Source organism: Condylostylus longicornis, unplaced genomic scaffold (assembly GCF_029603195.1).
Source record: "Condylostylus longicornis isolate FDR11 unplaced genomic scaffold, ASM2960319v2 ptg000013l, whole genome shotgun sequence".
NCBI lineage: Eukaryota > Metazoa > Arthropoda > Insecta > Diptera > Dolichopodidae > Condylostylus > Condylostylus longicornis.
Window position 1 is genome coordinate 15,207,955 of NW_026577982.1, and position 144,179 is coordinate 15,352,133.

General features: G+C 25.4%; 2 protein-coding genes across 3 annotated transcripts; both read right to left on the reverse strand.

The window, feature by feature from the left end:
* Positions 1-22,164: 22,164 nt before the first annotated feature.
* LOC129605185 (uncharacterized) lies at positions 22,165-99,395 on the reverse strand. The gene is made up of 3 exons (XM_055514782.1): positions 99,386-99,395; positions 98,783-98,860; positions 22,165-24,710 (listed from the first exon to the last, which is right to left on the reverse strand). Exons 1-3 carry the CDS (start codon positions 99,393-99,395, stop codon positions 23,884-23,886), a joined length of 915 nt encoding a protein of 304 aa, XP_055370757.1. The 3' UTR covers positions 22,165-23,883.
* LOC129605482 (GATA zinc finger domain-containing protein 14-like) lies at positions 25,598-28,537 on the reverse strand. 2 transcript variants are annotated; one of them, XM_055515265.1, is made up of 2 exons: positions 28,256-28,537; positions 25,598-28,185 (listed from the first exon to the last, which is right to left on the reverse strand). In XM_055515265.1, exons 1-2 carry the CDS (start codon positions 28,293-28,295, stop codon positions 25,715-25,717), a joined length of 2,511 nt encoding a protein of 836 aa, XP_055371240.1. In that variant the 5' UTR covers positions 28,296-28,537; the 3' UTR covers positions 25,598-25,714. The 2 variants fall into 2 exon arrangements, with proteins under 2 accessions (XP_055371240.1, XP_055371241.1); XM_055515266.1 differs by having other exon boundaries at positions 28,248-28,537.
* Positions 99,396-144,179: the final 44,784 nt, after the last annotated feature.

A 144,179-nucleotide genomic window follows, 5' to 3' on the forward strand; every position in this document is an offset into this window, starting at 1 on the left:
GGGATTTTTGATCTAAAAATGAAAAATAATTTAATTTTTTTTATTATTCAATAATAAATAAGAAAAAAATTTTATTTTCTGTTTTACGAAATTATTTAAAATTTTGATTTTTTTTGCTAATAAAATAATTGAAGTTCGAATGTATAAAAATGATAATCACAAAATCATTTTCGGAAAAAAAAACAAATTCACAATTTTGACCACAGCTTGATACAAATTTGAAAACATTGGTGTTTTTACAATTTTTTTTAATGCTTGCTTGTAACTTTTTTTCTTGTAGTTCTTGTATTAAAATTTTTAAAATATGTTTAATAATAACGGTATTTTAGTTATAACTTTTTTTTCTTTGCAATTAATTAAACAAGAAAGCAAAACATTAATAACTGTAAAAAAAATAACTCGCGGTTTGGTTTGTTTTTTTTTTCCTTTTTTTTTTGTTACTGGCTTAACAATAATATTTCTATTGTAGGCGCAAATAATTCATGTGTCTTGAGTACAAAAGTAAAAAAAAAGCATAAAATTTTTACATACATAAAATTTTTTGTCCAATAACGTTAAAGAAAAAAAGAACTGAATAATGTTTCTTTTATGTTTTTATTTATTCTTAATATTTAGAGCAAAGATATGAGTCGAATTATTTTTAATAATTGGTTTAGTGGTTTTGTTAATTTAAAGACAATAACGGTAACAATAAAGGTAATATTATAGAATTATATTTTTTTAAGTATCGTACAGGTGAATTCATTGATCGCAACAAGAATTGTAAAACAATTTGTGTTTGAATTGGAAAAGTAATGCTATTCATGTAGAGTAGAACTCTTCAATTTATATTGATATTTGTGTACAAGTGAAAAATTTATTTAAGTTAATCAAAATAATTAACTCCACCTCTTAATTAAGGGGCAATAATCTACGATGATTTTATTCCGTTTCTTGTATAGAGGTCGAGTCTCTGCGAAAATTCCAAATTGTGGAAAACAAGTGTAAAGTACCTTCTCTGTTTTTAATTAAGTACCTTTCTCTATGCTCTTTTACTAATACCTTCTCATATGTGCTTCTGCAAATTCAAATTTCGTAGTTGAGCGATTAAGTTAGCTTTGAACCCTAAAACTAGAATACTCGGTGCTTTTTCAAATACACATTTAAAAACTCCATTTGACTTAAATAGAATAACAAATATTTTAAAAGAATATTGAATTTTTGTAAAATTGTGAGACAGACAGCTTTAACACGTTCTTCGGTAGTATTTTTGACTATTTTGTGATTTTTACTTTCCGCTTATGTTTGTCCAAAAGAATTTTTTTTTTGAAATTATTTTTTTTTTCATATGGTATTTTAATATTATAATTAATTAAAAATTTTAGAATATCGAGATTTATTAATCGAAAGTACAATAAAACATGTAAAATAAAAGCATACCTATACGTTATTGTATATAATTGAGAATGTGTATAATATATTGCACTAGAAAATCTTTTGTTTGCAAGTGTTGAAATTTTCCTTTTTGGCTTTTATTTATGTAAATTTTAAAATTCTGCACAGAATAAATATCATATGTGTTAAGTGAGTATTACACCAAATTTTTCTTCTGGTGTTGTAATCAAAATGTTATACAGTGTAGTTTTGTATAATACATATGTGTATATATATATTATATAAAAATAAAACATATTTTAATAGTTGCAAGCAAGAAAGAATTAAACGGGAAAATAGTAAAATGTATCAGTTATTTTTTTTAGTTTTTCTTATTGCAAATTGCAGTATGCATGTACATATTATTTAATATGTGTTGCAAGGATGTTAATCTTTATGCAATACATTTGCTGTTAGCCCTAAAAAGATTTTTAAATAAAATATTTTGTTATCCATATAAGTGCATAATATCTAAATTACATATTTGAACAAGCAATGTCTGGGTATAAATATGAAATTTTGTTGTATTTTACTAATTGCAACTCCTTTGCAGGAACATAAATTAAGAACAATTATAAGTTTAGCTTTTGACTTAGAAAATTTATAAGGAGATTATGATGAAACAGTGTAATGATAATATGTTATGTAAATGAATAGCTATCGATTTGATACAGAACATGAGGTAGTTTATAAGAATAACAGTAAGTTTAATTTAATTTAATACAAACATGTGCCCAAAAGGTTCAACTTTCCAAACGTAGCAATTGTTAAAGATCTTTATGAAATATACATAAATTAATCTTCATATTTTACTTAATTTCTGCGGTGTCTCCAGTAGATTTTTTTGAAATTTTATAAAATTAGTATTTTTTTTTCAATAAAACTGGTGTAGATTAAATAAGCTGCAATAAAAGTTTGAATATTTGAAAAGATTTAGTTCACATGGAATTTTCAAATATCTTTAAGCAGAATGTTCTTGTTAGGCTCTACAAATTTTGAAAAATGTGTTCTGTTCAAAATACAATCTTAGGATCAGCTTAAATTTGTGATTCATTAAAAGATTTAACCAAACATTAATCTGTTAGTATGTATCTAAATTCAAAAAATTCGAAGTAGGTAGCACTTTCTGTTTTTCAAATTTGATCAGCTACTCCTAATATGTACAATCAAGCAGCATAATGTAATATTATCTAAAATTTAGAAAAACATTTTTTTTTTTCTGGCAGAAAAACTTAGGGCATACTTACATGTGATATTATTTGCATAATATGTTCTTAAATTTATTTTTATAAATTCACCTTTTATTAGAACTTTCATTAAACTACCAACCTTGAAAAGCCGCCAGTTGCAATCAATAAAAAAAATAAGGTTGACTCAAAGTAAAAAATTAAATTAATATTTAATTTGATGACATTCCAAAAAAATTTACATTTGTTTCCATTCGCAATTCTCAATATTTTGAAATCAAATTTTAATTTCAATCCAAATTCAAGGCAGACATTTCATTTTGTCAAAACGCGATTGCCAATACGCCATCTGTTATGGAAAAATTACTACCTATGAAACAAGTGAATCAAAGAAACGAAATTCGCGACGTCTGTAGTGCTTGCAATACAATGTATATTTCACATTTAAATGAGCCACAATAATATTGCTAAAAGTAGTTCTTTTTCCATTGATATTTTCTAAATTTAAATCAATTCAACTCTAACTCAATAATCACAAATCGGAAATAAATGGAAACATAGATAATTCTTATATTGGTACCAATTTAAATCTAGAAAAAAGTGTAACATAAAAAAAATCAAAAATTAAAAAACAAAGAAACAAAAAATATTTTCTTGCTATGAACACTATTTAGAATGTTACAAAATCGCAAATATAACGGTGAAAATATTTTATACAATATGTTTGTACATGTATATGTATTATTATTATTTAAGTGGAGTATTAGCCGTTATAGAATGTTATTTTTAATGAAATGTTATGTAATATGATATTTATATAATACACAAAATGCTCGTGCACTAATGCTCCTTTGTTCAATTATCTTTTACGAATTGATACACTTACTTATAAAATAGAAGCTTGGGGAGCACATAGTCCAATTAAATCTGTAATGTAATGGTATGACGTATCAAAGCAAAAAAATAAAAAAAATATTATATAAATATCGATTGTAAGGTTAACATGTCCAGGTTGATATCATATATCTTTCAATAATATATTTTTTTTTATTTTGTTTAGTATTTTATTAACTAGAATATCACACTAGATTTACAGTTAGATTTTAAAGCTTATTAATATGTATGTAATAATAATGTACAGAAAAAAAAATAAAAAAATTAAATTCAATGCAAATGTTTTATTCTCAGTTATTTGAAAAACTATCCGAAAGATGGCATTATAATTTTGAAGTTACGCTTTGAAAATACAATAAAATTAAGACTTTTCCTTGTACTTCTTATCAAGTCAGATGTTACTAAATAAGGATTCTAATAAGTAACTATTAAAGAATTGAGATAAAAGTTTAATCATTTTTAAAACAAATTCAATCAGCTTGAAAACTTTAAAAAAAGTGGTTCAAAATTAGAAAAAAAACTTGTTCGTAAAAAAGATATTCATAAATGTGCCGGTTGTTTGCTTTTATTAGTTACTAGTTTACGACATATAAAGCCGTTCAAATTTTTTTTTTGATAAGGGTCCTATGGTTACATGTTATTATTATCAATTATTTCATAGTTACCTCAATTTTTTATGATATTTTACTAGCTATACATTTTATGTGTTATATAATAAAAAACTTACTTATATATGATCAAATAAGAATCATGAATTCGCGTGGAATTCAAGGCTAAAATATAAAAAATCGATCAATTTTTTTTTTCATTTTGAATCTAGTTTCGTTGTATCAAAATTCATACGGGTAATGCCATATGAAAAAACAAAGTAGTATACAAACCAACATAAAACATATACGCACATACTACGTACATACATTCATTAACGGACATAAGTCAAAGCATAATAAAAAAAACAAGCCATATAGCATAAATTCTTTTCATGCATGCACATACATAAATATGTACATATGTATGTAGTTATCTATAAACTTTTATACATGATATACTGTATACATATTGGTATGCTGAAATTTCATTAAAGTAGCGGGTGAACGCATTCCTGTAAAGAATAAAAGAATTCAAAATTTCATAGTCAATGGTCTTAGATGCAAATCATTCATTTAAAGATTTAAATAAATATTGCAAAATTTATAGTGTTTCAATATAAGTATGTAAGTATAATATTGCTATACCACCTTTTGATACCACACGCTAATTTCACATACAATTTCAGATGGTACATGCTGTTCCTGATTGCCAGTGCTTGACATTAATTAAGAGAAAAATACTTATACATACTCTGTATTAGTTTTGTTTATACTTATAGAGTACAATATACTATAAATTTTACAAATTATGGATACGAATATATGTACATACTTGAATACATTTAGTAGTACATCAATCATGTAAATTATTTTAGTTTAAAATTTTGCTTTCCAATATATTTACTGGAATATGCGAGAACGGTAGTTACATGTTTAAGCACTTCAGAGTTGAAAAAATATTAAAATTGAAATTTGTATGATGAATTAGGTGTTTGAATAAAGTCAACTTAAATATGTCAGATGTCTTTATTCCAGTTGTTAAATTGATTATTGCATTGTTCTCAAAACATTATGCATAATATGTGGGAAAAATATGTAAGTTATATTATTTAATATAATTTTTGTTATAGAATTTAGAATAATACCTTAAATATATATACACATACATACCTACATATATTTTTTAAGGAGGAAATCGTAGAAACAAAAAGATTACCATATTTATCATGCAGTTGAAATCGCAAAATACAGTAGCTTATTATACAGGCATTGTTAAAGACTAGTCTAAAAAGACGTCATATAAGAGCAATGATTGATATTGATTTATAATCTTTTATTTTAGGATCTGTAAAAGGTAAAATGTTTTATTACTAAATTAAAAAAAAATTAATCTATTCGTGCATAAATTTTTGAGTTTTGAGTTATTTTAAATTTTTTAGCAAACATCTAAATATGAAAAAATTATGATGAAATAATAAAAATTGAATTAATTAAGAATTAATTTAAGGATTTAAAAAGTATGCGAAATTTACAATCGTAAAACATTCTGAAATTGCAATTAAATGTAATACTTTCGGTAAGTGGGTACATACATACATATGTATGTAATTAGAAATATTAAATTTATATTCACGTTTTATTTTTCTGGTTTTCTTAAAATATCCATTCATCTTCATATGCTAAATTTAGGTGAAATCTCGTACGTGTTTACATGTTTTATACATACAAGTAAACAAACTAGTGAAATATGAAAACATTTTTATTGCTTTTTTTATTATTTTTTTAAATTATTAAAATACGTTAAAATATTAGAAAGTAAACTGAATATTGATTACCATTCATCCAAATTAGAATTTTATTAACAACTTGTAAATATTATTAAAATCTTAATATTTTAATAGGCAGCAAATTTATGGTGTGTATTAAAAAAGCATTTATTTATTATTGGAAAATCATAATCCGCATCTATAGCCAATTTTTAATGTGATTAGTGTCACATTATTATTTAAATAGTTTTTTTTTTAATTTGAACATTTTGGTTTTTTCTATATAATTTTTGAATTCGACATAACTTTCATTTTAAAAAAAGTTTGTTTTGGTGTCTAGTTAAATTGATGGTGAATATGTTTTAGATAAACTGCTATTGAATTGAGAGTGCATATAGCTTTTTATTGGCGATATTAATGTCAAGTAATTAATATTATATAATTCAATAGAATTAGTTTAATCATATTGTATTAAAATTAAATAAAAGACATTAAAACATTAATTATTCATCACACAATAATAAATGAATTATAAATTTTATAAATTAAAAAAAAAATTACATAATCATGCGCAATGCGTATGAACAGTCTGTGCTTTAATTTCTAAATTAAAATTTGCAGTTTTAGATATGTTGTATTCGTATTGTAGGGAACAACGAGTTCCAACAAAATTGTGGGTACAAAGCTCACACTCAATAAGTCCGTGCTGAATTTTTAGAGAAAACAGCAAGAAATCAAAAAAATCTATAGGGAAATGAAATAGAAATATTGGCACATAATTTACAGTATATTATTAAGGGTTCGTTTGTAAATAATGTAAATTAACTATATATGTATGTACATAATACATAGGGGTTTAAATTAGACACTTTTACTTATCATGAAACTATACAATGTGTTAATGGAAGTATAATTATTATTTTCACTGTGCTTTCCCAGTGATATTTTACTAATTAAAATAGCGTCCACCTCTTTTTAGCGAAAAAATGATGAACAATGTTATGTATGTACCAAAATGCTCTACCGAATAAGGAAAAAATAAATTAATTTAATTGAAAAAGAAAAAAAAACGTTATAAGGCGATGATGCAGTGACCTACTTTCAATATTCTTGCAAATTAAAAATTTACTCATTTTTAATTTCGCATTATTGATAATGTAAAAAATTAAAACGAATTTGTCACTTTTATTTTATCACATATTTATTTGTGTACATACATATATATACATAAATTAGATATACATACTCTTGTTAATATAAAAAATTAATTTAACAAATTACTTTGTTTTTAGATTACAAGCAAAAAGAGACAACCATTTTTTGCCATTTTTATGTGTAATAAATCATTGCATTAAAGTATTTTCATCTTCCCAAATGATAAAAAATAAATATTGTGATCATACGAGTATAAGAATTAAATATGAGTTGGAATGCAATATAGTTGCTTATAAATTAAAATTCAAGTATAAAACTTGATTGATTCCCAGTCACAATTCATTAATTTTTATGAAAACAAAATGGAAAATAGAAAATTTTTGTCCTATTTTAGACAGGTGAATTAAAAACTATTTAGAAAATTATGATAATTGCATAACATGTTATTGTGTATGAACGTTTTAAGATTATAATAATTTTTTTTTTCTTTTGCTTTTTCAATTTCAAAAACGTAAATAGTTAACAGCTCAGTTATTTATTTAAAAATCTATAAAATTTTAGTTAAGGTTTTCATTTTGGTTTTTGAGGAATTAATGAACGAGAGTCAGTGGTTAATCTAAGTAGGCGGCGCGGTATGCGAGTGCCATAAACAAATTAAGTCCATTCCTACACCGACCATGTTACTACACCGACATTGCCCCGCAACCGCACCGGATTCAAATATCTAATTTCAAGTGTGTATTTTGAACAACACACTTAATAATTAAATTTATATTTAGCACTTATAGTTTAAACGGCATTTAAACGATGTCTATAACATGAAATATAAAAGTTATAAAAAAATACGAAATTGTACACAACACCACACCAGAAATCACCGATTTTGTTTTTAATATGCGATTATAATTTCCTTTTTATATTTAGTAATAAAAAATTTATAATTTTATTTGATTTTTCTTCTTATTTAAACAAAGTTAAAACAAAAACGATTTATTCAAACATTTGAAACAAGTAACAATTTCTTTTATATAAGAGATTTCTTCTTTTACCAAAATCAGTGGACCCCTTGTCTTAACTGTTTTTAATATGCATATTTAGGAACCTACACAATTATTGCCACGTCTATATCGAAAAAACAAAATTTTTAACAAGAAATTTTTTTCTTTTTAGTTTTTACTGCATGTAGAAGAAAGATTTTTGTAAAATTTAAAATATTATTAAAAAATTTTTCAAATAACATAATTTATACAATAAGAATTTCCATGTTATGCATCTATATACATACGTACGAATATACCAAATCATTTACAGTTTGTATAAAATTCATCCTTTCAACAGATTGAAAATTCGCGATGTACTCAAATCATTTTTCTCTTACAATGACGGTTTTGTGTTTTTTTTTTTTTGGTGAAGAGATTAGAAAAAATGTAGTTAAATTAAAGACAAAGATTGTTGTTATGTCAGTCACAAATAAGAAAAAAGATAGTAGAAAAGCAGAAATGAAAAATAAATTAACCATTAATACGGGTATTAATCTCCACATAATGGTGTGGCAGTTATTACGGTATTATCAATTTAAGTTTATAAAGAAATAATTTTTGTGGTTTTCTAAAATTTTTGCCTTTGGGCGTTTATTTTGATTTTTTGTCTCATGATTTTTCATGTATTGTTTATTTTAAAAAATATTTTACTTTTACATGCAATATTCTTTACCTACAACAATTTTGGTTATTTTTTTTAAATCATTAATTTTATATGTACATATTTGGTTGGATCCTCTTTTTAAATCATAAGGTTTGTGTTGGAATTTAAGCTGAAAAAGACATAACATTTTTTTAATTTACATTCCATTAAGTTCTTGCAGACCTAATTCTGTACATCAAATGCTAAAAATTTAATGTTATCAAATTTAAATTGGACAACTTTGGAGATAATTTTAGTTATTGCACAAACTTTAAAGTGTCATCTAATTCCGCAAAACAGGCTTCCTTCTTTTTAAATAAAAATTTTTCTTCATTTTCAGAACAAAACTTCTCATACTTGCGTAAGAAATTAGTACACATTACATAGAAATAAATAACAGCGAAACACCCACGGGGAGTCCATTTCATGCATCACATTAGAAATTATTATTTTTATTCAAAATTCAATTTTCTATTTAAATCAGGATTGTCCCAACTCTGTAATAAATAAAAAAAATTTAAACAAAATCAGAAAACAATTACATGGAGTTATAAAAAATTATTATAATTTAGTGAGATCATAAAATTTCATAAACACTGTTTTGATAAAAAGAAGTGATAACACAAGAAATGTCATTATTGTATGAACACATGTTCCTTAGATGACAATTTTTAAAGAGTGAAGTTACGATTATTGCAACTAACTTTTGCTTTTTTAAAAGAAATAAATTGTAAAAGTAATAGAGAAAAAATTAATAAAAAAGTGAATAGCTGTATAGAAAATTTCATAAATAGATGAAATAGTGATATGGGTTTTCTGCTTACAATTTTAACATGTTCCTTTGATAAATCTGCTTCTCGTATAAATTAAGTGTTGAAAGTTATATTATTATTTTAAATTTATGTAATATTATTACAGTCTCAGAAGAGGCTTACAAATATATGTACATATATGGCTGTAATTCTTATATACAGTGTTGGATTTTTAAATTTTTTAGTTTTATGTTCAATTGATGTAATCATTTTATTGGTTTTATTTTTTGTTTTTACTGGGAAACAGGAAAAGATGATATTAAATGATAGGCACATGTTGATTTCAAGCTTAGAAATTTTCATATCTAACATAATTGCTTAAATTTCTTTTTGCCCTTTAAATGTTTGAAAAAAATACTATTTTTTACTACTCCTAAAGATAGGAGTAAAAAGGAGCTCTTATAGCTACAAAAAATTTATGTAACTCTAATTTTGTGCAACTTCCTGAAGAAGAAAATTTCTAACCTAGAATAATTTATTAAAAATTTATTAAATTACTTTAATTTTTTAAAAACATTTAAATTTTAAGTAGCCACCCATTACTTCTTCAATTGGAACACTGCAAAAACATATTTCATTAATCAGTCTGTTTAGATATTAACAAGAATTTAATGTAAAATTGCCATAAATTTTTTATCGGCTAAAAAATATAGAACGTACATACATACAATAAAAATTAATGTTTTACAATTCCTAAATTATGCCAACATAGTTAATAATTTCCAAATTATTAAATTATTGATATTTTTATTATTTAAATAAACGATTGAATGTGTTTTACTAAATCTTAAGCTAATAAAAATACAGGAGTGAATTGATTTTAGTTACAGTGATTAAAAACAATTTAAGAAAATATTTTGACTAGAGCATTACATTGATTTACTTTTTTACACGACTGGCGGTCTCATAAAAGCAATGTGCATAAGGAAAAAATTAACAGTTTAATATTTAATTGAATTACAGATTATTTAATTCTTTTTCATTGGTTCGAATTTATTATAAATTAGATTTTCATTTATGATAAGTTTTGCATTTTAGCAATAAAAAAATTAATAATTTTAATAGAGAAAACAATAAACGAAGAAGTATAAAATTATGTTTTTATTAACTTGAGTTATCTTCGCCTTCATTTAAGTGTTATCATGGTAAAGGATAAACGAAATAAGACAGAATCCAACAGTTTTATTTAAGAGTTGGTCAAAAGAATATGTGTTTAAATTTTTCTATTTTACTTAACACAAATTTTTGGTAATATTTGCATTGTTAAATTCACAAAAGCGAGCTTACTAAAAAAACTGGAATTTTAATCTTCAAAATACTAATAAAACTATTCGATAAGAAAAATATGGATTAATTGATTAAATAAATAGCATGAGTTGCTGTTAACAACAATTCCATTAAACATTTTTCTCTTCTCACAATTTAAAAAAAAATATTTATTTTTTTCTTGTTGTATGTGAAAATTGTTAATAAAATTTATTTGAACAGTGTGAAATATTAATCTAATTCGAATAAAATGAAAATTCCATTGATTACTTAAAAAATTACATGTTTCAATTAATATAAATGTTAAAATATAATTTATTCTGTTGCATTAATTGGAACCTGAATGTTGCTATTTGGTGAGATCTATTTTACGCTTTTCTGAAATACGCCACTATAGGATAGCTGTTAAAAGATTTTTAATTGAATTTAGTTCAATACAAAATTTTAACCACGGCCTATTCGATATGTCTGATTTTTCAAACTTTCCGCCCGAAATGTCACTAATTTGTTAGTTTCTTCACAGCAAAATGGCAAACGAAACAAAACCTACATGATTTCGAAAACTGCAACCTTACGTCTGCACATAAACTTTGATTTAAAATTTAATTTATGTTATGTCTAGTGGAGACCTGTTTCTGGACATCTTTTCTAGAAAAATAGGAATGTTTCACTTTTTATCTTGCGGCTGAAAGAAAGATTGAAATGAAACATAAATTTGACGTTTAATTTGTCATATCAAGTAGAATTCTCATTTTGTAATTACAAACGTTAAGTAAAATTTTCTTCATGTTGCAAAATATTTTTTCTGAATTAATAAGCTAACAAGGAAATTGTAAAAAAAAGTGCGTGTGTCTTGTAAGAAAAGAAAATTTTATTTTTTCTAGTTTTTCGTTGTTTTGTTGCCTTGTTTTTTATATTTAAATGATTATGTTTAAAAATTCAAAAATGCTTGGAATCTGTTAAAAAAAAATAAACGCATAATCGCAATAATCATTACAATTTTAAAGCATAGAATAAATATTTTAAAAATTTGGCCAGTATTAATATTGAATTAGCTTTGATTATAGTTGATCTGTTCGAGATTAAATTAATTAAAATGAATCATGCTGGGAAATTCTGGTTAATTATACAAAATTCTTATAATTTATTGTAGACCAATTTATCACGAGGGTATCCTTGTTAAAGAAATTTTTTGTATTGTATGTATAGTATAAATTTCATATTTAAAAATTTTATAATTATACCATACATACATAAATTATATAAAAATTTGTTTAAAATTTTTAAATTTAATTTAATTGTATTTTTTTGGTTTAGTATAGTTTTGTTTTGTTAAGGTTTATTCTATAATGGCATTATAATTGAAGGATGAAACTCTTTCTTTAATTTGAGATTTATTGTATTGGATGAATTGCGAATCTGTAGTAAATATTTTATGGTTTTTAGCTGGAACTTATGTAATAAAAGAAGACGAAACCGAGAATTAGAGAATTAAAATAATAATATTTGAGGGTCTTTCCCAAGCGAAATTATACAAATTAAAAATTTGTTTAAAGCCGGAACTATAACCTTTCACATGCTACTTAGTTTAAAGCAATTAGATAAGGAAAAAATAAAGTTTTGAATGAGTCAATTTATGTTTTACTGAATTAATTGTAAATTAAAAAATTAATATTTTATCTTACTATTTATATTTTGTGCCATAAAAATTTAACTACTAATAATTGTAATGTTAAAAGAAGAGAATTGAAGATTTAACAAAGAAGTTTTTCAAAATTTCAATATTAAATCATAATTTTTAATAAATGGCAATTTACAGCCGTGCCTCACAATAAAACATCATTATTAGCAATTATCTTTAACCAATAAAAATTATTTTTATAATACTAAAATATGTTCAATTGCTTTAATGTCAAACAATCAAAATAAAATATTCACCATTCAACACAAGTTCGAAGCTTTTTTTTTTAAATTTCAATTACCCATCGAGTTTAAAATATCACCAATTTCACAAAAGTATAAATAAAATTAATATTTTAATTGATCCAACCTATATTAGAGTTTTTTTCAATAAATAATTATTGAGAGATGAACTAAGAGCTGTGGGTCCTGTCGACTGTTACAGTTAAGATACATTTTCGTAACAACAATAAGTGAAGCTGAACATTTTTTAATCAAATCTTAATTATATTTGTCTTATGCCAATCTTTGATCTTAATTATATTTCTCTTATGGAAAGCCTCACCTAAAAGAACGAACAGTGTAATTCAAATTTTATAATCTTCATTTTAACCTTATGTATGTAAAACAAATGCTTTAATACCCTGACAAAAGTAGATTCTTCTTCTTTCTCTTAAAATATAAGGAAATAATTAAGATTCAATAGTTTAGTGTTATTTAAACTACAATATTAGAAAGATTATTGAGTTAAGCTGCATGACTGTTTTGACTTTTTAACCTCATAGTAATTTTTATAGTGACTTTTCTATATAAATTTTATGAGCATTTTTTGTTTTTAATAAAACTTTATTATCCACACTATATGTCAATTCCTATATACCAAATCATTAATTTATTGATGAAAAAAAAATTTTTTTCGCAGGGAAGATGCCGTACCATATGAATTAAAACTGAACATATATTTTGATTTTCAACACACAATATAATAATCATCTTCAAAAAATAACTATGCATGTAAGTGAATAAATTTTAATTAAGATAGCAGTAAAACATTAAAAATTAGAAAAGTGTTGCCTTGCATTTTGAAATTTTTTAATTTTAAATTATATATAAATATTTTTGTAACAATATTTATTTGAGTTAATTGATTATGTTCATTAAAATATTACTTTTACAGAAGATATCAAACACAATTTTGGTTAATTGGAAAAAATCTTAGTTACAGCGAATATTGAAAGTTCCACCACATTCATTTTAATTTAAATCTCGCATACTGTAAAATTTCACTATTTTGTATTTGCCAATGAAAATATTTGACATACATGTAAGCATGGGTGAGCCTTTTAGGCGTTTCGTCAATTTTCTGTAAACGTTTTAATTATTTTTTTATATTGTCTTGTTTAATTTGTTACAAAAGTTTTGTAGTTTTTCCCAAAAATTATAGTATACCTAATACCGAATTGTATATGCAGTAAACACATGTTATGTATAAATAAACAGTATCAATCAAACTATTTGAACTTACAATTACTCTAAATCATTACAATTATTATTATAGTTAGCTAAATCAATTTAATAGTTGTGAAGTGAATATTTATTTAAGCTCAATAAGATTACAATTTCACCTAGCCTTTTTTTCCTTAATTTCTCTACATATTTTTTTATCACTAATTACGGAAATTATTTTTATTGTAATTAAAAATACTTATCAATTTTTAATTTTTTAGTAGACTAGTTTTATACACACAATAATATTTATAATATATGTAATTAGGAGCCATTAAATATTAGTTATTATTTCTGTAGAAAAAATGTTTTAAACACATTCGCAGAAGTAGACACAATTGTTATAACAATTACTTACATAAATGTAAGTATATGCATGTGTAAAACCATTAATATTTAAGACAAATGATTTTTAAAGGAAATCAACATTATTTAAGACTGATTAGGAAAATATTTTAAAATGATAATTATTACATTTCATATTAAGAAGAGAAGGAAAAACATAGTGTCTCATGTTAAAAAATATTATGCAAAATATTTATTAAATGTTTTTATTGATTTGTAATGTGAAACTTATTTGTAATTTTGCAATTTTTATTAGGTCAATGAAATATAAGTAAAAGTGCAATTTTCTGTTGAATAAGAGTAAATTCTTATCATTATTTTAATCTATGTATTTTGGGATTTTTATTTAAATGTGCGAATTGAATTAACAATTCGACCTCTTTGTTTCTACTTTAATAAGTTCTACAACTTAGTATGCAGATTCTCTACAAAGCCAAGTAAATTCCTTATATCGAACTGCCTATCAGCTAATTATACATAATATATTAAAAATTTTGGACAGGAGGGTGCCTCTGTTTATATTTATTAAAGATTAAATGAAAAGATGGCTTATATTTTATTTCATTTAATTAAAAGAGCTCCCACACGTGAAACCCATAAAATTATCTTATTTGAATTATCATTTCTGAGCGAACTATCACCAAATTCTAAATTAACTTTAATTATGAACAAAAACTGATAGAACATGGAATAAAATTATTTTATTTTTCAAATATTCATTAAAGAAAGATTTTTAAACATTATGGTACTTATTTAACAATTGCATTTGACACCACAAAAATTTTAAAATATTTCTAATAAAATATTAAATTTCTGTATAAAGCTCTTATGTTTATTGCATTGTAATCATAAGAATTGTCTGTCTCTGTGAAAAATTGAGGACAAAATTAATTTCTGCGATTTGTAAATTTCTCTATGAGTTTTCTTTCATGCTATATTCAACAAGTTTGAATGAGCAAATTAACTGCAGATCTAGCGAATATCGACTAACAACTATATATTTTATAAAACATTATTACAAAGGGACCACGAGAGTTAAAAAAAAAACGAAACAATTTTTTTTTTCATTTTCAATACTTCACCACTTTTTTTTAGCTTACGAAATTTTACATCAATTTTTCCTGCTGTTTTTCTCTTGAATAAAAACTGCTAAAATTACAGGGTAATGTTGTAAGTTTAATGGTTACTTGTTTCTTTTAAATAGTTATTTTTCTTTTTCAAATAAAAAAGAACACATTGTTAAAATATTATTTTGAATTAACAAAATGTAGAAAGGTTTCGGGTTACGATTAAATACTGTAATAATAGTAATATTATGGTTAATTATGGTAATAATCTATAATATTGTATAAGAATTCCGCAGTGAATACAACAAAATTTAAGTTTACTCGGTTCTGTACCCCAGGATTTGCTTTCATCTTTGACAAATCATATTTAACATGTTTGTTTAAAAGAATTGTATAGATAATAATAAAATAATAATGTGAAATAATTTTTTATATATAATTCGTTTTAATAGATTTAATCATTATATTTTAATAATTGAAAATAGAAAAGAAGAATGGGCAAAAATACAACCGCAGAAACAGATAGATGACGTAGACAAAGAACAAATCGGAAAGGAGCTGGACATCGATTAGATAATTTTTGAGTTCCCGTTCTCATATTATTTTTACAATTCAAAAGTTATTCATTTTCATTCGGTTGCATGTACAATTATTGTTGAATGTTTGCAAGATTGGGACGAAACGCACAAGAAAATTTTCGATATACATAAGTACAAATCTTATTAATTCGAAAGTCTTTATTAAATAATTACAATTCAACTGTGAAGAAACAATGAATGTGGCAGTTAAAGAAAGAACCATTTAAGATTTCTATATGCAAATTAATATTTAAGAATTTAAAAGTGAAATTGACTCCAACTTTAAAATAATTCTGAACGAGGCTTATACTAAATCAAAAAATCTTAATTATTAATCATTAGTTTCAATTTACTGCCCAATATTTTGGAATTCGATTAAAATTTTTATAAATTATAAACAAATTTCAATTAAAATCTATGCAAAATTAATAGAGTTGTGCTAGAAATAAAAATTTTTAAAAATAAAATATTTTTAGCAAAAATATTTTTTAAAAATTTTATAAATTTTGTTTATTATACAATGCGGCATTTAGAGTGCAAGAAATTCATTAAATTAAGGTATTTTAACATTTTTTTTTTTCTGATTAATTTTTTGATATTTTTATTTCAGAGTCAATTAAAAGTATTTTAAACAAACTGTTATATTTCTAGTTTTTTCAATAAAAAATAATTTAAATAAAAATTTTAATAAATATTTCATGTAATTCAAGAGTCATATAGGAGAAACTTGTGAGTGAACAGGGTCGATTCTATGAAGTATTCTAACAATTTATAAAATTATTTGTTCCATTTATATTGAAATTTAAATGTAATTCACATGAACTGAATCATAATTTAAAAAATATTAGCACGAGTTTCAAAAACCAATTAGGGTACTCATTCGTTGTTCTAAAAATATTTCTAATTTGAAGCCAAAATGATGTAAACTGATATACTTTTTAAGTTGTTCAACTCTATTGCAGTATAATTGGGTTTGCCAACTTATATTTTTTTCAATCTATGTATGTTCCAAACATATTCATCTGAAATAAGTTTAAAAATTCTTTAGAAATTTAAGTGTTAACAGCAACTTTTTAGTTTAAAACTCAGTTTTAGATAATTATTTGCCTTTGCTGACATTCTTAAGCCCGTCCTATAATTATTATATACCTATAACCAAATATATTTTAATAAAACAAAAATAATTTAATTTTACAGTATTACAGTATTTATATAACATTTAATGATTAGTCAGAGATTTTATATTAAATTATATAAGAGTAAAATTAGAAGCATATGATATACAAACAAACTAACATACCTGGCTAAATACATATTATATTTCACATTTTTTATATTATTCGCTATTTATTTACTGTGGTAGCAAAAGAAAATCAGGAATTCATATTGTATGGTACGACCTAATGTTTTTTGGTTCACTTTTTTGTGATGTTTTCTACATACAAATTATAAGTTTAATGAATTAATAAAGCTGTTATATATTGTTATAAATATTTAGGTGCGGGTAATATTGAGTGAACCGAAATTTTTAAATGAATTTTGAATTAACATTTAAAAACAGTTTTGGTAAACTATTTACAGACTAATTGTGTGTGTCGCTTTAATAAGATTACTCCAGTTGGATTTTTTACATTTCTTCTCAAATAATCGACTGAACCTACACTTATGAAGTGAACCTACTGACGAAGTGAAAAATAATTAAATTTTGTAAACATTATGACATACGGAAAAATTCTTCTCACCTGAAAATTACATTATGTATGTGTGATAATCATACACCTTCTTCTCACTTGGTAAATAGATTAGCAAGATACACGAACACGCCCTTACTATTCAACTAAAATCCTCATAACCTTCAGGAATCGTTTAAACTAATTATTGAAATTAATGACAAAAGTTGAAATTTCTCTATAGAAAAACCTGATCTTATGATTACATTTGAATATGCTTTCTCATTGCATTTAAGAAAATCCCTACGAAAAATCTAAAAGTAAACATTTTCACATTAATTAAGCCTTGTTAAATAATTTTTTCACATTCTGTACATATTTTCAAAATCATTATCGTTACTATTCAATATACATTATGTGTATACGTAGCCACTATACATGTAAAAATCTTTAAATCGACCAGCAGATATTGAAAATGATCTTGATTTTACATTTAGAATTTTAGGATTTAGTTTTTAAAGATTGAGTAGGTTTTTATATTCCAGTCCACATAAATTTGTTTTTTTTTTTGTGTGACATTACATATTTTTGTTGCAATAATCGAGCATTCACATGATTTTTCAATAATTTAAGTTACCTTTCTATAGCTGTATACCAGCGTAATAAGATAAGATTTGAGTATTCAAAATCAAATTTAAATCTAATGGCAGGTTCAGTTATATTTCTTGTGGTTTTTTTTTTCTTTTTGTCTTTTATTACCATTTACATATAACTTTTTGCTCCTGATGTAAAATGAAAAAAACCAAACCTTTATGGTATACAACACGAGTACACATGTACATATGTACATATTTATGTATTTTACTTGTTTTTCGCAAAATTTCAAATATTTCTTAAAATTTTCTGTACAAAAATGTCACTTTTCAAGGCAAAAATTGTAAAGAAAATCACATATTATAAGAAAAAAGGTGAATGGAATTTGAAATAGTTTCTAAAAAGGGTGGGTTTAGGTATTAGTTGGCTTGTTGATATTGGCCTTGGTTGAAATTGAAAATATTGAATAAAATATCCATAATTTTCTTTATAAAATGTAAAAGTTTACATATGTACATATGTACATATTTACATATATGCAACAAACATAATATGGATATTATAGGATATTTTAATAAATTCGAATTGAAATTGATTGATTTGTGACACATTTTGATAATTTTAATAATTTCTTTAAATTAGATTTTTTTATAATCAAAGACTATTCTATATATGCGTACGCTTTTCAAGTTTAAATTAATTATTTAACCATGTGATATCAAAAACAAACAATTATTAAAATTATATTTGTATTTTAAAGTAAATTGGAATACTATTTTACTTTTAAAATAAGATTTTAAACTTAATCTGACCTTCACTTTGAAAAAATTTAATACATGCCTTTAAATTACACTTAAATAAGCAAAATATTTTTAAACTTCATTGACTGTAACACCACCACCACCTGTAAAAGCAAAAAAAGTTTATTCGTAAGTCCTGACTATAAATCTCTTCCGAAATTAATTTGTGAATACTATTAACTAGCCTATTTAAAAAAGCAAAACTGCTTCTTCATTTTTACAATAATAAAAAAGCATGTGGACTAAATAAAAGCAAAAATAAATAAGCGGCAATTAGTTAGACATTCATTAAACAGAGACTTGACTTTTTTTAGATATATAGATACAGTAGACATTCGTGATTAACAATATTTTTTGTTATTGCGGTAAGTAAAACTACATAATTAAATAAATATCTTAAAAAATTCATAAAAACTCATATTTTAATATTTTTACAGTTTCATATTTTCTCTAGTCATACAAAACATTCCATAGTAAAAATTTCTACATTTTTTAAATGCAATTCTCTTGTTAAATAAAACTTACTTGTAAATACTAACTTTATTTTTTTTTTGTTATTTTCAGGAATTAGATGTTAAAATTTAAAACGTGACCAAACACGAACTTAAATGAACATAACCATAATGTACATATTATAATATACAAACATACAAGCACATATTATATACAGCGTTAAAAAAAAAAAAATTTATAATATCAACATTAGCTATAGTAATTTTTTTTTTTTTAATAAAATTTAGTATAACTTTTGGGACAACTCTTTATAATATTTTAATTCTATTACACGAATCGCAACTTCTAAAGAAAAAAGTAAATAATTTCCATCGAATTTATTTTGTCTTTAATATTGCATTATAATTCATGATATCATATTTAATAATTTTTTGAATGGGTTTAAAATTACTATGCTTACCAATTTTATAGATTATTAGTAAATTTTTAATATTTATACTATGTGTAACCTTTAGAAACAGATGCATTGCGATAATATTACTCGTATGTATATACATATATAGTATGTAAATGTAATATGTGATCATGTAAAAAGAGAGAAAACCAGGATCATTATAAAGTTCACAAACATGTAATATTGAATGTGCTTTGAAATATAGAAGTTAAAAGTTCGCGTGAGATATATGATACGAAAATCGAATGCTATTACAAGATGTTCATGTACACATTACAAAATCATATGAAAAAAAAAAAACATATGTGCAAGTAGCAACTTAAATTTAAAAAATTTATATTTGCAACAATAGTACTATAGAGTAAATTTTCCTCAGTGGTTCCCAAAAAGTGCAATAAACAAATATTCTAATAAAAACAAATGTTAGAATCAGAAGTACGTGGATTAAAATTATTTTAAACGCTTCCTAGTTCTTCATTAACTCTTTAATAGGTTTTACTGATTTATTGATTACAAAAGCCCGAACCCGAGCGAGTAAAATTTTACGTTCGTTTTACAAAATTTTATATTTTATTTTGTAAATTGGTAAAACAATGCTCACCCGCTTTCAAGTTCCTTGAAAAGATTAAATTTTTTATCAAGCTTTGAAAAAAAGGCGCTACCCATCTTTATACATTGAGCAAGAATGTTTTTTTAATATATATTGCGAACACATTCCAGTATATATGTATGTATAAATTATAATAATATGAAAAAAGCCACTTAAAATAATTTAAACTAAATAATTTAGTTTAAAAATTACTGGTTGTATCCTTTTCAATCTTGTTATTCATGTATTTAATATTGCATTAAAAATATAAAATTATAAGATCAAAAATCAGAAATGTTAACATGTAAATATGGTACTCCTAAAAAGTCAAAAGATCTTTTCGTAATTTGTATTTGTTTCTTACATTTTTTTATTTCTTTGCTATAACATACGATTGCTACTAGATCAAAGAATGGCGCCCCTAAATTATTAAAGGATATTGTAAAATAAATATATAGCAAAAATCTCAATTCCATTCTAGTTATGTTTAACTTTTAATTTAAGCAATAGGTGAATTCGAAAAAAAACTTATAATATTTGTAGCTGCAGTATAATGATTTATGTTGCATTATAAAAAATCATGCTTTAATACATAGATACTATAAGCTTCGTTTTGTTTATTTAAGCATATGTAACTTATATTTAGCTTCCTTTTTTAAAAATCAAAAATATACAATAATATTTTTAACACTTAAGAAAATGGAAACATTAAAAAAATACAAATTAAGAAAGTTTTCTTTTGCATTACATATGACTTTAGAAAATAAATTATTAACACGCTTTATGAAGATATAAATTGGGTTCAAGTTAGTAGTAAAGCGGTAATAAAAAATAATCATGTTAATTAATTTAATAATAAATGTTTGCTTTTCATTTTATTCGTATTAAAGCACTTATAGTGTGCATTTTAGAACATTTTTATGTTCGCATGAAAATATTAGAGTTATGAACTCATAAATCTTTCATTTGAAAATTATTTTTCAATTATAGCATAAGAAACGTAATTAACATTTAGGCGTATACATTTTGAAATCTTGGTAATCATTTTACAAGTATTTTGAGAAAAATTTAGCTATTAATTATTTGAATGAATTAAAAATTTAATAAAAAAGGTTGTTAGCTACAAATACAATTATGCTTTTTTCATAGTAAATTTAATTTTTGAATTATTAACAAAATAAAATTAAAAAATAGAATTATTTGCTGGATAATTGAGATTCTACTTATATTTATTTAAGTAATTTTTAACATCTAATAAATAATATTTAAAATAATTCTACCCACATTGAACTCAGTTAAATTACTTCCTAATAAGCAAAAATATTTTTAGTTCCAGTCCAATATTAACATATTGAGAATAATGTTTGGGATTAGTAAGTGGAAAAAATAACCTTATAATTTTGTCATTATTGGTTCTAATTATTAAATTTATGCATACTTTACTTACTTAATTGTTTTCATCTTTTACAATTTTTTTTTTAATTTTTTTATAAACTTACATCATTTTTATTTTATATATGTATGTATGTATGTAAATTTTATATAAAAAATATTTTCTTAAAAATTTTTATTTATTTTTCAAAATTTCATAAAAATACAAAATAATACAAAAAATTTTTTACAAATATGAATTTCTTTTTTAACTTTTTCTCGTTTTTATTTTTTTATTATAAAATATAATTAAAACTAAATTTTTTTAATATTTACTGATATAAAATATAATTATATTTAATTTATTAAATGTATGTATATGCCAATGATTTATTTATATTTAAATGATCTAATTACAATATGTAGGATTTAAACTAATTGGTAAAAATGTAAAGGAAACATAACATAAAGAATGGGAAGAAATTGAATAGAAATTATGAAAATTTTGATGATCTAATTAAGTTAAGAGAAAATAATTTATTTGAAATAGTAATTAATTAAGAAATATTGGGAATATTATCTTCAATACATTAATAATTTAGGGTTATTATAATTATAATAAATTTAATTTTAAAAGTTAATATAATTTTTTAATTATTTATTTATGATGATTTTTTTGATTGTTTTATTTTAGTTTTTGCAAGTTTCGAAACTTTATTATTAAATTTTGATTACTAAACTTTCCTGTGAAAGAACTGCAAATGCATTTTTGCTCTGAACGTAGTTCTTATTCGATTAAGAAATTATAGTATGAATTTGTAGATAGCTAGCCGAATAAAATGAAGACATGAAACAAATTAAATTACTGAAAATAAAGAATCTTTTTCTATGAAAACTTCTATGATAAAATGCCTTAAAATTGGAAAGTTTCTAAATTTATTTATAATTAAAACTTAATTTAATTTAGAAATATCCAAAATAAATGAATATAAATATACGATTTTTTCCGTTTTAAGTTTATAATGTATTTTTTAAAAGGTCGAATTATATGAATCTATAGGTTATTATCATACACATAACTGTTTACGTACACATTTTTATGTAGATTACTTTTTAAGATTTTTTCTGTAAAAATCTAAGTGTTCTTAAATGTGCTTTTAAAGATCTTAAATGTATGTATGTACGGGAAAAAATATTTTATACTTTTTTAAAATTACTTAGGGTAATATTGTTACACATTCATACAAAAAAAACTGTAAAAACAAAAAGGAAATATTTTCGGAAATTTTTCATGGAAATTCACATTCACACTTAAAATTACAAAATACTTGAAGGGCTAAAAATACACTGTCAAAAAAAAATTTCGTAAGAATTGTGAAAAAAAAATCGCTTACTTAATGCTTTTTCTATATTATACACTGAAAATTTTGAATTACTGTTTTGAAGGCTTTCGGCAATAATTCGCCGAATTAAATACCATATCAGTAATAGAATATTATTTTCTTGAAATATTGTAGCGATTCTAGCTTAATTCAAGCACAAATTTTCTTAAAATATATTGCTATTTATAAAGTTAATTAAATTTTTTTGTTTTTAATTAATTTAAATTTAATTAAAGATAATATTTCGGACTTTCAAACAAATTTATGTAAAAATAGCAAGAAAATATTAAATTATGTTTGTAGCTTTTGCAAATTATTACCCTAGCTTTAAAGGCATTGGGTATTGTTTGATTACGAAATCTTCGAGAATTTCTTTTTTTTTATTAACATTCCGTTTATAGTAAGTGTGCGTCCGTTAAGAAATTTAATTTCTTTGAAATAAGATTTTTCTAAAAAAATCTACGAAATTTTCTTTTACTATATTAATTTTTTTAATTTTCTGAATAAGTTAAATATTTTTTTTGCCAAAATTGCCAATTTCGTTTTAGAAAAATCACCAAATCAACAGTTATCAAATGAATATAAAGACAAAAAAAAGAATAAAACGAAATATTTAATGAAAATTCCCTTAACTTAAAGCTAAAAGTGGTTCATAATCTAGATCTTTAGGTCCCAATTTCTTTTTGTATTTCTTCTCCAATTTCGTATTGGCTAATTTCGTTTTATGTTTACTTAAACGATTTTTCTTCTTTTGCAATTCTTCTTCTTCGGCTTTCTCCTTATCTAAAAGTTCTAACTGTTCGAAAATATTTTTTGGGTTTGAATGATGACTTGAAGATGATGATGATGTTGATTCTAATGGTGATGTCGATGGAGAAGATGATGGAGTTTTAGCAGCATAAACTACAACAAAATGTGATGATGCATAATCAGAAGATGTGTTGATATCAGCAAAATCTCTAAAATTTGCAAATTGCTCTTCCGGATATGTATATTTTTGTACATATTCATCAGATTGTGGTCTACCATGTCCATTATTATTAGAGCTATCAGCATAAAATTGATTATATTCATTTGCTTCATCATTTGCATGATATGGTATTTCATCTTCTGGATAAAATGTTCCGCCGCGTATAACACCAAAATCACCGGATCCCAAAATAGCTGGATCAAAACCTCTCGGTGTTACACTAAATTTTCCACTACCTGAATTATCAGAATTTGTGAATGGACGAGAATGACCATGTGGTGGACTATTATTCTGTTCACGATAAAATGATGGATAATAACTTTGTGCGGCTTGAGAATGTGAATCTGCTGGATATTGTGAAGTTACATCATCAGTATATTCAGTGCTTGATGGATATACTTGACGACTTTCTGATCGAATAACTGATACATGAGCTATTTCGTCTGGCTCCATTAACATATCTGAATCATCATCAGCAAATTTTTCTGAAAACAAAAATAAAAAATTTCACTATTATTCAAATCTAATCTATGTGATTGAAATGTATGTATGCAATTAAAGTAAAAATAATTTGTACTTAGTATCAGATTTTTTAATTTTTTCTACAATAATATGGAATAAGAGTCAGGAAAAGAAAATGTTTTCTTTTTAAAAAATTTTTCGTAAAAAAGTATTCGTTTTTCGTGAAAAATTATTCGTTTGCAGAGAGGAATCTGAGGTTTGCAGAATTGAGTGTAAAACGGAACAGAAATTCTGATAGTTATCATTAGTAGCAGTTCCCTGAGTTATGAAGATTTAATGAAGGATATATAATATGAAAAATAAATAAATACAAATTTTATTTCTAACTACGAAATAAAATTTTGGATAAAATTAAAAATTCGTTGCAGAATTTAGTTGAATACTGCAACAACTATGCGGTATTGAGTTTCATAATTTCACATTATATTAAAGTTAATAAGAAATAAGCACACTGAAGTTTTACACAATACCTTATACCTAAAAAAAATTAAAAAAATATACACAGAACAAAATAAAGGCTACCTTAAACAATTTTTATTAAAAGTTTGAACAAATACAAAACTTAAATTAAATTACAATTTTTAAAATTAGAATACAATAAAAAAAATTAAATTTATAGAAAAATAAAATGTTTCACTTGGTTACAAAAATTTTTAAATCATAAATTTTCAAAAATGAATTTAATTCCTTTTCTTTTGTTGTTAATATCGTATATGTTTATAAAATCTATATCGTATATATTTTGTAATATTAAATTACAAAATTTCTTTTATTTATTTATTTCTTTTTATTTCTTTTTTTTATTTTGAATATTTTTAACAAAATTACTTTTAATGTAATTAGTCACTGAGAATTTATTATTGTTATTTAAAATATTCGATTAAATTTTGAATAGTTTTGGTTTTTATTAAAGTCATATATGTATATTAATTTTATTAATATAAGAAAAAAGTTGCTTTTTTTATTTTTAATTTTTAAACTTGTTTAATCCGACATGATCTGGTGTTTCACTGCTTACGGTATTAATAGTTTCATTATAACTAGCAATAGTTTCTGGATTTACAACTTTTTTTTTCGGTTTTGCACCACGTACCTTAGTACCAAAATGTGTTTCAAAGTGTTGACGCAAATGATCTCTTCGGCTGAATCCCTTATTGCATAGATCACAGACATGAACATTATATCCAGTATGAGATTCTCGATGTCTTCTTAAATCTGTTTTATGATGAAATTGTTTTATACATAAATCACATTTATGTGGTTTGTCAATGGTAATGTGCTTTTCAGTATGAATATTTAAACTTTCTTCGGTATGAAAACGCTTACCACATTTTAAACATTTGTGCGGAGTATCGCCAGAATGAAAAGTTTTGTTATGTTGTGTTAAATAGCACGTTTTTGCAAATTCACGATTACATTCTATACATTTAACTTTTGCAGTTTCTTCATTAGCTGGATTGGTTCTTCGTCTTTTGTATACTGCTGGATTTTTTTTATTTTCTTTTTGATTTTTTACATTATCTTTAACTGTTGATTGTTGATCATATTTTTGTGATAATATTGTTGAATCGCTAATAATTGATGTTGTTGGAGAAATTTGCATTAAATCGGTAGACTTATGAAGAAAAACTGGTGTAACTTGTTGATTACTAGGATTAAATTGTGATTCAAATGCTTCTGGTGCAGCATATGGATTTCCGTACTGTGGAACTATTAATTGTTGATTGGCAATTATTTTGATAGTATCATTCGAATTATGCGGCGTAGTTTTGTTATAATCTTGATTATTTGCATTAGGCAAATCGTTATTTGCCGTTGGTGATGTTGAATTATCAGAATAATTTTGTAAGGAATAATTATATGGCGATGTATGAGTAATAAAATTGTCATATATTCCATTTGAAATTTGTCCTGGATAATAATTTTGATAATTTAGAGCAAGTTGATATTGATTATTATTCGGTGTTTGTTGGGTTGTAGATAAAATTGAGTTTTGTGTTGTATACGGTAGATATTGACTGACATCAGCATTTTTATAGTAATATTGATATTGTTGCAAATTCTGTGGTTTATTTTCAAAATTTTCGGTTTTCACTGTAACGTTACTTGTAGATGATACAATTGCTGCTTGATCTGAAGATGTTATAAGTGTTGAATATTGGTTTTTATTTTCATCTTGGTTTGAGTCATTTAAAGATTCGTCAGATTGTATGTCTGTGGATGATGTACGTTTTCGTTTTCCATATAATAATGGAAATAAATTTTCGTGTCTGAAATTAGGATTGGGTAAAATTATACTACTACCCGCAAGAATTTGATTCTTGTGTGCAGATGAAGAAAAATGACGTTTTAATTGAGTCGGAGTAATAAAATTTTTATTGCACGTCCTGCATTCATTAGCTTTTTTTTGTTGGTGCCGTTGCTCAATTTTATTTTTTAATATTTCAAAACTTTGAAGTTGTGGCACAGAATTTTTAGTTGAGTTATGAGGTGAAATGTTTTTAGAATCCCCAATATTTGTTGTTTCTACACTATTTGCTGGTGATGAATTATTTATAATTGATCTTTCTATATACAAATTTTCATCTTCTGGCTGATTTGGTGATATTTGTGAAATTGTTTCCTCATATATCACATTATTTTGGTTTAAATTATTTTTTGCTGTTAACTGTTGAAGTTGTTTTGGAAATTCAATTTGTTGTGGAGATATTTGTGAATCTGCCGCTTCATAGCATACTTGACTTTGTTTATTATAACTATCGTATTGACTAATAGGAGGTATTACAAATGGATTATAATAACTCGGTTGAAAATTTTGCATATTTTGTGTAGGTGATATATTGTATTCGTTTTCTTTTTTAACGTATAAATTTTGATAATTCTGACCGTAAAATCCTTGATCATTTTCATATTTAATTTCTGTTTGAACAAGTAAATCACTTTTATATTCCATTATCGTTTTTTTGGGAACCTTTGTTGTTGTCAAATCTAAAGTTTGATATAAAATAATATTTTTGGAATCTAAATAGTTATTGTTTTCAATATCCTCATATTTTTTTTCTGCTGAAACACTTTTTTCATAATTTGGTAAAGTTGCAATTAAATGTGAATTATGATTATTATAATAACCATTGGAATTGATGTACGGTGTATAAATTTCTTCTTGTATACTTTGTTGATTTTCTAATTTATTAACGTTTTTTTCATTTAAATTATAATTTGTTGTTAAATCAAATTCGTTTTTCAAATTATTTAAAGTTCTTGACTGGTTCTGATTAGGATAAAATCGCGATTCTAAATGACTGATCGTCTTTTGAGTAGCTTCCATTTCAACAAATTTTTGTTTTCCTAGAGGTAGTATATAATTATTGTCAATATAATATGGGTAGTTGTTATTAGTTTGTGTTTGAAATTCCTTGAAATTGTATAACTTCTGACCTAAAAATATATATTTATATTAACAAAATAGTTTTGTCCTTTATTTTTATATATGATTATACCTACTTACCTGTGGAACACATTTCACTGGCTGTTTCTCCCACTCCCATTTTAAGACACCTTAAGTTGACTGAGTAATTTATATGGAAATGTTAAATATGGATTTTGAGAATGCACTTATTCAGGTAAACTTTTTTTTTTATTTTATCTTAATTGTTATCCTTTTCAGTCTGTGCGCTAATAAATTTGCAAGTAACAGGTGGTACTTTAAAATTATTGAGTCCTTTGTTGTTATTGTAGAATTAGAATTATAAACATTATTGAAAATTATATGCAGTACAAAATAACTTTCAATTTTTCAATTTTATTTGCCGTTTATTTACATTTTAAATATTATAAATAATATTTTAAAATATTACGAAAATTGCCCAGTAATTATAAATTCCATATATGAGTCCAAGTTTAAAATTATCTGCCAACATTTTTTTTAACATGCACATTAATTCTCGATTTTGAAAATTTTACAGTTTTTTCAGGGTTGAAGAATACAAATTATTTAAGGGTTCGCAAAATTGTAAGATTTTTTAAAAGGCTTGATAAGACATTCGTCATAGTTCATATTCAAAAATTTTAGCATATAAAGGTTTCAAGTTTACTGTCATATCTATTAGCAATAGTTTTAATTAAAAATAACATTTGGAAAAAAATTTTAATTTAAAATTAAATTTTGAAATTTAAATTTGAAATTAAGAACAAAACATTATTCCTGTATCAGTCATTCATTATTTTGTTAACAATTAAAATAAATTAATTTTTGAATAATTAATTTAATTTTATGTACTTATATATTTTTATTTAAATTTAACAAAATATTCTCTGTTTAATTAAATACTTAAATTTTTGCTATCCTGTCTATAATAAGTGAGAATAAAATTTAATATGTACAATACTGTTTTTTAGAGTGGCATGATCAATAATTTTGAATATTGTTTTCTCAGTTTTTAATTTTTTTTAGTCGAGATTTCACTCAAAAATGTTTATTTAAAATTTGCATGTGTATGAGCAAAACAGCTGCTTTCTTCTCACTTTTGTACAATGCATTTTTGACTCTATGTACATTAAAAGTATTGCCATATATACTTGAAACAATGCGTTAAATACAGCTTACACACACATTATGTTCAGAAACCACAATAAGTATTTTCTTTGATCATTGCAAATAATAATAAGTTACATATATGTTTGTAGGTATGTAATTAATTTTACATGTAATTATACATATACTTTAATTTTCAATCTTTTCAAATTAAGTATATGTATAATACATATGTATGCAATATTGTCATGTAATCAAATTATAATTTATTAAAATTATTCTTTTCACTCAACTTTACCAACCAAATCATGTTCTTAGTTGAGTAGAAGAATTCTAATTATAATAGAACTCTCATTTTTAACAAAATTCCAGGTAAATTAAATATGTTTTATGACACAAAATGTTGTTCAAAACAGTTTACACACATGTATGTACATACATACATATGTACAAAATTTCAAAAATATTAAAAATCATGTTTTTATTAAATTTTAAATTCTTAGAAATGTTTTTAAAGCAATATGTTACTTATTGTACTAATTGTTTCTGAAGAAAATTATTACAAAAAAAAATGCATGATGAAAATTTCGTATACATACATACATATATATTTATATATTAGTACATATTTAAGAATAACACCATTTCAATAATCAATGAACTAATTTAATTTTTTTTTTTAAATTAAATTTTTGCCTTTTTTATACACATATATGTATGTATGTACATACATTAATAAATTTTTTTCATCTCTTTTAAAGACTTTTATGATGTCAAAAATAATACAATTCATAAAATTTCTAACCTTTGTGTGGTAAACACCTTCAAAATTTTATAATTCTATTTTATGGTAGACTCTTTATGACAAAATTTAAGTTTAATTTCATATTCAATTATTATATTGCCAACCCTCTTATATTTTATAGTATACCTTTATGAACATACATCATGCATTTGGTAGCTGGTCCTTGGTGTATTTAACATGTTTTCTATTTTCTAATTGTTCGAATTTGGAATATGCACATACATAAAATAAATTTGCTAAGAATAATTAAAATGTGACAAATAAAGTTGGTCTTAAATGGATTCTATTATAAGTGGTCTTAATTAAATTCTATTTAAGATTCGATAAAAATAATAAAAACACCTGTACTTAAAAATTAAAACAAGTAAAATTTTAAATTATTTTAAATTTTTATTTGAAACGAAGTTTTGATTCATAAAATAATGGATGTGTTTTCTTAAACTAGTACACATGTTATCAATTATAAAATCTATGATTTCAATAAAAATAAAAATAAACAAAAATAAAATTGAAAATTTGAAACTAATAATTAATAATAAACAGTAAAATCTCCGTATAGATAGAACATCCGAAATATCAAGTTTTGTTTATAATGCAGATATTTCGTGACGTTAAATATTCAACAAAAAAATCTAATGTGAAAGAATTTATTCACTTATATAAAATATTCCTTATATGTATTGCAATTTGTTACAGGCATACAAATACAACATGTATGTATGTACTTGGCAATTAAAATAAATTTTACAATCAAGTTTATTTCCCCACCCCCGCAATATTACTCGATTAAACAATTTCATAATGAATTTTCTTAAATAATTAATTAGTATCGCAATGATTTACTTACTAGTTGTCTAATTAAACAAAAATTTTTTTTCAATTAAGTTGTTTTCTAATTTCTTTTACAAGAAATACAACCGTATGACCAGTTCCAATTAAGTGCTGTAGGTCCTTTGTAATTTTTTAACATTTTTCTCTATTTTATTTATAAATTTGAGTATATAAATGCGTTTGTACATATGTACATGGTACGTTTAAAAACTAAATATATGATCTATTTTAGTTTTTCTGGCATAATGACTTCAACCTGTTAACTAGCGAACTAACGAAATACATATTAAGTGCAAATACTACCGAAACGAAATTGAAATTCTTTTATATTTTAATTTTTCATTTTCTACAACAAATAAAAAGTCTTGAGGCAAGCAATTGAAAAAAAAATTTAAATGTCCAATAGTACTTATTGCATTTTATTCTTATTACTGGCTTGGAAAATAACATTCAAATTTTCAAAAAAATAAAAAAACCCACCTAAATCTGACTCAATAAATTAGTCGCATAGTAAAGGAAAAAATATTTTTTTTTGGTTTTGTTTTAATGTTTAAATTTAAGTGGAAGTTAAGTGGATGGTGGACGAAAAGAGATTTGTATATAATTTTGTAATTATTTTATTTAAAAAGTAATTTTTTTTTTGCTTAACACACAATCAAATTCTTTTCCAACTATTATTTTATCTTTGTGTAGCTTTTATGTTGAAATTTCAGTGCATTCTAAATAATTTTAGATAACCATAATCTTTATTATAATGTCATTATGAAGTGGACATTTTCTAGTGATTTCTAAGTAAATGAAGTTATGACAAGCATTTTATGAAAATAAAGTTTTCTTTTAGAGTTTAAAGCTTTTTGTCTAATATTGTTTTTAAGTTATTTTAAGGGTTTAGAAGGCAATAAAATTACAACAGATTTGTTGAGATTTTATGAAATTTTTGATTACCTACAAATTTTGAATCCAATTAATTGATTAATTGAAAAGCCGTTCATATAAAATATTTTAATTAATAATTGGCTTACAAAATTTTAAACTTAATCCTTTTTATATAAGTATGTCTTATAAAATTAAAAACATTTGTTCTATAATTTCCCTTCAACTGATTAATATTATTAACTATTCCTTTGAAAAATTCAAATTTTCCCCAATTAGCTTAGTTGTCAGAACAAGAACTCCAACACTCGCACTTTACAATTGCTCTTCATACATACATGTGTCAACACTGTCTCGTTTTGTTGAGTTGAAACTAAAATTTTATTATGAAAAACTTGACATTTTGCAAATTTGCAGTACCATTCTAGATTTTGAATAGTTTATAAAAACAAATTTACCATTACTAATAAAATAAAATGTCAAATTGAAGATGCTCTTTAATGAATTTTTTTAATTAATTGTTTTAATAGATTTCTCTAAAGTCTAAAATAATTTTATATATTTATACATGCATTTATGTACATACATATTAAAACTACAGTTATTCCGTTATAAAAATATAACACAATTTTTTTTCTCTTTCATCAAGTAAAATCAGAAAGAAACGAAAATAAAAATGATAGTAATTCGTGCAGTTTACTTTTAAATTTGCATGACAGTAGCACGAATTCTTATTATTTTGTTACTACTGGACTGGAATACATTTTGTAACACTAGTGTTTTTTTTTGTTTTAAACGTCTTTTTGGTTTTCATTTTTTGTTTTACTGCCGTGACAACATTGTTGTTTTTTAACGCCGCTCTGCAGCATAAGAATTTTCTTTTGTTTTGTTTATTTTTAACTTATAATTATTCTCTTCCTAAAAGAAAAAAACAAAAAATTACAATAACAAAAAACTGAATTGAGCACGAATGTGGCGGCACGATTATAGAGTTCTAAAATAAAAACAAAATAAAAAAAATAAAGACAGTAAAGTAAAATATTGTTAATTAAATCACTTCAATTTTTGTACTAAAAATGTAACAAAAGCGTGCTCTGTCTGAAATAACAATTCAACATCTTGCATGCTTATTTACAGTTCTGCATTATCATAAGACTGAAATTTTTCAGTAATTAGATTTTCATAAAAATTTTTATTAGTTTTATGTTTTGCATTTGAATTTGGACAGTGTTAGCGGTAATTTTAATTATTAAGTTGTTTTGAGTTAAATTTTTTGTAAAACGAATCACCGCAAAAGAAATAAGATGTGAGGAAATTATGTGAATGAAGTATGTACTACGTATATTTTGTGTGAAGACAGTAGTTACACAAAATTCTTATTCCGAACCAACATTTTCATAATGTGAGTTATACATATGTATGTACATACATATGTGTGTTTGTACATGCATGTATGTATATGATATTACTAAATGCAGTGCAGTGGAAATGATTGAAAGCGTTTGATAACCAGAAATTTCATTCTTTTTCGCAATAAATTTTAAAATATATGTACACACTTATATATTAACATTTAGTATACTGTACATATGTATTTATTACGTAATATATACAAGTAAATACACAAACAACATATTATGTGCAAAATTATAATGCATATTAAAAAGTTTTTGTGCACAAAGTAAATCATAATAGAGAAAGATAAATTTGCCTATTGTAAAATATTTGGGTTGATTATTATTAACTGTACAATTTTCTTATGTACCATACATATATACACACGTATTTATAAATACATATGTATGTATATATGTACTTATGGCTGCATAAATTGAGTTACTTGAATCAGTTAAAATTCTTTCTAAATAAAATTATTGCTTTAAACAACTTTGCTTAGTAAAATTCAATTTAATTGTAAGAAAAAAATAGACTTTAGGACAATTTTACCTCAAGCTAAAAAGCTCGTAAATTGATTTACAAAAAATGAAATAATTTAAGAAATTATATTTCATTTCAAATTTGGCATTTTAAGTATTTAAATATGTGAAAAATTGCTTATGGGTAAAATTTAAATTTCTCTGAAATTAGAAATGCTTATATTGTATAAAATGTTGTGTTATTTAAAATTTTTTTTGAAATTTTTTATTAATTCGTAAATAATTGGCCCGCCTTTAACTAGGTCAGAGGGTTGAAACATTCAAATTATTACAGAATATGATTTTCTGAGCGTTTGGCTCTTTAAATTAAAAATAAAAAACTCAGGAAAATTGCAAAATGTTTAAGAAAATATGTAAGAGGCGTGAAATCGCATGATCCTACGGCCAATCGATATATGTATTCAAAATGTAAATTAATCGCTAAGTATTGAACGCATTTTGATTTAATATTATAAATTAGTACACGCATTAAGAATTGAAAAGAGTAGTTCGCTCGCCAGTCTCTTTATAATGAAATGGAGACCCAAACAGGAGTCGATTTGACGTAGGCAACAATAAACAAGTATGACTTAAATGTATAGTTATAAAAAATACAAGCATGAAAGAGTAAAAAGAATCTGTTTTACTACTAAAGTTAGCTTACTAAAAGATTAAATTAGCTTCCAACAAGGAGAATATCAAGGAAATACTTAAATTCAGTACAATAATTCACGCATCTTATTTTAATAACAAAAGTTCTTGATAATTTAACTATGATAAATTGCTGTTCAAAACTTCTCTGTCAATTCTTATTTTTGGAGTTTTTGCATGTTAGTCGTACATTTTTCTTAAGAAAAATTATTTTAAGTTAAAATGAAATAAAGTTTATTTCGATTTTGTATTGTTACAAAGAAAAAATACAATGTTATGCAACTCGACGTTAATATGTTAAGAAATGAACATTCTAATAAAATAATAATAAAGTGAAAAGATAAGAAATAATTTAAGAGTTAAAGTAGTTAGAATTAGACATGCAAATTTTGTATAAATTTCTAATTAATTTTGGATTTAAGTTTCTGATTAATAATCGTAAAAAAATAAATTTGGTATTTTTATAGAAAGTAAGCACAACATGTTGCAAATTTAATTGTTTTTAAAAATTTAAAAAAAAATACCAAATTAACTTTTGCTTGCAGCAATTGCTTAATGGTACAATAGCCAACCAAAAATTTCCAGGAATGCAATTATTCGACTATCGTAAATGCAATGTCAAAACATGATTTTCAAAAATTTATATTATAAGCTTGAAATATTTGCATAAAAGATAATTTTTTTTTATTTTTAATAGTAAAACACAATAAACGGGGGACATAAAATAAAAGAAATAAACTTATACGAGTTTATTATTTTTAAATTTACAATATTATTGTCCTGATTTCGAAATTTTGCACATAATTCAATTTTTATTAAAAAAAACAATGAAGAATCCTTGTTAGCAACAACACAATCCAAGAGTTTTTTTTTAATAAATTTTATTACTTTATGAATTTTATTTACAATGACATTGAAAATGTCATAAACCAAAGAAATGAGAAAGAAAAAACTTGAAAAAGCAATTGACATATTTTTCAAAAATTTTTTTGTTAATAGCAAAAAAAAAACGGAATGATCGTGTTGGATGCAATGACCATATTTTCCGGCTCCACATTAAATTAAATCAGTGAATTTAAATGAAATAATGTTTAACAAAAAGTTTACTGTGTTAGTGGAAATTTTAGTTAACTCACTTTTGAAATATACTTAGATACATGTCATAAAATAAGTAACTAAATAAAGCACGCAATAGAGTAGCTTGTCAATTATCATTAAATACAAATACAAAAACATCAAAATTAAAACCGTGAGAAATAAACAAAAATTGTTATGGCGAAAAAATACTATTTAATTGTCAAATTGTTCTCTTCATCTCCCAAATCATAAGTGAACTAATTAAATAGATGGTAACTACTGCCGTTTTTCTATTTCTTACCTTAATTCTCATCATAAATTACCAACTCCAATCCCTCATAAGGGCTAATAAAGAATGCGCTTACGGTATTTTCTGCCGGCATATTTTTGAGATTTCAGACAATTTGCACCATGTTACATCCAGTATAATCATACAATCACATGTAACCAATGCGGCGTTATTCGGTTGTGCGGTGTCAATGCGTTGAGTCTCCTCAGACGCTCATTTTAAGCTATAACAGAGGATACTGAAATATTTCCAGTTAGTGATAGCCCCTCTCAAGGTAGAGTTAAAATCGTACATCTGCGCCTGAAATACACTGGAGTAATTTCTCCTCAGTCTAAAACTATTATGTATGTATTATAGCATTAGAAGATAGAGAAATTTAATTCTCAATTCAAAATGTTTAAAAAGCACTGTAAAAATTTATTTTTCATTTTCTTTCACGTTTTTATTGCAAATTTTACCAAAATAATTAAATTATGTGTTTTGAAATAAAAAAAAACTAAAATAAAAACATAAGAGAAAGAATAATCTCTTTTCTTTATCGATCATAAATACTTTTTATGATTTAATTTTTTCTGTTTACGATAATTTCCCATTTTTGTCAGTGTTTTTCTTAAATTTTGTGTATATAGCACTTAAATTGAGTTGTCATGTTATTGTTAATGTTTACACAGTCACATTACAATGCAATGACATAACAAGAAATGTCAAAAAATGATAAAATATTATTGCAATAAATCTGTAAAAATTATTTTTTGAATAAATTAAGAAGAAAATTGAGTCAATGGAAATTCGCTGTCCGTTCATCTTGAATATTGCAATATTGATGTTAAAAGTTTGATTTATTTCATATGAAATAAGCGAAAGTTGCGTCGAACTAAACACAAATTTCATATGCCAATATATTTTAATAGCAATTTGCATACATACACGTACTATATTTATTTCTTTTTTACATGTTTGCAGTATTTAAATTGGGTGTGTAATTGTTTCACAAGACCTACAAGATAACTTCATGAATAACTTCAATTCCATTGTTAAACAGGATGATTCCATTTTTGTGAGGTTTCTGTGAAGAGCTGGGTGCAAGACTATCATGCACATTATCCAAAACTGTTTTATATTAGCTGTCCGATTTCGTTATTAGCTTGGATAACGTTTTCTTATCTTCGCTGCCTAGGAAAAAGTTATGACAGGCAGAAAGTGTAGTTCATAATGTACAAATCTATGATTCATTTCCGTTTTGCATTAATCAATTGTTATCTTAATATCATTTCTTTTTACCAGAGGTGGGAAGGCTTTTCACTAATGGAGGACAAATTTAAAGTAACAATAACTAAGGAGACCACATAAGTTTCAATACCCTAAAATGTATTTTTTGTAGAATTATTGCTGTGCTAATTCCATTTTTTTTACTTTAAATTCAGTTTTTATTTATTTCAAATTCAAATGTTTTTTATATTTTGAAGTCAATATTTTTTTTATGCATATATACATAAGTATACATACAAAAATTAATAAAATTAAATTGATAAAACAAAAAATTAATTGAATGAAAAGTTTATTTACTTCTAAACATATACATATAACAAAAAAACAGCTTCAAATTCAAAACTGAAATTCAAGTTAGACTATACTTTCTGAGATTTTTGCACTTGAGTTTTACCTGAAAGTAATTGAATATTTAAAAGACAAAACACACCATGGGCTGCATAAAAAACACGCGGAGACCGAAGACTTCCCACCTCTGTACTATACATATACAACGATGGACGTTAAGCATACAAAAGAAAAAACCATTGGGTTTCAACGGATTCTAAACCAGCAACCAGTCACACACTTATTATTTATATTATTTTTTTTTTTCAATTTTTAAAATTCATTCAGATATTGCTCACTTTTTTAATTAGTGCAACCACTTTTATTTCAGTTTTATTATTATGCCAACGTCACAAATACAGGTAATTGATACAACGAATCGTTCTTTTACCAAAATTTATTTTTATTAATGAAATATTTAAAAGGAAATTTATTAGGTATTCACCACATTTGGGCATCAACATTTAAAAAGTCACAATTTCACTTAGGTACTTAGGTTTGGCTCGAAATATACATAAAATACAACATTCACAGAAAAGATAAATGTAGCTTATTAAAGAAGATCTTTTGACTTGTCATAAATGGTAATGCGAATTTTTTTGACTTTATGAAATAAGTATAATAAGATGGTATCGTTTTATTTTGTGACTTGTGCTTAACAAGCTCATAGACATAAAACACAAAATTAAGTTAACTCATAAAAAATTATTATCAACATAATAGTATTACACACATATCGTATAACAGACACGAAAAAACATGTTATTTACATACATACAATTTATTTATTTTGCCATAAATATCGTTATATTTTAATGTATTAATTTTCGAATAATAAAGAAGAAACAAAAGGTGTACAAAGATAGAAAACTTAGAAAAATGTGGAGATAATTACTCTAAAAATTGTATACAGATTACGTTGTTTTGTTATACACTTTGCGTAACAATTTACTCTGTCGTGAGCTTTCAACTTACGCCAGTGAATATTCACGTATATAATATTTTAATTATGTGTGTGTTCTCTTTTTCTTGTTTTTATTAGTTTTCTTTCTATAAGTCGTTAACAGAGGGTGTATATACATAGTATGTGCACTTTGAAAATTAAGTTATAATAAGATTTGTATGTTGGCGGAACAAATTTTTAATAATTAAACACAGTTCAAATATTTTGTTTTGGATTTAAGTAGAAAAATGAAGAAAACAAAATAAACTGAAATATTTTTAGGTATTTTTAATTACTCTTTATAAGCACATACATACATTCATATATGTATATACACTCTCGTGCAATTAATGTCATAATGAGGTAACATTTAAGTAATTTTAATGTCAAATTATAAAATAAGGTTAAATAATTTTAAGCTTCCGCGTGCTTCTTATTATAATTTTATTAAAGTTACGAATAATACTTTAGAAATTACATAAAAATTAATTGAGGTTATTACAATTTTATTACAATTGACATTATTTTTGGTTTATTATGTACATATACATATAATTATACGTATGTAAGTAGTTGCATTGCAATATCTTGTTCACGTTATTTAATTATTTTAATTTCATTTGTTGTTTATTTTTTAAATGTACACCAAATGTTGAAACAATCTACAGAAAAAAAAGGTCGGTAGCTGCTCCTGTGACATGTCGTTTCTACAATTTTATATAGGCTGATGTTTTTGGATGCATATGGATATAGAAAAGTATGGCTATAAATCGTAAAAGTAACACTTACATTGTATTGCTCACATAAATAGAGAACTTTAATAACTTATAATAATGATAAGTATGTTCATTTAATGTAAAATATTCTCAAACTCAACGCAAACAATCAATAAACTCACAGTCAGCAGACTCCAGGGCTGTGCAGATCCTTATTATGATTAATTACGGCATGATCAGCCTGCATCGGTGCATCGGTGAATTAAACTACAATGATTTTACTGCAAGTCCGAAATTGTACCAAACAAATTTATTTCTAATTAATGCCTTCTTTTAATTTTATTAGGTTAAAATTTTCATATATGTATGTACATACAACATAATTTACGATCCAATAATATTTTTGCCGAGCTTATAAAATAAAAAATTTATTAAAATTACTCAAATTGTTAATTGCATAAAATTTCTTGTTGCCACAGTTTTAAATAATTATGACATCTATTATAATTCCATAAATTAACAGAGAATTTTTCAATACTTAAATTTAGCCAGAACATTTTTAATTAATAAAAAAGTTCAGGTTATTTGTATATTATTTAAAAACTTTAAACTCAATTTACAAATTGCAATAATTGCCGCAATAATTTGTGTTATAACAGCAAATGCCTAATTATAACGAAAATTATTGCTGTGCATGTAAATTTTTACTTTTTAAATATAATTTTGATAATCAGAATGAATGTAAAATTTCGATATTTGTTTGAACTTAAAAAATATCAACCCAAATTAAAATTATATTGCAAAATAAATCACTTTTTAATTATTCACTCCAAGTCAGCAAGATTTGTCTAATTATACAAAAGACTCGATTAAAATATAAAGTCGACTTATATTTAAGGATTTCTTTTTTCGAACTTCTAAACATAATCTTATTCTTTATAGTATGATATCTACTTATTTCATAGAAATTCAAATTAAAATCTAGATTTTATGCAATACCGTTTTAGTGATAACATAATTTAGCATATGTGCATAAAGTTTATAAATAATGAAAATTATGTTGTTAAAATTCTCATCTTTTAACCTGGCATTTTAATAACTATAAGCTTAATTAATATAGATATAAAAATTCAATAACGATTGACAGTCCAGTTTAAAATTTTTTAACATCACGCAAAGAAAAATATAAAGTGTTGCAAGTCAGTTAAAATAAAGCAAAAAAAAAAAGAGGAAAACAAAAAATTTTTCAAGAACTTCCTAACTTTTTTCAGTTTTCATTAAAATTACCAAACTCAACAGTAAAATTAATTTAGACGAATATACATCCACACATTTGTATGTGAGTGCGAATGTGTGTATTCATAAGTTTAGTAGTTTAATATGCGCAAATATAAAAATATGATTTAAGACCCTTATGCACAGCATAATTACTTTTTAAATCACGCAAAAAAAAAATCTTTCAAACTGGAATATTAAAAGATAATTTTATTATAGTTTTTTTAAAGGCCATTACAATATTATGAGCAGAACTAGGACGACTTTTAAATGGTAATTCTGCGAAAATATTTATGTTTTCTACATCAAAAAATCTACAATTTTTTCGAAACGAATATGTTTTATTTTTGATAAGAGATTTTTTAAATGTACACCAAATGTTGAAACAATCTACAGAAAAAAAAGTTGGTAGCTGCTCCTGTGACATGTTTCTACAATTTTATATAGACTGGTGTTTTTGGATGCATATGGATATAGAAAAGTAAAATTTGATAAGAGATTTTGGATTTAATATGCAAAGGTATAAATTTTAATTCGATATTATTTTGGAAAAACATTTTGTCATCCTTTAAATCTGAAAGCCCTTGATTTTCAAAAATAATTGATGTGTATGATTTATTATAGCCCCAATATTTCTGTTTCTCGAATCGAAGATCGAAATTGATAATCAAAACTAGTTCCTTCCCACAATAATCTCATTTTTAACATGCACATGTTAATCATATGAGATTAAAATATGAACGTTTTAAGCAATTGCACTAAAATCAATTAAAACTATGTTTTTCCATAAATCCCAGCTTCCTCACAACTTTTTTCCTCATATAATTAGTTGACTTAACCAACGTATGAAATATAAAAACAAAAACTGTTTTTTTAACACACATTTCCTTATGTTTCCTGTTAAGTTACATAAGGCATCAAAATATCATTAGATTTGCTAATATCGTAAAATGAGACCTACAAAAGTACTTCTTTTTTTCGAGCAAATATGATTGAAAGTTGCAATTATTTATAAATTTTGTAAGTACAACAGATGCATAAAAGATGTAAAATTTTTATTTTTAAAATAATAAAAATAAAAATCACTGAATTTTTGCGTCTGTCATTTTCTAAATTGCATTTAACAGGCTTAAAATTTAATAAGTTTGAAATTTAACAAAGTAATAGGTTTACAGTAATTAAATTTAAATTTAAGCTTAATTAATTTTGTGTTTATGCTTGATGATTTTTTTTGCTACAGATATTTTATATACGTTTGGAAAAAAATGGTGGCATTAAATACCGCGTGATGATGACCGCTATTAGCGGTAAGAAAACTTCTGATTAAAGGAAGGTTCATAAAATATATTTTGTTTTTGATACGCAAACATGTGATGTAGGTTAACGTTAACTGATATTTTGTTTACACATAAATATAAAAATGTAAAATAACTGTTAGAGTGTTGCTTGAAAAAATTTCCGATTGGGAAATGGTTTTGAAATTGCCATTACACTTAAATAAAATAAAAAGAAATACTTTGTGACATTTAATTGTAAAATTTAATTATCGAATGCAATAAATTTTATTTTTATTATAAAAATTATATTTTCGGTAGTTATTTTGAGTAAAATTGATAAAAAAAATATAATTCATACATTTTATGCAATTTTAGGTGATTAAATCTAGAACAGATCACTTTTAATTTCTGAAATAAATATTCTTAAGCTTAACATTTTCTTATAGTTAAAGCATTTGAAATTGGTTATTCAACTAGCAAACTGGTTTAACAACTAGCTAAACTTTTAACACATTCTGAGGACCAATATATATTTGAAAATTTTTGTTTTGAAATAACAAAATGAAATTATTTATTCCATTTCGATGGTATCGATTAGCTAATAATATTTTATTAAATAGAAGATTATTAACAAATTCCGGATATTAAATGATTAAAAACTTCTGCCAAAATTTTAAGTAGCTGATCGAAACTCTGTTCATTATGTCGCGCGGATCTGCGCATCCCTGAATCATTTTGACATTGTGTTAGACTTGAACCGTTAGATCAGATGTTGAGAATGCAAAAGGTTGAGTGAGGCTAAGTTGACGTGGCTATCAAAGAATACATTTAGGGAAATGCAATAACTTTTATGAATATTACAGTATAATAACTAGTTATTTTTCCTGAATAATTTAGAAAATTGTTAAACAATCAAACATTGAAATGTTACGGTGTGATCAGGCTAATAAGTCATGTATGAATTTATTACTAATTTCATATTCACATAACTTCACCCTTATATTAATTTTTTTTCTAATATAAACACGGTTTTCGTTTAGAAATCTTTCACTTTCAGTTATGCTCATATGTAAATGTAAAAAACTTAAATTTTCTTAAGACATTGTAGGCGATTTCATTGTTGTGTTAGAAAAAAAAATTATTCGCGAATAAAACAAACCTAAACCACTTATAATATTCAAGAAAGGAAAAATTTATTTTTTACAACTCGGTATAAAACAGTTAAAACAAAAATTGTCTTAAGGCGTAACAAGTTTTGACATTTTTATTATTTTTATCAGATTTTAACTTACAATAACGCTATGATGACAACGAGTTCATTACTTATACAAAAAGAAGTTGTTAAGGATTTTTTTTTGTTTTTTTTAAATTTAAAAATTTAGCATTTTTCGGCCGATTTTTTTTTTATTGCTTTGAATGTAATCATGCAGAAATAGAAAAAAAAAATAAACCAAAATCTAACGTTATGCACATTTTTTTTTGTATTTTTTTTTTTGGGAGTGCATGTCAGGCCACCAAATTATGATAAATTATTTCATACATTAAAATTGAAACAAAACTTTTTAAATATGTGCAAATAAACTACTTAAATATTATAAATAAGAATTGATACATGAAATTAGATTAGGGCAATTCTATAAAAGTTTGTAGAATGTTCAAATATTAGTATGGCGCAAATTTAGTGTTATTATAAGATCACGGTTCTCGTTTTCTTTTTGTGTTTTTTTATTTGGAACACAATCACTTGCAAGCGTGTTGATAAAATGTCTCAATTTAATATAAATTTATTAAAAGAATTGATTAAGGTTCACTTATGCATCCAGCAGGTTTGGACTCTGTAGTTGATTTTCGATAATATTTGGCAATATTACAGCAATGTTTACTTATTAACTACATATATAGTTATAGTTAATAAGTTACATGTATATTATTCTAGAAAATTTGTTCTACTACTGAGAACTTTGCATTGAAACAAAGGACAAATTTTAAAGGTTAATAATATCGCAGAGGTGCCAAAAGAAAAGAAATTATATCCAAAATTAGGTACAACCTTAATTCTCCTCTCTCCACTACGTTTATTTTTTGAAACCAGTCAACAAACTGAGAATAACCATACAAATATACAGCATATAGTTGGATTAAAAGACACACATATATGTATATATATATTCAAAGCAGATATATGCAACTTACGGTCCTGTTGTTAGAACCTATCATTTTAGTAAAATATTTTCTTGTTTTCAAAGAAATTGTAAACAGTATTTGAATAATCACGTGTTGAAAAATTCAAAATGTTTTCGACCTTATTTAAACATTTTTTTGGAATTATATTCTTACAGCAAAATTGGTAGACTGGTTTGCCGATTTGGAATTTTTTTCCCAATAACACACATGCATACATATGTTTATATCTATATCCTGAACAACTTTAATCAAAAAAATCATTTTACATTTTAATTCGACCGATAGCTTTGAAAAGATTGCACATGCCTGATATGGCTATTTTCCTCAAACTATAAAATAAGAATTAACACTTTCGTCATAAACTTTATTCATGTTGTTTTTTTTTGTGTTGTTGTTAAATGATTGATATGTGACTTACAGAAATTACAGACCTTATCAAATTCTTAAGATCAGCTCTCCCAATTGTATTTTTTTTTTGTTTTTGTTCACTTTTTGCAGAATTTTATTAAAAGTGAATTTATTTATGAAATTAGTAATAAATGTTAAATGTGTTGGTAGTGGGTAGATTGGTTTGGTACTTTGAATATTGTAATTTTGTAAAATATGCTTTGTGTATTAATGTAAATTCTGTTTTGTGTTATTAAAATTAATTGTTGATTATTTTGCCATTTTATTTAAATAAAAAATTATCACTAAATTAATATTTGCATGTTATTACAATAAATGCTTGTAATAAATTTTAATTGAACAAAAATTATTCCAAACAAAAAAAAACGAAACAAATTTTGAATATCAAAGTAATGAATTTTAATTTAGAAGTTTTAGAATTAAAAAGTGAACATTCTTGTAAAAGAAAGAAACAATTTGGTGCCAACCTTCAGAAAAACAGCGGGATTACAATTTGTTTAATAAAGTACTTATATACCTAGTTGTAAAATAAAAGTAAGAGTTCGATTTTTGGATTGTAAGAATTATGATTGTACTTTACTTTGTAATTAGCAATGGTGGATTTTTAGTAAATTTTAACTGTCTTTTTTTGAAATTCTTTTTTGCGAATGACAAAATATCAAGCTGTGATTTATTTAAATGTGAACCTGTGTTTTATGTTACTGCGTTTCTAATATTATATTTAGTTTTATTAAGTAACAGTAAAAATATCTTTTATTTTAAAATGCGTTAACTCTGTCCTACTATCTACATAAGTGCATGTTTTGAAAATGAATAATTATTTTAAGTATTAATCGAGACATTATTCATTCGAGATTATTTTTAATAAAATTTATGAACATTAGCGTCAAAATAAATATTTTTATTAATTTAATTGAAAACAAAAAAAATATTTTACATAATTTTCCAATTAAAGACATTACTTTTTAAAAAATGTTTAAAATTTGGAATTAAATTATCCATGGGAACTCAAAAACTTCTATTACTTTATTAACTAAATATAAGGAAAAATATCAGTTATCAGCAATGTGATTCCATTTTCAATTAAGCTTTATGGTATTGGCAATGTTCATGATATCAGAATTACAGTCAAACTGTTTAATTCTGCAACTAACATTTTTAAGCCGCATACATTATTGGTGCAATTCCAAGGTATAAGGATTTCTTCGGAGTTGTAGTTTTCCGGGCCTCGAATAGTTTAGGAAGGTGAGTCTCGAGCAGACGATGTTGGGAAATGCCCGCACTGAGAAGTGTTTACAACAGGTCACTATACACGATCGCGAAGCACTTTACCCCGCTTGTACAAATCTACAATGTATAAGAGTTTTCATCTACGTCACGGTTTCCAAATGCGAATGTTGTATATAAGGAAGTGCGTATATAGTTTTTTTGGTTCTAAATCTATTTATATATATATATATCGTCAACTTCAATATAATTGCTGTAAATTATGGAGGGAACAGGATTACTGCAATTTTGAAGTATGTTTATATACTAATGCACATATGACAGAATGAATTTAACGTTGCGGTGTTTATTACGATTATTAATTATGTCATGTATACTATGATAAATTTTCTTACCCTACATCATAAAAAAACTGAAATATGTAAAATATGTACATATATAGTATATAAACATAATTTATGTATGTATATTAAATATGGTCTAGAATTAATTCATTAAAATTATTATTTATTAAAATTAAATTTTTGGATATTAATCAATATTAACTTTAACTTCTACTGATTATACCTTATGGTTTATTTTATTATTTATCAATAATTATAAAAACTATATTTTATATTTTTATTATCAAAGATCGTGACAATTTCAATGATAAAGAAATAAAATTTAAAAATTATTGAGAAAAAATATTTTTTTTTAATTATTTGACAGTAATTTCTTAAACATTTTTCTTCTATTTTAGTAAATTATTTTTTCAATCGTCAAATAAACCAACCATATTATTCTGACATAATTGACATATGAACCAAATTGATTTGAATTTTTTTTTATGCATGTAATTGGAAAGGTAGTTTTACAGTTAAAAAAAAAACAACATAATCAGAAAAAGTTATTGGAGAAACGATTTTTAATAAAAATTAAATAGGTGGTATACGCGAATTATTTTTTTTTTTTTAGAAGCAATTCACTTGTCAAAAAAATCGTATTATAATTTTTAAACCGCTAGAAAATAAAAGAAAAAAAAACTACAAACTACTTCTATAATGATTAATGCAAAGAAAAATGGACGGTTACTATTGCTACCGCTGTGGCGCTGTACATGTGCATTGCCTATTTACAAGGTTGTCAAAAGTTGTCATTTAATTTAGTCAGGGAAAAAATTATTAAAAAGCCAAAAAGCTATTAAAAAAATATTCTAATGATAAAAAAAATGGAAAATTTCAAAATTTTTATGACAGAATTCGTATGAATTATAATGTCATACCATGAGTTATTAATACGTAAACAAAATAATAAATAATTTAATTTAGAAATTAAAAAAGAATGTGAGTAGAAAAAAATTTATATTCAATGATTGAATTTTAATGTTTATATGAAAGGACTTGCGGGATAAGATAAAGTATGATAGGTCAAATTATAAGATTAAATTTTCAATATAATTTAAAAAAAAATGGCAATAAATACCTTTTGTGAATTAATCTATTTAGTCCCCTTACCTGTAAATAGAGAAAAAAAAGAGAAAAAATTAATTTAATTTATTTTATTAAAATATTAAACGAACTGCTAAATTTTTTTTACTTAATAAATAAAATTGAATTCAACATAGACAACAAACAAAGAGAAATTAATTCATGATGGACTAATTATGGACTGTATGTGACATTTTAAGTTTTTTTACGACAAAACGATGTTTTTATTAGCCCAACAAGTAGTGTCGATGAAATTCTTCAATTATTTAAAATTTGTCTATACCAATATTTGATTGTACCTAGATGCAACTGATATAATATGAACCTACCTGTCTACTGTAATATTTTAAACCTTTTTTTAGTATCTTCATAATAATATAGACATATATGTATATATATGCATTCTATATTTGTAATATATCTTTGGATTTATTATTAAGATTGCTAATACACGATCATATGATAATATACAAATTACTAAGATGTGAACTAAATAGGTACCAATATAAAAGTAACAGTAACAACGGTTTTATAATATTATAATTCGATATTAAAATTATATATGTAATAAGTATGTACATAAATTATGCTTAAGATCACATTTCATTTCTATAGACATATGCATGAGAATAAATGCGAATCTTCATGCATGAAAGTTAAACTGTAATGCTTGACAGAATATAAAAAAATCTGATGTGGTCAGCACATAACCGACCGCATTGTGTATTGTCTAGTTAAATGAAAGTGTTACGGAATATTATAAAAATGTCTGTTAAATACTTCTTTCCAATTTTTAGGACATTAGTAAGCTTATAGTTAACATACTTAGAAAAATGTAAATTTGGCTCTTAGTAGAGTTTCGCTTTGTGCTACCCCGAATTCCCTGAAATGCTCACCAGTTAGTTTCGGTAACAACCAGAACTCAAATATCAAATTTCAAGAAATTCCATCAATTTGTTCTGCGGATATGGTGAAAAATGTAAAATCGGCCCGCAAATCAGTTCTCGAGCCCTGATCTTTCCAAAAAAGTTATATGTTCATTGCTTTAATATGAGGAATTCATATATTAAATTTCAATGAAATTGGTTGATTATTTCTCTTTATATACACAAAAGTGTATGTTTGACCCGTAGTAAACGTTTAGTTGCCGATGCCTGATCTTTCCAAAAAATTTACATGTTCATTGTTTTAATACGGGGAATTCATATATTAAATTTCAATGAAATCGGTTGATTATTTCTCTTTATATACACAAAAATGTATATTTGGCCCGTAGTAAACGGCCAGTTGCTGATGCCTGATTTCTTCCAAAAGTTAGGAATTTTTGCGTATAATCGAGCAAAGCTTATATATGAAATTTCAAATAAATCGGTTGAATACTTTCTTCAAAATGGTGAAAAATGTAAAATCGGCTCGCAAATCCGTTTTCGAGCTCTGATCTTTCCAAAAAATTTATATGTTCATTGTTTTAATACGAGGAGTTCATATATTAAATTTCAATGAAATCGGTTGATTATTTCTCTTTATATACACAAAAATGTATATTTGGCCCGTAGTAAACGTCTAGTTGCCGATGCCTGATTTCTTCCAAAACATACGAATTTTTGCGGACGGTCGAGCTGAGTTTATATATAAAATTTCAAGTAAATCGGTTGAATATTTTCTTCAAAATGTTCAAAAATGTAAAACAGGCCCGCTAAAAAGTGCAGTTCCCGAGGCCTGATATATACCAAAAGTTGATCGATCCGTGCCATGGTGGAAACAAACTTACATATAAAATTTCATCAAAATCGGTTCAGCCGAACTTGAGATACACGCGTGCACACACAGACCGACAGACCGACAGACCGACAGACGGACAGACCGACAGACCGACAGACCGACAGACCGACAGACCGACAGGTTGCTAAAAATAGTTTATTTACACTTCCCTACTATGGAGAAGTACGTTCTCACCGAAAACTCGATATGCAAAATTTGTTGCCATCACATAACCTACCTATTGTTCACACAATACGGTCGGTAAAAATACAATATTATAAAATGAAAAAAAAAAACATTTTGATTATCTGAATTATCTAAAAGTTCAAGGTTTCGATATTAGTAGGCCAAAGACGTAAAGTTTTTTGTGAGATTTATTAATAAATTTTCTGATATCTTTATTTTTTTCTCATTATTTTTGAATAAAATATTTTTAATATCTTTTTGTTTTTTAATAAGTTTGACGTTTATATCCAGAAGAAAACATACGTTTATAAAAAGCATGAATAATAATAGTACATGCATACTTACACATATATGTACGTATGTCAAATGATCTGTTCGTTCAATTTTAGAGTGTTTACCACCCTCAAACGAACTCCTAATTTATTCTCGATCATTTGCACTTTAACTTTTCTTATATTTTCATGTTTTATTTTCGTATATCTGCTTGTAATTGAAATATTGAAATGAAAATCTTCAAATTGTTGTCGTTTGAGTGACAGAAGCTCATTTAATTGATTAGTAATTAAATTTTTGAGAATGTGGTCTGCATGTGAGAAATTTAAGAAGTAAAGATAAACACACATACAAGAGTACATTTATGTACATACATACAAAATTTAATATGCGTGTAAGTTGCGCGCTATTAACTTATTTTAAAAATTTAAATTCGAAGTGTGGGAGTTTCAATTATTCAAAATTTGAAAATTCTTAAAATAGGGCTTAATTCATTAATCCATACAGTTGACGTATTCAATTGAAAATGCTATTTTATGTGAACTATAATTTTACTTTGACAATTCAATAAATGTGTAGTACTGTCTGTAGTCAGTAATGTGGCTGATATTTGCACACAACATATAATAAAAGATTATTAGAAAAATAATTATAATAAATTTAATTGGTTTTCTTATTTTAATGTTATTGCAAATTATTTTGTGGTCATTTTTGATAGGTTTTATGTTATTATTCTGGGCATTTTAATATTAGAAGGCACGTCATATTTATATCCAGCGAATAAAATAGATACGTGCGCACCTATACGGTGTTCACAATAGTATATAAATATCGGTATGTTCACATAAAATTCAAAATTAAGATTTTTACAAGGTAATGCAGTAGTATTTCAAAAAAAAAAAAAATAATAATGAAAGATATAATTATTTTATCAAAAGAAAAAGTTTATCTGAAATAAATTATAGGTAAAACAAAATAAAAATTCAACTACAATCATATTAGTTTGGGGGTTTTCGAACGTACACACGTACATAATGAGTATATCTTATATAATTTTTGTTTGAACGCTTTGGATTTCGACTCATTTATTCTCTTATTTTCATCTTAATTCCTATATTCTTTTGATTAATTGTTTTAAAACTAATTAAAAATAACTCTATTAACTTTAAATTCTAAAAGTTGATTAATAATACTGCTGTATTATATTATAATTGTGTGTGTATTTGTATATGAATAGAATAATGAAGGTTATTTGAATTGTTAATAAAAATGACGTTTTGAATTTTGTTTTATGTTTTTCTTTTTTTTTTCAAATTTTTGGTAATGATGTTCTTTACTGTATTGTATCGTGACTCAGCATCGATATTGTATTACGTATAACACATATGCATGAATACCGAATTTTGTATGGTTACTGTATATTCTCAAATTAATGGCTTAGTAATTTTAGCATGTTTTTGATACAATCAAGGTCAAACAAATTTAATAATATTTGTTTGACATTTTCTTGTAAGTAATGCAGACTAAATATATTTTTATGTACATTATGTTTGAAGGTATTCTATTTTTGGCATGGTTTAGTAAACCAGGGTTAAATGAATTTTTTTTATGTGTAAAGTTTGTAAAGAATGTATTGTATGTGTGTATATGTATATTTATTTATTTTTAAGCAATTTAGGAAGGAAGTAGCTACATGTATTTTTGCAATTGAAAATTTTCTAATAATAAATTAATTTGGTTAGAATAGTGTCAGAAATTATAGGAAGTTTTTATCAAAAAGTATTTATTATTTGGAAAAAAAAATTTCTGTGGTTAAAATAATTATATGAGTACTTTAAGAAAAAAGGTGCTATGTAATTAATATTCAAAATATAAAATAAAAATTAATTTTTTAAATTTTATGCTACGAATATAAGGAAATTAAAAAAAACTTCTTCAATTGTATGGAAAAATTGGGTTATTATCATATATTTATATAAATTAATAAATAAAGTTGAAGGCGCATGAAAGCTTCTAGTTCAGTAGTGCAACGTAAAACAGCACAACCCATTTCAGTCACTTTGGGACTATAAAATGTTATGCCACGCACATGTTAGATTTCAAAAGGTTACTTTTAAATTATGATCCACATAACCACAAAAATCTTTTTAACAGATTTTTATAGCAGACTTACTTGCATTCTCACACTAACGGTTAGAATCTTTCGGAACAATTTTCAGAGTTTGTATTTCATATTTTTAAATTTTTGTCAAATGGTATATTGATTCCCGATTCTTTAATTTGTCAGATTACGATTATCATTATTATTTTCCTCCTAAATTTGGCTAAACTATTTTTAAAATTCTCAGACTTCCCCATAAATGCTTTATATATTACACATAAAGAATTTAAAGCAGATCTTTTTGAATAATTTGAAAATTTCGGCATATAAAATTCTTGGGAAAATTTCCAATTAACAGATCTGCGATGACAACTTCTTCCGTTATAAATTTTCATATATATTTGTATGTATCTATGTAAATTGGTAAAAAGCAAATTATATAAGAGAAAAATTTAATAAAAACATATAGGCACTATATTGATTCAATGATACGTTAATAAATACTTCAATTAATTAATGACCGAAATTATTTACATCAGAAACATGAAAAATTAAACTTATACTTTAATCGATGTCGCAATAAATTTTATAACCAATTTATTAAATTTATGTAATAAATTTTATGAAACCATCTACAATCAGCACTATATGACATTAAGCCATTTTTATATTCTAATTGAAAAAACATTCATAATTTCAATTTAATTTTTATTATTTTATTATATTACAATTTCATTTTCAACATTTTCACGTTAAAAAATTAATAAATTAAATTTAAAAAAACTTTTTTTTTAATTTTCATTTTAAAATTCACATATGGAATTTATATTTCCCTTAAATTGAAATCAATTAATCAATATTTTTCGATCTACCTTAATCAAATAATCCGCATTGTTGAAATGTTTTATTAAAAATAAAACAATAAGAAAACACAAAATCTCATTTTTAATCAAAAGTCATTTGCAACGCTAACTATTATTAAAAAGGTTAACTAATAAAAGTGTCAGTTTATTACAAATCGATTTTTTAAATGACAGTTTAATAATCGATTTATAAAAATTAATGGAAAGTTTTAAATTATACATTTGAGTTTTTAACCCAAATATTTTTTTTTGTTATGTTCTTTTTTTGCAAAAAAAAAAAATATTTATTTGCAACAATACCGTTTAAATTAAAAAAAACAATATAGTCAGGTATTGGAAAATTTAATTGAATAATTTTCAGTTTTCGAATATTTTTAATTCAGAATAAGTACTTCTTTTTGACAATCTATACATACCCCTATACCTATATTTATACATATACAAAGTTCCAAGCCCAGAATGTTTTTAATTTTTTTCTTTTGTTATCAAAATGAGAAAAGGAGGAAAAAATATTTTTCGATGTTCATAAAAAAAGAAGTTAATAATCGTTTTAATAATAAAATCTACAAATTATTATGACAATTACCATCATTATATTTTTAAACTTTATGTACTGTAAAAAAAAGTTATGCTAATAATTGTTATGTGTTCTTGCCAGTTAAAGGTAGACGAGCGTGAAAGTCAAATAATAGGTGATCATCTCCAATAACGACCTGTTATCATCATAAATATTTAAAAGGTATATTTAAAAAAAAAAAACAAATTTTAGGACTACTGAATTTTGTTATTGCAAATGTTGTTTATGAAAATAAATTTCGAACATGGCAGGAAAACAATTATCTTTTAAATTAAGATTTATTAGCATCGATGGACATCTTTTTGGGTAGAGTAAAAATTTATGTAAAAAAATTCTTCTTTGTAAAATTCATTTGTGAAGTTTTTTCAGAAAAGAAAAAAATATTTTTTTGTTTTGCAAATTTTTTTAATTGAACCTACTACATTTAGGGCCTCCAAGCCATCATAAAAAGAAACAAAATATGCTGTTGTAAGGGGAGGGGGAGGGAGTGGGAAAATAACCTTCAAAATCAGTTCTCATTCATACTTGGTTACAATTGCAACCTACAATAATAATGGTGAAATAAGTGAATTTTATTTTTTTTTCTTTCGGTGCGGTGCATCTTTTTTGGCTTCTTTATTTGTGCTTTTTTCTGCGTAAATATTTAAATTAAAAAAATTGTCAGATAATAAAAGGAGGAAATAATGACCAACGAAAAAAGTGTGTGTAATGTTTTGTCCATTAATATTATGTATGTACCTGTAATTGTAAGGTTTCTGTTGTAAAAATTAACTCAGTTAAATTAAAAGAACTTTAAGAGCCTCCCGAATTTATTGCAGTTTTTGTCTAAGAAAAAGTTAAAGTTTTCATTAATAAAGCTCAATAGACTTACTAATGTTGAAATATTATGCTACATTTAAACTACTGAAATGTTTCTAAGATATCCCAGAAATGCATGTTTTATTTTACACGTCAGTGGAAATGCGAATAGACTGTGGAAGTCTTGCTGTCTGTGTATGTCAATTTTGGCTGAATCGATTTTCATGAAAATTTATATCTGAGCTGATTTTCAAGATTCTTACAAGCTGTGTTTTAAAATTTAAAGAGCAATTAATGTTTTCTTAGAAATCATGTGCACAGCAACTGAAACTTTGCGACGAGTTTGAAACTTTCTTGAAAGTAAAGCCTTCAAATCTTTTTGAAAACTAAACCAACAGACAAAATGTTTAGAAAAGTTAAATTCCTGTAAATTAACTTATAAAAGAACAATGGCACATTTTTACATGCACAGCAGTCAGTTATATTTAGTCGAATATATAAAAAATTCCTATATCTGCTTGTTAACTGCTAGTATAATAAGAATATTAGTAATTCTTAGCTTATTCTGAGGTAACATAGATTAAAATCTATTCTATTCATACGATAAATATAAAATTAATATAAAATTGTATTTTGTGTAAACTCAGTGAATGCTACTGTGCCAATTTAAAATTCGGTTTCGGTAATTATTTTCTGCCTTGATTTGTTATTGTATTCAAATCACTCTAGCATAAATAAATAAAAGCTTTCCAAAAATGATTAAAAACTAAAGTTTTTGTAATACACAACACGTCCTTATGGTTTTTTAACATTTTTGTATTTTCCATTAAAGGTGTAATCTTCGGTTTGTGAATATCACCCAAATTAATATCACCTAAAGCTAAAAATTATCGCTTAATTTTTACATTGTCTTTGTTTTCATGTTGCTTTTATCAAACCAGTTACTCTCTGGTTTTTTTATTTCTATTTTTTATTAACATCAAAGTAATATTAAATGCAATGAAACAACTTTCTTCTTAAAATTTCTTTTCACACAAATAAGAAATGTTGTATGAGATATAAATTAAATGAAGTTAATCGAATTTAGTTTCCTACATATGGTGTTCTAGTGAGAGAAAACATTTTAAATAAAAGCAAAATTTGTAGATAATGTGAGTATTAAATTTTATTGAATGAATTTTATTTTGTGCTTTAAATTTTTAACTAACATTTCTAAATCAAACATTGTTCATACATTTTTTTCCATCTAATTAACAATTTGATATGTAAATTTGATGGGACTTTGTTTGGTGGGAAGAATAGAAGAATGTTCCAGTTCTCAAAAAAAGCAGTACAGGAATAGCGCAATACTCACTTTAATTGTAAAGTTCTTCTAGTAAAATTTTGGTTAATCAAATTTGTTTATTCGGAAACGAACAAATCATGAGTTGGACTAAGCTTTTTAGAATAACAAGAAATTTAAAGTTCGGAAACTTCTCTACGAATTCAGAGACAATGTTCTTGCTTTTAATAGCAAAACTAAATTTTTAGTCATGCAAATCATTTAAACAAAAAAAATTAAAATTACTTTTTTTTTGTAGGCACGACCTACAGTCGGATTATAAATCATTTATATTTCGGAAATAATCTGTCACATTTTCTTCCATTCATGCATTTTTTTTATGAGATTTGTTTTTATTTTCTCTTTTTGTTCAATATTTAAAATTATTTTCCTTATTTTCATGCTTATTTTTCAATAACTTACTGAACGTGTGTCTTTCATATGTAGTCCCCATTATAATGCATATTTATATACAAGTATAGATAAGTAACATTATTATAGTTTAATAATAAGCAAATTCGGACCAGTCTATGAAGATTAACAAGAGTGTAAGAGAACTTCTTTATTCACATGTATGACGTTTAACCCGTAACCAAATTTCAGTATATATGTATACTCGTACTTGTAAGTCGTTTATTGAAAATACAAAATTACGTTCATCTCATCAGAATTATGTTTAACTTCTTCAACGATTTTGCTTAAATTCAAAAGATGTAAAAATGTTCGATTTAATGGTAAATGATGTATTCAAATTTTATTATTATGTATAGGGGCATATGAATTGTGCTGAACGTATCGTATATGCTCTTAACATATTGGTTAAGATAGACAGGATATTATGTTGGACAATAAAGAAGATGAAAAAAAAGAAGGCAACTTAAATATTATAATAACAAAAATTTAAGGAGGACTACTGCTGAGAACATGATTATCTTGATGTGAAAACATTTAATGCATAGCTTTAAATTTACATGAGCTAAAGATAAACACGGTTTAAAATTATAGTTAAGTTTTAATAGATATGTATGTATTTATGAATTTAAAATTTAAACATATATGGGTATAGAAATAGGTTGGTTGGTAATCGTCAACAAAACTTTAAACACCCCCGGGGGTCATCATCAACATCATCGTCATCGTCATCATCAAATATTGTGATAAATCTTTTAATTTCTCATTTTTGTTTTCTGGCTGAAATTTTAGGAAGTTTTTTTTGTAGCTAAAATAAAATTTCGAGGCATTTTAATTGGATAAATAAACGATAATCACAATGTTTATGAGCGTATGAAGAAGATTTAATTGAAGATTTTCTTGCATAACTTTCATATAATTTTCTTTTATTATTTTTTTTATTGTTATTTTTTGTTTGTAATGTTAAATTGAAAATTTAAAGGTTTTTAAATTGCATTTAATGAAAAAAATGTTTTCATTTTAAAATTATTGTTTAATAACGATATTTTTTTATAAATACTATAAATTTTATTATTAAAATATCATGGGAAAATTTATAAGAGAAAGTTGTTGTGTTAAAATTGCAATAATTTTATTTAATTATGTGTTTTGTGTTTTGAATATTTCAAAAATTATTATTTAAGAAATTTGTGGTGGAAGACATCGCTTTAAACATCACAATAATGAGGAACTTTGAATTACTTTAAAAACTATGCTATTTGGCTGTTGTTTTAGACAAAGTTTAAGGAAAATGGCGTTTGTTTTTCTGATGGAAGTTGCGATGATCTTCAAAACGAACTACAGCAATTGATTCACTTTTTAACATTTATTTTCAATATACTCACTTTAACAATACTACCAAATTAGATTAAGATTTTAACTGTTAAGAAAGAAATTGTCAAGCTCTCGACTTATAGAGGAGAGTGTTAGGACAGAAAGACTGAAACAACCGAGACCGCTTAATTTAGTCTAGAGTGCACTTCCGTGCTTCCCTTTACGAAATATAGACAACAGGATAGAGTAAAACTAATGATTAGTCAGTTTCACTAGTTTTAGGAAGTTATGACCAGATCAACTGCGTTTTAGGTCGGGTTAAAGTTCCACGTCATTGATAGTTCTGATGAAGATTGCAATCCGCCTACCTTTGTCTGTGGATAAATTCTGATATCTGTATAAAAAAAAACCAATTTTCAAGGATAAATTTATCCTTAGTCTGCAGTTGAAAATTAACGTAGAGAGGTAAATAGGTAAATTTTGAACGAGCATTTTGTACCTTGAAAGGAGGATGATCAATTTTTGTTGACAATGTGAACACACTATGTTAATAACGTGATAATTTAGATATTTCATAAAAACTTAGATCACCTAAGTATCTATAGTTTCAAAGGCACTGTATTTTTCGTTATGCTTTTCATCAAACAAATTATTGAAACCAACACGAAAGTGAAGTAGAAAAAAATCCTCGAACTTTTGATAATTAAACGATAAAAAGATCTGTGAAAAGGTTGCACATCAGGGGAAGAAAACAATATTTCTCTGGTGCATCCAAGCGGCGCATCGCGGCTTATATCAGAGATGGCATGTCCCCAGAGGAAGCTCACAGATATGAGAAGGAAAGGCTAGAAAAGCTGAGGGTCTGCGGCTCGGGTGTTGTGGCCGACCATCCCCAGAAGAGGGAAAGGTCGGAAAACGACACTCTGATGCAGGGCCCTCAAAAAAGAGGTCGATGAAGAGCAATGTTGAAGGAAAGGTCCCTGGGAACATTCCTCAACAAAACCCGAAAATGACTCATAGACTGCATCCAGAGGAAAGGCTATCTGAAGTTCAGATGGGGAAAATTAAAGTAGCCATCATGGATGAAATAGATAAAGTTGTGGATGCATATCCGTAACATACAACAATCAAAACACCAGGGAGTGGATAACCAGTGTCTGCAGGAAGATAAAGCATTGGGACGGTTGCAACGTCGTGGTACTGGATGGCGACGACATGCCCAAACAGCATGTCTGCGTCACCTACGTGCCAAAGGACGAGACAACCGTCAGTTTCTCCAGGGACAAATTTCTAAGTAGGATAAGGAAGCAAAATCCCAGCCTCAAGATAAGTTCCTTGAGGGTGCTGAGGATGGATAAGGAAAAGGACGGGGGCTGCTCCATCACCTTTTCCGTGGATGATTCCGGATTGGAAGATATACGGAAAGCGGAGTTCCGACTTTTACTGAATTTCTTCCGTGTTACCGTTCGGGTTAAAGGAAGAGAATCCTCTCAAGGTGCTAGCGGCAGGGCAGGACACCGCGACAACGACGAACACTTCAGGCCAACCAAAAGAGCCAAAACTCATTGGAAAGTCTGAAGTCACTCCGAAAACGGCGGAAACGGAAGAACCATCGACCAGCGCGCCGGATACAAGCGTCCCGGGTGAACCAAAAGGGCCCAGGCATATTGGGAAGCCTGGTACTGCTTCGGTATTTGCTGTTAGAGGGGCTAGCGTGGCAACTGGGACGGCAAAAGAGACTGTAGCAGGGCAGGCGCCCACCAAGATGCGTAAAAAGGCGGCAATGGGAAGCAAGGCTCATGTAAAGCCTTTGTCTAAAGGGCCAAAGCCCATAGATATGAGCCGGAGGAAATGATAGGTTGTGCGGTGCATCCAAATAAATCTACAGCATGCTAGGGCATCTACTGATGTTCTAGCTCATAGATTTATAAAGGATCACCTCGATATTGCCCTTATCCAAGAGCCTTACATAGTGAAGGATCAGGTTAAGGGCCTAACAGGTGAGCTATTGTGTGATAATACAATTGGGGGCAGGCCTAGGGCTTGCATTTTGTTTAGTAAAAGGCTAACGCATTTTCTCATTTCAGATTACTGTTCTAAGGATCAGGTAGCTGCGTTGGTGAAGGTAAAGACCTCCGGGGGTTGGACAGAGTTCATTGTGTGCTCATCCTACCTCCCGGGAGAGTGTGCCCACCCGGACGAGCAACTGAGGGATCTAGTGGACTTTTGTGGAAGGAGGAACTTCCAACTTATAATAAGAAGCGATGCCAACGCCCACCACACCGTCTGGGGAAGCAGTAATATAAACAAAAGAGGTGAGTGCCTACTTGAATTTATATATAGCAATAAATTAATGGTTATGAATAAGGGCAATAGGCCTACATTCATAAATGCAATTAGGGAAGAGGTCCTTAACATCACCCTTTGCACTGAATTTATCGGCAGTAGGGTTGGTGGATGGCATGTCTCAAATGAGACATCCATGTCCGATCATAGGCAGATTAGATTTGATATCATGGTCTACGGGGGCGTGGCAGAAGAAATGTATCGGGTACCGCAATCCACAGATTGGAGTCAATTCGAAACGCTCCTCATTGATGGCATTGGATTCGTTCTTGCTTCTGTCAGAACAGTGATGGATATCGAACTGGCCAGCGAAGCCCTGACGGCGGCTATTACTAATGCCTACCATGGGAGCTGCCGTGCTAAGCCGAGGCGGAGCAATACGAATTGCCCGTGGTGGAATGAAGAGCTTTCAAGGCTTAGACTAAAGACCAGAAAGCTATTCAATAAGGCCCAGGTGTCGGGTTCGTGGGAAGAGTATAAAGACTCACTCACAAAATACAATAAAGAAATTAGGAAAGCGAAGAGAATCTCGTGGAGGGCGTTCTGCAAGGGCATTGATGAACTCTCCAGCAGTGCGCGTCTTCACAGGGTGCTTTCCAAAAAGTATGCTATCGGGTTGGGCCTAATGGAACGGCCTGATGGCTCCATGACTGAGAACGGAAAGCAGACGTCGGAGCTTATGGCGTCAACGCACTTTCCTGACTCGGAGATTCTTCGGAATCACTCAAATGCGGTCATTGAACCAAGAGCATCCTGGTCCAGGAGGGATGACTGGCAACGATCCCGTCTAGTCTTCACGATGGGCAGGATTAGATGGGCTGTTTTCTCTTTCAGGCCCTTCAAATATCCAGGTGATGACGGGATATATCCTGAATTTTTGCAGAGGGGTTTCCAACATATCGCCAGACCACTATTGGACATTTTTCGTGCCAGCTATGCGTTGGGTTACATCCCTCAGGCATGGAGGGTGGCTAAAGTGACGTATATTCCGAAGGTGGGTAAGCGACCAAGCAACCAACCAAGGCCTTTCCGTCCAATCAGCCTTACTTCTTTTCTATTGAAAGCAATGGAAAAAGTGACTGATAGATTTACACGGGACGATGCACTGGGAAGCAATCCCTTGCATGAATCTCAGTACGCCTATCAGTCGGGAAGGTCTACCGTACTCGCTCTGCAGAGTCTGGTGGAGGTCCTTGAAAACTCACTGGAGGTTTGGGAGGTGGCAGTTTGCTGCTCCCTTGATATAGAGGGAGCTTTTGACAACACCCCATATCATATCATCTGTGAGTCGTTGCACAAAAGAGGGATTGATGCGACGACTAGTAGATGGGTTAATCGGATGCTACAGGATAGGATTATTAGGTCCACCATAGCTGACGATATACTCTTCATCTCCGCTGCAAAAGCATGTCCGCAGGGCGGGGTTCTTTCGCCCCTCCTGTTGTCCATTGTAGTGGATGATCTAATCGCTGCTCTCAGTGGCTCCGGGGCGCGTGTCTGGGGATACGCCGACGATGTGGCCTTCGTCGTGCGGGGAAAATTTGAGAGCACTATTTCTGATCTTCTACAGCAAAATTTACGTGTTGTGGAAAGGTGGTGCAAAGCCGTTGGGTTAAATATAAATCCAAGCAAGAGCACTTTGGTCGCCTTCACCAGACGCAGAAGCAGAGATAGATTAACGAGCTCAATTCTGTTTGGTGAACGTATTAGTTACTCTAGGGAGGTGAAGTATCTGGGGGTAACCGTGAATGATCGTCTCTCTTTGAATGTCCATATAGATAGAGTTATCGGGAGAGCTACGGCGGAGCTACGGACGTGTAGGAGCTTCATTGGGAGGTCCTGGGGAATTAGTCCCAGAATAGCACTGTGGCTATATACGGCCCTTGCTAGGCCTATCGTTACCTATGCGTCGATTGCATGGTGCCGCAAGGCTCAGCAGGCGGGTGTGCGGGCCAAGCTGGAAAAGCTACAGAGGCTGGCCTGCCTGGAAGTGGCCGGGGCAATGCGGACGGCTCCCACCGCTGCATTGAAGGTGATGATCGGATTGCCGCCACTGCACCTCCATATATTGAAGGAAGCTCGGCTAGTGACTTACCGACTTCTCTCTGGCGAGGACGGGGCAGGGCTAAAGTTGGCCCACAGGACTCACAGACACTTCATTGAGAGCGATCCAATTCTAAGAATAACCATGTCGGATACCTATCTGCCGCGGTACAACTTCGACCACAGGTACATGGTTCTGTTACCCGATCGATGGACGTGGGATCGGGGTGGCCCGGTACTTAGGTCCAGTTCGAGCGTGTGGTATGTGGACGGGTCCAAAACGGAGTCGGGTTTGAGTTCGGGCGTATACGGTGTCCGCCCGAACACGCGAGTATATGCAACCCTTGACCCATATTGCACAGTGTTCCAGGCCGAAATTCATGCAATAGAGATCTGTCTGAGAATCAATTTAGAAAGTGGGTATAGAAACCGCACCATCAATTTGTTCTCGGACAGCAGGGCTGCACTGCTGGCGCTTCGTTCATCTCAGGTTACATCCAAGCTGGTCTGGGACTGCCTTGCTGCACTTATGGAATTGGCATCGGAGAACAGAGTGACGCTCATTTGGGTCCCGGGCCATCGAAGTTGCCGATGGGCTGGCGCGAAGGGGATCTGGGGCTGACTTTGTGCAGCCGCTGCCTTTCTGCAGTCTGCCTTCTTCCGCCGTGGGACCAGGCTTGCCTGCCTGCTCGCGGCGGAATGCGGAGGTCACTGGCGGGACACGAAAGGGTGCCGTCATGCGAATGTGTTTCTTTCGGCGTGCTCCAGTAGATTCACCGCAGAGTTGCTGGGGATGAGCAGGAGCTGGGTTCGCACTATTGCAAATTTCTTCACGGGGCACTGCCCGGTGAAGTACCACCTGCATAGGCTGGGGAAGTCGGGTTACCCCCTGTGCAGATTTTGTGAGGGTGGCGATGAGACCGCCGTGCACATTCTCTGCGACTGTCCGGCACTGGCTGTTCGGCGCCGCAATTGTCTTGGACGCATGTCTTGGTATCCCTAAGGGACATCTCCGGCTTTGTGGTTGGGACGGGGATATTATAGGCGGGAGCGTGGGTGGGCTACAATAAGTCAAAAAATGGCTAAGGTGTCTTGGGGGGTTACTCCTGTCCCACTCGGTTCCTTTAGAATCTACAGAATCTACAGAATCTGTTCATAACCTTTATTTCAAGACTAAGAAAAAGTAATTCTATATAAATTCATTTATATGTATTATAATTGACAATACAGTAATTCAAGTTTTAATATATTTGGCTGTTGTATTGGAATAACGCAAAGAAGTTGTTGTCACATAGATCTCAACAACTGTAAAATGCAAATTTTTGCTATTTGATTTTCGCTTGTTTAAGTCTTAATAGTATAAAATCTGTTTGCGCTGTCTTTTTTGCATTCTATTTAATATTGAGACGATGATTAAATCAAATTCCAGAATTGCGAGAAATATTATTTGTTCTAAACATAAATTAATTAATTGTAAACGCATCAAACTGCTCAACTTCTTATATGTTCACTCATTTAAATACTTATGTAATATCAAATTTTACATTCCTTTAGAATAATGAAATTTATTTTCAAACAAAAATTTATTATTAAATTATTTTAATAATATAATCATTTATTTGGTGAAAAATTTCAGATGACATAATGAAAGTTTACGTTGTTAGTTTTTCTTTTACATAATCATTACCGTATTCACTATTATCTCACCAAAATGCTTGTAATTTTACATAAACATCCCAATATAGAAAATCAAAAAAAAAAAAAAGAAAAATTTTTCACGACTTTGTAAAGAAAAATAAAAACTAAAATTAAAGAAAAAGTTGAACTCACGCTTTCAATGAAAATGCATAAAATGTACGTTTTTTCTTATTCAATCTTTTGACCCATCACAATTTTGCGAAAAGAAAAACAAAATTAAAAATTTTTTTTTTGTTAATAAATCATTTTACGTTCATACATCTATACATACATATGTACATAATATTCAATTTTCTTCTAATTCAATAAATTATATACACAGACGCCATTATTTTCCAAATGTACATTAAATTCGATGTAATAATTTTCACTCTTTTTTTTGTCTTCAAATTCAAATAAATTAAATTATTTCTGACCAGTTTTCTATTAAATTATTTTCTAAAGAAGACTTAAAGAAAAATAAAATAGACAGTTAAACAATTGGTCTAGCCAAAACAAGCCTACAATACAAACCACTCTTTTCTATAGTGGCGTTCAGATTTTATAACTGAGCAAGTTTTGTCATTTAAAGTCAATCTATATGGTGAATCCAAACACCATATTGTGTTATTTTTTATTGAAATGAATTATTTTGAAAACTATAATTTAGAAGCGTTCGAAAATAAAAGATATTCCAAAATAATTTATAATAATCGGATGTGATAAGCACATAACCGACCGGGTTTAGTTTGACTATGTGTATTGTCTAGTTTGCCAAAAATATTTCACGAGATTATATATATTTTAACTTACTTCTTTCAATATTGCTTTCAAATAAGGACACTAGCAAGCTTTTAGAGTTAACATAGCTAGAAAAACATTAGCTTGACCGCAGCAAAAGTTTCAGGGCCTGACGTTATTGATATATTAATTTTGAATCAAAATCGGTTCAGTTGAACTTGAGATGTACTTCAGAAACATTTCATCATGGGAATTCAAATTACTAACCTCTGATTGTGACCCAACATAGAAATTGCATGGTAAAACAACTGGTCCAATCCTGGCTGATAAAATTAATTTTCAATTTAATAAATTTTAGAATGTGTGATGTTCAACTTGCTTCTTAGTGTGCTTTGGTTAACATATCATACAAATCTTAAAACTATCATAATCTGTTATTGATTTGTCCAATATCCAAATTTCCAAATATTTCCAAATTGTTTGACACAATTTTTAGTATTTAGATTTCTTCAAATTACATACATTTATAAAGTGTAAATATTTTCTATGTTTTTTTCAATTCAAAAATTTCCTTATTATATGGGCGGCTTTTCTCCATGCAGACTACAGATCATCATTTATGTTTTTGTAAATATAAAAAATAAACACTTAACTATTAAGTGATCAGATTTGGATAATTTTAAAATTAATTTTATTTGCGATTTTTTTGTCTCTTATTTTTTCCTATCAATTTTTTAAAAGAGTTTTCGCTGGGCATTCTTCTCTTTCTGTTTTTATTTTTCTTTATACAAATATATTATTTAATACAAAAATAAAAGTTGAAAATATTTCTATATAAATTTTCTTGAAAAACAAACTTACACGTTTTCCAAGGAGATTATTGCACGCGCTCGTTGCAAATTATAAGATTATTCGCGCTGTCATTGCACTTTCGTATTACATCAATAGGTATATTTTCAGTTCTGTTGTTTTGTTGTTGAAATTTTTCATAAATGAAAATTACATTGAAAATCTCACGGTTGATTTTTAACATTAAAAAATTTGTTTTTTAAATGAAATCTGTTGATAAAAATTATTTTTATTACTGTTTCTGCCAGACATAAACATTAAACAAATTTTAATAAATACGCTAGGAGAATATTAAGCAGACTCTCATCACTATGTCAGCTAGAAATCCATTGAACCTCTCCACAATATATTGTAGATTTGTACAATCGGATAAAAAGTGCACCGCTACCCGTATAAGGGTCTATTGTGCCCTCCGTATTTCTCTTCTTCTACGAGCGAGAGCATCATACTCCTCCAGAAGGTATACTGCAGTCCCCTCATATTCCCCAGAAATCTGCAGCTTTTCCCACTTTCTAGGCCCAGCCTACTGACGTGACCCCTAAGTCTTTAGTGCCCCGAAAGGACTCCGGTGAGTATTCTTGCTCAACTCTATAATCTTCTTAATTCGGTCCTGGTCACTATCTCCCAGAAATTTCTTCATCTGTGGCAGCTAACAAAAAGGCACTGGGACGAGATCGTGCGTTAGCCCTCTCCTTGCAAGCGCATCATTTCCTTCTATGCCCACATGACAGCCCCATACTGCCGCGGAAGATATCGAAAACGAGTCCAGCGCTTTGATGGCAGCGCGGTTATGCAACATAATCATTTTTCATAACCCTCAATATTCTCCTAAGTGATGCACCCGAAAATCCCTCATAATGCCATGCGAGTAAAATTCATAAAAGTAATCACATCTTTCACATTAGGCGTATTATGTATGTATATTATGAACATTAAGTATTCTGGTAACCTAGACAAAATTCCGAAGACTCAGTATTCAGTCCCTTGTTCATCTTATCTAAAAGCCAGCATTGACTCGACACATTCACCGAAATACTGATATCCCTCCTGCTTACTGCTAGCAGACCTCTCATAATTGCTTCACAGCTATAAAGTAGTTTCAAAGTTTTGCCACAATGCCATATTGAATTATTCATACATTTTTCGGCTATAATTTTCAAAGCTCTGATTCATCGTTCAACAAATTCAAATTTTATATCCAAAACAAATTTGTACTTGAAATTCAGAACATCTTAAAGAGATTTGAAGTAAATCGAATAATCTTACATAGCAAATTTTGGGCAATTTTTTCTTCACAAATAATTTTCATTCGTCACATTAAACATTAAACATTTATAAAGGTAACAAATTTTCTTTTCCTTAAGTATTTGTGCAATATACGTATTTTTAATATTCAAATCAAAATAAAAAGTCAATGCACAAAAAGAGATATTTTTGAAAGACGCTTGACCGGTGATTCCTGTTTTATATTTTCTTTTTCAAAATTCACTAAAAAGAAATTTTTATTTTAAAAAAATTTCCTTAAATAAAAATTTGCCTTTATTAGTGATAAAATGTTTTTTTTTCTTTTATTGCCAATTTAATTAACTGTTAACCATTTCCTTCAATAAGGTGAAGACGAATCACAATGATAGTTAAGATATAAACTGTGATTGCATTGATACATGTATATTGTGCAAGTGGCATTGCTTATTTGGTATTGTTATGAATGATGATAAACTAATGATTATTACTTTACCGTATTTGAAAACAAAAAAGGAAGTCATTTAGTAACGGTTTCCTTTTCTGATAGTTTATGAATCTTACTACCACGGTATGTACACACGGAAATGATTCGAATTGTCCTTAGTACACGATTGTTTGTGGGTACCTTTAGAATATATTGAATATATGTAAATGTGAAGACATTAGATTTTGTAAATTTAAAAGCTATGCTTGATTAATTTATTTGTGCAATAAATAAATTGTATGCAAAAAATAATCTTCCATTTTACTCTTCTTCTGAGTACTCGTACATACAATAATTATTTTTATCTACTTAATTATATAATTATTTTCAAAACTTTTAGGTCATGTAAGCCCGATTCGGTTTTTTTTTACACTAAATCAAAAATCCAACTTTGATTTGAATGACCTCTGGTGTCCGGTGAAAGTAATAATGTAATTAAAAATTTAAATTTTATTTCATTTGCTTTTTTTTCTTTTAATAAAATTGCAAATTTTTGCCACATTATGTACCAAATGCATTTTATTAGGGAAAATTGAACCTTTCGTTAATAATTCATTGATATTTTTGTATGTAATTATTTACAACTCTTACCATATTCGTTTTAATTCAATATCAATAATAAACTGGAATTGTCATAACCTTACAATTTAGTTTTCATTTCTTTCATTGAATTATTTTCTAAATTATAACTAAATATTTTTCACTCATGCAATATTTTTTTTAATGAATTAAAAAGCAATAAAATCGTTTATTAAAAAATTGTTACAATTAACTTTTTTCTTATTTTATATATGTAACTCTAGTATAATGGCTAATGGAGAGTTGAATATGTCATGTTAACTTTTAAGGTGAAAAATAATTAAAATGTTACGCTTTCGTCCGTTATAAAAAAATAATGGATTTTGATGTTTTTCGATTTAAGACGGAAGAATTAAGGAAGGTTGATTTTTAAATTTTATAATATTTTATTTGGTTTTTTTTCTTTTTTGGACGAGTATACGTTTAATTATAGATTAATTCATATAAATAACAGTCATTGTAAAAGTGATCATTTGAGAAAAATATATTTTATATACATATGTACATATTTAGAAAAACTTTAAAATTTAACACCACCTTTATTGGATTTTAGTCATTAATAGGAATTAGAAAATATTAAAAAATTGCAAAAATAGGAGATTGAGTCGCAAAATATATTTCCGACTCAAAACTGTATTTCGAGTGTTCACTTTCTGAAATTGACTTAAATTTTATTTTAGGCCGAATTAGCTAAAATAAACTCTGGTATTTTATTTACATATATCCAAAGCCAATCCTAAACCTTCCTCCTTTAAAATTGAAACTTTTCTTCTTGTATAACGTGCAATTTACACACTATTTGCTATTTATAGTAGCGAACATTGCAATTCTAAATTTTACTAACCATAATTAATTCATATTTAAGAAAAAATCCCAAACAAAAAACAAAATTATTTTTAAATTATAAAAACTCTTTTTATAATTTTTAAAAGGTCTTTTTCCTAGCTATTTTCATTAATTCTAATTTACTCATAATTTATTGAATTACAATAGACAATCAAAAACTCTCAATTAATTATAAAAAAATTATTAATATTAAAATTTACACCTTCGTCTCACCTGTTTGAATATCAATTTGTTTTAATGAAATTAATAAATTTTTTAATTAATCGCAGATTGACGAAGAACGGTCAGAAAAATGACTTACGTGTATACTAATAACTAGATAATAAATTTTAGAATCGTTATCAAGGTGATAATTAAACACGTGAACGTGTGTGTATGGTTACATTTACTTAGATCCATGTCAGTCAATTTGATATGGTAAATTATCAAGTTGAATAAAATTTATTTTTTTAATATTTTCAAATAAATTGCCTCAAGGCATTTTCTTGTTTTAAGCACTGCCAGATAAAAGAGTTCACGTATAACACGTAATTTATTTATTTATTTTTTTTATTTGAACCAATCAATCTCTTTAGTAAAAATGGCTAGTATTTTCTCATAATTTGCTGCCTAATGTTAATGAAATTTATTATAAGTTTTCGCTTTTTCAGTAATTATGTATAAATTTAACTTGAATATAAGTAGTATAAATAAATTAAAACAAAGCGCCAATAAGAAATGTTCTTGGGCTGAGCAAAATCTAGCCATCTTTTCGGAGTGTTTTTTTTTAAATATCGAAATTTGACTGGCTTTGGTATAAGTATACACTTTTGAATTTCAGGATTTTCTAGAAAATGGAGCTATAGTCAAGTTTTAAGTAATCAACTTTCCAGTAATCTTCTTAAACTTCATTCATGCCGTTTAATATTCAGCGAAAAGTCCTAAACATTTCACACTTTTTATGTATCAAATATTATCTGTTTGTTTGTTTTAAATTTATGAAAATGTTAATCACAATGCCGCTCTAAATTAATTATTTAAAAGTAGCTAATCCGCTACTCGACTTTATAACTGATATTGCCCAAGATTTCAAATTAATATTAAAATATTAATTTTATGAGCGCAAGTAGCAGAAAATATAAAATTTAATTTGGAGTGAAAATTACTTAATATTTTTTATTCACATATGTTTGTGTATTTTACATTTAAAATATTAAGAGCATTAAAAAATATTATGAAATTTTTAAAACAAACAATAAAACACTAATCAATAACATTAGTCTACCCACATAAAAAATAATGAATGCAAAACAATGCCCTGAGATTAGAATTTCGTATTTCTGCATTCAAAACATTTAAAAATGAACTTGTTTTTTTTATCATCTATTTTAATACAGATGAATTGAATTAATTTATTAATTAATTTAAAAACAAAAAATTCCTAAAACGTTTGAAAACAATTAAAAAAAAAACTGCCGCTAATATTTAATTCATTAACTGTAACGTTATATTTTTTGAGGCCAAGGTTCGCTTCAACATAATACCTGATCTTAAAAGAAATAAAATTGAAATTCAAAGAGGTAAAATTGAAGTATAGCACGAGTGATAACGCATACTATAGTGGAATATTAATGAATAATTTTTCCCCTTTAGTCTTCTTAAAGCAATAAAAAGAACAAGAAAAAAAAATTAAAAAGTCAAAATTAATATAACAGCTACAGTCTTCTTTGAATGCAGTCAATGTACAGCCAGACAATGTTGATGAACTTTTGTTTCTTGTTTTTGTATTATTCAATAATTAAAACAAAAGATTTCCGCAGGTATCGTAAAACTAATTCAACGTTTTAAATTTTTACTTTAAAATTCAATTTTCAATTCAAATATACCGAATCGGTGAGAGTCGAAAAGTGGAGAAATTTAATAAAACTTGAATTCATTACTGAGTCATTACATGCATTTGAGTCGTTTAAACGTTTTGTTAGAAATTGATATAGCAAGTCGTAGAATTAGAATTTCAATTTTTATAAATAATAAATGTCTTTAACATTTAAAAAAGCCTGGAAAAGGATAAAACATGAATATTGAAATAAAGACAAATATTTTTAAATGAACACCAGGAAAAATGAAGACATGACCATATTCACCTTTTTTTCTGGAGCCCTTCTTGGGACGTTGAACAATATAAAACTGGCTACTAAGAATGTATTTGAACAAAGCTGCAGACCTCTGTATAAGAAATTTTCAACGATATGTCGCCTAATCATATTTAAAAACTTTTTCTTCTTCTGATTGGGGCAAATGTTTTAGGGTTTCTGAAGCTTCACAGAACTAACTTCGAAATATGTGTGCGGGATTTCATGATGTGACTTTCAATTTATATCAAAATAAGTTCTACAATTGGTAAAAAACTGTATTTGATACTTCTAGATTTTTAGATCAATGGAATTACAGTTTAAGATAATGTAAGTTTTGATATTGAATATACATACACTTAATGCACACAAGTTAAGCTTTAGGTTTATTTGGGTACCTAAAAAAGAACAGTTCAAATATATTTTTTTTAATTTATCTATTTAAAAAACAATGAAAATTATGAGCAAAAACGTGAAGAAATTTCAATGACAAATTCATTATGAAATCTTTTCAGTAAAGGTTTATATACATACGTATGTATTTACATTTTCTCTACCCAATTGTTAAATTCAAGAATTTGAATCATAATTTTTAAGAAGGAAAAATATTAATGTTAGGCCTTTTTTATGCACATAAATAACAGTTTTTAATTTAATGCCAGCTAAATGTTGAAGGTTTATAAAATATAAATGCAATATTTTGACTTGATTAATGAGTTTTTAAATGACAACTATGGAAATTCATTTAAAATGATAAAATTAGTAATAATTACAACAACTAGCAACTTTATTAAGATCGTTTTTGAATTTGTGTAAACAATATTATTCCTCGTTGAATATTTCTAATCGAAAATTTTGAAGTTGATATAAAAATAATTAAGCTGTTAGAGAATAAAAATTTACCCAAATCAATTTGTTCTAACAATTTCTATTATATAAAAATTTAATTATTTTGAATATTTTAACTTTATTATTTAATTTTAAACAAATTAAATAATTTACGATATTCCTCGTTTATATAATATAAATCGAATATTCTATAATATAGGAACTGAAATGCACTATTAATCAAAAGAAATCACTTTCTTTCATGTTGAATTCACTTTCACGCTTAATCGTCACCGTTTCATTGTCAATGATCTCTGATGTTGTTTGTTTTTTTGGTGAAATTTTATTTTATTTTGAGCTGATTTCTCATTGCACACATGAATGCATACAAATATGTGTAAATTTTAAAATATTCAGGTTTACCTTGTTATTGTAACAAAAAAAAAATTGTTTTACTTAATAGTTCCAATGATCTGATGAAAAATCCATTGATTTTTATTAGTGTAAACAAATTAATAACAATATAGTTGATCTACTGCATTTTAATGTTGTTTCAAAACCAATGACAACTATTATCTGTCGAGTTGTCATATTGTTGAATTGTAATTTTGAAATATTTATATTTGATATAATCAAAATTATAAAAAAATGTTTTTTTTGCCAAAATTAACTGCGCAGTTCAAATAAATTCTGATTTTATTTTTCCATTCTATTTAATTTAATTGCGCAGAAGTTAGGATTAAATTTTTGAAACAATTATACTTAGATATGTATGTATTTTTGGTAGGGAAATTTCTTAAAGCATTTTTCAAACACATTTCTCACAACAGCTTTACTTATTGTTATTATCATAAAAATCTCAAAAAATCCAAAATCTTATTCTTTTACAATAGAAAATGTAGTAGATTTTCGGTTTTTCATTCAAAATAATTTGATGTTTTTGAAACACTTTGTAAGGTTAATGAATTGTTTCACATAATTATTATTTAAATAAATTTTCGGTTTTTCGTTTTTGTTTTTGTATGTGGAACTATACACATTTAACGGTAACGGTAAAAACAAGTTAACACCTTGAGCTATTAAGATAGCAATGACGATATGTTTTCATGAAAAAAATGTTTGAATAAAGTTCACTTTTACTTGGTCATAATTATTTTGGGAATAGGCACACGAAGTAAAATACAACACGACTGTAAATGGAAATGAATACGCGCTCTAAAAGTTGATATAATTAAAATGTTATCATATGTATGTATGTATGTATGTATATGGACAAATAAGTATGTATATTTAGCAGTCTTTTTTAAGTACATATATACATATATACGTACAATGTGTGTTCATAATTAATGATAAAAGAACCGGCTTTTCTTTCTGAATTGGAGTGGAATGGAATGTTTTGATGATGTCGTTCGTGTTTTGGTTTGTTTTTAATGTCGTTACGGCTTTTTTTTTGTTTTTTGTAGAAATTTCTGTAAAAGTTGACTTTGTATTTTGGACTATGTTTTGAAAGTGAAATTTTTATTCACTTCAGCATGATTGAACTTTTGAAGTATATAAATGAACTCTTTGTTTTGAATTATGATGATTCTTAATACACGCTAATGTTGAAAGGGAGAATAATAAAATCTTTTAAAAAATATATAAAGCAAAATCTTTACAAATTTACGTGCTTTTTTGAATAAGAAACTCATGTAGTTCACACTACCCTAGCTATTGCTTTAACAGCATGATTTTTTAATTTTATGTTTCTTAAGTAATTATTCATTAAAATTTTGAAATTGAACGCGAGTTTAAATTTACTAAGTGCTGACAAACTAAATTTTCTGCAGATTTACTAAATAAAATTTTTTTTGCATTATATGATCAAAATTGAAATAAATTAAGGAACATGACTTTGATTTTACTATGCTGCAGTCACAAAAAGTTCATTGTAATCAACTAAACACGGCATTTTGTCGATTGTATGCATTGTAATTGCTTTGTTTTTAACATTTACCAATTTTAATCACGTGCAAATGTCCAAATAAATTTTGCTTTAAATTTTATTATGATTTACTATAATAAAAATTAATATTGCTTTCAAAGCAAACAGAATTCCGTCCATCATTTATAAAATTTTGCAGATTTGCGAATAGAGTGTATGTATTTAAAGGTAAAAATAAACACGAGGATCGACATGATTGCTACAAATTCAATTCTTTCCATAATTCACTTTAAAACATTCACAATAATTGAACCTACAACTTCAAAGTATCTTTAAGTAACTTTCATGTTATAATAACAATCTTTGGTCTCGAAATAAATGCACGCATAACATAAATGCATATGGGCTAGTCAAGTTTATTTTGACTGACAGAAAGAAATTTAATTTTATTGCATAAATTGAAAATTATTTTTATCAATCTGTTCGTTTTATACAAGAATATTTTTTTATTCTAGAAAATTTCTATTATGTTATAACAATTTAATTATCACAGACCACCCATTATGTTCTCGATTTAGTATGGTTTTCATATTAATAAAGTTTATATACATACATATATGTTTATACATTGTTGTAGATTACAAATTAATGATTACACTATATAAGTCTTAATTCACCTACATGCTCATTTTCAGGGTGTCAGTCGTCAGATTAACTTTTGCAAAAAAAAAATATAGAGCAAGAAATATTAATTAAAATTGTTTTAATTATAAAAACGCCTCAATTTCATATTAAGAAATCGTGAGAATTTTTTTTATTTATTTTGAGACGAAGCAAAGAGTTCAAAATGGTGTATACCAGTTTATTCTAGGATAAGCCATATGTTTACAAAATTTAAGAGTCGTAGTTATATAAATCATAAAACAAAAGTATTTAGTTGTAACATATACATACATACAGTTTTACCTCTTTGAATCCTAAATTTTTAAGACTACCAGTAGTCACCTCTGTAAACACGAAATACAAGAATAATTCAATGAATTTATTGTGAATTAGGTGTGAATGAATTCGGGGGCAGACTTCATCTCCAAACCAGTACATGTACTTTCATACATGGAAAATGAAATTTCAAGTTTTAAATACTCGCAATATAAGTGCTATTGCGGGTATTTAAAACTTGAATTGAAGTGCAATACCCCCTCGAAGTTAGTAAATATTTTAAAAATTATAGCATTGATTAAAAAAAAATAACAAGAAACATAATAAGTGTACACGACAATTGTATTAAAAAGGTGAATATTAATTATTATTCACCTTAAATCTCAAATCTAACCTTTATGTAATTGTCATAAAAATTTAGTGCCAGTATTATTGTTATAATTATAAAAACATTTTAATATAAATTTTCTGAATATGGACTAATAGTTATAAATACAAATTCAAATTACAATAATAATAATAAAAGGCTGCAAAATATTTTATAAGTACATTGTTGTTTATTAAACGAGTATTCTGACTCAAAATATACCTATACTTTACTATTTTTATTATTTTTATAACTTATATATTGTAAATTAATTTAAAACAAATGTAAGAAAAGATTAAGCTTATTTAAAATCTTAAATATTCTATCATTCCATTGCAGTTATCAATAATGCTGGGTGTTAATTTGAATAATTTGAAACATATGTTATCCTAAATACATGATTCATGAATAAAATGCTCAAAAGTATGCTTATGCTAAATTTGCAAAATATCTGCTTTAAGTTCAAATGTCAGCAATTTTATAGCAGCGAAAATTTTGATTGATTTTTATCAAGGGAAGAATTATTTTTTTTATAAAGGTGCAGCTTTCAATATTCTTGTGGTGTCATAATAAATCTGTAAAATAATGTTATAAAAGGTATGTCTTATTTCATTTATATTGAACATATGGCATTATCAAAATGCAGATTAATCAATTTAGTCATGTTTTTTCAGGTAATTATAAGTTAATTTCATCAATTGAAACATTATGCACGATCATTTTATTAAAACAATATGACAATATACACGATTTAAAAAAAACATCAATTTTTAAGATTGATCGCTATTTTACATAAATAACGCATGTAAATTGTTAGAATATCAAGACCAAAGGTGGAAGAAAAAGTGAGCTGTTGAAGAAAGAGTTATAGGTGCGATGCAAATAGGAGTATCTAATGTAAATTATGTGTTCTTTCTTAGAAATAACATTTACAATATTATTTAATTGGAGGAAAAGGTATATGGTATTGCCAAACCAGTAACTTCGGTTTTGCTTATTAGTCATCAAGTTAAAGAATTGATATTGAACAAGAATGAGAATTGAAACATCAGATTAGATACTTTAAGCCAAGAATTAAAGAACAAATTATGAATAATTCAAGTAATACAGATTTGGAAATGGTCAATTTATTGTGGAAATGAAAAACAGCAGTATTAACAAATTAAATAGTAATAAGAATTTTCATTAACAAATATAGTACAATACATACTATAAATATCAGAATTTTGTTTAGAAATTAAGAATATTACAAATTTTTTATACTATACTTATAAAATTCAGAAAAAAGAATAATTACTTCAAATTTTTGGTGAATATTGTTATACTTTCCTTGAGTTATCAATGTCATTTCAATTTATTTCGCTCACGTATATTAATTACTAATTCAATTTATCGCTTTTTACAACAAACTTTTTTTTTTTTATTAATCTTAGCAAAATAACAGCAACGTATTAACCAAAACATTTACAAAATACAAAGAAAATTTTAAAAATACAAGGTGTTAAGACACACTGTCAATTTATGCACGGTGCAACATATTGTTTGTTATTGAATATCTATGGACTTATATCATATGAAATGTCATGTCAGTAAATCACTCATGCTTGACTAATTTTGTCGACCCTATAAGAATTTTAAAATTAAATTTTTTGAAGATTTTTATTTAATTTTTAGTTTTTTTTTATTATTTTGTTACAATATATTTATGCATTTACATATTAATATTGTACACTATTGCAACCTCGCTTCAACATATGGAATGGCGCCCGTTTTACCCATGTTTATTTATAATACATTTAATATGCGAAAATTTTATCAATCAATTTTAATTTGTTTTAAGTTGGGAGAGCGAAAAACGGGAAAATTTTAAAGCGTTAAATTTTATATTGTGTAATATTTATTTTAATTAAGAAAGAATAACATAGATGATCGAGGTGAAAAAATTAAATATAGAAAGAAAAAGAATTTTAATTTAAACGTTTAATTGAATTTTAATGGTAATGAAAATTGAAATAGCATTGAACTTTGTAATACAAAAAAAACATTACTTTTAAAAAGGAATTCATATTTTGTTTTTAAGTTAAAATTTATGATTTTAATCTTATTTTAATTATTTCTTATTCCAGATACAAATTGAAATATTTGAAATTGTTTTTCAAGGACGTGCAACAAAAGTTTGGAACAACATGATAGATAAACTTTGAATTATTATTAAACTTTGAATCATATAGATATTAAAAAATTTTATTAGATGCACGTATAAAATGGAAATAAATTGAAGATATATTTGAATACATTAGAAACTCAAATTTAAAAGCAAAAGGAAATATTGAGAATCATTATCTTTTATTTGTGAGTACATCTTCTTTAGATTTTATAAAAGCAAATCATTAAATTAAAAATTAGTTCAAACCAAAATTTGCAATTTTGTTGGCAATATTTTCTAAATTTTTAGTTTATAAGTAAAGAATTTATAAATTTTTGTACAATTTTAGACTACAATTGAAATATAGTTTGAATTAACAGTAAACCTAGCCGATGATGTAGATGTTATTTCATCGATCTTTTAACCAACGGGTCTCGTGTTCAAAGCCCGTGAAGTTCACTATAAAACATACATATATTCAATCTTATATTATTTTAAGATTCATTACATAACATTGATTCATTGCATAACATATTATGGAAATATATCATTACATAATATATTTCTATGTATATTTATATATAATATGCAATATCAAATATCAGCAAAGTAAAGCAATAAATATGAATAACTTCGTTAAGCTCTTCTGCGGTAAATATTAAAACTATACGGTAAGCTCGTCATCAGAATGTTAGATATTTCGAAAATTTTCAATTTTCAAATGCGGCTTCTTGTAATTAATTTGCTCATTTTTATTTATCTGGTTGTCTATTTCGTACAACTCAATTGATGCATTCAGTTCCTAAGATATATATTTGTCTTTTGCTTAAATTGCATCATAATGGTGTATACAAGATAAAAATGAATTTTTTGATTAATGTTGAACTTACCTAAAATGAAACACGAAATAAGAATTTTATTAGCAATCATAAAAATATGAAATTTATTGAATAAAAATTGTAAAAACATAGTATTTAATTAAATAATTTTATATTTAAGTTAGTTATAAAAATAGAATTTATTAGGTTATTTATATAAAGCAATTAGATTATTTTTTTCTAATTTTAAGAAATTCAATTCAAAAATTTAACAGCACAAATCACCAAAATTTATATTTATACATGTGGACTGTTCTTCATATTTTAAATGGAACTGTCATACGGTTATTGGACAAGTGTTCCAATATTTTTTTTATATTTTAAAATCTTTAAATCTACAATTCAATTTCAAGCCATTTCAACTCATCGTCAATTCGTTTTAATTTCATATATAAATATGTAAAAAAATAAAGAATAACCAATAAGCAATAAATATAAAAATTTCTTTAATATCTAAATAAATTTGAATTTAATAAAAATTAAGGCAGCGGAAATATTTTGCAATTGGTAATTGGTTAAGACTTTTGCACAAATTCTCCATAAAACCAATTCATAAACTATATTTTGAAATAATGCTTTTCTATTGTGGCTACCATGAATATTTAACTGACTTATAGTCACCAAACAAAAGAATTTTAATAACAAAAAAAAATTTATTCACCTAGCCACATTTGAAAACCTAATGGGATTTTCAGTAATATTAAAATTTTTTCAAGTAATTTTATTTTCAATTAATAAAAAATTACGAAATGTCTATACTATTTTAAATAAATAAAATCTAAACAGTTATATGAAATTCCATTCCAAAAATAATTGTTCTTAATTTAATTAAAGTAAAAAAAAAAGAAAAATTAATTTTAAGTGACAGAAGTTTTTAGACGGGAAATAATTATATAAAAATTATCATTAAAAATTTTTTTTCGATTTCTAGAAAAAATTATTGATTTTAGTTGGGTAGATGAAAAAGCGAATGAATATGTACTTATAGACAGAATTTGCAATTATTTTCCACAAACAAATTATTATTATATTTAAATATCTCAAGGCATTCATTATAGAAATGTATATACGAATATTATATGAGCAAAATAATAATTTAATGAACTATATTTAAGTTTTATTAAAAAACCTTTTATAAAATTATAAAAATTATTTTTTAACAGATATATGCAATTATCATTCACAATTTAAGATTAATTTATATACCATAAATCTAATATTTTCCTAACAGTAGGAAATTAAATTTATCGCCACCACCTATTAATAAAACTGGGTATGAAAATTAAAAGACAAATTCAGTTTATTTTTTTTTTTTTTTGGTGTCTTTTTTAAGTTTTACCTTTTTTTTAGCAGAAACTTGTGGTGTCTATTATAATTTGAGAAAAGTTAAATATAATTTTAAATATTTGTAAATAGAATGTTAATATGTAATATTCACTGATTGAAATGTCAATCCGTTTTAGAGAAGTGGTTGGATTATATTTCGATTTTCGTTCCAGTTGATAGGCAAAACTTTAAAAAATTATTAACATAAACAAATTTGAAAAAAGCTAGAAGAATTTCTTGAGTAACGTAAATACTTATGTACTTATATAAAAATATAATTTGATACTCATTAATTTTTGAAAAACATGCTGAAAATTGCCGATCGAGATGTGGCAGGGCAGGTATAGTGAAAGATGTTAAAAGTATTGAAAAATTGTTGCTGAACTGAAATTAAATTAATTGTTGCTGAACTCTTAACAATGTAGGAAATTATAAGAAAATGAGATGTTTGCACCGGACTTTTCATTTTATAAATTTAAGAATATTATAAAATCGATTTTCATTTAAAATTAAGTTGCTCTTTTAAATACAATCACGCTTAATACCGTTATTAATGATTGTTCGTATATATCCATATGATTGACCTCAAAAAATTACAGTTCTATAATTTTAATTCTAAATGTTATTTTTTAAAAATCGATTCAGTTTAATTTATCAAGATCTCGAATTCAAATATTCATACGAATTTGATATACATACATACATACATAATATGCACACACGTCTAGTAACAGCTTTTATCACATGCACATTCACACAGTTGCATAAAAAAATCGAACTGAACTTTAATAACGGTAATAAATTCAATTAAATTTTTCTAACTGTTTGTGAATAAAAAAAAATGTTTACTTATTTATAACTGTTTTTCAAAAAAAATTTTTTTTTGTTTTTTCATTTTCTATAATCGAATTGCCTTGAAAGTGTAAAACAAGAGCAGCGCTTGATATACAAGCGATCATTATTATTATAACAATATTTTTATTAATGCCCTGAGCCAGACATGTAGCCGTCGTCGTCATTTTCGTTTTAGATTAGTTTTTGTTTTCTCTTATTGTTTTTCTTGTTTCTTTTTTGTATTAATGATATTGATGTCCAGCATAAATATTAAATTTTTGTTGTTGTTGCAAATTAGCAATAAAAGCACATTTTGTTAAAATGTATTGCGTATGAAAATCATAGTTCCGAAAAACAAGAAAAAATGTTAGTAAAATATCTTTTTTTTCTATTTCTAATACACAATGGTAAAAATCAATTATTTTATACGGGCTTGGCATTTTATTTACGGTATTTGGTTTAAGTTATGCAAGTATGTATATGTGTTTGTTTCATACATGTATGTTGTATGTTCCCACATATTGCCCAAGTTAAGTGTAATGAGTCGAAAACGATACAAAATGTAATTAACTTCATTTAAAAAAAAAACTAAAAAATGTGATGATGCTAGGAAGTATGCCATTGCCAACAAAAAGAAAGTCAATCAAAATACTATTTATGTGTATACTTATAGGTACATACATATGTATGTATGTCAATAGGTAGGTATAGATGATTTAATTGACTTCCTTTTAATAAGCAAAACAAAACTACTAATGGTTGATTTCGATTTCGTGCGAACACTTAAACTTAATAGCATGTTTTCCCAATCGTATGTAAAAATTTGAAAACAGTATTAAGTATTAAATGTTTAATGAATGCAAGGGCGAAATCTATTATAGAATATAGAGGCACTCTTTATGCGTGATATAAGTTTTATTAGGAGTTTAATTTTGATATAATACTATACCACCACTGTTGTCAAAAATACAATGGATTTCTTTTGCGTTTGGTAATGATGAGTGCAATCACCATATTGAATTTTGACAGATTTTCATATTTTTCAGTCCTGCAAAGTTGTGTATTTGTGTATCACACCTAAAATTAATTGATACAGTTAATTACTCTATATATTATCCTACATAATCATACAAATCTTATTAAATGTGTCTACCATACATACGAGTATTCAAATTTTTACTCGTTATGCGTGTGGGAAGGTTCATTAATGGTCAAATTTTTTACCAAATGAAAAATTTGAATTGTAATACCATCATAGTTTACTTGTATACAAAATACAATTCACAAATTTAATGAATTTCTTAACATAAACGACTTGATTGATGATAATAATTTTTTTATGTCACAATTTTTGAACTGTTACTTATTTTTCAAATATTTATTACTTATTTTATTTGTTTTTTGTTTTAATTTTTGCTTTTTTGTTTACTTTTTCATTTGTTAAGTTTTTTTTCCTCCATTTCAGCTCATTAATAATCCACATAAATCGATTTGATTTGTAATGGCATTCAATTTAAAGTTCAACTAATGTTTTGAATTGAAATAAAGTAAATAAAAATTAGAGTCGATCTATTAAAATTGAATTAGAACGAAAAAGGTGACCAGATTTTTTATAGGTATGCTTGAATTTAAAATTTCATACACTTAGAATACAAAATTTAACAGATTTGAAATTCTTATTATAGCAAATGAATATTTTCAAAATAAAATTTCTTTTAGAACACTTTGTTTCTTAAAAAAAATTTGTTTTATTCATTTACATAATTATTTATTACATTACGTATTAATGTACCATAGAAACATTATCGGATTAGTCTATATAAATATTTGAATTCGAGATCGAATTCAAAACAGGAAATTCGCCTAAAGTAAACAAAGTTAATAACTTTGAGATTATAAAAAATATCTTGGATACTCCTTTTTCTAAAAATTTTGCTTTTAATTTACAGCCTGAAAACATCGTTCTTGTTCTTTTGGCAATTTCTTTAGCATTTCCCGCAAGTCGCTTTACACTTTTTCATTGATTCCAGGAATTTTATTAATCCAAAACCTCTGAATAAACTTTTCTTGAATATCAAAACCTGAAAACTTTTGGTTCTATTTTACTGTTCCACAAATAATTTTTTAAACAATCAATCACTTTAATCCCCTTTAATATTATTCTAACATTTTTACATTTTTATTCAATTATTCTTAAATAATTTTAAAAATATCAATATTAATTATTATAGCATAGAAAAATTTTTTGTACTATAACTTTAACTAAGTATGATATTGGAATAATGGTGGCGCAGAAGTGTCAAATGACATTTTATAAAACCACGCTTTAAATCATGTTCTAATGAACAAAAAAAATCACACATATTTTGGTCTTAATTTTTGTTTATTTGTGCCTTTTCAGCTACTATTTTACGAGTAAATAAAGTAAAATTGAAATATAACAAGTTAAGAACAGTTTCTTCCTTATTTTAAATAATTTATTATATTATATAACAGCAACATTGAGTTATAGAAAAAACCACCGCAGGTTGTCGATCATTCTACTTAATTTTTATAAATTTGCGGTTCTCTTATAACTATAATGTGTGTGTACTAATTTATGAGGCATTAGACGTCTAAGTGTGTACACAAAAAAAAATATAACAATTTAGAACATTTTATTTTTTACTTTCAATTTTTAAAATGCAGGGTTTAATAACACGTTAAATTTATATTTATACAGTATGTGTGTGTGGTTGTGGTTAACAACATATCCACCTATGTATGTTTCTTAAAATTATGTAATAATTAATGTAGTATTGTTGTAAGTCAATTTTAGAATATAACAGTAATTGAATCCGTGTTCTAGTTTTTCGTTTTTTTTTTGGTGTTTTTGTGGAAAGTTTATACATATGTTTTCGAAATTCAATATTTAAAGTTGTTGTCATGCAAGAGAATAGTATTACAAATGAAAATTTTAAAAAATATAAAAATAACAAAAAAAAAATTACTATTATTTTTATATTTCAATGAATTATTCATGAGAATTAGGAAATTTTAGGTACATGGTATCTCGTTATTAATAATATTTAATATTTAAGTTTTGAATAACAATATGAATGTGGTGTTACTGACACTGTATATAGCTTATTAAATTGCCTAAAGTGGGTTTTAAAATGTTTTTTTTTTTAATAGAATAATGTCTCATTATTTTAAGAAAAAAATTATACGTTTTTCAATATTTTTGTTTTTTTAAGCATTCTTGCAAAAAAAAATTTGTTTATTAATTTTACTCTGTCTCTTTGTCCTTTTTACTGTTATTGAAAATTACTGTTCCCCTTCAGACAGAAAGATGAATTTTATACACTAATAAACCTTTGGAAGAAATTAAATTCTCCAGAAGAAACTTTTTACCCATTTAGGGTAAAAGCACTAGTGGCCGAACAGTTAACACATTTTCTAACTTTAACTTTATATTATTTTTTAACTACGGGACATAAGGCAAATATTTAAATTGTTTCTAAAAGCTGAAAGAATTCTTAATAGCATTAAATATGTCAAAAAATTGTTGAAATTATATTTATAATAAATAATTAAATTTTTGTAAAAAGTACCACTTTTTCTAGTATCCGAACACCAAAATTTAGTTGCCGAACACTTTTATTCTAGTATCCGAACATACAAATTTTCTTGATATATAGGTGCTTTTCTATTAAAAAATTGACTAATTAAATAAATTAAGGTTTTATTTTAATATAAGTTTTATTTTTAAATATGTTAACCAAGTTTATAATGAAAAAACTTTAAATATGCAAGTAGGTACAGTTTTTTCACATAAAACTTCACCGTTAAATCCAAAAAAGGAAAAGAACTTAAATTGAACTTCAAGCATGAAAACTAAAATAACGAATAACGAATTTTAAGAAACTTTTTGGTTTTTTTTATTCTTTAATCTCTTCATTTTTTAATTGATTTAGCCTTTTTCTGCTTTTATTTTTCTTTTATGTCATAAATTTGCTAGTTTCATCGCCATTTAGTTTTGAAGGGTTGTTTATAATATTTATATTCTTGGTTTATACTTTTCAAATGGTTCGACTGTTAAACCATTTCAGTATGCTCTCCTCAGTGTCTGCCGCCTTTGGTAATATTTTCAGCTTCTCTGAATTTCAATATAGGATTTCGTTTCATAAAGAAACGCATCCATAACTTTCCTTTCATCATCATTATGTAGATCATTTTTAAAAGGTGTTTTTCTTTTACTGTCTTAAATACTGTACAAAGTATTTAGGAGATTGTTGTTTTCAAAAGGAAGCCACATTTGCATAAGTTAATACATCATTGTGCTTCCTCGTCAGGTGTTAAATATGGATTTGGACCAATTTTGTTTGACTGTTCTCTAATTAACCTCTTACCCATTAATCGATCGAGTAGTGTTTTTGGTCGTAATTCTTATTTGGCAGCTGATTTTCGAATACTTAAGTTATTATTACGGATTTTTATGTAAACAAAAACAAGGGGATATAGAAATTGATAAATTTCAGCAAAAAAAATGTTTAGTATCAACAGAATTGCAAAAATAAAACAGATTATATATATATAAATATTCCAAAATAATACTTTTTTTTAGGCTAAAAAGTTTATGATTCGTAACACGGTGGTTTAAATTTAAGACTTAAATTTAAGACTAAATGTATGGGCAATTGTTTAAGAAAATTTTTTAATAATTATTTTCAGTAGGTCTTTATAATTCGCCCAATTTCACATATGTACAAATTTTGCATAAAATATTAAATAGTAAAAAATTTTTCTTTAAAAAATTGCCACTTCCTTATGCAATATTTTAATTATTTTAAATATTATGTTTATAAATATTATGTTTATAGTAAAAATACATAGATATTCTGATAATTAAATTTATTTACTTAATGTATTAATAATTAATTTATGTTCCTACTATAACGTTTATAAAAAATTAATTATATACAAATTTGGTTGTTCGGATACTAAAATATGCATCTTTTTCATATCTTCAGAATCCGAACCCACTGTTCGGAAACTGAAAATATAAAAAAATGTCGGCACCAATATGCGAACTGCAGATATTTAGTTAAAAATTACTCTTTTGTTAACATTTTATGATTTTTTTAACAAAATTAAGCAAATTCCAATGAAAATATATACTTATCACTAAATAGACCTTAAAATATACCAAAAAAAGGCTTACTTTCCACACACAGTTCCACTATTTTTTTTACAAAAAAAACGCCAAATCAAACGCTTTTCACAAACCACTAACATAAACTGACTTATAATTCAAAGAGCATAAAAGTAATTTATTTGAAATTTTACAAGCACTAGCCCAAAAGATAAACCTTTTTTTTAGCGTTTTTGGTTTGAACGATTTCTCGGGAAAATTTCTTATTTTAAATAAAAAACCAACGAAGTGTTCGGATACTGCAACTGTTCGGAAACTACTGCCTCTACCCTACCCACTTCTCGAAAAACTCTGGCCAAATTAACAAAGATGGAAAATACTATCGAAACCCTAGACACTTCTTCAGTGTAGAAAAATAGCGACTTGTTACAATAATAGTGACTTTGCTAAAATAAATGTTTTTCAAATAGCGAATTCTATAGTTATTATAGAAATAGCGTTTTCAACGTAAACTTTTAGTTAACTTGAACCAAATTTATTGTCTGTCTTTGCTCTTTTTACAACTTTCAAAATTAGCAAAAATTTCAATTTTTGGCTTCTTACTTCACCGAAACTTTTAAAGTGAAATTAACGTTAAATGTTTCCTTATTAAAAATTTCTTGCAATTTATGATAATTCATACAATTAGTCGTTATTAAGTTTAAAAACTTGACCTAATATAATATTATGCAACAAAAGTATAACAATTTTTACTCTTTTCCTGGCAATATGCCATAATTACCTATTGCAAATTTTAATTTTGGCAAAAAAAATAAGAGATTTGTCAAATGAAGGAAATGTGATATTTTACAAACCATTTCTAATTTGGTTTGATCCGAATTTATTTGATATTTTATTCGTTGTAACTGGAGCGAAAATGATATTTTTCAATATTTAACTACATATATTTTCTATCTTGATATTTTCAGTTTATCTTAAATTTGCCTTTTTTTTGTTTTTAAATAATTCAAATAGTTTGTTGAATCTATTGATTTTAAAAGATAATATTTTTATATAATAATTTTAGAATTGCAAAATTTAATATTATTTTTATTAAGTGAAAAATACCAAAAAAAACACACCAAAAACATTCCAAAAAAAAAAAATTATTTTGTATTCTAGTTTATTTTTTTTCCAAATTTTTGTGACATTAATAAGCACTTTATAATCGTGTATTCAATTTTTCTCTTTATTTTTTTCTATTCTGGTTACATAACAGTCATGTAACAGGTGAGTTTAATATTTTATATTTTATGCAAAAAGCGCACCTTATACTTGATTATACGATCTAATCATTGTGTTTTTATTAGATTCTAGTATATTTTTGTTTTATTTAAAATGGGTTTCGTGTAGTCTATGTGGTGTAGTGTCATATTTACGCCCAAATTTTTTTGTTAAGATTTAATGAGTTACAAATTATTACATGCTCAACGAGTTGTTTTTTGAATTTTTAATAATTTTGTTTTTGTTCTTGTTTCTCTTCCCGATATCCATAATTTATTTTAATTTATTTAATAAAAGTTCTATTAATATACAAGTATATAAATAGTTAAAAAATGTAAAAGTTAAGACACATGAAAGAACAAATTTGTACTCGGTTTAAAGTGATTGGTACATTCTAATGTATTTGATTGCAGCAAGTTGCTTTTTTTTTGTAATTTAGAATGTTAAAAGTAAAAATGTAATTAGAAACTTTTTTTTTGCTTTTTATAGTAAATACAAAAAATACGTAGGCGGAAACATTCAATGTTATGCTTTTTTTCTGAATTTATGAGATCGTAAGTCTATAAAATCGTGTTTGGTAAAAGTGATTATTTACAATTAAGAGTGATTGTTATAAGTTAAAAGGAGTTTATGTATAATGAAGAAGCTTATGTTAGCCGAAGATAACAAAAAAAAACAAAACAACTGGATAAACGCTTTGCTCGCTTAAATTATGTTGCCAAATTTTTTGGAATGTAAGGCACGAAAAATATTAAACGGCGATTTGAACATGTCAACGTATTAGAAGATAATCATTGTATTTGGTACTCTACCCTTACTATATAAAAGGAAGATGTCAAATACATACACTGAATTAAATTTGAAAAACACTTTCAAGATGTAAATCAGGAGATCATAGTAAAGTAGTGATTTTAATTAAGACATGCTGTTATACGAATTGGTTTTATAGAGATCGGATTTATATAGCGAACCTTAACAGCAAATTTTTCATATATAAAAGGAATAGGACTACCCAATATTATATTTAATGTCGAGTAGCTTCATGTGTTTTCTATATACAGCACTAGTTGCAACGGCAGAAATCAAAAGAAAATTATTTAAAACTGCACACTTTCCATTGAGGGTATTTCATGTATGTAAATCTACGGTAGATGTACTGTAGCAAATAGGTAACGCTATTTTTAGATTTAAAAAATTAAGAAAAGCTATAAACTTATTAAACCTGGAAAATAGATCATAAAGTGATACAATAATTTTTCCAATTCCCTATGGTCAAACTTATAAATTGGTGTTGATCATGATTAATCAGCTGCAAGTAAATTATTTCCAACCTTTTTCTTGTTCAAATTAAAATTTATAAATTGTAGATAAAATTAATTTTCTGCCAGTAAAAATTTTATAATAAGAATCGCCCTAAATTTTTTACTACGTACACATTTGGATTTTGGACAAATTTTCTTAAAACACTAATAAAAAAATAACAACTCAAAGTTTCCTATATATTTTTTCCTTCCGTTCAATTATAGTCTACAAATATAAGGTTAATAGTAATTTTTATTATTATTATCTTTAAAAAATCTAATTATATATATATATATATATATGTATATAATATTGCTTTAAAATAATACTATTACTTTGAAGTTAATTTATTAATTAAGTTGAATTTATTGAAAAGAAAAGATTTATTAAAAACCAATATCCGAGAATAGTTTATTTTTAACTTATATTTCTATACAACAATGCGTGCAACATACCACGAATTTAGTAATTTTGTTCAACCCACAAAATGTTCAACAAAAAAAAAATGTATTAAAAAAAAACAAACACTAACAATCAAAATACTAATATTAAACGCTAGGTATTGTTCAAAATAGAAAAAATAATAATAGTTAAATTACTTAAAAAAATTAACTAGATTTTTTTATTTTACTATAGCATTTACTTTATTATAGCGTTTTCTGGTTAAAAATTAAATTCTAGATTTTTAAGTATAAGATAAAGCGGTGAAGTGATAGTAAGTGTAGTGTAGTGTAAAAATTTATCAATCACGTTTTTGTATTACTTTAATCACGGTAATCAAATATCACGATAATTTGATGGTATCACCGTTATTAGATTAGCTTTATGGATAGGAAACTACATATTTTGGGGAACTATAATTTCATTTAATAATTCATTAATTCTCATTATATATTTAGGAATTTTTTTTTGATTGCTATTTTGGTTACGTTATAACTTCTATGGTACATAAAAAATATGTGTAGTTTTTATTTGAAATTATTAATAATTACACAAAACACCACAAGAATAAGCTTGTCATTTTTAATTTAATGGCCGGAAAATTAAGTTTTAAAAAATTATTAACTTTTTTATAGTGCTTTAAAATATTTGCATATGCTCTTATGAGTGAGAAATTTTCCGGTTAAAAATTTTTGAATACAATTGAATTTGGTTTTTTGAAGTAAGGGTGTAACAAAAATTTATTACTTTTTTTTCCTCTACGAACAAATTTTCATATATATGCATATTAAAAATTAAATATTTCGACGCCTACAACCGTTCCGGGATATGGGTAGGAATTCAAAATTTGTTCACATTTTAAATACATTGACAAATTATTTGATTTGGACAAATGCATATCGCATGCCGTTTATCGCGATTACTTATAGATATTAGCACTGCACTTAAAAATTTTTTTGGATTTAATATATTCTGACAATTGTAGAATGTAAATTACTTAAGAGAATGGGCAAATGTACACCTCCCCTACGACCTCCACAGCCACCCACGACTTATTGTAGGTGATGCCAGTCACAAGTATTTTGCTATAATTATTGCAAATACTCCGCTTTATATATTAACCATTTATTACCAAAATAATATTAGTTTTCATTCAACTACAATATTATTGATTAAAAATTACTGTAAGTTTTTAAAATACCAAACATAACTTTTACACAGAATCAATCATCATTATCAACACCATATAATTATTTAATTTTGACAGTAATGTCACTTTTAATTCAACCATCTGACTGGCTAATTTTAAAATATCATTAAACTTACACACAACCCACAGTAATTTTTTATAAATCAAAAAACTTAGCTAAAAAAAAAAACTTAATTAAGGTACAATAAAAAATATTCTCCCACAAAATAAAAAGCATAATTGTTACAAAACAAAAAAAAAATTTCAGGTGTCACGAAAAATGTTAAAATAATGGAGTTTTTTTTTTGATTTTTCATTACACCACGGAAAAAAAATTACTGTATTTTTTTTTTAATAATTAATTTGGGACGCTCATAACGCCTTCACTTAAAAAATATTTTGTTTGTTTTTTTATCAAGTTTATGAATTATGACGCTATATGCTTAGGGATGAAGATTCCTGGTTGGAATTTAAAGGTCATATCGTATTTTTAATTTTAAAATCACTAAACCATTACAGGAAAATTATTCAAAATATAAAACAGAAAAAAAAATGTAAAATATAAAAAGTTGAGCTCATCTTTGATAGTTATGAATGATAATAACGCACACACAACTGTCAGAATATTATAAAATTAAACAAGAATTAAAGAAAATTATTAAATATGTGCGCGTTCGACTGATAAATTACCAAAAATCCGTTTATAAAAATCACAATGATTTCCGCATAAGGTGCTTGTTATATAATAATACTGTTAATATTTACACTTCTATACGTATATGTGTATATACATATATAAAAAATTACTAAGTAAATAAAACTGACAATATTAATTTTTTTTATTATTAATAATTATGAAAAGGTATTAAGTTTTATAAGAATTTATTATCACAATAGCCTCAAGTAATAAAATTTATTCATTTATAATTTGTTATGACTGTTATAACAAATTAAATATATTTTTTTGACAATTCTATATTATGACAAAACAATTGTATAAGAGTATTTTCAAAAATTCACACTTGACATCTTACGTATTGAAATTTTGACACATTGGCCACTATCCAACTATTTTATACATAAGCCGTCCCCATTTGTATGTACATATGTATAGTAATATTTTATATTGTTATATTTTACATGTTGATTGATTAAATTTAAATTTAATTTTTAAATATTCTATCTTTTTTCCTGAAAATTCATAATTATACAAGATATGTTTAATTTTTTTTTTGTTTGCTTGATAAGATTTTTCTAATTGATTGAATATATCAATTCCGTGTTCATTATTAAAATGTAGGTACTTTAATTAAGAATTTAATTTTAATTCTATTGCAATCAAATATTTAAGTCAAAAATGACTTGAGGTTATAATAGGTTTTATAATAGGATTTAAATTGAAGGTAATATCAAGACCCCAATAGATTTGAAAAATTTTTATTATTAATTAAGAATAAATACACAATTATAGTTTACGTGTTTTTATTGTTGCTGAATAAAACGATTTGAGATTTAAAGTTTAAAAAAGTAAAAAAACCTTCAATCTAATGAGAATATCGATTTAAAATTTTTTGAAGATCAAGGTTATAATTTATATAGAATAATTTATAATGGTACATGCTTATTATTGGCTAACAATGTTATTCCGGAAAATTATCATTATGGTAAAAATTTAGACTTAAAAATACAAATTTCGATAAGTTTGTTGATTTTACACGTTTAAATACGAATGTAGTGCGATTCTATGTTTATTACATAAAATATGAATATTTTCAAAATCATATTATTTTTATATTTTAGCAACACAAGTTATTGAATTACAATGACCTAAGACTAAGAATTTTATATTGTCTCACAAAATCAATACAGAAACTGAACTTGACCTAACAAGGATCTATTACCAAACCAAATAACGCAAATCTTAGACGCGAAATCCATATAATAGAATTAAAGAAATAATTGCTAAGCCATATGACATGTTAGTCTGAAATTTAAAAACTAATGATAGATTTTCACAAATTATTAACAACACTGATTTTTAAATGTAAAATATTTTAGGAAACCTTACACACTTTGGATTTGAAGATTTATGAAGAAATTTTGTGAAAGCAATATTTTGGAAACATATCATACTTGAAACTGATGACCTAAAAAATCAGATGATTGGAATGCTAAAAATTTATCCAGAAAAATTTGGTTTGCTCGAAAATACGATTACCATATAAGCTAGTTTTGTATTTTAAACCAAACTATGAAATAAAATTAAAGGATATCTGACAGCATTAAATAGTACTAAATTATATCTGCGTGTATCCATATAGTAGAATAAAAAATTTAGCAAACACCGTAATGCAAATCGACACTACAGTTGTTTTTAAAGTTTTATACTACGGAATTAATTCTGCAGTTAAACTGTAGTAAATTTTTTCTTACTGCATTTTGAATCGCAAAATATCATTTCAGGAATAAAATAATAGAATATAACGAGAACATAGAATATTTATTTTTTACATTTAAAAACCCCCTTGAAATTCCTCGTTCCTACTCGTACAATTTTAAATAGCCACAAATGTATAGAATAAACTATTAAACTAATAATTTATGTACATATATGCATTGCAGTACTGTACTGTAAGTAAATAAAATAATCGTTTAAGTAATTACACTTGAACTTATTATTCATATATTTTGTAATCGTGTACTTGTATTATGTAAACTTAATTTAGTAAATTGTGATTTAATAAGCCTAATTAAACTAGAATATATTATAGTAAATGTTATTTTCTGAATTTTTCAATTTTAATGACTAAATGTTTAAGTTTTGTTTTTATTGTTTTGAGAGAAAAGAACCTTCAAAATTGTTCAGACTATGCCACTCAGTTATTTATACGATTAAATTTTTTCTTATAAAGGGGCTAATATAGAATAAGTAAATATAATTATTATGAAGTAATTTCATTTTAAATTGATCTGTAATTATAACTATAATTACATATGAAAATGCATAAGATACGCATATTTTTGTCTCTCATAAATTATACTCATATAAAAATTTTATTTTCATTTAAATCACTTATTTACAAGTAATTACATTGTTCTATTACTATTATTAATAATTTTAATTGCATAGTAATAAATCTTAAGGTCGTCGTAATAATATAAAAGAAAAATAAAATTAATAAATTTGAATTTTTTTAAAATTGAATTTTTATGGAAATTGCAATAATTATTTTTTCTTATTATTCTCTCATTTTTCCAAGTGATTTCTTTAAATTAAAAAAAATGTAGTTAAATAACTTATTTTCGATTCATGTTCAAAAATTTTGATATATGTATTATGTATTAGTATGGGAGGATTGATAATAAAATTTTATTTTTTACACCTTTTAAATTATGAACGAAGCGATAATACCGGTTAGGTCTGTGTTGAAAACTATAGCATTTTCTAAACATTAGAACACTCTAAATTTTCTTCATTCTTTTATTATAATATTTTGTTATTTTTTATTCTTTAAGATTTATCCTAAAATAAAATTAATTTAAAACAAAATCAAATTTACATATGTAAATTATTTGAAAGCAGCACGACTTTATTTGATCGTGAAACAATCATAAACCATCTAAAGTTTTGACACAATTTTTAATTTTGCATTCATTTTTGCATAAATTTATATTGTTACTAACACGTTATTGAATAATTGAAAAATATCTGTATTTGGTAAGACTTGCAACAAAGAAGATCATCTCAATTAATAATAGATCATATTGTTAAATAAAGGTAACAATAAATGTGTTTGTACACTACTGCACTTTCGTGATATTTCAAAGCTCTCCTTGAAGTGATTGTAAAGCATACCATTTTATAGTTTAACAGCAGTAATATGTAATCGTAATAATTGAAGAGTTTCATTATTTTGCTATGCCAAAACTTAACATAAATGAACATAATACACAATGCTATTATTATGTCATTTTTGTTCCATAATAAAAGCTTTAATGATTGTAATTGAACCTGAATTAAAAATCATTACAAGAAAATTGTTAAAAACCAAAGAGAAAAACACTAGATATTTAAGATTGTAAAAAATACAGCGTGCATATTTTTCAAAATTATCTCAAACAGAATTATTTTAAAGATTTTGGAGAATTTCTGCTCAATATTTGGAAACTTTTTTCTCCACATTTTTCAATAAATTGGAAAACTTTTTCTCCACAATTTTTTACGGTTTTGTGTAGTCCACAATTTTTGAAAAGTTTTTTTTCCATTTTTTTTTAATACAATTTCTCAAGCATTTTTTTACAAACTTTTAAGAGATTTTTTACAACTTTTGATTTCTCCTCAACTTTTCGAATTTGTTTTCACCCGTAACTTTTCGAGTACGTTGCTCTTGGAATAGGTTTCCCTTTGTTAGTCATACCTAAAAGTAAAAATGCAGTTTGAAATTTTGAACTATAAAAATTATAGAACTGATTTCGTGAGTCAATAAGATGCGCTGATGCAATGTTTTAAAATTTTATAATGTTAATGCAATTACACTCTGTATACATAACTTTTCATATATGTACTTATGTTGTAATTGTAATTAATCTCTGAAAAGGATGATTATGCGCAATTTGCTAAGAGCCGAAAATTATATGAATAAAACAAAAACTAGAAATAAAAATCAAAATGATTCATTTATGACCGTGTTTTATGTCAAGTTCTAATTTGACGTGCAAGTATTTTAAATGTTAAATCAATGATAGTTGAAAATTATACATAAGAATTGCTGTTAAATCATTATTGACTGTTGGTTTTGTCTACTATGTATATACAATAATATAGGTATGCATTTAAACATTAATAAAATATTTCAGTTGGTTATTAGAATTTTATTTATTCATTTCGAGTTGTAAATCATTTTAAAAATCAGCACCTTTAACCTTTTTCTTTCTTAAATTAAACTTAGTAATAAAATAATGCTTACTTATTTCTTATAATAAAGTAAAAGAATTGAGATCAGAATAACAAAACGGCAGCATAATAAATTCTGCATGCAGTGCATGATTCTCAAGTAAATCATGACCATTTTTCAAAATATTTCTTATTTTTATTATTTAACGTTTTGTTGTATAACACTGTTTTTCAGTAAGAAGGTTATAGAGTATTAAAATTGAAATTCAAATGTATTGTACTTGTAATTTATTTTTTTAAGGTGACAGTTGTTAAAACAATCCAGAATTAGACAATTTTTGGTACAAAATTGTTAATCACTTTTGATATTAATAAAAATCGAAAACAAATTGCTATAGAATGGCATACATATTTTATTTACCCTATAAAATTGAAGAGCAAGTGCATTTAATTAAAGAACAACATCGGCTGGTTATTCTAAATTAATGAAAAAACATAATTCATTATCGGTCATTAAAATAAATAAATTGTAAGCATCTTATTAACAAAAATTTAATTGTGTTTTTATCAGATCAACTGCCAATTTCAAGTATTCTGTCAATAATATTTGTGATGACATTTTGGAAGAAATGTTTCGTAATATTAAAAACAATTTCTAATAATAGTCTATTGTCTTTGGAATAGCTAACATATTATAAAAAGTGTTAATAAGTTAAAAATGCGTATGTAAAGTTGAAATTGAAACGAGTACTATAGCAAATTTACCGACATTTAAATATTATTTTCAATAATATCTATGTATATATTTTATTTTTAAGATTTTAATGAAATTCCAATATTCTTCCTAAAATTGGGATTGAATATTTTTTCCAGGTTAGGTAAATAACATCCCTACTAAAGCCGCCAAGCGAGTCTATTATTTGACTACGTAGATCGAATCCTCAGGAATATAGTACTTATTTGGTTTTTGGACTATTTACATTTCATACATTCCCACACCATAATGAAACCAGTTCTTACTAAATCTGAAATGTAACTTCTAAACTTCATGACTACAGAAGTAAACTGAATCGTGATTCACAAAAATTTTTTATTTCGGTCACATTGTTGCCACATTTTTTTGTTTTCCTCATTTTCATATTTTGAACATCAATTTTTTCAAATATTACTTAATTTGAAAAAAAAGAAAAAAACAAAACTATTATTTGACAAAACAGTGATGTCAGTTAATTATCGCAAATACTAAACAGTATACATATTTCTATAACAGCATATTGTTCTCTGCAAGAATGCAAGGTGTTTAAGCCATTCTATTCATTTTCTCTCTATTACTGGCGTCCAATATTCAATTTTTCATTGTACAAAACAAGACAAATGTACAATAAGAGGGGACAAGAAATATTTAAAAGATGTTTTCTTTTAATTATTCATCAAGCGTTTACAAGATGTTATAATGTTGCAAATTAGATCAAAACATAGTAAATAATTAAAAGATTTATAGTTTATTATAAATAATTGTATAGATAATTTAAAAGAAAAAAAACTTTGATGTTCTTGAAAATTAATTGCTTACTTGAATAAAATATTGTACAAACTTCATTCATTTAATTTAGGTCATTGTTGGTTAGTTAATAATTTTAAATAAAATTAAAACAAGAATAATTAACATAAATTATATATAGGAAAAAAATAAATACAAACATTATTAAAATAATAAGAATCTCATTTGAAATTAAAAATAGTGTAATATAAAGAATATATTTATTGTAAAATAATAATAATAATTTAAATGAAAATTAAAGAAAGAAAAAAAAACTTCATTTTTGTTGCCATATATTAATTATCCAGGATGTTTTTGCGATTTTTCTTATTTAATTCTTTAAGAATATTAATTGTGATTTTAAAATGTATTGTCAGTAATTTATTTAATATTTTAGCTAATAGAATAAATTAATGATGCAAACTGATACTATGTCCAGAGGCGTATTTTTAATTTATATGTTTATGTACTTAAATGCACTTGCATACATAAAAGAAATAATGGGAAAATTTTTAATTAATCGAAATTCAAAAAAAGAAGAATAATATTATTGTAAAAAAATAAAAAGGAAATTCAACCTCGAGAACTTTTTTAAGATTTATTATTATTAAATTTAATTACTATATATTATTATTTTACTACATAAAATAAAAAATTTAATTAAAAGATGTAATAAGATGAAATTCTAGATATGCTATTTATATATTTAAAAAAAAAAAACATTATTGTTTTAGAATTATTTGATAAGAATCAAAAAATATACATACAAAGAATTTTTAATTATTGGACATACTTGGTTCTTAATATGGTATACATGACAAGCTATTAAGTATTTTTAAAAATATCAAGTTTAGTTTCTGAAATTTATTAAAGATACACTAACGCTCTGATGCAGCAAGTTTTAAAAGGCTATACTTATAAGAGCGGAATTTGTTTAGTATAATTAAAAAATGCAAAAGTAAATTAGTAGACTGTCATGTAAAAATTTATTTATGATGCTTTGTAAAATGTGTATACGAGTAATTTATTCGAGTTTTATATAAGTTTGTACTTGTTCAAAATATTATAATTTTTTTGTGTTTTTTTTAAATACAAAACAGTTGATTTTGCCGTACCGCTGTTGTTCTGATTTAAGAAAGGAAACCGTCCGCCGTTGCCGTTCGTGGCTTTAGTTCAGTTTTTATAATTAGAACGAAAGACAATTCGTAAGCGAGAGACCTTGGAAAATTTGTATGTGATTTTATTGGAGATGTGGACTATTAATTACAATCTATATACATTATTACCATATATTACAATATATTAAACACTATCTTTAACGCCATACGTTTTGCAAAAAATCAAAGTTCTTTAAATTTTTTCTTAGAAAATTGATTTAAAAACAGGATTAAATTATCTATCCTATTTGATCTATGAATTTACAGAAATGCTTGTCTATGATCTATGAATTTACAGAAAGTGATATCCTAATAACTCTTTAAAATATGATCAAATGTTTTCCAAATTAAAAATTACATACATATTTTAAAATAACGTAAAGAGGTGTTGAAAAGTAATTTGCTATTATAATTTTCCAATTTAAATTCTCACGCATATGTTTGTATTCCATAAAACTGTCAGTTTTAACACACTTAATCCGCATATACTATAGTAAGTTGTTGATAAATTAATCATATGTACAGTTTCGTTGAAATTCGATAAATTGCAATTTTTTTTCCAGTTCACATAATTATATCCGCATTATTATGTTACTTTTAAATAACACATAAGCGTGTTATAAATTAATTTGTCGATATGACATTTTAGAAGAAAAATTGATATTTACATATTTTGAAAGTCATTTGGCAGTTTATATAAAAATTTAATAAAATAGATAATTTTCATAATATATTTATTGAAATTAATGAATTTTAAAATTTGCAACTAGAAAAATAAAATTTCAGTTAGTTGATTTTGAAATATTTTTAAAATATTTTGAAAAGCTACTTATATTTAAATAGCATAGCTAAAATGCTTTTGATATTTTTATCGAAGTTAATAATTTCGAAAAATTTCCCGTACAATTTATAAAATAAATCAGTGCTTATTAGTACAAAAACTGAACAAAAAATTGTTTCGTCCAAGTTTATTCAAGTTAAGAATAACGAAACCATAGGTTTTTAAGGCGAATAATCAAATGCTGCAGTGTAAATCAGATTAAATGTAATATTTAATTGATATACATATTTTTCTATTAGTTGAAAGAGAAACGATACTACAGTCCCGGGTTGACTCCAAAGTTAACTAAGAAAAAATGTTGGATTAATAATTTGTTATCGCCCTGCAGAAATTGGCGTCATATATTTCAACAGCATTGTAATATTTGTCGTCATACGTTCACATGAATAACATATGTATGTGAATACGAACGTCAATATTCGAAACGTACGCATTTGAGTTTATTCGAATTTTATTCAACGAGCACCATTAAAATTTTTTAAAATACAATTTGATATCTTTACTATTTTTGACAGTTTCTTTCAAGTTTTGTTTTTTGTTTTCTTTTTTAGAAATTCAATTTTAAATATAATCACTTTGATTTATTATTAAATTCGCTCTAAATTAATCAATGCTCATAGACTTTAGACGAAGGTTTTGAATTTCAAATTATAGGTTCATATGTGTGGATATATGTATGTGCAAATATATATGTATGTAAAAAATTATAACTATATTATTTATAATCATTTATAAAACTCAACATTAGATTTGTTTAAATATGATTCTTTTTTCCTGTTGACAATCTAAAATTTTAAATCTTTTAATAGTGTTACAACACCCAATATACGTTAGTATATACTGATTGATGATAACACGAATTTATTTATATTATAATTATTATTTTATAAAAAAAATAATAATATACTTAAATTTTCATTTAAAAACCAAAACTCATACAAGAAAAATAAGCGAAAAAACGCATTTATTAAATAAAGTAATTAAATATTGCAAATGAAAATTTTTATCGGAAGGAATCAGTGTTTCTATAACTTGTTGGCTTGTATAAATTAAAGGTTGCCTGTATATAATTATTAACAAAAAAAATTGTAGGGGGAAAAAATATACAAAAATCGTTAAAAAATACTAAAGAATGATTGAAAACTGTTGAAAAGAAATTTAAACTTAAAAAAAATGATATTATGAAAAAAATATTTAATATCAGATGAAAAGATATTTAATTTTTAACTTGTTATTAATTATTGTAAAAAAATGTTCAATTCTGGTTTGAAGTACAAAAATTTTTAATTAGAAATTCCAAAATAAAAATAAAAGAGGAAAAACTAAAAAATTAATAGTAGTAATTGTGAATTTTCCATTGTGATTAATTTTAATTAAACTTTTTAATCTACTATTTATCAAAGTACAAATGCCAGGAAAGTGTATTGGAAAACATACTCTTGATTAGACTCATGCGTTAAATTAAAAGCTAAGCATGAAGCATTACACTATAGCGGAGTAAATGTTTGCTGTAAAGTCCACTTGGCGAAGACGCGAGAGAGCCATTTCTTGTAATTGTACGCAACATTGACATTTTTTTAATATAACTACAATTTTGAAAAAAACATTTTTAGTTGAAAGTCTAATAGGACGTGGATACTCAACAAACATTAAGTGAAGTCACTCTTTTATTATTAAGATTTTATTATTCTTTATTAAGAACGCCGCCGACAGATATCCTTTGAATTGTATCAAATTAGTTGAAGAAAATCTTACTCTTTTTAAAACCGAAGATTTCAATAAGTATTATTAATAACTAATTATGCACCTTAAGTAAAATTATGTCAAATTGTCCTATGCTGGTGTAAGCTTAGGACTCAATTTCAACAAAACCCAAAGTTTCACTCCAATTTCTAATTATAAAAAAATTCTAAAGCTAACAACAAAAAAAAACAAATCTAATGTTTTACGCCCAGTAATAATTTGAATTCATATTAATACATACGAGAATATGCAATACAAAAATTAACTTAAATGCCTGCATAACATTTTTATGCTATAAATAAGTTGTAATTGAAAGTCTCTGACAACTTTATTATAAATTATCTTAACAAATCATTTTGTTGCACATTAAATTCTAAATATTTGTTAAAATTATAAATGGTTGTAATTTATTTATTGTCAAAATAAAAGATATTATATAAAGATATCCCCTATAATTACACTAGAAAAAAAAAAAAACCAGAAATATATTCGCGAAAATTTTCTGTTCCTTAAGTTAATATTTTTCTTTTTTTTGGCTATCACTTTAGTTAAATCACCAGTCGAAAAAAAACTGAATCCGTAAAGCCAGTTGACAAAATGATTTAGGGAAGGATAATTTTCAATAACGAATGACTTCAACACACACACAACCAATATTAAGGAACTTTGAAAAAATAATCAGTTTTTACCTTTTTCCGAAGAATATCGGAATCGTTGCAGTCCTCCACAGTCCGTAAAATCATCTCTACCTTCATGAAATCTACCTCCTTAACATCGTAACCTGTAATGCGATTATTATAACGAAATTACAGTAGAACCTGTAGATTTTATCTTCGATTCAAACATAAAACTAATAAAAATCAGAAATATGTAATTATTTTTGAGTTTTTCAGATTTCACTTGGTATTCTTCCTTTCGAATTTACTAGTTCTTTGGACCAACGTAATGATACACATTCATTTATGATGAAAACCAACTAAAACTTCTTATTCCTAAAAAAAAAACAATTGAAGAATAAACTAAAATAAAATTGCTTAAAAATTATTTCTACAACTCAAACTGTAATAATCGCAATTAATATTATTCACATTTACACAATAACAAATATTTTATAATTCTTCTATAAAAAAATAAATAAATAAAAAACCGTTAATATAGCTGTGTATCTTGCCGTTATTAATTGTAAAGTTACATACAAACATAGATATATATAAGAGTATGAATTATAATTTAAAATTGAACACTAAAACAGATATTGCACTCATTAATTATATGTAAGTCCGTAAATTAACCTTCAAGCATTCTCTTAGAAAACAAATGCGTTCTGTTATTAAAAATTTTTGCTCTAATATAAAAATAACGCAAAGAAAAAAAACAAAATTTTTTAAAAATTGCAGAAATTTTCAACTTGTAATTCTTAATCTAAAATTGTAAAGCTACAATTTTGTTTACTGCTATATTCAAGTTTAAATACGGAAAATGAAATATTAATGTAATGAGTGCAGTTTTCCGCGTTCAAAAACAAGAGATAATATAACACGAACATTGTGCCGTCACATAGTCTTGGTCCAATTTATATGCAATTTTATGCATATAAAATATTTTAATAATTGAGATAATAATCATGCGTTTAAATATGCTAACGCTATTAGAATTTTAAATTTTATTTTGCTATATATATGGGTAATCTTTTATTATGGGATATTTATTTTGTGAATTTTTTAAATATGTAGGTACAATATCTGTCTCAGCAATTTTTGGCCAATCTACATATATTAATATTGAATAAATAATAATTGATTTATCATTGAGTTTATAAAATTAACGTTTTTAGATTTTCACATGTTCAAAGTTGATTGTACATTGCACAAATAAATAAATTTAGTTATAGAGTTCTAAAAGAGCATCTTTAAAATTTTATGTGTATTGTGCATTTATATCCTTAAAGAAATCGAAAGCAGTTTTTCAAAAAAACAAAATAACATAACTTTTTAATTTGTTTCGTAATGCAACAGTAGAAATAAAATGCCATTGCAGGCAATGCAAAATAATTTCTTGAGAACATTATATATTTATACAAACTTGAATTGTAATGTAAAAAACTGGATTGCCCTAAATATAAGAGAAAATTTATAATCGCAATAATCACTTGTAATCCAATTTTTTAATTCAAGAACATTATGTACATATATGAAAGCAAAAAAATTAAATTAAATGATTAACAGTAGACAAAATTGTTTATTTGTGTTAGTTTAAAAAAATAACAATAATCTACGATTAAATTTATTCGTTCTTATAATAATATTATGTTAAACAATAAAATTTATAAGTATTTTAAAATAAATTTAATTACATTATTTTCATATTTCATTATACACAAGAATTTTTTCAATTTTATTTAATTGGGTGTTATATTAAACTTCTATAATAATAAAAGAGAAAGTTAAATTAGCTGTTTATGTTGTCAACTGTTATAGAAGAGTATTAACCTAAGTTAGAACTTATGTATCAAAAAAATTTTGTTGCTTGTGTATTTAAAAAATTGAAATTCGAGGAAAAAATTACATTAAATGATCACTAAATTTTGTTCATATTAAACCTTTTTATCAAAAATTTTACAAAAACTTAGAACAAATTTGATAGATACAGCTCAATGCAATTAGTTTAAGATTTATGTGTGATTACAACAATTTGTTAAAATCATTTAAATTTGAAACGTAAAATAGAACAAGAAATTCTATTAAAAATCCTACTAACAAATTTTTTGGGGAACTTTTTAAATTCTAAATCAGATTTGTAAGTATAGGTAACAAACTTATCTTATATGTATCTTGTGTAAGTATAGGTAATAAATTAGAAATTTGCAATCTTAAAAATTTTTTATGTCAACGATGAATATTATAATTTTATAGCTTAAATTTAAATTAGCATTCGCATGCATAATTAAACTTTTATGGTAAGTACCTGATATTTAATTTCAATTTATATGTTTTTCTTGCTCTGCCAGTGTAAATGTCAATTATTATTAAATGAAATACTTGTTTCAATGGCTTTTCGTTTTTCTAGCATAATAAATTCACATACATATAAATTAATAATTATTAATCCTTATTAATACTGAAATAATTGATCACACAAAATATACTCGAAATTCGTATCAGGAAATCGAAATAGTTAATTAAAAACAACTCTGTGATATGTGGTCAATGTTTAAATGAAGGAAAAAAAAATTGTTTTTTTTTTTATTTTACTCTTACCGTTTATATATAAAAAATGCTTTTATTTAACATTTATTAGTATTCTTTATTATAAGTTTTGTTGTTTATAAAATAAATTATTCAAAATAATTGTTCAACTTAAATAAAAAAGCACACTTTTAAATTGAAAAAAACGTTCTTTTAACTCTTTTCTACAATCACAACCACTCTAAACAAATTTTCCTAGAAGTGCATTTATAATGTTATATAAACAAATAGTGCTACTATCTACATTGAAATTTTATGATGGAAAATAATTCACTGATCACAAGACTAAAAATATAATTAAACTCGGTCCTTTTATTGATTACTTAAAATATGTCAGCAAATAAAATTTTAAATTAATGATAAACTATGAAATTAAATGTCAACACTTACAGAAAAGTAGCACAAATGCTTGGGAATCGATTTTAATTATATTGGCAATCAAATAACAATTAAAATAAAATAATTGCTTTCATCTTCATGTCATTTTGGCTGAAATCTTTAACTCTAATACCTAAAAATTTTTAACCTTAAATTAAAAAAATTACATTATTTTACACAAAATTTTATAATTTAGAATACTGTTTATATAAATTCATTAAATATTTGTATATACTATGTATATTGTAATGATTTTACTTTAATATCTTGCGGCATGTTTTCAAATATATACTTTTTTTTACAAAAATATCATTATTATGTACATATTTCAAGTAAGTTAATATTTTACGTTAATAAATTTAAAATTTAATTATAATAAACTAATAGAATACTTTATACGTTTATATTTTTATGTTGTACTATCATAAGAATTAGTTGACATATTGAGTTCAACTTAACTATTCTGGCATAACGTTTTTATATTTATCAGAGCATAATAATAATGATGAGGTCATTATGATTTATTCTTTGATTGGTCGATTTTATAATTATATAAGTTTTTAGAGAGTTTATGATTAATTCACCTGGTTTTGTACATATATCACGCACCTTACTTGCTTTAAAAAGGCTACTCAAATTGTTTACAATTTGATTTAATAATGAATTGCTCTTGAAAAAGAATCTTCAATAGAAATAAATTTAAAACAAAAAAATTAATTATTGGCTCATAAATTTTCCAATAAATCGAAAACTTATAGCAGTAATGAATAATTTAATGACTTTTAAAGTGTTTGAAATCAAATTAAACTGGCATATTATGGCCATTTCTAATACTTAATATTTTTTTCCCTTACTTTTGTATAACAACTTGTTATAAATTAATTCCAAAGTGGGATTGTCTGTCATTTTCTCTTTTTTTAAAAATTAATTTTTGATCTTATTGTATGATATCCAAATTTCTACTGCTTATTACTTTTGATTTAATTTGTAAGAAAAAAATTGTCAATATTATTTTTATATTTGTAAACTAATTATAAAGCAAAATTGCGATAAAAAGTTAATTTGCCATATTCGATAACCAAAGTCAACTTACGAATATTTAAACACTATGGGTTTTTTGATATTACACCAATGTACATACATACAGAAAAAAAATTGACGATTCTATCAGCCTATCTATCCTAATATAGATGAACTAAATACCTTAATAAAACTTTAAAATAAACTGACCATATAATAACCACCGCGAGATTAATTGAAAAATAATTGCGGTATATCAAGTGGTTTTCATAATATTAATCGAGTGTATTAAATTAAGATTGAGCTTAACAATGAGAAAGCGATATTATACATAAATAAATTTACTTATATGCCTTGTATTCCACTTATTAAGATACCAAATGTCAAAATATATTTTGGTTAATCTTGTTGAAGGTTTTTTTTATGTAAAAAAATAATAAATATTTTGTAGACCATAAAAATAATGTACATATTTATTTAATAAGCCTCAAAATCAAAATAGACTTTTATGCTTCAACAACTAATAAATCGAAAATGAAAAGCGATACTCTACTTTATAATAAATAGTGTATATATGTATGTATGCCTAATTTAAGTTCTGTTTTTATATTATTTATATTGAGAAGACTAATATTTACTTTATTTTAAGCTAAATAATGTAACACAAACTAATATCGTCGACATTCTGTAATTTTTACACAGATCTCAAATCTTATTAAATAAAACTAATTGATTCAGAATAAAACTGAATAATTTAACTGAAGATTTCTAACAGTTCCCACAGAAATTTCGATTTTTACAAAAATTAGATAACCTTTCTGCAGAATTGCGATTGCAGAATAAGAGATTGAATTTTTGTGCTACCTAAGCAGGTAACCAAAACTTGAATAATTCAAATAAATGCAAGTAAATTTTAGGTTTCCACCTTTAATATGGCCTGTTTCGAAAATTATTGCAACAGTATAAATGATGAAAATTTGCAATGTATCACTGTTTCTCAAAATTCAAAAATTATTCATTTTATAGTTTGTTTCGAGTAGATAATCCATTGCGAAAAATTTGCTGTCATTCTTATAATTCGTGAAATAATCACAAAAACGAACAGCTGTTTTAGAATTCTTAAATTTTTTTCACTGTACGCATAAGCTGCCCACTAGTAGAGATGTAATATTACATGCTTCTATTAAACGCAGAGTTTAATATTTAACTCGTTCGCTACCAGGGTCTTCTGGGAAAAACGTCCACAATAGCCCAACATTTTTTTGGTGGTTATATTAAATGAATTGAAATAGATTTTACGTATGTATATATAACAGTCTAAAAAAGTAAAATAAGTATTCTTTTAAACTGACCCAAATATGTGACGCTGGGCTAACTTAACAATTTAGTTCAATACTCAACATGTTCAAACATGCTTTTGTAAATTATACAAAAATATCTGTCACATATATGTGTCGCCGAGCTGTGGTAAAGAAACGCGGTGACACATATATGTGACGATTGGTAGCGAACGAGTTAAGTACTGATTTCCACTTTTTGTAAATTCTAGTTTGAAATAGGTAGGTAGCTAAAATTACCAAAAAAAAAAAAAACGCTAAATTTGTAATTGCTTTTATTCAATAATATACCGTAATATTGATATTTTACAGTAATTATTATAGGATTATTCAAACATCTAGGTAGCTAGGTAGGTATACACTACTGAAGAAATTTGTTAAAAGCATTTTTTCCGTTTTTTACTGCTTCTTAGCAAACAATATGTTGTGCATATATAGATATAACTTGAATATATAGCAGTTTATAAAATCCTGAATGCATACATACTTACATAATGCATGTATAAAAATTAGATTCTTAATTCTCAATTAACACCCGATTTGTAAAATTTACCTAAAATATGACTGGAACTTTTTAATATATGCATGTTCAGAAATATGTACATATATTATAACCGCCGCTTAGTAATAGGTAACTCGTATGTATATATATAGGTATGTACTTTCATATCCAGGTATTAACATACATAGGTGTGAATGTATGTATGTTACTTGATGGGCAGATAAGTTCCTATCAACTGAAGCCCTGAATTAAAAGAATTTGTGGAATCTGTACATTCATATATTATGGAAATTGTAATATATGAATCTTTATTAGCACAAAAAAAATAAATTATAGAAATTATGTGCATATGAACATACTATGTACCTAACCTCAAAATTTTTACTCAATAATGTAATGCACGTACATATATATGTATGTACAAAGTACATATAAATTTATACATATGTAAATCAAAATATGTAATAATTGTTTGTTAATTGTTAATCAAATTATGTAAAAATATGTCGAAAATGTTTAAAATTTACATACATATGTATGTATGTACATATATACCTTGATATTTTTGGCCTGATAAGTATCCAATCTAAGTGGCTTCTTACGCAAATCGAAATGTTGTTGAAATTCTTTCCAAGTTATTTTGCTGATCTACAAATCGCAGTATGTGTAGTTTTATATTATAAATTCTTTCCAAATTTATTCAAAATTCAATTCTAAATATTTCCACCATTTTCCAATTAATTTTTTATATCCTCAGTAATCATTAATCGGTATTAAGCTCTGCGAACTGCAAATGCACAATATATAAGCTTGTTAAGCATAACCACTTAGCGTAATGAAAACTGGAACAGCAATACAAAAAATATTTTCCGCGCACAATTATAAAAAAGCTTTCCGACCTTTCTTCTATTTATATTTGTTCCCATTTTTAGATTTCCCTAGAATACTTTTTGTCAAAGGAAATTTTTCCCGCTAAAATATTTAGTACTTTTGTAATGATATTTTTTTCTTATCGTTTACAGTACTTTTATTTTTGTTATGAGTAAAGTGTTTTATAAAAATAAAAATTAATACAAGAAAAAGTTACTTATTAAATTTAGTAAATTAAAATAACTCAAAAGTAAGCATTAATTAAGTGAAATATTTGGAATATAAACATCAATGGCAATAAAAACAAAATTTTTATTGCAATTTAAAATTTCGTTCCTATCTTGCAATATTCTTCTAAGGAATCTTTTTTAGATGTTCCATTTAAAAATTTCCAAGGAAAGTTAAAGCTCGTAATATTAGTAATTTCATTGCTTTGAGCAAATTTGGAAGCTTGAAAGCTTGAAACTTGCTATATGTAATTTTTTCTTTGATCTCTGACTGATTGTAAACCATCCCTAAGAATATCACAAATTGTCAAAAATTAGCACATAATGCCAAAATTCTTTATATGTAACTTATTGCAGAAGTTTTTGAAACTTCAAAATATTTACGCGAAATGTAATACAAAAGCATAATTTATGTTTTTCAGCATTTTAGAAAATATCTTTAGTTCCATCAAAAACTTTTGGTAAAACAATTTTTCGGTTCAACATTCAGTTATTATGTTCATTCAATTAAATCAAATCAACCCCAAAAAAAATATTGTGGAACAAAATGTCAAAATATAACTATGCAGTTTAAGAGAACGCGCATGATCTTTCAAATCCACAAATTGTAATTGAAAATTAATATGTTATTTTTGAAGTAGACACATTATAATAAAAAATAAACTTTCTTGTATTTTTTGTTAAACGTCTTCATTACTTAAAAATTTAAACAAAATTACTTTTCATTCATAATATCTATTACAGGTGAATACACATGCAACAGCACTTTAAATGTTAACTTTAGTTTCCTTAATGGAAATTCCACGAATATATATTTATATTTATTCAATATAATAAACCGTTATAAAAGTACAACGCATACCAAAGAAAAATTTCATGTTACATATTAGATCACGAATTTTGAAACACGTAAAAATGTTTATGTATTAAATTGTCAACTGATAAACAATGTCATTTATACTTTTGGCAATTGAATTTGCATAAAATGATTTTCGAAAAAGGGTACCAATTAGATTAAAGCAGCTTATTATAGATACATGTATTTAATACTGATTATTAAATACACATTCAAAAACCTAGAAAAAAAATTATAAAAATTACACAATAATATGAATATTATTAAGTACATAATACATATTTCTACAAGTGTACATTGATTTGTTTGAATCTACTACCGTATATTCAAATGACAATTAGTGACAATTTTTTTACATGCACAATTAATAATACTTTCGATTTCCCGCAACATACTTTTATCGCATAAATAAAATTTCTAATTGACATTTTTCATAGTATGCGATCAATTGAAATGTCAAAAGTAAAACTTAACTTATATTATACATTACATATATTATGCATATATACGGTTTCATTTTGAGTATAATATTGCTTTTATTAATTATATTGTCACAGCTTTTTGAAAAAAGTAAATGGAATCGTGCATTTTTCTTTAAAATTTTGGCGAACTCTTTTGTTATTAAAATGTGTCCTAATGTGTGCGAATACGTCGCTGTCATCAATTGTATTTGCAATGATTTATGAAAAATTTGGGCGCGAAAATGTCACACATACAGGTTTTTGGATGTCGAGCTGATAATATGGATTTTTTGCATTATGCACCAGGTGAAAATGTAAAATAAGAACGTGCGTTGCACAAATCAGTGATATTTATATAGTAACATACCTTATGAGCATATTTCCATCTTATAACATTATATTTTGAAACTTTAAAGTTCGCGATGTTAATTTTGAGAATAAGATTTTTAACTATGCAAGATTACAATAACCTAAAAATATGGAAATACCGCAAATCGAAATAGTAGGTATATAGCTAATAGTTTAATGAATTTATTAAACGTTCGTTTTTCAATTCTATTTATGGTAAGCACGTGTTTTATAATGCATATAAGTGCAATATAATTTAAAATTTATTAACGCATGCATAAGTATATGCAGCTGAATACATACATATGTATGTATGTATTTGCATTAACATTTTGATAAATTATAACTAATATTTATTTTTTTCTCTTACAGTTTGGATGTTGCAGAAATCGCCAATTTTTAAATGGTATGTAATTTTTTTTCATTAAACAACCTACAATTTTTATTTTCAATATGTGCATCATGCGACAGCATTTTTAACCTTCAGGTAATAAATTAAAACCAATGACATATTAAAAGCCGGCATAATTGTGGTATAATGTGGTATAATCTTTAATTCTTTGAATATGATTATGTTTTGAGCCTGTGGTTTGCTTGCAGATTATATTTTGTGTTACATACTTGCATTCTTACATATGTTTGTGAGTGCACCCAGTCTGTGCCAAGATATGTCTCATTTTCATTTTAGAGAGAAAGAATATGTAAATGGAATATGCTAGCGGCTAACCGTGTTTCAGTATGATTCTTTTGTTTTTGTTTGTTTTTTTTTTTTTTTAACTGAAATTGATCGATTAATATGCAATAAATCAAATCGATATGACATTAGACCACCTGACGATTCTGTAAAAACAAGTGGTTTCGAAAATGATGCACAAATCTTGAATTTTTAATTTTGAAAATTTAATTGACATCATACATATAAATATTATAAAATATATTTATGTAAGTAAAATATTTTTTAAGTAAGTAATTTTTTGCTGATTACAAGAAAAAATAGTGTAGTTAATACAATTTTTGTATTCTTATGTCATCATAATTTTCAACTGACGTATAGGATTTTTTGTTGGAATTCACAAAATTGTGTACCTATACGAGCGAATTTGTACTAGTAATAATTTATGTATTAATTAAAAAACTTAAAAGCATTCTTTTAGCCGATAAAAAAGTGATAAAATATTTGTTAAATTTTAATTAACATTCAGAAACATAAAAAATATCCTACATAGTTAAGTAATTCATCTTCCGAAAAACATAAAAAAAAAACTTAAAACTTCACACAGTCTATTAAGTTGCAATCCAAATCATTTTTAAAAATAATGAAGATCTAAGCAAGTTTATTATAATTTAACTGCATTTAAATTTATGAGAATTATAAATTTCTATTTTGCATAAACACTGTAAAATAATAGAAAAAAATTAATTTAAATTAATGTTTAGATTCCCAGTTAAGGTCCAATTCGTATTACTCACTTTGTTTTGTTTAAGGTATGAAGGTACGTACCGTTTCCATACCTATGTATCTTTTTTCTGTTTTGGCTTTCTAACAAGTAATTTTAAGGTAAAAAATTCGATCATAAAAACATCAACTTATGTTGGCACCTAGGTATATCTACATACATACATACGTAGTGTATATTTTTCAATTAATATATTTATTAATTTATTTATTTAATTGATTTTATATATTTCATTTTAGTCATACATATATGTATGTGATGTACTGTATGGTTAAGAATCAGCATTCAAGTCATTATTTCCATATTAAAAAGTCCACTTTAGATGTAAATAGAAATAATGGAAGCAATTTAAAAATAAGAAATCTTTCATATATCAAATAGAAAAAGTATAAAGCAGCTAAATTATTGGAATTCTCATTCATCTCAATTATTATTCCATCTAAAGTTATTATTAACCATTTCAGTATCTTCTTTTTAAACTGTTTACATGATATAAAAATGGTCTTTAATAGAAATCTTAAATCACTTTGAAAATCTATAAATTATTATTAAGTATGGGCGATCTTACAATATTTTAAATTTAATAATATTATATTTAGTTTGTAATATCTATTATTAACGATTCTAGGTTTTATACTTTTTGCTTACATTTTATTGAAAAATTGTGATAACAAGCAGAGAATTGAAATTCGAATCTATTAGATCTTAATATAGTGCTCTAAGTTTAATGCAAATGCTAAAAGTTATTTAAACATTGCATGAAATTGCATGGTTATTATTATTTCGAATCTAGTAAACGAACGTAGAAATCTCGTTTTTAAGTTTACACGTACTACTTAAAAAAAAACTTTGCAATTCTTGTGCCATTTTGCAGAATTTTTGTGTTTTCACCTTTAACTTTTTTTAAGAGTCACCCAATTTTTATTAGTATTACTTGACTTAATTTTTATCATCTTCAATTTCATTATATGCAATTTTGAAAATAAAATATCTTCAATTTTCTCACAATATTCAAAAGGAAACTGGAACAATTCCATAAAATATTAAAGATATTATTAAAATGAATGATAAAAATAAATACAAAATTTTATTAAAATGTTAAAATAGATTAAAATAATAAAAAACAAATATTTCTCATAATTTTTCCGAAACGTTTAAAGTGATTGAAAAATTTTAAATAAAAAAATGTGAATTCGGTATTTTTATTGAGAATTGATTCTTAAACTGACAGATTTATTTCATTTAAATGCTTTTAAAATTATAATTCTCCTACAATCAAAATAATAATTTAAAAAAAAAATGCATTACAAGTAATAAAGATTATCATAATTCAATCATCTTACCATATTATTTGTGACCATGTATGGTAATTTTAATATAAACTCAATCGAAATATAAAGTGTTTGTTAGAATTTCAATTGTATTTTGGAAACATTCATTTTTTTACATTTGATCTTAATTCAGGAGCCATAGTTGAATTAGTGTGGAATTAAAATTGTGGAATTTTTTCAATGAGATTTATTTCAGATTCAATTTATTGATATTTTGTTTTGAACACAAAAATTAGTTTATTTACAATCACTTTGTTCGTAAATTAAAATTGTACAGAAGCTTGAATATTTCAAAAGATTTAGTATGATGTTAAAATTTTAATTATTTAATTTCAGAAGCGTTTCAATCGAGTGATGCTATATTAATATATAAAAGATTATATATTATTAAATGTTACCTTAAATGGTTAAACTTGACATTGGTAAAATAAATTACACATCTTGCATTCATATTCAGTAGCTATAACTATGTACTTACCTACTTGTTAACTGCTAATAATGAAATATTTAACGAGCTGTAGATTATTTTTTTGTTGTTTTTTTGGTTGGTTTATTGAATAAGTGTCTCTAAGTTTAATTTTAATCTTCAATTTTTATTTTTTTTCTTGTTAATGTTATATTTTAAACTGTTATTGTGCCTGTTTCTATTGTCAAGATTAACATCTTTCGAGTAGCATAGTTAAAAAATTTCATTGAAATTTTTGTTACCACAAATGTTTTTATTTTTAAAGTTAGTAGCAAAACAAGTGACAAGATTAAGTTTTTTTAACAAAGAAGTTAAAGATAAAATTACTCTGAATGGTGATAGGCATCACAAAATGCGATATAAAAAAAGAATAATTTTGATGATGGATATCATGAAATTGCTTTTATGAAAAGATTATAGAGAAGATAGTCAAGAGAATTGTGAAACTTATTTTTTATGTTCTTGCATATTTTTGTACATCGTTTTCAATATGAGTGTAAATTGCAACTGTTGGTTACCTTGACTTTTATAATCATTTTTTAGTGATTTGAATTGAACTCCTTGTTGTATACGTTCAAAGTATACATGCTGAGAATCTTTTTTTGTTTTTTATTTCAATTTAAAATAGACAAGATTTATCTTCTTGGTTTAATAAATTTTTTCTTTCTTTTGTTTTTAGTTTGGAATCGAAATTCGACATCGAAATGAAATGAATTATTTTTGGTTTTTTTAATACATTAAATTTTTGATATCGTTAAGAAATATAAATTCAAGTTTTGTGTCTATTAAAGTGAAGATGTTCTTCAAAATAAAATTCGATGTTAGTTCGATGTTTTGAGATCATACAATAAATCATTAAGTATGGTTCTTTAAACGTCGTACAGGCATATTGTTATTTTTTAAATATCTCCTTTTAATATTGAAATTATTTCAAGGTTTATACGTAATTGCTGAAAATGATAAATTTTAAATAGAAAATCATGAAGATTGCGTTAACGTTTGATCATTTTATTGCAAGGAAATAATTTTGAAATTTTCATGGCTCAGGTCCTTAAGAAATAATAGAATTTCTAAATTGTTATAATTTACATGTAATTTTTTATTTTTGTTCCCGACTGGGATTATTTTGAATTATTTGAAGTGCATTTACCAATTTGGGATAGAAATGAGAAAGTCAAACGGCTAGCCAATTCATATGAAATTTCTTTAAATAATAAGTATTTTACGTATTTCCAAAAGGAGACAAATCAAATGTGATTTAGTCAGTAAATTTTTTTCCTTTCGGTTTTTTCAATAGCTCCTTATTAATTACTTTACTCGTTTTATTCAAATTTTTAAACTCAAATTTAATTTTGTAACTTGTTTGCTAACTTTGATATATAAATACTTATGTAAAAATTATTGAATCTTCCTCTTTTAACAGGACAACACTTCCTTTAAATTGCAAATTCCTTAAATAGAATTGCGTGACTGTTAAATTCGTGTTGAAACCAACGCACTAAAAATCAAATCTTTCAGAGTATTTTTAAACTCAATACGCAAAATGAAAATTAATTGAAATTTTCATTGAACTTAAAATAAAAATCGTTTATAATTGAAAAAATTTTTACACGCAGATACTTACATATATGTATGTATGTATATGCAATTTATGTAAATTTTCTGGAATGCTATCAACAACATAAAGAAAGAAAAACAATTTTAAATTATGATATGTTAAAAAATATTGATAGTGTTGTACTTATAATGCCGTGACGACCGATATGATGCCGGAAAAATTGAAAAGAAAAAGATTTTTTATTTTGAATATTGTAGCAACAAGCGTCTCAAGAAGAAGAAGTAGAAAAAAAAACGGAACACAGTTTAAGAGACATGAAATTTTGTATCAAAGGAAGAAAAAAATTTTATTTTTATGTAGAAAAAAAGTGAAAATTTTTAAAAGGGAGTTGTAATTTTTTTTAAACTAAATTCGCGTTGTGTCTTCTCAATATGTTGTATGTACCAATCAACAGGGTTTCTTTGATTTTGAATTTAAATAAAATGATTTATGGGCCGGAAATGAATAAACATTTTAGTTTTTTTTTCACTTTTATTACTTATATTTAAGTAAAAGGAAGAAAGTAACAAAGCATAAAAAACCTTTTAGTACCATAATGCACTTGAATAAATTACGTGATTTGTTTTGGAACAGTTTCAACCAATTCTCGTTTTGGAACAGGGAGGTGAAACGCAAAATTTAATTTCACCTCTTTTTTTATATGAAATTTTGTTACATGGTATCTTAAATGTTGTTTAAAGATAGTGATTCAAGTAATTGTGGTAATTAATTGTTAAAAGATGGAGAAGTAGACTTACATTTTTCTTGTATCAGAGTTTTTTTTAATTAATATATATGTATAAGAAGAACTCATTCTATCAAAGGGAAAGGGATAAAACGGATAAAAAACATTTATAATAATGATGAAAAAATTTTGTATGATAGTGAAATTAAAAGTTTCTGCGCGGTTTTATTAATTGCAATTATCTTGTAATTTTCCAATAGAAAGTAAATGTGAAACTGTTTTTTTTTTTACGATTTTGTTCAGTCTTATTTTTAGATGCTGAACAACTTTTGTTTGAGTTTAGTAGTATTCCGTACCGGAAAATTTTGACAACGTTCCGTATTTTATCTTAAAAAAATTTTACAATATGGCGCATTTCGAATTGCATAAAATGCATTTTCGAAATGCCGAGAAAACCAAATCGTGCAAAAAAATATTCTGGATGCCTTTTGTAAGCCTTTTGGATGATAAATATTTCCAGCATAGCGGTAATTTTCAACTTGGGCGTGGTTGTTATTCATGACGTTAAGCAATAAAGGGAATCGAAATAAATGTTTTTAAAATTGCTTAAAAATTAAATTGGTGCCGTTCTATTGATTGTTATTAGCTTTTGACGCAACATTTTTCACAATTTCATTTAATTATGATTAAAATCTAATTGCAAAAAATTCTAAAGCAAAATGTTTAAATGTTTTGTATGTTCTAAAATTCTGAGTTGAAACAAAACGAAAAAAAAAATTCAATAGTGCAAAACAGATTGTATGAAAAACTTTTTGTTAATTTCATTTTAAAAAAAGATCATGCTTTTGAATTTACAAACCATAAGATTTAAAAAATATTTTATAAAAAAAAAAAAGTCGTTCACTTTTATTGTTGCTGTTATTCGGGATTATCGTAATTTTTGTCAAAAATAACTAGTATCTGTTTACCATTTTCGTGACGAAATGTCAACAATATTTTAATATGTACAAAATATACAAACATGTACCCACACACTTATTTATTTACAAAATTCAACAAAAGAATTGTAATGTTTTTTTTTTGTAGTTTTTTACCTACAAAAAAAAAAACATTACAATATTACAAACAAAACGTGATCGTGTTTTTTGTTGCATTAAAAACAATAAAAGCGATAACAATATGCGATGTTGCATTTTAAATGCCAAAATCTAAATTTGATGATAAGCACTTAAAGTTACAAGATGCAGTTGTAGGTGAAGTGCTGACATCTTTTGATAATAATTTCAATTTTTAAGATAAAATCTTATTTTCTTACGTGGAACTAAAAACAAAAAAATGAACATTTTTTCAGTTAAAATTTTATTTTTATTTTAAAATGCAAAATTTAATAAGAAAAATCAAATGAATTTTGTTTTTTTTTTTACTTTTTGATATTTGTTTTTTCACAATCTCATATTAGCAAAAATGGAAGGAACGATCTTTTATCGTGAATTCCTTATTTTTTAATAAGATAATTGCACAATAAGATTGTGTGTGTCATGGGAAACGATACAAAGTTATAAAAAGAATTAAAAAATTATTTTCATCTTTGCATTTTCACTAGAAATCGAATAATAGTTTCGGCATTAAAATCAATAATTGTTATTATTTTGTAATAAAATAAAATTATAATTTCATAATGTCATTTGCAATATAGGCATATGGTTTAGACAGATCTACAAAATTTCCATATTATACGACAAAAATGGCTATAAATAGAAAATATGTAGTGATTACACTGGTTCTAAGTTTTTTCTAAAATTTCAAACTTATTTTAATTAATTCTTAAAAAAAATATTTAAAAAAAATTATACAATGGTATAATAATTATATAACAGGATTTTATTTTAGATTTTAAAAGACAATGTAAAAAAATTAAGTTTAGCAGTTAGTATCAATACTTAGAGAACCCATGTTAACGGATCTAAAATAATACATTTCATTTCTTTTATATAGTGAATATTAAAATTGATTAAGATTTTCGAATTTTGAATTGTTTAGAATAGGAAAGATTAGAAATATCATTTCGATTTATAATATAAGATTAAATTTCGGTTATCTTGTGAAAAAACCTAAATTTCAACTGATACAATCTGTATTATTTTATTTTTTTTTCATTTCATATGAATTTTTCAGTTTTACAACACTACAAAATTACGAATTGTATTCGATATAATTAACCAGAAGAACTTTGCATTTATAAAAATTAAATCGCCAAACTGAATAAAATGCATTTTGTAAATAATATGCAAAAATAATGTTTAAAAACCAGAATTAAAATATATTTCAATTAAGATAATGAAATATTCTTGTGAAAATCAGAATTTTTTTATTAATTTTATAAATATAGTTGACATGAAATTCTAGAACCTAAATGTCTGCGCACAAATGGATGGGGTATAATAAAAAACTAAATTTTACGATCGCTTCTTTGTTATTTCGAATTGATTACAAAAACGAAATTGCCAGAAAAGAAAAAATCATTAAAATTTCATCATTATAATTATTGCATTATTAAAAGTTAAAGTTGTTAAAAAAATTTTTATATCAAAATTTTATGGCTCCTTGTACAATTGCACTTATTGTTGCTATTTTTAAATATTTTAAAACTCTGATCACTGGTTTTGAATATTTTTAATGATATTTAAAGATTATAATTTTCATAAATTATTAAAAATATATGTATAGGTATTTAATTATAGGGTAAGAATAATTTTAATGACTAATAAGCTATAAAAGATTTTTATTGCAAAAAAAACGATATGTGTATATAAAATTGCCTCAAGTTTTTGCATATATAGAAGAAGAGTTTTTTTTTAATAAATTAAATTAAAATATCATAAATCTTTTTATAAAAAGCCACACATGTCAAGAATTTAACAATTTGTCCTATTGGCTTAATATTTTATACAACAAAGTCTTTTATTTTATTGTTAAAATTAAATTCCATGTCCCACTCAAATTACTTTCATATTATTTAACCAATATCCAAGAAAATAATTAAACTCTGTTGTTTCAATTTTGTATTGCAAAATCAGGCTTATTTTATCGTTTACTAATAATTAAAATTTAAAAACAGTAAGCTCATAATGACGAATCTTTGCTTCCTTGAATCCTTAATATTGTTCATAGGGTAGTTTATTGTGTTCTTATTAAATTTATCTGACTCAAATCAATTTTCTCCTCTTACCATTGTTAATATTTTTTTGCGTTTTTCCATTTAATATACAAAGTTGCTTAATATGCTCATTCTGTTATTGAATGGAAAAAAATTCTTGTTTTTTGAGACTCATTTTTGCTCAAGAATTAAATATTTTGAATTATTTAGTTCTAATATAAGGGTATTTTGAACAGACTGTAATTAATAGTACCCCGTTCGCAACACAAATCAAATGGTCTCAAAACTGTTATTATTAATTTTTTTTCTGCAAAATCGATATTGATTTTTATATTATTTTAAAAATTAACCAATAAATATTACAACCGAAAATTTTGATGAAAAAAAAAATAAATTTAATAATGGCATTTGCAACAATTTTATTCAATAAATTTATATTGTTCTAAATCACGCAATTCAAAATTAATGTTCATTAAATCCTAAGTGAATATTTTCAATTTCATATTATGTAGATTAATTTTTGTGTAATGTATTCTAAAAAAAAATCCATGAAGTTTAAATGTTGTGCAAACTCTAATTCTAAAACAATATTGTATAAATAACTTTAGCATTATAAATGATTTAAAATTGAATTAGATCGTACCGAATTGGCTAGTAATAATTACTATTAACTCGTTGTGATTTAGTAAGACAGTTCGCAATATTTGATGAATCATTTATGCTCCGAGAGGAAGTTTTTTTTTAATTCATGGTAATACCCAAACCATTATAAACGTTTAACAAAAATGCTATTCTGTTTTCCTTTCAGCGGTACATTTGCTATATGCCGTTATTATTTGATATTTTGCTATGTACTGTGAAATATGAATATGAGCAAACCAGATTTAAATTTTTATAAGAAGCCTTTGTGTAAATTATTCAATAACAAAAGGTACCCACATATATAGGTGCCTGTACACATTCACACAAAGATATACATATATATTCAGAATTTGATATTTGTCATTTTGAAATTATTGGAAAATATTTTTTATATGATTTTAAGTAATGATTATTAAAGTTAAATAAATTTTAAATTTCAGACACTTTATTGGAAATTGTTAGAGCGTAGGATTTTTTTTTAAGGATTTACATTGTTCTTATATTTTAAATAGGAGTTTTATTGAACAAGTAAATAGGTATTAGATTATATTATGTAAGATTAAAAAAAAAATGCAGAAAATAAATTTATGAATTGTTGGTTGCTTTTTTTATGGTTAAACTAAAATATTTGATTCCGTTGTTGAAAATTTTTTGATAATTTTACGATAATTTTAATTTAAGTCTTTTAATTTGATTTATTTATGGTTAAAAATTTTTTATAGTTTTTTCTTGAATTCTTAAGGTATATTAAATTTGAAATGTAAAATATTTTAAGGAAACAAAATAACTTTTAAGTAACACTGGTATATTGAATGCATTTTACTAATTTATTAAAACTTGTTTAATAGAACTGTCGAATGAAGAATTTTATTTAATAGAGTACAGAATTGCCAAACGAGGGATCTTAGTTACGTAATATTAGTATTTCGATTATTTTTATTAAAATACGGTGAAAATTAAGGATTATTTTTGTTTTCTTTAGTGGTCATTATAATAATGGGAGTTGTGGGTAAGCGTTTCGTGCTTATTCCAAAAAATTTGGTTATAAAATAAAATTTCATGTTATTATTGGAAATTTTATGTATAAATTTTATTTAAATTGAAGTTAAGCTTTAATAATTAAATTTTTTTTCACAAAACTAAGGACGTCTACCAAAATGCAGACCAAACGTCAAATTGACTTATTCAATAATTAAATCAGTATTGCTGAATACATCAAGTTATCGTTAGGTCTGTATTTTGGAAGACAACCTGATTCTCAAATCTAAATCCTGAGCTCAAATGAAATACTCGCGTCGCATAATGAAAACCATTTTCTATTAAATTATTTTATTTTTATTAAAAGTCAAATATTTTCATTATTATTTTAATATGCTCAATTAATTTTTAAAATAACTTTCTCATATCGGTATGAAATCATAACGATTTTTTATTTTTTTTGTTTATTAAAGTTCTTTAAAACTTCAATTATTTTATTCCACACCCAAAAAAATTTTTTTCTATAAAAAATAACTTTTTTTTTCTTTTTTTTTATTACTTCTTAATTTAGTCGGGATTTATTAAATGTTTTTTTTTTGTGTTTTTATTTTGTTGCTTTTATTTTTGAAATATTTTTTTAACGAATCACTTAAGATTTATTTGGTTTTATTTGCTATGAAGAATTCTAAAATTAATAAGTAATTCAAATTGTTTTTTTTTTTGGAGTTTTTGGAAAGTAGATTGCAGTATTAAGCAATATGAACATTAGAAAATATTCTGTATCAGCATTAGAGAAGTAAATGACGCACTTTCAAGTTAAAGAACGTTATAATTTTGAGCGGGATGAAGAGTTCAATAGAATTTTATGAAGGTATGACTTATGACCCCTTAGACAGGGACTTATAATATAAGCAGGTGTAAATTCTCAAAATTTACTTATAGACTTCTATTTTCGCCCGATTTATTGTAGATCTTAAGTATTTGCAAATCAATCCTCATAATATTGAGCCAATATCACGAATATATTTGAGTAATGTGAATTTGAGCCAATCCCTTAATGTAAGAAATTTCTCTCAATCATAATCGAGAACTATTTAGGATTTTTTCGTATATTTTTTGCGTATATTTAAATGAGGGTTTATTTTGCTTCAGTAAACAGGAAATGAAATCCAATGCTTTTTTGGCATAGCTCTCTTAATACCAAATTTTTTAATGAAATCCGAAAATGTGTTTCAGAACAACACTTTTATTCAAATAAATAATTTGATCCAAAAGTGTTTGTATATTATTTTAAAACCAACCTATAATATAGTTAATCACAAGTAGTCCACACACTATTTAAAAAAAAACCAAATTTCTCGCTACATTGAAACTATTTGTTAATAAATTAGCCAGTATAAAAGGTAATCAAAACGAATTCAACATAAAAGAACACTGAATTCGTGATTTTGTTTTTAAGTTTTTTTTTTAAATTTTTTTTGTTTTCGAAAGGAAAAACTCCGAAAATTGAATCAAATTAACAAAAAAAAATTTATTTAAAAGCTTGTTTTGTTTTTACACTGAGAACAAAATCTGCAGTAGTGAAGCAAAAAACAAAAACCAATTTTTTTTTAAATTAAAATTTACTCGGCTGTGCACCTGTTAAGCATTAACATTTTCGGAGCTTTTAATTTTTTGTTTTTTTTCCATTGGTTTTCTTAATGCACATTTAGGATTTTTTGATTCGAATACGGTAAGCAGGATAGTAAAATTTTATTTTTTTGTTTTTATTTTGGTAAATATTTTGGTTAAATTAAATTTATATTTCGAAATTAATAAATTAATCAGAAAATGTCAACTAAAAATAAATAAAAACACTCAATAAAAAACGAAAAAAAAAATTATTAGCAAACATGAAAGATATTTGAGTTCGCAATTGTTGCTGAAAATGTTCAACAACATAACGCGATAAAATGTATAAACTAAAATAAAGCGATCATAAAAGTTTTTGTTTAAATTTTTAAATTGATATTTTAAATTTATATTATTTAATTACTTTGAAAATTCGATTTAAATTATGGTATAATTAAATTTTATTTATGTTTTGAATATTTTATGTTATTTGTACATATAGATGACGTTATATCGTTAGTTGGCAGTAAAATTTAAAAATAAGGGTTTTTAAATTCAATATTTTATGTCATTTTGAAGAGAGAATTAGTAAGAAGTTAATAATAAGTGTATTAAGAAAAAAAGAGAAAGATGTTATTTAATTGGTAAGATAACGATACAATTAAGAGCGATGTTGTTTTCTAATTAATAACTACAGTACCCTTTTCAAAAGTGTAGCTTTAAAACAATTTGATTTTGTTCAGAAGAATTTTCAGAAGAGCATTTCAACAATAAGTTGGGATATCATTTTGTCATTCCCGTATCATTTTACATAACACAATAATTACTGTTGCAGTCGTGTTGCACATAATTTTTTTTTTTAGAAATTTTGAGAGAAGGAATTACGTCAATATTGCCAGCTTATAGTGCTTGCTGTAACAAATTAAAAATGACGTTAAAGAGAATCATTTTTGCTGTTTTAAAAGCACTTTTAATTATAAGTATTGGCATACATGTTTTTCTATTGTTTTTGTTTTTATATAGCGTGAATGATAAGAGCGGAAAAATTCGAAATTTGAATAGAATTTTTGATGAAAACTTTTTGAATTTTATTGCAATTGAACTGTAGTTATGATTTTGTAAATAAATACTTTGTTTTTATTTCTTATTTTATCATAGATTTTAATTTCTAATATTAAAGTAACAGAACATAAATATCGGGTTATCTATTCATGTTATCAATTTTAAATTTTTATACAAGATTATAATAAATGTTTTGATAATCTTAAACACGAGCCAAAATGATTTACACGCATTATCAAGTATAAAAATTTTAATTTTCGTAATCTAATACCACTTCTTATATCCTAAGCTGAACTCAATATTGTAAGTGTTGTAATTTTTTTCTTGTTTTGAAATTAGATAAGTATCGCATATCCTAAAATTAGGGTGTGCAACTCAACTTTTGCTATTTTCGATATTATACATATATCGAAATATATTATTTTATTTTCATGATCTTCAAATTGAAATTGTTTACTAATATTAGAAATTGTGCTACAGAAAAAAAATAAAAAAGAAAAATTTTTCCATGTTACATGTTGTATGTCACGGCACGAAAACGTAATTATTTTCACCACTTTTTTTGTTTCAATTTGTTTGTTTGTTTATTACTTGTTTTTTTTGTTTTTTTCTTTTAATTTTATGACAAATATATAAAATGTGAACACGAAAGCGTAATATTGATATATTTTGATCATATATATTAAAAGATACGTCGGAAAATTATACTTAAATTAGCTGGTAAAAAATATTCAAGGTGTACTGTTATTTTACTGTTCGTGATAATAAATAAAATTGAGTGAGCAAAGGTAGATAGTTGGTAACACTGTCCGGCAACTTTCAATTATAATCTTTTTATGACATTTAGTTTAGGTATTTGAAATCTGTATGAGAAAACAAGTCTATCAGAAAAAGACTAGTCTGCTCCCAAAACATTTTTCTTAAAAATTATTCATTATTTCTTAACTTCTTGCTCTTATGATCGAAAATATTCATAATCACAGCATAAAAGTTTCAAACGGTAATTTTAGTTGGCACCAAATTTTCTGCCAGTTTGACTATTATGTACTGCTAACGTTTGCTTGGAGGTAACAGCAGTCATGAATTTTAAGAAGCACGGTGAAATGATGAATAAAAGAATTCTATTTCTCTAATTAGGAATCTTTATTTATTTAATTATGTATATATTTTCCAAAACATTACTAATGGGTCACCCTATTTCTAATATATGTATACTGTACCAATACAATCTATGGGAATATCATGTATGTACCCATTTCAATTTTTAAAAAAATTAACCGCAGTAAAATGAATGGAACCGCCAATTTTATTGTGTGATCATGTAAAAAAAAAAATTTAAAAAATATTAAAACAGAATTTGAAGTCCTAAATTACGGTAGCACGATGTATAATATTTTATAGTAAATTAGGTGTGAAATAGCATTTGTAAGTAATAAATTAAAAAAAAAGAGAAAAAACTGTATATTTGTGTTGCTGTTCACTTCTTTCAGTTCTTTTTTCTATAAGCGTTAGAAATTCTTGCAAAAATATAACTTACGATATATACACACACACACATGTCTATTTAACTTTTATTTATGTATGTCGGAATTGGGCAGGATAAAATTTCTTAGTATTTTATTTAGCGGTTACGCCGCCGTTACACTTTTTTATATTCAAATTGCGTAACATAAATATTTTGAGTTTGTTTGACATTTTTAACGTCATACGAGTATATGACTGATTAATAATATAAATTTAAAATCGAAAAAAAAAAGTTAATTGGAGTTATCGAAATATGGAATGATTATTTATTTTAGAAATATAAATTTAAAACGGGGTGTTATTTGTTAAAATATCGGAAAATAAATTAAAAATTCATTTAAATCAGTAAAGCCTAAATAAAAAAAAAAAAACAAAAACGTATTGGCGTTTGTTTATTTCACTGTACAGAATGAAATGCGTGAATTCAATGAATGATTGAAGTGTAAATCGATTTAAATTAACTGAAATGATTTATGGAATTTTTATTAAAAAAATTTTCTAAATTTAATAAAAAATTTTTTAATTACAAATTAAAGTGTAAGGTAGCAACATGTAAGAATAATGTTCATTCAATTTGAAGAAAATCTCAATTATTGAATTTTTGAATTTATTACAAAAAAGTTTTTTCTGTAAAAATACAAAAAAGTATTAAAGTAAAAAAACAGTAGAGCGATAAGTTTTATATTATTCGTAACTATTTGTGGTTTGATGAAGTTTCAAATCAAAACTAATTCAATGAAAATCGCAAGAAACTAAACAATAGAAGAATATAAGTAAAATTAAAATCTTATTTTTGTTGCTGTCACAACACAAGAATTTTTCTCTCTTAATAACTCTCTTCTTTAATAATATGTCACATTAGATATTGATTCACATTAGATTGACAAATAATATTGACAAATGATGTTGCAAACCTGCCCAAAAGGCGACAATGGTGGTCACTCTCGATTTGGCATCCCTAAATTTTAGAGGTCATCGATCAGGTATAAGATCTGAAACTAGAATATTACCATTGGTTCAAAGAACCGATAAACCTTCTCCAGGAGGATTATACTGTTGTGCCTGCACAGGGATTGTATGATTAACAGATACAATTTTGAGAAAAGTTGGGTGGCAAAAAGATCTAAAGTCGGAGTTGGTTACTTACCTGATAGGAAGCTACACTATCGGGTGATATATCGACGAGTTAAAAATGTCTTCCGGTACTGAAGTATTTGAGCTATGGATCAAATAATTCGAACCAATGGCAATTTAATCAAGTACATATATTTCAGCCGTAAATAAAGGCTATAGAAAGGAAATTAAAATTGAATTTTGCGGAGAAAAATTATAATCTGCACATTATATAGAAATACGAGTAAGCCGAATTAAAATTTTCATTTAAAATATATGCGTGCGCATGAGTTTAAATAATAAAACAAACGAAATTTACAATTTAGACAAAATCTCTACAATGAAATAACACTTGCATTGAACATGTACACAAATTAATTTTTTTTTGTTGATTACAACATTATATAATTTACATTATACAAGAAAAATTATGTTAAAAATTGTTATAGTGACAGTGTAATACAATTAAACTGCCAGCATGGGAAAATAATTAAAAGTAAACAGCATTCAAATTCATTTTTTCTTATTTTGCCTTTAAATTTAAATTCTATGCTTTAATTGTGCATTTTTCTCATACAATTTTTAATAATGATAATGAACAAAGCAATTTAAACCTACGCTAACACTTTAATTTTACAATTATACACACTGACTTCATTCCATCATTGAAAACCAAAAAAAAAGAAGTGAACTGAAAACGCAAAGTGGAGAAGATTTTATTTAAAACGCGAGCATCAAAAAAAAACTGAAATTCGCATATAATGCGATTTTGTTTAATATTTTTTTTGTAAGTAGTGTGTTTTTTCATAAAACAGTCGTCTGTCATGGCTTTGGTGTTGTAGATGTAGATTTGACTTTTGTTTGTTAGATTTTATTGCTATTAAAATGAAAACAATTGTGTTAGCGTTGACGTTAATGAGTTTTTCATTTTTCTATTATGAATTTTTGGCCCAAGGTATACGTTATTATAATTAACAATAAACTAGAGATATATATACTAATTTTTAATATTTCAAATGTATTTGCAATAACACAATAATCTTGGAATATGAACTTTAAGATGTTTAAGCTTTGAACGTTTTTAATCGTTGTATTTTTTCATTCTTTACCAAATTTTTCCTTCGTGTGTATTTTTTAAAAGAACAATTTAAGTATAAAATTTTTGTATGTATAATTTTGTAATTATATGCTTGCTGTGATAATAAAAGATAAGCATGTTACTCGTTAACAATGATGCCACGAAATGACATCAGTTACATGAAAAACATTTAATGAACAAAACAAGTATCACATTTGAACTTTGTTTTCCCAAATTTTCATGAAAATTCTGATGAAAAATTGTGATACGATAAAACTTCTTTACTTTAATTAGCTAATTAGTTATTTTTTAATTTAAGAAAAAACGTAAATGGTTTGTTTCAGAGATAAAAATTTTGGTTAAAAATTTTTTGGTTTTTTTTTTGTAAAAAATCATAGATTTGGAGATTAAAATTAAATTTAATTTCAAAAATTAAAAAAAAATAAATATCGTGACTTGCTTTTTTTTAATTAATGAATTATCAAAACATTTTTAATTGCAATTTACTCAATTTACTTGTTTTTAAGAGTTCAGAATGAAGATGAAATAAAATGAGATGACTTATATGGAATTTGTGACCTTTGTAATCATTGTTGAATGAAATTTCAAACGAAAAATCTTTTTCATTGAAAATTTTGCAATAGTTTATAAATGAAATTTTCTTGTATAACATTGAAGTTACTTGAAATCACCCTGTAATTAAAAATTTTTCGTGTTAAATATTGTTTCAGTCTACTGAAGTAGTGGATACATCAAGAATTCATTTTTTTTCTGTTTCCTGACAAGTTATATTCAGAATATTGTAAACCATTTTTCTTCTGACATACTTCCACAATGATAGGGCCCATAAGATATCCAATTTTGTAGTAAAATTTCTAAGTTATTTTGTAAAAACGGTTTCTTTGTTAAATGTAATATCAAAATTGTCAAATCTGGAATTGCAATTTTATTGAAAATTAAACCATGAATTGTCAAAATAAAATTTTAAATGATCAAAATGTAATTTGACTTTTTATAAAACACTGACTAAATCCGACTCTGTCAATTTTTTTTATTTAACCATTGCATAAGAAATTTTCAAAATCTTTTGTTCTATTCTATTGTGTATAAATATTTTTGTTGAAATAGATTTGGTGTGGCAACAAAAATCAATGTCTCAGTGAACTGTCAGCTGGCACTAAAAATTTTTCATAGCACTATCCTTCAAAAAAAAAATATATAAACAAAATGTTTAGGAAAATATAAAACTATTGACTTTAAGCATAATAATTGCCACTCTTTAATTTAATTTATGTACCCACGTTCTTTAATTTGCATATTTATTTGAAGTTCTGTTATACTACTCTGCAATAATTCAATTGCTTACCTGAAATTGTACAAAAAAAAATAAGTTAAATGTTATATCATAAGTTATTATGTAATTTAAGTAGACTTATAGTCTATAATAGTTTAAGTGTACATTTAGATATAATTTGTTCCTTAGATAATAGCTAAAGATACTTTTGTTATTACAACTTTAAGTAAATATAAAAAATTAACCAACTAATATAAAAACTAATTATAAAAATCAATAATTTTAAAAAAGCAATTAAGTTTCCTCAAGTTTTTAAGGCGTTGTCTTTTGATTTTCTTAAGAATTTCTTCCGGGTCTTAATTGAGTAGAATGATTTACAATGCTTGTAATACATAGAATCTATTTTTATGACTGCATTTAATGAATTTGTTGAATATTCAACGAATTCATTAAAAATTAAGTGTCCATATTTTTAATAGTCTAAAGATAATTGAAGTTTAATAGCAGATAAGAAATTTTTTTAATAACATTAATTATGCGTAATAAACTGTAAAGATGACTAGTGGTCCAAACAAAATTTTTTATTTGTAAATTTTAATCAATATAAAATTTAATTCTATACAAATTTGCCATGGCACACGAGTGTAATGTGGTTTTTCGAAAAATGTGTGTTGGGTTTTTGTATTTCTACTACATTTTTTGATTTCTTGCGGTGGCAACGTTTTTGGTCTGGCGAATGAAATCGTGACTCGAAATGTTGCTGATAATTCACCAAATTCATTCGATTCGCTGATTATGATAAGACCGTCATCTTCATACGTGAGAACTTCGGAACTGTTTTGTAATATTAAACATATGGAAGGTCTAATATTTTTTTTATTTTACTTTTTTAATTTTATTTTACTAATGGGAATTTGTTAAATTCTCATTAAAAATATTTTGTACTACTCGTAAGTTATAATAAAAAAGTTCCAAAATCACACAACACTTGTTTAACAAGTACAGAAACACCGTAAACTTCATGGTTCATAACATAATTTTATATTCAAGTTGTTACAATAATATTGTCAATTAGGTAGGTCCTTGCTTTTTATAACTCAGCTTGATAATTTTTCATGTCCTTCGAATTTTCTCAGTTTGATTCAGACTGAAAGAAACCCATAAATTACAATAAAAGAATGTTAATTCAAATAAAATCCTAAACCTAACCTCAATATAATATGCAATAAATTTATAAAACATTAGTTAATTTACTTATTTTTTTCTCCCTTCTATTGTCCAACATAAGAAAATGATATAGATTTTATGCATAAAAAAAAATTCAAATAAAACCCCTGGTGTTGTCAAAACTAACATAATAATTAATTTGTAACTCAATTAATATGAAACAAATAATAAATGTTCAATTAATTTTAAAACAATATCGGTATCATTTTGACCCCCTGGCAGTGAAGAATTACAATATTTAAAATCTATTTTACTGCCTACATAAAAACTAAAATGAATGCAACTGAGCGACAATTATTTATACGAAAACAAAAGAGAGAAAAAAAATTCTTTAAGAACACTGCAAGAGATTTTTCCGATCATGAAATATTTTAAGTACAGTGGCAAAAACTGTAACAAAAAAAACAACAAAACCAAAATAAGTCACTAATTGAGACGTCATTAAGAAATTCTTAATCTAGAATTCTACCACTCTATGCAGTCTGATCTAGTTGTTTGCTTACTTAAATTGAAAATATTTAAGATTTATGTGATTTTAATTTTTTTGATATTTAAGAATATTTTATGAATTTATAAAATGTGTAACACAAAAAAAACATTGAAATATTTCAACAACTTAATTAACTTCATAATATTTAAAGTTTGTGTTCATTATTATTTTATGATTGGTATGCAAGTGTCGTAATTTAAAAAAATTAAGTCAAAATAAATATTTTTAACATGAATTTTAATAAAAAAAAAAAAAACAAATAAATAACACATTGTGAAATAACACCTTTTGTTTTATTAAACACATGTACAAAATAAAGTTTAGATGGAAAATGGATTTTAAATTTGAAATTTTTAACTTATTTATTTTAAGCGTCGCAGGTTTTTTGAGTATAACCTCAAATATAAGTAAAGCCACTCGGTAAATGACATTTTATTGAAAACTATTTTAAGTGATTTATTGTTTTACGGACGAATTTCAAATTGCTAGTACTAGGCCGATCCGCTTCGCATGAATACAACGAATACAGTCCCGTTCAACGCCAATTTAACGCCAATTATAAAGTTAAATTGCCCTAAGAGATAAAGCTAAATTGCCCTAATTGTATACACATCAAAGATCAAAGCTGGCTAGATTGGCACTTGGTAGACTATATGTGGTTAGAAAATTTTCACATATAATAAGAAAAACGATGTTAGTAATATATCACGCTTATGTAAAGTCGGCACTATTATGCGATTCAGAAACATGACTAGTCTAAAAAGACATAATTGACAAACTTCACAATCTTGAACTAGTGTCATAGAATCATCTTCAAATGATACTGGTCCTTGCGTAACTAATTCGAACTTGTGAGTCTGACTAAGCAAGATAAAGTTCTCAGTGATATAAATTGATGGGCTTATCTGAAACGTCTGCTAGAGTGGTCTTGGAGCAAAATACTTAAGGAAAATGAGATATTGGGTGCTGCAGAAATGCAATTGGTGTTGAACAATTACTGTAAAAAAATATCTGACACCAATATTAAATGGACAGAAATCGAAGAAATTGTCCAAAACAGCGTGCTCGAGAATGAAGCTTTAGAATGGTAATATTCTCTCAGTAGGACTGAAGGATATACAATTCTAAATAGCAATTTTTTGATAAAGAAAATACAGAGAAATTAAAGAGTTACTGAAAATATTTAACGCCAATTGGAAATTAAAATTATCTTCAAAAGAGCAATAGTAATTTCACTATCATCTTCCAAGTCAAAGAACGTTCTACTTATACTTTACTATTAAACTTAATTTTTTACCATTTCAATGTAATTCTCTAATGAATCATAAAAGAATTCTCCAGTTAAACTAAAATGGTATTGAAAATAATTTTTTCAATTACCACTGTCTTATTTCTCTACTGTCTTATTTCTAGTCTCTACAAAGACTAGAAATAAATGATTTCAAAATTGCATTTTCGCTTTTGTTTAAATTCCACTACACTTTTAGTGTGACAAGTCACAGAAACAAAATTTAAATAGTAAAAATGCGGTTATAAAAATTGTGTAGATCATTTCTTGGAATTGTTTTAACTTTTGTGAACTGTAACAGTTTTGTAATAACAACAGTGTGAAATGATTGATCTTTTTCATATTATATGATTTGAAAATGATTTCTCTGTATATAAAATTTGAATGAATGCGATTTTTATCTTATAGCATACATATATGCAAAATATTTTTATAAATGCAATACCATTACGGTTTTAAGTAAGGTAATCACATAATTGATCATTTTTTATTTAGTAAAATGCAGTAGGTTTGAATTTGCATCATTGATATTGAAGGAGGGTTATGAGTGAATTTTTTTTTATTTATGATTTAAAGGAATTGATTACCACTATTAGGTGTAAATATTTTTTAAACTTATATTATGGTTGCTTAGAAAATGATTAACCCCAATGTTGCCAAATGCAACAAGATTGTAGTAAATTTAGAAGTTTTTTTCAAATTTTAGTTGACCCAAAGGTGCGTAATCAAAGTTGTTTCCTTTTAACTTGACAAGAATTAATTTAGGCAACCAATTTCAAGTTTATCAAGCCCAAACATTTTTATTACTACTTTATCTACTCTTTAGAAGGCTTTGAAACTTCAGAAAGTATATTTCACACTTTTAAAATGGTTTTGAAGGATTTTAATTGAATTGTTCATCTTTCCCTAGAAAATATTATGCAATAAATTATGGAACGATAATTTTCTCTTGATTTTTCTTTTAATATTTTTTTTTGAGTGTTAAAAATAATTCTAATTCTGTTTATATATGGGAATGTAGCACTCCTTAATAATTTTCAAATATGAATTTTAACAGACGCTTATAGTATTAGTGGGTGTATTTTTTTTAAAAAAGCATTTAAATATCTGCTATCTTAATGATCTGCATGATTTCTAATAGTTTATACGCAAGACGTCTTTCTACACAGATTTTGCGAATTCATGTGAATATGTGAATATTAAGAGGATTTTCTATAAATTCTGAAAACACACTTACTTTGAAATAGAAATGAAGTTTAAAGTTTCTGTACCATAGAAAGCACTTTATTTTTTAAACTACTTCAAAATTTTAATTCTTCATCATCTTTATTATATGGCTGGTATCCATTTATTTGTTACATACTCGTATATACTTTAACAAAGTACAAAAAAAAATGATTTTGTCGCATGATAACTTTTATTATTGCTCACATTTTTGAATTGCTTTTCTAACACAATACCAATATAATTCAGATTAATTATATTTAGTTTTAAATTAGGAAATTCTATTGAAATAATCTTTTTACATCTTATAAATTTGAGAATATTGAAAAACGATTAGATTACAATTGAATCTTGATAAACCTAATCGGTATAAAGAGTGATGAAATTTAATTTAAAAAAATAATTTAATATCGGCGATTATTCATGAATTAATAGTAAAATGTGCTCTTAAATTGTGTAATAATCAAATAAAAAAAAGCAGAACTGGTTCATCAATAACTTGATGATCAATAAGACAAGCAAATGTATAAGTGAATGTGTATTTATAAATATGTAAAACTAGAGAAACCCGTGAATGTGATAGTGAAACAGCTTACATAAAAAAGAGAAATCGCAATCTGAATGGGACAATACATATTTTGAAAGCAAAAATATGACAATAAGCCTACAGTTTCATTTCAACGTGCAGCAGTTTGCAAATTTTTTCATAAATTTGCACACATATGTAAACTTTTTATACTAATAAAATTAATTGTGTATATGCTCGTGTAACGAATATGTATTGAGAACGTAGATTCTTACTAATTTCGATCTGATTTAATTTATTTAATATTTAGATTTTTTATCGTTACTGTCAAACAATTTTCGTGATTTTAATTCCAAATAAAATACTATTGGTTATTCCATTTTTTATACCCTGCACTTCGTGAAGGGTATATTAACTTTGGTATGGAGTTTGTAACTACTTGAAGGAGTCATCTGCGGTATGGACATATATATATATTCTTGCTCAGCGTAAAATTCTGCGTCGATTTAGACATGTCCGTCTGTCCGTCCGTCCGTCCGTCCGATCGCACGATAACTCAAAAACGAATAATGCAATCGACACCAAACTTTCACAAGTTTTTTCTTTTGTGCCAAGGACGAGCCCTATTGTTATTGGACTAATTCCGACAACGGGTTCGGGTAGCTGCCATACAACTCAAAGAGTTTAATCTAAATATTTCAAAAACTAATAAAGCTATAAATTTAAAATTTTGTATACATGTGTCCAATTATATTCTACACATGCTCTAAAAATTATAATGGGATAGCTGCACCGGTTCGGGTGGCTGCCATACAACTCCAACAGCAAATTTTTTATATTGAGAGAAATAATAAAGTCAGATTCATGAAACTTGGCAGTTGTGTGTCGAGTTATAGGCCAGATATATTTCTGAAGTTTTGGTGGAATTGCTTGATAGGTTCGAGTAGCTCCCATACAAGTCTTAAAGCTTATTTTAAATATTTGGAAAAATAATAAAGTCAGATTCGTGAGCTTTGGCAGTCGTGTGTCCAATTATAGGTCAGACATATTTCTGAAGTTTTGATGGAATTGCTTGACAGGTTCGGGTACTTGCCATACAACTCCAAAAGCTTATTTTAAATACTTGGAAAAATAATAAAGTCAGATTCATGAAACTTGGCAGTCGGATGTCCAATTAAAGGTCAGACATGTCCGTGAAGTTTCTATAGAATGATTCCACAGGTTCGAGTAAATGCTATACAATAACAGAAGGTGCAGGGTATAATTCAATCGGTTTATACCGAGTGAAACGTTTTTACTTGTTTTTATTTTTTTAAGCAAAATATTTTGACTGTGTCTAAATTTTTAAATTTACAATTTATTAGTATTTTAATATTTTTTAAATTTTTAAAATTTAATGTAGTTAAATTTATAAAGTCGAGTGACCAGAATAATAAAACGAAAAAATTATGTCACATGAGTTTTTTTTTTTCTGTATTCGGTAGTAAAAATTGTAGCAGATGCGATTTAAATGAAATTTATTACCGCAACTATAATTTTGTAATTTACACGCAATCCGGATTTTACATGTCCCTATAAGCAAATTTGCAATTTTTTTTAGTTTTTAAACGTTTAGTGTGTCTCACAGAGGTGTCTGTGAGTGATCCGCTGGGCTTTTTCTTTTAGACTTCAATGGATTTAGGGGGACGGTGTGTGCTGTGGAGGGACGCCGATAGGTTCTCTGCTGGCCTAGTGTTGAGTGGCAGCGTTGGGCCTGCCGCCTCCCCTCTCTAAACTAAACTGAACTACCAAAGAGTATAATTTTAAAAAGATTAGTCATTAGAAAGCTTGCTAAAGTATTAACATTATTAAACAAAAGAAAATACAAAACATTTCGGCAAAAGAATAAGAACCGAGCCACAATATAATTCACAATGAAATGTGTCTTCACCCTCTTAGAATAATTAAAGTGTAATCGGGAAAACTACACAACAAAGTCATTTTTGTTTACCCTTTTAATTTTTTTTTTTTAATAAAAACAGAAATCGTTGAAATTTATTAATGAAATTTACTAGAACATTAAAATTTTTTTAAATTAATAAAAAAATCATTTTCTTTCTGCTCCATTAAATCAATTAAATAAAATGAGTTACTACATACTCGCATAAGCTGCATTTGATTAGAAGTATTCCGTTAAATAGATGGAACCGAAACGGTAAAAAATGAATTAAAATTAACGGAGACTTTTTTTTTTAATTTTTGTATACCCGCGTATATTTTTGTTTTAAATCAAGGACAAATTTTGAATATAAGAGTTTTAGACGGCAATAATTGCACTTGTACATTAAAGCCGTGTCATTAAAATAATGATTTATGAAGTAGGTAGTTAAAAAATCATAGCAAATCTTAATATCTTAAAAGACATTAAGTGCTCTAGAGAATTTTTTTAATTTAAATTTTTCAATTCATAGAATTTTTGAGTATTTACGATATTAATTAAATTTCAATAAAAATTTAGACAGAAATGAGATTACAGTTAGTAACCCAGATTTTAATTAACTAATGACTTATTAATAAAAAATTTTTTTTATATTCCAAATTTTTTTAGATAATAATTAATAAAATTAATTAATTGATACTAGAAAGAATTTATTTTTTAGAATTTTGTATATTAGAATCTGTAAGATGTGCAAAATGAATGGGTTCTGGTGTTTATGGACTGATATAAGGAGATGAAGGTGTAAACAAAGGCTGCTCTAATATTTTAAAGATTTTGTTGAGTTGCTCCCAAAAAAAAATATGTACATAAATCTAAAGCAATGATAATTAAATTTATCACATCTAAATTTCTATGCCATTATGATTTTTTAATTTTTAATCGAGCAATTTGTCTTGAGAACTTTGGTCACTTATTAAGCAATCGAAATTCAACATTTTTCTCAAATTTAAAATTAAGCGATTTCTACACACTTTTTTCTATTTCTTCTTAACTTTGTTTTTACTTAATTTTCCATTATTCGACAGTTTTTTTTTAGCGAACCTTGAAATAGAAATGAAAATAAACCGATAAAACTAATTAGGAATTAGGTTAAAAAATTCCGATTTTCTGAATGAGATACGCGAAAATATAAAAGAATCAAAAAACAAAAAAAATTACCTTTCAGCAGTTTTCATTTTTCTTTCATCTACATATAAAAAAAATGAGAAAAAACAATTTTCAAGAGTTCACGCATTAAAAATTTAGAAAAATCATTGTTTAGATTAAACCTGAATACAAGTTTGCTAATATAATTAACTCATACTTTTACATGTGTACATACTTACATAAAATGCATTACACAAATGAATGAAATTTATTTGAGAACCAATTTGGATTATTATTAATTTCAAGTGCCCTAATTCACACCTTCATATAAAACAATTTTCAAATTCATTCAAATTTATGATAATTCAGATTTTCTCTTTCAAAAAAAAAAAAACATGAAAACATTTCACCCTGAGGGTATTCAATACCTTGAATTTTAATCCGACGAATAATCAGCAAAATTATTAATCACGAGCTTTATATATGGAAGGTATGAATTTTAAAGAATGTAATGAAAGCAATAAGCATAATAAATAGTCTTATGATTTTAAGATGAAAGTAGACTATATTTGGAGCGCATGTTTGTGTACTCGAAAATATTTGTGTTCATGTTTTTGTTTTGAAATTTTTATGAGCTTTTCAACATAAATAAACTGCTAAGAGCGTAGTTATTTACTTGCACTTAATTGTTTTTTTTTCTTTTCAATTTGGTTAATGTATTTCTGCTCTCAATATTTATAATAAAAAAATTTATTTATTTTAATATGAATAAATTTTGGGTTTTGTAAATTATTTGGAAATTCATTCAACAGCGACTGTGTATCGCTGTCTATGCATGTTATATTTGAAATCGAATGATTGTACCAAATTCTCATCGTTCGTAATTTTTAATCAATTTCTGCAACTCCCCAAAGTTATAATTTGAAAATTTTCAACCTTTTCCTCATGATCGCTAATATATGTTTTTCTGACTTATTGACGTATAAAACTTAAACCAACAATTCTATCATTTTTTTTTACTGAGATTTAAAAGAGAAATTATTTTCACAAAACTTTCTTTTATAAGTAATTCTTTTCTGGTTCAGTTCTTCTCAAAACTTAGCGTAAGTGTTCCGCGTAACCCAATTTTCCATACTGATTTTAAATTAAACTAAAATAATAAAGATAATAAAGTGTTTATGTTACAATGCTGAAGTCAGTATAAACATTTAAAAAAAAGAAGAAAATAAAAATTTGTAATTCCCGCCTTTTTAATTTTTTAATCTTGTAATAAAGGGTGTTTTTTTGTAACTCGCTTGCACAAAACTATCATTTATCTGCCAAATTTTGAAACGTCATGTTATTTTTTATGTACGTTAGTTTATTTTGACACTCGAAATTGAATAAACTGTAAACGGTCGAAGATCAAATGAATTTTTCGTGTTTATAGTCAACTGAGCTGTTAAAACGATGTTCTTCAGTGGCAACTATTTCTCAAAAGTCTCTTCCTTTTTAATTTTTCAAATTTTATTTCACAGTGGTTCAATATTAAATTAAATTGTCTACTTAAACAATCCACTTTGGAGGTCTTGAAACAATAGAGTAATTAAATTGAAATATGACTTATCTGACGTTTTCTTGCTTTAACTTACTTAATTATTACTTCGTTCTCTCTTCGTGTTTCTGAATTCCGTCCTACTAAACAAACACCCTATTTAATTTAAGTAAACGGTAAAAGAAAGTTTATGAGCTGTTTAACATAACGATTTTATTAATAACTAATTCATAACCCAAAAACCGATGACGATATCTAGATAAAAAAAATTATGTGTAAATAAAGAAAAAAATTTCAAGCAACCGGAAAAGTGCTCCAAAATTATTTAATGCGCAAACATTTTTAGATTTAATACGAATAAAAGAAAAACAAATAAAAATATTCTAAAACTTTTTATTCCATAAAAACGTGGAATTGCATTCCACTTGCATTTAATGCATAAATAACCTGAAGTAAAACTTAATTATAAACTTCCGTTTACATCGAATGTCTATCAAGATATTTTCAATTTTAATCGATCTCGGTGAAGGTTAAAATCATTATTACAAATTTTAAAGTGAAATATGATTTTTGAGTTACAAGTTCAAAACTTTGAAGCATTTCATGTATGTATGATAATTATCTTTTTGTTTATTAAGAATTGATTTTTCTGAGAATCTATAGTCAGAAGAACTATATACAAAATTATAGTAAAACAATTAATTATATATGAAAACTGCAATTTAATTTGAGTAATGATTTAAATATTTTAGATATGGTTATGCAAAATGGCACATAAACAAACTAATTAACGAAATAACATCTAGACTATAGTCAAGGTCAAGACAAACATGCCAAGAGAATTAGAAGTACTGCAAATGTTTAATAAAAGATCTTCTATGATCAAAAGAAGGAGAAAATGGTGGTTCATCTATTATGGCAAGGGATTCGGTGGAGTGTATTATTGTGATTACGACCCCACTCTCGTTTTTCAAGGTTATATAGAATCTGTTTGTTCCGTTTTACAGACTGTATCTGTACAAATTGATCTTAGAATGTAAATATTCAAATATTAGAATTTCTTTTTTGGCTATCTTTTCATGAACTAAAACATTGAAATTTTGACTAATTAATTTCCCGAATCCTAAATTTTCATTCTGAATCATTCATTTCGACAACACAGTTTTCTATTTAAATATTTTGCAAATTTCAAAATATAAATTGTCAAAAAAAAATTCACATAATTGCAAAAAAGCGTTGTACACTAATTCGGATTAAAATTTTTTTTCTTTCAGCGGAACAAATTGCATTCTGCTGCTTTTTTTTGTATTAGTGGGTTGTGTTTTAAATGAGTTCATTTTTTGGTTTGAATTTTTTTTTTTGCAAATAATTGACCTAAATCTTTTTGAGCAAAACAAATAAATAAATCGCATAAACCGCAAAGATTTTTAGTTTTTTTTTTTTTTTTGAATAATTGCACATCAAAATTTATTGCAAACGCCACAAAGCAATTTTTCAAAAATCACAAATTCAAAATATTATTTAAAATCCATTGATCTCTTTTATAAGTTTTTTTTTTCAAATTTTACTGCCCTTTTTGTACAAATAAATTGTACATGGTTTGATTTCTTAACCGCACAAACCGCAAAATCATTTACAACCAAGACTCAGTTTATTATTTCATTCAGTTCATTTATTAATTTCAATAAAATTAATAATAATATTATTTAGCAATTATTTGTGACCTTATTACCAGATAAAATGCTAGTAAAAATATTTATTGCTTATTACTTATTTAGAAAATTGGGCAATTTTTATTAATTCCATCATCAAAATTCATTTAATCTTCTTAAAAATTTAATCCGAAAGCTCAATTATTTTGGTTTTTTTATAGGTTTTTATATACAAGCTGGTATGGAGAACCTAAACAATAATTAATATATGAACACATATTATTATTTTTATTGTAAATGTTGCTCTCTCCCAGTTGTAATTTAATTCAATGTAAAAAAGGTTTAAATAACTCCCACGTAATTCATTATCATTCAGACATTAATCAATCAGCACTTGAAAGTCAATATGAAAATACCATGTGCAGCATAAAATGTACTTGAATTTTAAAAATATTTTGTTAACGCATAATTACACATACATATGTGGAATATTGCGTCTCATGAATCATAAATTCAATTGCAATATTGAAATTATATTTGTCTTTCTTTTTTCAATGTGGTTGATCAATGTAAAATTTATATAGGCTTATGAATGATTTTTTAAATTCTTTTGATGTTGAAATAATGATTTTGATATTAATAAAATTTTCGAATATTTGATCACGATTTAATGTGATTATTGAAAATGAAGTAATAATGACGTATTCAATCAATAATTTTTTTTTAAATTATATATGTAACATATAATTATAATTGTTAATTTAAAGTAATCTAAATAAATTTGATGAATTCAAGAAAAGCAGGTATAATTTAATATAACGCCATTGTTGATGTACCTCTATAAATAAATTGAAATTGCTTCGTTTAATGTTATTGTCCAAAAGTTAATTTATTAGAAGTCAAAACTACAGTGACGTCTAAAAATGTGGTTGCGAACAAATAATATTCCTTTTAATATAAAATGGGTATTCTTGCGGTTAACTCTGAATTATTTGGCAATTAAGTAAGACATTAAACGACTCGATTGCGTTAACTAAAAATTGCAATCAGTAAGTAAAAAATTACAAACTGTTTGATTGCTTGATTGCATGCGACTGTGCAGTTAAATGTGTGCGCTTCAATATAAATCTATGGAAACAGTTCAAAAATTCAAAATTGCATGGCTATCTGAGCATTTAAGATTAGTGCTGAAGCTACTTATGTAGCCCGTCTCAAGTCGCATTAACTGATTACTAAAGTACTTACATGGCTTTGTCATGGCCTTATTGCTTGTATATGTAATTTTATAATTTACCATCTTAACCATCAATCTTTATTCAGATTGTAAATCAATTTTACAATCTGAATAACACTAATAATTGAAGTTCAAACTAATTTTTTGGTATAATTTTTTTTGAGCAATTATTGCTACTGAACTAATTTTTTACGTTGACTAATTTGTTTATCTGTCAAAATTGAATAACACGAACTTTTCCTTCAATGTCAATCTCAAAATTTTGGATTTCTTTAATAAGTAATTATTATTAAACTAGCAATGTACAATTATTATTAACTTTACAATAATTTTATGATCTCCAGATAAATTTCAAATTTTTTGATTGTTCTCATTCATCATCTCGATCATTGTAAGTAGATTCAACTAAAATTGTTTTATGTTATAAATTTTAAAACTAAAACTTTATTGTCAAATTTTTAATTTAATCTTTTTCATTTTTTCTATATTTAATTTAAGTACCCACATTGTTTTCTTGCTTCTTTTTGTTTTTTTTTTTTTTTTGTAGGATGTTCGTTATTTGTCGTGATGAAACGAAGATTTATTAATGCCATGCCAAATTGGAATAAAATTCTTTGATTGATGGGAAGCGGTGATTTTTTTTGTAACTAAAAGTTAATTTACTTTGTTTATAAAAAGATGGTCTCTATTATTATTATTATTTTTTTTTCTTTATATTAATTTATACAGTTGTGCTCCTGCACATGTAAAAAAGAGCGCCACATGTTTGAGAAATCAAATCATTAAAAAAAAGTTTATCTTTTAAATGAATTAAATTTAAAATTATTGCAAGTTCGTCTAATCTAGAGAAGAATAATGTGCAAATAAATGAGTTCGTGTATTTTTTTAAATATTTATTATAATTAGGAATGGAGATTTATGTTAAATTTTAAAATTATGGTAAATTTAATTTATACATTTTAATAACCAAAATTTTTCTTTCTAAAACGAAATAATTATATAAGTTATATTTATTGAAAATTTTGCAATTAAAGTTAATTTTATTTTTTCCCCCCAAATCATGACAACTGAATATAGTTTTAAGGTTAGACTTTGATAGATTTAAATAAATTTATGATGAAAATAAATAAAATTTTTGACAACTAATAACTTTTGCATGTTTAACATAATGTGTACATAGTAGGTAAATTATTGTTATACGTATAATAGTTTTAAAATATTAAAAGATTCTAATATCATGTTTAAAAAATAAATTATTAAAATTTATTATAATTGGATAGAAAATTGTCAGTAAAACGTCAACCGTATGATCTATGATTGAATTCTATATTTATTACTTAAAATATTTTTTTTTTGTGTTGAACAAAGTAAAAAACAAAAATTTTACTTTATTTTTTTTTTTTTAAGGAAAGAATTTGAATAATTTTTGTTTTTATTTTTTTGAACCAGTGGGAATTGTATTTGTTTTGTAATGTTCATGTTCCAAGAATATTAGAATATAGATTTTAATAAATTAAAACGTTCCAGTATTTATGACTCATTAGTATTGATATGCAAATGGATAAAAAACTTATAACCCGCATAATCAACAGTTTTTATATCTATTACAGGCGAGTGGCGATATTAGGTAATACGGTAAATTTAGTTATTTCTTATACCAAGGTTGTAATTTAGCGCGTTTGAAAATTTTGTTAATATTCTATGGCTTAACAATGGCAATGTGGTATTTATCAAATGCCTAAAATTAATCACAAAATTTTGAATGTGCTTAATTTTTTTATGTGTTTGTTGTTAAAATAGAGTGGTTTTGCTAAGTTAATCTTAGAATACGGCAAAATTAAATACATATATATATGTATGTATTTAACCAGTAAGTGTAATACAACTAAAATAATGAAAAAAATCTGTAGACTATAAAATATTTGATTTAGTTTATAGTGACTCAATGGTAATAATGTAGCAAGTTGGTAGAATGGTCAAGTTAAGGACAGCGGTTAAGAACATACGTGCTGGAAATGAAAAAACATAACTTTTTCAATAGTCATTTTTCTAGTGATAATTAAAAAACAGTGAGTTAAAATTATCAACGAAATCCTGCATGTTTCTCGTACCATCATGCTACCGAACATAAGCTACGGATAATAATCGACTAACCAACACCATGTTCAACCTCCCACACCTCTTAAGTTTTAATAGTGCACAGACGTAACGAATAACGATTGTTCAAGTCGAAAAAAATTATGAAAATTTTTATCTCTCATAAACTTGTTAATATATCTGTTAAACACAATATTTTGTTAAAAGTTTAAACTTTAAGCACTCCATTCGAATAATATAAAAACAGTTGGATTTGCTACATTTGTACATACATATATACCAATAATTATTATATTTTTTATATTTTTTTAATTTGAAATAAATAGCAAAAGAAATTCTAGCATAAATCTAGAGCATAATGCAATATTTTTCCAATAATAGTAACTTAATTCGCTTGTCAATCTTCTTAACCATTAATTTTTAAAACATCAAGGATAAAATCTTCCCACAAATTCTTATTTACTACAATAAAACCAAAGACTTTTTTAAACAGAAGCTATAAATGCATTAAAGCGCTTGTCAGCACAATTTTATTTCATTTATTTTATACTTAAAGCATCTTGAAATTATTTTTAAAGCCATTCTCTTTTTTTTTTGTTATACTTATAGCAAATAGGTACATAAAATGTTAATATGAGCAGATTGTTAAACTGCTTGTGGTGATCTAAATTACAAAATCATCATCCATCACCATATGAATATCACACTATTATTTTTTTTGAAGTAGATATATGTAGAGGAATTTCTATTGAAATCCACTAATGGAAATAAAAATTATCAACTTTAAATAAAAAAAAATAATTCTTAAAGCACTGTATGAATAAAAATCTTAAGCATAAATTGATTTTTAATTAGATATTTTACTTTTTTTATTGCCACATCAACCACATTTAATTAGTTTTATCGGTTGTAAATTTTGCTGTTAATGTTATTTGCAATTATTTGATTTATCACCACTTTTTGCGCTTAAATACTACATAGATTAACAATAAGAATGTGAAACAGTAATGGAAAAGAATTTAGTTGAAATTTGAGTATTCTAAGAAAATTAAAATTGAAAATTTTCCATGATTTTTTTTTTAATAGAGGTACTAAAATGCTTTTTAATTCTACCACAAATCGGTAAAAAAGGTAAACCAAAACTTTTAATTTTACATATAGATTGGCTAAAATTGTTATCTTTTTTCAATTACAAGAGTAAATACAGAGAATGTTGTGATTTTATCCCGAAGAATTGGACGAATTCTATTTTGAGGTCGGCTTGTGTCTATTTGAGATCTTTATTATGGATCTTTATATTGCATATTTGAAACTCGTTTTGCGTGACGAAATTTGAGAGTATGCATGACAGATCTGGTTTACTTTGGCAATCATACCCTTTGAATTTGACTATATAGCAAGATATTTTTATTGTTAGATTTGAAATTGGAGTTTCTGGTAATTTAGTTACTATTATTCCATTCTTTTATCGTTTATAGTAAAAATCTGAATAATTTTTTATCACTTTAACTTTTCAATATTAGGAAAAATTATCTTCCCCAAATTGGATACCAGATATCCTATTTAAATCGCTCTCACTAACAGTTTCATTTAAGAGAAATTTTATTTTAGGTTTCACAAAGCTTAGTTTTTATTTGACCTCAACTCATTTTCTGTCGACTTAAATTTTTTCATAACATTTTTAATATTTATTTAATATTAATTTAATTCTAATATGTTGAATTACAATGTCAATTATATTTTCAAGTTCTTCAACTTCAAATTAATTTATAATATTTTTTATACATATAGATTCATAATACAAGCAAAATGCATCACGAATCAAAATATGTATGTAATAAAAAATGCAATAATTTTTCAATAAGTAACAATTTCGAAAATATAAAAAAAATAATCGCGTTAAGTTTCTAATAAAGATTTTAATAAACCATTTTAATCTTTATATAATAATCTAGAAATACTAAAATTTATTTAAAATAATTTTCAATGTAAAATCTATGTACACACGTTTTAAATACTTTGTGTTTATCTTAATGTAAAGCAACGATGTTCATAACATTAATCGTTTCGTTAGTTAAGATCACGGTGACTTCTAAATTTCAATGTAAAACTAAAAATAAAAATAACAAAAATAGTTAACGATGCGGATTTAGAATTTAATTTTATTTTGTTTTTTATTAATTATTGTATGCTTGATATGCATAAAATTTTGTTGCGGAAAAATTTTCAGAATTCTATAATTTTTTTTTAATGTAGGTATAATCGAATGTTCGCACAACATCAAACTGGCTTCAACAATTTTATTCTATTCAAGTTTTTCTAGACTTTTATAATTCATTTTATTAAAATTAATTATGGAAATTTATTCAAAAATTTTAATTTATTTATTCAAAATGTAGGTGACGTTCAATGTGCTATCAATTTATCAAACAGAGGCCAATAAATGTAAGCATAAACGATTTAATAAATTGTCATAATAAATATTTTTTTTATTATGATTGTTTCATCATTAAAAATAATCAACAAAGATAATAATGAATGCTCTTTTTTCTCTAATATTTTTTTATTTCAGAATAAATAAGCCGCTCGTGATACAACTAACCTGAGAGTATAATGATTCAGAAGAAAGAACGATGTGAAATGACGAAATAGCATGTAAGCGAATAACAATATGTATGTGGAAAAAGAGCAGAATAGAAAGTATCGAACAAATTGCCCTCTCTTAGAATGTGAAGTTGCACAAGGATTTTATATACAAAACCTTATAATTTTAGATGCTGTTATTTCCAAATCCCAGTTGTGTGATTTAGAAAACAAAAACTTGAATTTCATTCTAATTGGGCAAACGAAGAAAATTTAACAAGAAAACTGAAGGCAGCACTTATTAACTGCTTTTTGCAGCTCTTGGGTAACACTGAGTTCATTTTTCAAAATACTCGATGATATTGAAAGTATGAAACAAATTCACCTCCATTAAAATGTGATGTTTATATACAAAAATGAAGGATTTTATATACAAAACCTCATAATTTTAGATGCTGTTATTCTCAAATCCCACTAGTGTGATTCTGGAAAAAAATCCTGAATTTTACTCTAGTTGAGGCAAACGAAGAAAATTAAACAAGAACACTGAAGGTAGCACTACTTAACTACCATTTGCAGTTCTTGGCTAGCACTGAGTTTGTTTAGCAAAATAATTAAACGATAAAAAATTGCCTTTAATATTGGATTTGCATTGTTACAATTAAAAAATTTCTTTGTAAATGTATTTATTTTTTTTTAATTTGCATTTAATGTATAAAATTTTTTTATATCATAATAACTTTTGCAAATAATAATTAATAACGATTCATTGAGTCATTTAAAAATTTTAATTTCAGAATAAATATTGCATTAATAATTTAAAATGAGAGAAATTAATAATGATAAATTATGGCTAATTGATTTTAATAGATTGTGACCGACAAAATATTTCTCAATATAAGAAATTTTAATTATGAGAATTCGGAAAAGTTGTTTGTAGGAATGTTGATTTCATAAGTTTGTTGCATTTAGCATTTAGTGTTATAAAATTACAAGATTTTAATCTAAATATTTTATCTATCGCTTTAATCGTTACGTTATCGATTTAAATGTTTTGTTCTTTATCATATAGAAATAGAAACAGGCAGTAAAAACATTTAATAAATTATAATTTTAATATGAAAAAAGTTAAAAATTCATTTAGATCCGGCAATTTATTTTGAGAATTAACCAGAAATTTTTATATTAACTAAATTATGAAAACTTATTTGATTTTGTCAATTAGCTGTTAAAACATAAAAGTTTTTTACATCATTTCTTATCCTATAAATTTTAATTTCAATTGATTTTCGAGTTATAGTTCAAATTGTTTGAACTTTTTACAATTAATTAATTTTTTAGAATTTAATATTTATGCAGTTTATTTAATATTATATTCATATTATGTGCTGTATTACAAATTTATTTTATTATCTTGTATTTTTTAGTTCAAGCTTAGCATCTTATTCAACTGGATGTCCTTAATTCATTTAATATAATTAAAAAAAATATAATGGATTTTCTCACCTGCAAATAGAACAAATAGAATAAAAAAAACAATTAGAAATTTCAATTATTGTTCAATTATTGAATGTGCTAATATTATAGCAATTAATAATTAATAAACTATAAAAATGTAAAATAATTTATAAATTTAAAGATTTCTCGTATTCATTTTAAAGTAATATGTTGGCACTTAATTAGACTTAATCGATTTTATATAGAATTAATTTTCTGAAAGTTTAATAATTAAATATTAAATGTTTGAATAGTATGCAAGCAGCATGAGTAACAGTTGTTATTAAGATTCAAATAGTTTTCACTGATTTTTTGAGAATGGTAACATCATAACTTAAATTTTTAAAAGATCTACTCTTGAAATAGTATATCAGTTCAAATTGATTAAAGGACTTCAAGGAATCTCAAAAATTTTGATAAATTCTTTCACA

Excerpts from the sequence above, each read along its gene's own strand:
- LOC129605482 (XM_055515265.1), bottom strand. The coding sequence starts at position 28,295 with ATGGGAGTGGGAGAAACAGCCAGTGAAATGTGTTCCACAG. Across the intron at positions 28,186-28,255 it reads CAGTGAAATGTGTTCCACAG|GTCAGAAGTTATACAATTTC; the intron begins GTAAGTAGGTAT and ends ATATATTTTTAG.
- LOC129605185 (XM_055514782.1), bottom strand. Across the intron at positions 24,711-98,782 it reads CCGATATTCTTCGGAAAAAG|AAAAATTTGCTGATGATGAT; the intron begins GTAAAAACTGAT and ends TTTTGTTTTCAG.